Source organism: Stegostoma tigrinum, chromosome 1, assembly GCF_030684315.1.
Source record: "Stegostoma tigrinum isolate sSteTig4 chromosome 1, sSteTig4.hap1, whole genome shotgun sequence".
Classification (NCBI taxonomy): Eukaryota; Metazoa; Chordata; class Chondrichthyes; order Orectolobiformes; family Stegostomatidae; genus Stegostoma; species Stegostoma tigrinum.
This window is the reverse complement of record NC_081354.1, coordinates 106,674,169-106,796,064: the sequence shown is the minus strand read 5'-3', so window position 1 is coordinate 106,796,064 and position 121,896 is coordinate 106,674,169. Positions and strand designations below refer to the sequence as shown.

Genomic DNA, 121,896 nt, shown 5'->3' with positions numbered 1-121,896 from the left:
AATCGTCTTTGCAGAGATATGGTTACAAAGTGACCAAGGTGTAGAAATAAATGTTCCAGGATACATAGCATTTCAAAAAGACTGGCAGAATTTTAAAAAAAGGAAGAGTAGCCTTGATAGCAAAGGATGAGTTAAGGAGAGTAGAAATAAAGGACTTGGTCCAAGGCCGAGGTATTGGAACAACAAAACCATAGAAATATATAGTGTAGAAGGAGACTGTTTGGCCCATCTTGTCCGTGCCTAACCAAAATGACTCAGATACGCCTTTCAAGTACCATCTTCGTGCACATGGCCCATAGCCTGCAGCTTACAATACTTCAGGTGCAGATCCAAGTATTTTTAAAATGAGTTTAGAGTCACTGTCTCCACCACCAGCTCAGGCAGAGAATTCCAGATACCGACCACCTTCTGCTAAAAATGTTTTTCCTTAAGTCCCCTGCAATTCTTCTATCATTTAGTTTGAATCTATGACCCCTGGTTTTTGAACTTTCTACCAAGGGAAAGCAGTTCCTCCTGTTACTCTATCGCTACTTCTCACTATTTTGTATACCTCAATCATGTCACCCCTCAGCCTTTTCTGTTCCAAGGAAAACAACCACAACCTCTCCAATCTCTCCTCATAACTACAACTGCCTAATCCTGGCAACATTCTAGTAAATCTTCACTGCACTGTCTCCAGAGCATCCAGTAATGTGGTGACCCAAACTGCACACAATATTCCAGTTGTGGTCTCACCAGTATCTTACACAGTTTCATCATTATATCCCTACTTCTGTAATCTATACGTCTGCCAATGACTGACAGCATTCCATATGCCTTAGTTATAACCTTCTCTACTTATACTGCTATGTTTAGGGACCCGTACACTTGCACACCAAAATCTCTCATTTCTCCTCTCAGTATATTCCCATTTATTCTATCTTCCTTTTTACTGTTTGACCTCTCTAAATACGTTACCTCACACTTACCAGAGTTAAACTCCACCTGCCACTCTCCTAGCCACTCCACCAATCTATCTATATCATTTTGGAGCTTCCAGTTATCCTCCACACTATCCATTACAAGACCAGTTTTGTGTTGTCTACAAATGTCTCAATTGTTCCCCTGGTGTTCAAGTTTCCTGTTACTCGGCCAACTTTGGATCCAATTCAACACGTAACCCTGTATCCTATAGAATTTTACTATTTTTGACCAGTCTGCCATTTAGTACTTTGTCAAATGCCTTACTAAAATCTATGTAGAAAACATCCACTGCATTACCCTCATTTAACTTCCTTGTTACTTCCTCAAAGAATTCGATAAAATTCATAAGTCATGACCTTCCCTTCATAAAGCCATGCTGACTATCCCTGACTAAATCATACCTTTCTGAGTAACAGTTTATCTAATCTCTTGGGATTGATCATAAAATTTGTTCCACCACCAAAGTAAGACTAACTGGCCTAAAATTGTTTAACATTTCCGTTGTGCCCAATTTAAACAATGGAATCACATTTACATTTCTCCAGTCCTCCGGCACCTCACCTGAGTCTAGTGAAGATTGGAAAATAATCTTTGGAGCATATTCAATTTCTTCCCTGACCTCCTTCAACATCCTGGGGAGCAATCCATCTGGCCCTGGTGACATCCACTCACAGTATATTAATTTTTCACCCTCAATGCTCCTTATATTGTTTGAAACCAGTTGATATTGGGATAGTTACAATCTCCTACAGTTATTGGCTTTTTATTGCCATAGGCAGAAATTTGTCAACATGTATGTACTTCCATCTCCCGCTCACTATTTAGAGGTCTGTAGTATACTCCTAGTAGGGTGAGTACCCTTTTTTTACTCCTAAACTCAAACAATAAGCCTCATTTGTCAATCTGATTAGAATATCATTCCTTCACATAGCCTTAACCAGTCTGAGAGTAAACCAAAACACAAACAGATTCTAAACAAGAACTCATATCTAACATGCATTGTTTGACTTAAAATGTCACCTCTTCTTTACACTGGTAAAACCTTCAGTTCTCTCAGGGCAGTGACTTGAAAGAAATTCAGGGATTTACGTATACATATGAATCAACTAAAACCTTCTAACTGATTTAACAGCATTTTGGATTTGTTTAATACATCCTCGTCAGTGATCTTTACTTATAAGTTCTTTGCTCTGTATGCTTCTTTCTCACTTCACCTGATGAAGGGTCCACACTCCAGAAGCCTGTGTTTTCAAATCAACCTGTTGGACTATACCCTGGTTTCTGACCTTCTCACAACTGTAATAGATTTTTTTTAACCTTTCCCCTTCCTTTTCGTCACCCATTTTTTCCTGCATGAAAACTCTATATCTTGGGACATTGAATTGCCAGTTTTGCCTTTCCTTTGGCCAAGTTTCAGTTATAGCTAAAGCATTATGCTGTCATGTGTCTAAATGTGCCCTTAGTACATCTATCTAATGAAGATCCAGTGGATGTGGTATATCTAGACTTCTAAAAGGAATTTAACAAAGCAACACATAAAAGATGGATCAGAAATTTAGATCCCAGAGGATTTTGGGTACAGTATTGGCTTGGGCAGAACATTGGCTGACTGACAGAAAGCAGTGGGTCAAGATAAATGGGTCCTTCTCCGGATGGTGAACTGTAACTAACGCAGTGCTGCAGGGTTTAGGTTTTGCAGATCAACTGTTTATGATCTATATAAATAATCTGCAAGCAAAGACAGAGTGTAACATAGCAAAATTCACAAATGATGCTAAAATAGGTGGGAAATAATGCTGTGATGAGAACATGAAAGAGTTTATAGATGGATGTGATAGGCTAGGAGGACAGATCAGAATCTGGAAGATGGCGTTTAATGTAGATAAGTGTGAGGTTGTCCATTTTGGTTGGAAAAATAAAAGGTGAAATTATTATTTAAATGGGCTTAGTTGCCTAATTCTGCTCCTAATTCCTATGTTACAATGTATCTTGTTTGCAATACTCCTCACATTGAAGTATAAACTGCTCAACCCCATTAATTTCCTTTGCTGGAAGTTTTTTAATCCTTGTTTCTTTTGTCTTTCTGAGTTGCTGACTATCTCATTAACTAATGTTCTTCCTCCCATTTCCTGATATAGATCTGACACATCTAAGCCTACATTTTTGTTCCCATCCATCTGCCGTACTAGTTTAAAATGTCAACAGTTGAACTAGCAAAAGCCCCTGTGAGGATATTTGTCCTATCCTTGTCCAGGTGCAACCTGACATGCTTGTACAGCACTCCTCTTCCACAGAAAGTGGTCCCAACAACTCAAAAATCTAAACCCCCTGCTGGATTACCATTTCTTCAGCTATGCATTTATCTGATTTATTCTTTTATCACTGCTCTTGTTAGCACTGGGAGTAATCCTGAGATTACTATATTTGATGTCCTGCATTTTAATTTAGCGCCTAACTTCCTATATTCAGCTTTTAGATCCTCATCCCTATGTTTCCCTGTGTTGTTGATACCTATGTGAATCACGACCACTGGTTGTTCACCATCACTCTCCAGAATGTCCTGCAACCACTCTGTGACAGCCCTGACCCTGGGATGAGGGAGGCAACATACCATCCTAGATTCACATCTATGGCCACAGAAACATGTGTCTGTATCCATTATTATTTAGTGCCCCATCATTGTAGGCCTGCCTCTTGTTTTCCTCCCCTTCTGTGCAGGGACACCTGTGAAGAACTTGACTGATGCTGTTTTCCCCTCATCGGCCATCGCCACCTCCCTGTCAGCAGCCCCCCCGCCCCACCCACAGCATCCAAAGAGGGTCATGACCACAGGAGACTCGTGCACTTCCTTCCTGATCCATTTACTTTGTCTGATGGTCACCTTGTCTAATCCTTACCTGCAATGTGACCACCTGCCGAATGCACGGTTCACAATATTCTCAGCATTGCTGATATTCCACAGTGAGTCCAATGCACCTCCAGCTCTGAAAAGCAATGAGCTAGTAGCTGCAGCTGGAAACTCTTCTTGCACACATAGTCATCAGGGACAAAGGAAGTATCCCTCATCTCCCATATTGCGCAAGGGGAGCACACCATAGATCTGAGATCACCTGATATGGCTTCTCTCTAGATTTAGCTAGATACTCCGTTTAAGAGAATTTAATTAAACTAGGGACCTTTCTTTGCTTCAAACACTTCTAATAATCTGAAACTTTGTATCAATGCTGGCATTCTTCCTTCAGATGGATGAGATTTAATTTTACTGATTTACAAGCCCAATTTTATTACATCATCTGCTGTTATTTACCCTTTCTATTACTTCAACAAGGTACTCAAACTCCATTTACGTATCAAACAGAGAAATAGTGAAGTGAGGTAGCATACTTAAAACAGTCACCTATGACTTTTGTCTGTAATACAAAAACAGCTTCAATGATGCCAGGGTTGTACAAATCAAATGTCTAGTCAATCTTCTTCAAATAATTTACTATTTTATTACCCTAACCTAATTTATTATTCACAAAGGGCTCAGTATCTGTGATAAAGGTGATTGTTTCTTGAAGCTTGGCTATTCAAGTTAATAGTCTATTGAAATAAGAGTTGTTAGATTTTATACTGTGAGGATTTCTTATACTTTAAGAACTACCTAGCAGGACAGTTTGTTGCAGTGACGTTTTAAATAGCAATTCACTAATTTATTTAAATTAATTTTCGGTTAATGGTTCAGAAAATGAACCATGAAATAATAATCTATGATTTGTCCTGGTACAGTAAGTCAATTTAATAGCAATGCTTGTGAAGCATGATCACCATTTGGAGAGGTTATAAGTGCATATCAAATCACTTAGCCAGAGCCAAATATTAAACTATGCCATGGGATATTTTGAATCTAAAGACAGGTTCACAACAACTTCAGCTTCTGCATTGTAAAGTAAAAATAAGTTGTCACTCTAGTGATAATTCACTATCAGTTTTCTTTCACATAAAAATATTAATTTGTGCCTGCAGCATTCTGCAGAAAACATGGTTTGAAATTAAACAGCATTGTAATAAAGTACCACCATCATTTATATGATCTACCTACACATTCAATAATAGTTTTCTTGCTATATGCTACACCACATTACAATCAGCTGTATGTGCTATAAACCATGCATTATTATTAAAAAAATCCAAAGTTTAGACATTGCTGTCAAATTTTGTTATGGTTAATTTCTCAAGGATCATTGTTTTGTACTTATTGAGAATGGTGTAACACTCAAGTAAGCAACTGTTGTTTCTGTGATAGGATACAAGTACATCCTAGCTCTGCACATTGCAGCACATTCATAGTCTTACTGTTAATTTTGCTACACACTACTAGAACAACAACTCTTCCCAGCCAATGAGAAACTGGGGTGATATGCAAAATTGCTGTAGAGAATGATTACTAGTTGTGATTAGAAAACATTTTATTTTCTTTCTCTCACCCATCCTCAAATCTATTTTCCATGGCAGGCTGGGTGACTATTATAGTAACTGGATGACTCTTCATTCTCAAGAACAAATGTATAGATTTTAAAACAGAGAAATGGAATACTTGGTCCAGCTGGTTAATGCTGGTATTTATGTTTTGCAAGAGCCTCCCAAAACTTGAGCTCATCAAAATCTATCAACTTGTTTTTCTAATTCTTTTTGCATTATGTGCTCACCCAACTTCTCCTTAAGCCATTTATTCTTTTCACAGAGCTATACCATGTGTATCAAGTTCCATGTTCCAAATATTCTCTGGTCAGAGACACAGCTCTTTAATTTTTTATTGGATTTATAAATGTAATCATTATCTCCCCGCAAGTGCAAACATCTCGACTTCTGATAAAACTCCTTAACAATTATAAAGATGACTAAAAGGTCAGCGCTCAGACTTCTCTTTCCTAAAGAATGGATCCACTGTCTATTCAGTCAACCCTTATAATTGTAATCTTTCAGCATTGATATCACTGTTGCGACTTCTTTTGTATATTCTCCAGTGACTATATATCATTTTTGAAATGCGGTGAACAATTGTTCACGACAATCTTTGCCTCCCAGTTTGTTTCCCATTTTCTTTGCATGTTTGGTTTTTCTCTTAATTTTGTTTGGATTTTGTTTTTGGAGTGTAGTTGTTCCTCATTCTGTAATTCATACCACTTTTTGGGGTATCTTTTGATTATTTATTGTCCCTTTGACTTTGAGCCATGAATTGTTTTATCATTTAATTTTTCCTGTCTTCTACCAGATCATACACCTTCCTTTTTGTTCTTATTTCCACCCTCCTAGTTTTTGTTTCTTGAAATCATTTCTGACTTTTCCCAGTTCTGATGGAAGTTCATTAACATGTTGTGATCAGTTTTGTGGTCCTAATTCAGGACATTACATAGTCAGGCAGATTTTTTAAAAAAGTCGCCAGAGCTTTGATCTGAAAGTTCCTCTCCCATTTCTGTCCCTGTCTACTTTTCGCAGTGCAGCAAAGTGCATAGGATGGGCTCCAATAATGTACTGTTTTGAAGTTATTGGTGCCATTATAGAAGTAGGTATTTCAAATTTTCTTTAATTTCCAGTGAAGTGGCTGCATTTTGGGAATCTTTCTAAATCATACCTTTCAAGTGGAGCTGTTAACCATGGATTGGAATTGAAAACAATCTGAATGGTGAGTAAAATTTATGTTCCCCTTTTCCAGTTCATCATGAAATGTAATAGCCTGACTTATATTTATGGTTGATAAGCTGAATGAACAACATACTGTGATTGTGAAAAGTAAGTGGCTATAAATTCATAGAGTTACAAAACACAGAAAGAGGCAATTTGACCCAAAATGTTTGCGTTGTTCATCAAGCACCATCTTCCTTTTTACAGCAATTGGTCTGTAACCTTGTATGCTATGATACTTCATGTGTTTATCTGAATACTTCTTAAATGTTGTGAAGGTTTCTTCCTTGACCACGTTTTCAGGCAGTGAGGTCCAGAACGTTCCACCATCGGAAAGAAAACATTATTTCTTAAATCTCCTCATGCCTTCCCTACAACCTCAAATCTAATCATCTTGGTAAGGGGAAAAGTTTCTCCCTATCTACCCCATCCATGCCTCTCATGATTTTGCAGATTTCAATCACATCCTTTCTCAGCACTTTTTCTTCTCCAATAGAAACAACTCCAGCCTATCTAGTCTAAAACACTCCAATTCAAGCAATGTCCTGGTGAATCTTCTCTGCATTCTCTCTAGTGCAGTTCTACAGTACAGTGGCCAGAACTGCACACAGAATTCAGTTGTGACCTAACTAATGTAATATACAGTTCAATCACAACCTCCCTGCTCTTGTATTCAATGCTTCGAATAAAAGACATGTATCCTGTATGTCTTCCTAATCAAATTAATAATAATTGGATCATTATATTGGCGAGTGGCATAATTTTGAGTGAAAGAATATCACTTTAAAAGTAAAAATGTCTTCAGATCTAGAACAGACTATCCCCTAGATAAAGTCCTATTCTGCACTGTAATATTGTTTACTGAGTTTATACTGTTGAATTTGCATCATTTATTGGAAGTATAGCCCAGTGACAGATCATTGCTAACTGTTTAAACTTTTCTTATTACATTCATTCAGCTTTTAAATATCTAAACCATATATTTGTCTGTTGCAAAAAAACTAAGTCTGAACTTTTATTAATTATTTAAGAACTATCTCTGCCATCTGTCTGACTGTCTTCAAAGGCACTAATGTATTCAGCACTGTACACTCGGTTTATTAACTGCCCACAGAGTGTGAGATTGTTTACATTGACAGATTATGAGTTTCAACAGGATAATGGGTTACTTTAAGTACCTATCAAGAGATGTTGTTTATTTTGACAGATTTATGAGTTTTCCAAAGATTCCAAATGTTTTCATCGGGACTAATTATTCTATTTCTAGAACTGAATGAGTGAGTAAACAAGGGTCAGTGGGGTGAGGGACGCTGAAGTGTGGGAGGAATTAGGGTGTGAAGAGATTAAGAGTGAAGCTGGTAAACAATCAAGAGTGAGAGTGTTAAAATGATCTGCAGAACTAGGTTGATGTCTCAGTGAATGCAGTTGGAGTGTTAATCTGGCCAGATTGGCATCTGCCTGCCTCCATTTCTGCCTCTTTATTCCAGATTAGGCACCAATGAAACTGACAGGCAAAGCCAATGAAAATATATGCCTCCTGCATGAGAATGTGGCCCTTTAGCTCTGTATGTATTTACCTATGTTCACTGACCTGATCAGAAATTTCAAAATTTTTATTTGCAGTTCTATTTAGTTCAAATAGTTGACAGTTTGTTAACATATTGTTTACACTAATTTCATTTTCCTATGTTTCTTGTTTACAGGCAGATGTGTTAGTGCACTTTACAAACAGTAGTACAAACAAAAGGTCACCAAACACAAGGGAGAAATGGAGAAGAACTTGAGAGAAAATCAAAGGTAAAGGTCTCAGGAAACTTTGAAAGCAGAAAGAATAGTGACAAGCTGAATATCTTTAGAAATGAAGTTTAGAAAGCGAGGTGATCAGGATTTAAGTAGGGAAATTATGGAGTGGAGGGGAAGGATTTACTCCATTCATTCAGTACAATCATGAGCTTTCCTCTACTACCACCTCCCAATTTTTTAAAATATTGGACATCATGCTGGTTTATTTCCAAATTATCAATATATCCCCAGTATTCAACACTCCGATAGCTGTCAGTTTCTCGCGAATCTTATTTTCAATCCTTTCCTCAGGATGAGCATCACTGACCTTTGTGGACATCTATTTCGAGCGCTATCATTTTGTCCTCTATTTGTAGAGGTGCGTTCATTCCAAATGAATCATAATTGATTATGGACAGTAAGCTGCTTATCTTTTGTCTAGTTGTATAGAGACAAAATTAGCATCGTGTATATTAGTAATGTTGTCACACATGTTCTATTCTGCTCTATTATCCACGCTTTCAAATAAGAGTTACTGGATCAGGATTACAAATTCATTTTTTTAGGGGGCTGTGCTGTAAGGCGAGTGTGAAGAGAACAGACGATAGAATGACTTTCTCCAATCACCCTTTGCTTACTGCATGCAGTATTTTATCCAAAAGTGGACTAACCATATTTATTATATGAGTTATATATTTAATAGAAATTGCTTTGTGGATTTTAACTAAGATTTTAAAATATTTCGAGGAATAAGACATGTTATATATGATTGGTACAAATTAAACATCATCGCTTTCGGGTTAATCATAATTTCAACCATATCATTCAATAAAATAAAATCCTTAATCCTGTAATGATTTAAGCACTAAAAGTCACCCATTCAAAGCAAATTTATGTTTTTCCATGAATATAGTGCGAATTATCAAATTAAAATGCCGTTGCACATAGGCAGCAATTTACGAAGCTGACCTTGAGGTTTACAAACATTCCCCTTTCCAAGCAAACTGTTAATACCTGGGTACAATTACAAGATGACCAACGCCGGAGGGGGCGGGAGCATGTGTCACATATTGATTGGTCGGTCGCCACCCACGATTTCCCGACGGACAGTTGAATCTAAATTGTGAATGGGTGGCTGGTGTGTCAATTAGAAGGTTGCTTCCTGCTGTCAGGCACGGCGCCGGAATCCCCAGCCGGAGCTCGAGCTGCGGACGTTGAGGCGGTAGAGCTGGGCACGAGCCTGATCCCGGGGTTTCGTTGTCATGTGTCTGGAACCAGCGACATGGCGAGTCAGCTGCGGCGGCAGCACCAGGAGCAGAAACTGTTAATGGTCGGCGTGAGGGCTGACTGGGCGGTGAATGGGCTCGGGGAGTGCAGCCCGGCTCCGGCGCCTTGTTTACCTTAGTGTGGCCGCCTGGCAGACTCTCAGGGCCGGCTCCCGGAGAATCCACCTCCCTGCTCCCTGCTTTCTCGGAATCCCCATCCCGGGTTTATTATGTTCTTCATAAAGATGGCGGAGAAACCACAGGCTGCCAACTAATGACTGTCAGAAACATCGCTTCAATTTGTAATATGGTGAGTAAAGGACCGGGGGATTTTATGTAGCGTCTTGTAAACAGACGCGTGCACGTAGTTGCGAGTTAAGTTTGCAGTGCTGATGGCCATCTCAACCTGGCAGAACTCACCTTTCACAGATCCCATTTGAGTCCCAAAGCTGAATTGAAGTTTTGTTCCACTGTGCTTTCTTTTCGTAAAATGCGTTTGTGAGTTTAAAAATGTATATCTTGAATAGCACAAATCCAACACTACTACGGTGCCATCATCATGGACGTTAACTTAAAATAAAGTATTCAAGAGGAAGCTTTCTTTCAATGTATACAAGTAGAAATTCTTCACACATACAGAAAGTGCACCGCTTTGGAAGTACGGAATTCTAGTATGTTCATAATAGTGCTTTTCGCTGAGGAATTAACATTTGGAAATTTGTTGAATGACGTGTTTACTTGTTGGTTTGTGTATATCGCAAAAACAAGAAGGAAGAAATATTGGTCATTTTAAGCAACTATATTCAGGTTTTGTAGATGAAAGAACTGTAGAAATAAGTTTGTGAAATTCAAAGTAGATTGTATTAGCTTAAGTAGCTTTTCATTAAAGTAAAACTATATTATTATTAAAATTATTTTAGAAACCGTGCTGGACGCAGGTTAAGCCATCCCTGGATTATGTATAAGAACTGGCACAGGATTTTGAGTAGTGTTCTAAAGGCAAGTAGCCTGTGCCTAGACATCTAAAACAAGCCGGCATCCATGTTCAGTGGGTAATAGGGAAAGCAAATGGAATGCTGGTTTTTATTTCTTACTAAAACAATACAACACTAGCCAGACTACTGGAAGCAACAAGTGCTGTCTGACTGACCTCCAGCATTCATGGAGAGAGAGCAAGCTAATGTTTTGAGTCTAGATAACTCTTCATCAGAACTGAAGCATCTAGACTTGAAACGTTAGCTTGCTGTTCATGGATGCTGTCTGACTAACTGTGATCTCCAGCATTTGTTTTCAGTACAGATTTCAGCATCTGTAGTAAATTGCTCCAAGTCAGACTACAGCTTGATCACTGTGATTGGTTGTTGGCCCCTTTATTTAAGGAAGGATACTGGCATTGGAGGCAGTCCAGAGAAGATTCACTTAGCTGATCCTGGGTATGGAGGGACAGTCTTATGAGAGGTTGAGTAGATTGGGGTTTGCTCATTGGAGAAGTTGACAGAGTAGATGTGGAAAGCTTCTTTCTCTTTGTGTGTGTGTGTGTGTGTGTGTGTGTGTCTGGGACCAGAGAGCTGAATCTCAAAATCAGGGTCCACATATTTAAGACAGATGAGGAGGAATTTCTTTGGAGGATAGTGAATAAGAGAAATTCTTTACGACAGACAGCTATTGCAGCTAGATCGCTGAGTATTCTCAAAGGTGAGCTGTACAAATTTTTAATCAGTAAGAGAAATCAGGATTATTGGAAAATGCAGGTAGTTTCATTGTCAGAACAGTTTTGGTGGGCTAAATGGCCTTATAGTCTTAAACAATTAGATGCTGCATTGTGGGACTATAAGCTTTTTGTAGAAGTATGAATTAAAAATAGCTGTGACTGCATTATTGTTTTGTAATCAATTTGACTTGTATTAATAATGCATCCTCTTGGATGCAGCAAAGGCACTTATTCATTTTATATCATTGGGCTTCTTCCAACTTAGAAGGAAATGATGGGATGAATAGCCATTTTCATCTGTTGTTAACTTGAGTGGGACGGCTAAGTTCTCTCTGTTTCAAAGTACCAGCGTAGAAATATAGATTTTTTTTTCTATTAGCACAGACTAAAGAAACTGTGGAGTAGTGGTTACAGCCTCATCTACGTTATTTAGATATTAAATTTTATTGCGAAGAATTAAATTAGCAATGCTTTTGTTCTATACTTGTAGTGTTAACATCTGTTATGTCTGATTCTCTAGTTCTTTGGCAGACATGGGGCACAAAGCACAATATTGTATAGTCAAGCTATGTTTCTGATATGGATCCCTGCTTCAAAACACTTATAAATATCTTGAATGGATATGAGGTGTTGTTTTCTCTGTGACTTTAAAATATAAAAAATGACTCAGTACTTTTTTTTTGAGTAGTATTTAAAAACATTTTGCTTTCTAAAAAAGAACTTCATTCATAGATCTTTCAGGATACTTGGCATGTCTTAGCAAGGAAAACCTCTGCCCTCGCTCAACGATGAAAGAATTAACTTGTTTTAAAACAAAAGATTAATTGACATACATTTCATTGAATGTGAAATGTTTATAGTTTAGAGAATATTAACATTTTCAATCTGCTAGTATGAATGGTCATGAAGCAACTACATTCTTGGCTGGAATAAACATAAGTGGTAAATTTGAGATCACAAATTTAGATAATATTCAGTTATATGATGTAAGCTAGTTCTGTTAACCTTCTGAAACAACAGATCAGAACTTATAGTAAATTTGAAGATTGCTAAAAGAAATGTGATCAACATTTTGACTTTCTTGACAGTAATGGAGGCAAATCCTAGTTATTTCAGCAACAATAGGGTATTGCATTGTGGTGATATGTGATCTTTCTAGATGAATTAATGGAGATGAGCCTGAACTGCATTCTTTGTTTGTAACCTATAAACATCTATTGCGTACCCTATAGCTTTTCCCTTTAGTCAGAGTTATCTTTTAAGTGATGGATTTAGATACAGTAACTAAAAGCCCAAAGGAGACAAGTGGTTTATGAATCCCATGGAATGCCAGCTTTTGTATAATTATCTTCACCTTGGTTTTTTCGTAGAGAATTTGAAGATTTTTTTTGAAAATGGTTGTTTGTTATTTTAAGATAAACATACATTGGGATAAGTAAGCCTGTGCTTTATCTGCAGTATAGGATTATTTATTGCTTTTTATGTGCAATTTGAGATAGGTCATCTTTCAGCTATGGAATGGAGTTCAGAGGAATGTTGTATGTTTATTGTCTCAGGACTACAAGCAATAAAAGTTATTGTTATGAACAGCACAATGAATTGAGAGCAATAATGTAGACTTATTGGCAAGTCTCATTAATTTGCTAAATGTTGAAGTTTTGGTGCATTCAATATATTCTGTGATTTGTTGAAGGTAGAAAGGTAACTTTAAAATTTCAGTGTTGCTGCACCGGATATGGTATTTGGTTGTTGTTTTCTGCACCCCTGATGCCGATGAAATTTGTGATCCTCGCAACGCTGTAATATGTATGGTCAACTAAATATGTCACCTTTTCTGCTTGGACTGTTGATTAGAGGAAGGTGGCAGAATGGCCATGTCACTCAATGCTCACGTTCAACGGGTATGGGTTTGAAACCCATCATCACAACTGGTGGAAATTGAGCTCAATCGATATTTAAGAATTTAGAAAATAAAGCTGGACTGACGGTGACCATGAGCCATTGTCGCTTGTCACAAAAACCCATCTGCCACAGGAATGTCTTTCAGGAAGGAAGTCTTTCACCTTGATCTAGTTTGCTGTGGTTCTGGAATCACATGTACAGCAATGTGATTGACTCTGAACTCTTAATGATATATTGAACAACTGGGGATAGTGATAAATGGTATCTTTGTTGCTGATTTAAAAAAAAATTAGGCCTGTAGATACAAAGTGCATATGAACTTCAATTTAAAAATACATTTAATGGCTCAGTCAAGTTGTGGTTGACAACCTGCTGAGTTTTGGGGAGCTTTCTCGGCTTTTTGTCTGGTAATGTTCTTTTTAACACTACAGTTTAGTAATTAAATATTGAGAACCAAGAAAATTACAGTACAGGAACAGGCCCTTTGGCCCTCCAAGCCTGCGTCGATCAAGATGCTCTGTCTAAACCTGTCACCTATTTTCTAAGGGTCTGTATCCCTTTGCTCCCTGCCCATCCACGTACCTGGCCAGATACATCTCGAAAGACACTATCGTGTCTGTGTCTACCACCTCTGCTGGCAACGTGTTCCAGGCACCCACCACCCTCTGCATAAAGAACTTTGCACACATATCTCCCATAAGCGTTTTCCTCATCTCACTTTGAACTCATGACCCCTAGTAATTGAGTCCTCCCACTCTGGGATGGGGTTGTGGGAAGAAAGCTTCTTGCTATCCACGTTGTCTATACCCCTCATGATTTTGTAGACCTCAATGAAGTCCCCCCTCAATCTCCGTCTTTCTAATGAAAATAATCCTAATCTACTCAACCTTACTTCATAGCTAGCGCCCTCCATACCAGGCAACATCCTGTCATCTCTTCAAGTTTAACAATCTTGCGAACACTTGTACTCCTCAAACTCGCATTATCTGCTACAATCAGCTGCCACTGAGCAATATTTTCATTTGTCCCAACTTTCTCATTGCCCTTCCATCTGAAATGTCACTTCATATTTACTGTAATGGAAGCTGCTTTTTATATTGATATACTTGCAAATTTTTGCAATTTGTAACCTGTGCTATTTTGTCTATCGGGGTTCTGGTTATAATTTGTCGTGAGAATTGAAATTTAGAATGCATTGCAAGGCCTTTAATTGCTAGGACCAATCTGTTGGGTTTTCCGGAAAGCCTGAACAAAACAGTTTCTTACTGTGTTGACAATTACTACAGATCATGAATACAAGCCTTTGAGCAAGTCACAATCGAGCCACAAAATGGGCAGAGATCTCTCACAAAAGAGGCTTAAATACTTATTTCGGGTAAATATGTGGCTTTACTCAATTAAGAACAGGTATATTTCGGAAAGGTAGCTGAATGTTCTTCTTGGTTAAATTCTGGCACATTCCAGTCCTCCCACCAGCAGACCAAGGGTCTCCATTTCATTCAGTTATTGTTTTTTTTCAACAGCACCTGCTTTGTCAGATTTGAGATTGCAAAGAGTTTGAACACTTTCCAAAAGAGTTGCAAAAGGATTTGATTAATTTTGAACATCACAAGAAGAAAAGTGTGTGTGTAAGAGAGAGAGAGAGAGAGAGAAATATTTATTTATCAGGGCAAATCCATTTCTAGTTTATCCTTACCATTTTTAAGGATGTATGAATTAAACAGACTAGATAAATTGAAGCATTTATCACAGGTTCAATTAAGTGTTTGTTTAAATGCAACAAATTGATTTAAATACTGTACAGAGGTCAGACACTCTAGTGTGCTCATGGAAAAAGGTGCAAAAGTTACGCCAATTCAAGTTAGGTGATAAGGGATTGGAATGGCTCTTGAGTACAAATAATGCAGCTGGTTGGGTACATGATTTAGGATGCCGTTAGAGGGATATGGGTCAAATGATGGCAAATGGGACTAGATTGTTTGGGATATCTAGTTAGCGTGGACAAGTTGGATCGAAGGGTCTATTTCCTTGTTGTGTAACTTTGACTCTAAATGACAACATAGGCTTGGAGGTATGAATGGTGAGACTGTGTGTACCTTTTCTGCATAAAATCACTTCGTTGCTATGGGTTTTGAAACAGACGTCTCTTTCGGAATGAGAGGAAAGATGCACAATTCTCATTTGTGGCTCACTCTCTGTCTTTATCCAGGTCTTCTATAGCAGATTTTAATTCTTGCAGTCTTTTCTAGTTGTGTACATAGGTGATGGAAATGTGGGAATGTTAGTAGTGAGCCATTCCTGATTGAAAGTGTGCCCCACTTAGTCATAGAGAGGTACAGCACAGAAATAGACCCTTCAGTCCAACTTATCCATGCTCACAGGATATCCTAAATAAATATAGTCCTATTTGCCAACATTTGGCTGATATCCCTCCAAGCCCCTTCTATTCATGTACCCATCTAGATGTCTTTTTAAATGTTATAATTGTACCAACCTCCTCCACTTCCTCTTGCAACTCATTCCATACATGCACTATCCTCTGAAAATTTTGCTCAGTTAGGTCCCTTTAAAATCTTTCCCCTTTCACCTTAAACCTGTGCCTTCTAGTTTGGAATCACCCAGCCCAGGGAATAGACCTTGCCTATTTACTATATCCATGCCCTTCATGATTTTAGAAAATTCTGTATGGTCACCCGTCAGCCTCCAATGCTCCATTGAAATTAGCCTCAGCCTATTCAGCCTCTTGCTATAGCTCAAACCCTGCAACCCTGGCAATATCCTTGTAAATCTTGTCTGAACCCTTTGAAGTTTCACGCCATCATTCCTATAGCAAGGGGACCAGAATTGCACGCAGTATTCCAAAATTGGCCAAATCGATGTTCTGTTCAGTTGCAACACAACCTGTCAACTCAATGCCCTGGCCAATAAAGACAAGCATACCAAAAACCACCTTCATAATCCTATCTACCTAAGACTCCACTTTCAACGAGCTGAGCCTGCACTCTAGGGTCACTCCCCAGGATATTATGATTAAAGATATAATTCCTGCCCTGATTTTTGTCTTTCTAATATGCACCATTCTCATTTATCTAAACTAAACTCTGTCTGCTACTCCTTGGCCTGTCTGATTTGAGGGCCTGTCTGATTTGAGGGCCTGTTGTACTCTCAGGTAACCTTCTTTGCTGTCCACTACCTCTCCTCCAATTTCGGTTTAATCTGCAGACTTATCAACCATACCTCCTAAGATCGCATCCAAATCGTTTATATAATTGAGAAAAAGCAGTGGATCCAGTGCCACGCCTAGTGGCACACTGCTGGTCAGGGGCCTCCAGTCTGAAAAGAACCCCTCTACCACCCTCTGTCTTCTACCTTTTGAACCAGCTTTGTATCCGAATGGCTAGTTCTCCCTGTATTGTGATTTAACCTTGCTAACTAGTCTACCTTGCAGAACTTGTTGAGCACCGTACTGAAGGCCATTTGTTTTTTTTTTGCACATTTCTAAAGTGGCTATAATCAAAATGTGAAATCCAGCAGTATGCCTGTGACATGTAATCACGTAATAGGGGAATCTTCTTTCTGTTGTGAAACACAATGTTGACTGAATACACAGCAAGTGGTGTTAGGTTATAAATGGCCCTCTGGTCAAACCAGGAGGTTCTTTATTACAGTCACAACTTCCCTGTCCATCTCGATTTGCTGTTAACATGAAAGCAGAAAAGTGCAGATATTTTCTAAAGTTAAATTCAGGTGGAAATATTTCACATTACACTAGTTTCACTTTGTCCCTATGTTTATCCTTATTTGCTGAGACTGTCTTATTCAGGGATCTAAATATGGTCATAAGACATCAGGACAGAAGTAGACCATTCTGTCTATTGAATACGCTCTGCCATTCTCTGAGATCATGAATGATCTCAATCCCCAACTCCCCTTTCCTGCCTTTTTTCCCCTTAATCCTTGATTCCCTCGCTGATTTCAAAATCTGTTAACTTCTGCTTTGGATATACTTAATGACCCAGTTTCGATAGCCTTCTATGGTAAAGAATTACAGTGATTCACAAACCTCTTGGAAGAAATTTGTCATCAGTTTTAAATGTTGATTCTTATTCTGAGATTATATCCTCTCATTCTAGACTTTTCCCAGAAGGGGAAAAGAATCAATCATTCCATATTTACCCTTTCAAGTTTAAGAATCTTCTATGTTTCAAAAGTGTCGCCTCTTATTCTTCTAACTTACAATTAATATAGGCCCAATTCGCTCAACCTTTCCACATGAGACAGTTCCTCCATATCTGATATCAGCACCTTTTTTGGACTACTTCCAATGCCAGTATCTCTACTCTTAGTTGATGGGCCTAAAACTGTTCACAGCATTCCAGCTGTGATCTGACTAGTGCTTTGTACAGTTCTTACAGTTTTTTTTTAGCAAAACCTACCTAATTTTATGCTACATTTCCTTTGAAATGTAGGCCAGTATTCCATATACCTTCCCTCTTACAAGTTGAACCTGAATGCTAGCTTTTTGTGATTCGTGGATGAGAACTCCCAGTTCGTGCATCGAGTAGCTTTCTGTGGTCTTTCTCTATTCTTGTCTGCTGTTAACTTTATCTTGAATGTAGGATATAAAAGATCGAGTACTTGGGGCATGTAATTACAAACGGTATGTCTCTTATTTGCATTTTCAGACTTAACAATTGTTTAAATTGCTGTTGTAAATTTTGTCCCCATGAATTCCTGCAGTTTATTTTCCGTGGGCCCCCTTGTTTAAGCAATGATATAATTTCATTGGAGGCAGTTCTAAGAAGGTTCACAAGGATGATCTCTAGTATTGAGGGATTGTCTTATGAACAAAGGCTAAACAGATTAGGGCTGTATTCACTTGAATTCAGATGAATAAGAGGTGATCTCATAGAAATCTCACAGGATTCTTAAGGGGCTTGGCAGGGTAAATGGTGAGAGGATATTTCCCCTCACGGGAGAGTGTAGGACCAGAAGGTGCAAACTTAATAAAAGGATGCCAATTTAAGATTGAGATAAGGAGTTTCTTCTCAGTGGATTTAGTCTTGGATTCCTTATTAGAGAGCTCTAGGGACAGAGTCCTTGTGTATATTTAAGGCTGAGATGGATACCCCTACTGATCAAGAATCTGTGATTACTGGGAAAGAGCAGGAACGTGGACGTGGGGGATGTTGGATCACCTACAATCCTATTAATTGGTGGAGCAGGCTTTAGGGAACCAAATGGTCTACTCCTGTTTCTATTTTTATGATGGTAACGTACCTTTTGAGAGATGTGTTCTGTCCTATTTTTCTTCATATTAGATAAATGTCAGGTGCGGTATTTTGGTAGGGTAGATCAGGGCAGGATATATAGACCTTTTTAATGAAATGGTCCTGGGGAGTGTTGCCGAACAAAGACCTTTAGGGTGCAGGTTCATAGTTCCTTGAAAGTGGAGTTGCAGGTAGTTAGGACAGTGAAAAAGGCATTTGGTATGCTTGCCTCTGTTGGTCAGTGCATTGAGCATGGAAGTTGCGAGGTCATGTTACAGTTGTGCAGGATGTTGGTTAGGCTGCTTTTGGAACACTGTTTACAATTCTGGTCTCCCTGATCTGGGAAAGATGTTGTGAAACTTGAACGCGTTCAAGGTGGCTAAGCGTGGTATGGTAGCTTAGTGGTTAGCACTGCTTCAGTGTCAGAGACCCAGGTTCAATTCCAGCCTTGGACAACTGCCTGTGTGGAGTTTGCACATTCTCCCTGTGTCTGCTTGGTTTCTGCTGCGTTCTGTGGTTTCCTCCTGCAGTCCAAAGATGTGCAGGTTAGGTAGATTGGCCATGCTAAATTGCCCACCTTGTCCAGGGATGTGTAGGCTAGATGGATTAGCCATGGCAAATGCAGGCTTAGAGATAGCATTGGGGGCTGGATCTGGTTGGAATGCTCTTCAGAGCATTGGTGTGAACTCTGAGCCAAATTGCCTGCTTCCACATAAGGTTCTATTTTTTAAAAAAAAAATTTTAAAAGGATGTTGTCAGGGTTGGAGGATTTGAACTATTGAGAGTGGCTGAATAGTTTGGAGCTAAGGGTGACTTTGTTAAAGTTTATAAAATTGTGAGCATGGATAGGATTAGTAGTCAAGGCATTTTTTCCCTAGGGTAGGGGAGTCCCAACTTTGGAGGGCATTGAAGTGAGAGAGGGGGAAAATTTCGAAAGGGACCTAAAGCACAACTTTTCACAAGCTTGGAATGAGTCGTCAGAGGTGGTGGTGGAGGCTGATACAATTGCAACATGTAAAAGGCATCTGGGTGGGTATATGAATAGGAAGAGTTTGGAGCAGTTTGGGCCAAATTCTGGCAAATAGGACTAGATTAATTTAAAATCTGGTTGGCGTGGATGAGTTGGACTGAAGGGTCTGCTTCCATGCTGTACATCTCTGTGACACCACCCCATCTGCAAGAGCTGCACGGTGCTGAAATATATTTGGTCAACAGCTTTTGAATTCTCCCTGGGTTTTTTAAAATGAGACAAAATCATGAGTAGGGTGAGTTAGGACTCACACAGACTCGGGCAGGCTTTGAGTTTTGTTTTCAGTTGGAGAGAAGCTTTTTGCTGGCTGGAAGAGTGACATCTTAGACATCGAGCCTTCTTCTCAAAAATCAGAAGGGGCAGATTGCTTCTTCTGGACTGGAAAAAGATAGCATGTGACAATCATAACTGTTTTGTTGAATTGTATTTTTCTCAAAGGGCGTGTTTATGGGATACTGCTTATATTGGACTAGTGGTTCAATAATATATTATCTTGTTCACTGTTTCAATAGAGTTGTAAAGTTGTGCTAATTCTCTTTTTTTGTATTTTGACTGTGTTCTAAGAATAAAATATGATTTGACTAAAGGCTAGTGGCAGACCAATCAAATCATATCTTGAACACAAGATCTCACACTTGTGTTTAGTTAAAAACAAAAGTTAGGGTCTAGGGGATCATAATACTTTTTTGGGGTGGGTGATGGATGGTTGGTGGTCCACAGCCATTTCTTGTGGTAGAAATCTTTGTGATGCAATTCTTGAAATCTTGGGCACTAGCACAGTCACAGTACTTTTTCCAAATGTGTGTTCTTGATGTTTGGGTATAGAAACTGTATTCTGTTCCCTTCAACTCTCCATTAGAATTTTAAGGTCGATTGCAGTGTCTCTCTTTTAACATAACTGGGATGAGCTCAATCAATGCAAACAAGGTTTGGGCCTCAATGTTTCTGGTCAGCATGACTGAGTTACTTGCTTGCTTAAATAGTTAGATATTTTGTGGAGGATTGTGTTACACAAAACATAATTTAAATTTATTAAAATGCCAGTCTTGTCTGGCAATATAGCAGTAGTATGTAGGTGGAGCACTGAATTGTGTCCTTCATTGTGCGAATTATATCTCTTGTTATACATATCCACAGCATTAAAGAACATGCATTTTGCATGTTGAAATCAAAGTCATTTAATTCCTGTTTATTTTTCCCACCTAAAAGTCCCGTTGAAAGAATAACACTTTGTTTTCCTGGACAATGCAGTTGGCCTCACCTGTGCCACAGTCCACTATGGATGAAAAGTCAGGTTCACTCAAAGGAAAAGGTTTAGTTGCTTTTGATAAGCAGAATCCTTTGACAATCGTAAAAGCACAAAAGCAGAACCAAAGCATTCAGTTTGAATACAAGGATTCTGCGGGTTGTACTTGAATATACGCTTAACTGCTTGCACTATCTCTTTCACGTTTTGTCTCAGTCATATTTTTGAAGTATATCTGAGCCTACCTAGTTCTTATGGAGTAATATTGCTTATGTCTGGAGCCGTTGATATGTGGAGAGTAAGAGAAAATGGGGAGAGAGTTTATGAAGGTCACTCGAGCATTATCGGTATTAATATTCACAAGTATTGTGGCAGGTTGTATTCATATTGGAAGTTTTATATTTAAGCTTTGACTTTTTTCCTTCTGAAAAGCCACAGTAAGCCAAAAGTATGCAGTCTGTTAATATTACTTATTAAATTATTTTTAGTTAGGGCAGCAGGGTGGCTTAGTTGTTAGCATTGCTGCCTCACCGCATCAGGGACCTGGTACAAGTCCATCTTGGACTGACTCTACACATTCTCCCCATGACTGCATGGGTTTCCACCACATAATCCAGTTTTCTGCCACAGTCCAAAGATGTACATGTTAGGTGAATTGGCCATGCTAAATTGCCATCTAGGGATGTTCTGAAGAAGGCTCACCAGACCCAAAACATTAACTCTCTGTTTTTTCCTTCACAAATGCTGCCTGACCTGCTGAGCTTTTGCAGCAACTTTGTTTTTGCGTCTAGGGATATGTAGATTAGGTGGATTAGCCATGGAAAATGTAGGATTACAGGGATAGGGTTTTGGGGTGCGTGGGGTGCAGGTGGTAAGCTTGGACAGGATGCTGTTCGGAGAATTGGTGTGGACTTGTTGGGCCAAATAGTCTGTTTTACGCTGTAGGGATTCCTATGATCTATGGTTTACTAATGTTCCCCTTTTAAGCAAGTAAAATAGACTTTCATTTCTGTTTTAGCTGAAGATAATTTGAGAACAATAAACATAACCAGTGGGAAAATTCAGTAACTTTTTTTTTCTTGGCTGATTCTTTATGTATCTGGATATGCACTTCACCCATTAAGTACTTACACTTAGTCTGTTGGGAATCTTTGAGAGGCTGAGATGGAGTAAGCCTTCTTCCTGAAGTGTTACCTTTATTTATAGCTTCACAGATGCTGCTTGATCTGCAAAGTTATTGAATTTTCGTTTTTGTTCTTGTTTGATTTCCAGCGTCAACACTATTCTGTCCAATGTGTCCTACTGTTCTCTGCTTGCTTTATTTCCTTTCATCTTGCATGGACCAATGCTCTAATCCTCAATTACTGTTTGTAGCACTGAGTTCTACATTCTGCTATTTGTGGGTAAAGATTCTTCTGGTTGCCATAATAGTCATTAATGGATTTCTTACATTCATGATTCTTTGCTTCATTTTGCTCATTAAGTGGAAGCACTAATCCCTTTTAAGCTAGAAAAGATTTAAATTTGGAACAAAGTTGATATATTATATATGGAGCTTAATTTAGTAAAATTAATACAGACATAAGTTGCCATTTTTTGAGAACGAAATTAATGCCCCAAAATATATATGCAAGTGACACAAATCCACAGAGTGAAGCTTCAGTATGAGGTGAATTTTCTCCCATAGTATGAGCTGACGGGAAGGAAGTTGGCTGAAGAGAATTAGCGTATAACACGTTAATATGCTAGGGCATTTTAAGATCAAGAATGAAATGGTGTTGGGTCTGTAAAAGAGCATAAAGCTGGATAAGTCCCCAGGGCCAGATGGTATCTACCCTAGGGATTAGTGAGAGAAGCAAGAGAGGAGATTGCTGAGGCCTTGACCAAAATCTTTTGGGATCTTTCTAGTGACTAGCGAGTAGCTAATTTTGCTCCTCCGTTCAAGAAGGGAACTAGGAAATTATAGACTGGTGAGTCTAATATTGGTGGTTGGTATGCTATTGGAGAGAATTCTTAGGCATAGAATTTTTGTGCATTTGGAAAAGCATAGCTTAAGTATGGCTTTGTGTAGGGCAGGTCACGTCATAGTAACTTGATTGAATTTTTCGAGGAGGTGATTGAGGGTACTTTGGTGGATGCTGTCTATCTGCATTGTGTCAAGGCTTTCAACAGGGTTCCTCATGGTGGTTTGTGGATGATACAAAGATCAGTGGAGTTGTGGATAGTGTAGAAAGTTGTCAAGGGATACAGCAAGATATATATCCAGTTACAGATATGGGCAGAGACATGGCAGATGGAGTTTGATCTGTGTGAGGTGCTGCACTTTGGGAGATCAAATATTAAGGAAGAGTGTATAGTTAATGGCAGGACCCTGACAGCTTTGTATGGAAGAATCTTGGGGTTCAGGGCCATAACCTCCTGAAAGTGGCCATTGGAATTGAGTACCAGAGTCAGGATGTCAGATTGCAACTTTATAAGACTTTGGTTAGGTCCCACTTAGACTATTGCATTCAATTCTGGTCTCCACAATCCAGGAAAGATGTGCTGGCTTGATGTGATGCTGCCTGAATTAGCGGGTATGAGCTGTAAGGAGAAGCTAGAAAAGCCTGTTTTCTCTGGAGCGACGAAGGCTTGATAAAGTCATAGACTTCTATGAAATGCATAGATATGGTTGACAGTCAGAATCTTTCGGAGATCACGAGACTGCAGATGCTGGAGCCATTCAATACAATGTGGAGCTGGAGGAACACAGCAGGTCAGGCAGCATCAAGAGAAGCAGGAGAGTTGATGTTTCAGACCTGGCCTCCTGATGTAGGGCCTAGGTAAAAATCTTTTTTTTTTCCCCCAGAATTGAGATGTCTAATACCATGCATTTAGGGTGAGAGGGGGAAAGATAATGGAGATGCAGGGACAAGCTTTCCTACAGAGCATGGTAGGAGTCTGGAATATGCTGCCAGAGGTGGTGGAGGCAGATATGATAGGGATGTTTTAGGGACTTTTAGATAATCACATTTTATGCAAGGAATAGACAGATATGGACCAAGGGCAGGCAGAAGAATGAATTTAATTTGGCAGCACAACATCATGGGACAAAGAGCCCATTCTTGTGCTGTACTGTTCTATGTTGTATAACTCTGATAACACAACTTTTTTAAAAGGGCAAATGAAAAACACCCTATCGGCTGATCGTCTGGAAAACAAAAGATTGAATTTCGTGAATTCCCAAAGTCAACCAGTTCCTTGACAAAATCAGATTGCTGGAGACTGATGTAGGCCTTCTAAACAAGGCTTTGATTTGGATGGAAATCAAAGACTTGGAACAAATTTGGAAAATGATCACAGTTCAACTATTCAGAATTTACAAGGTAGACAAAATACTGAAATGTGGAAACTGTATGTTTCAGCCAGGAGAGGATTTGAGGAAAGCAAGGTTTGGCTTTATTGTAAGCTTTTGGAGATGTTTTTTCCTCTTTTTTTTTGTAAACAAAAACCAAGGCCAGAAATGGTTGATTAGTAACACAGCACAGGGTCCTGTAATCTGTTCTATCTAGGGTTTTTAATACTTAAAGGGCATTAAATCCCATATCTTGTATACCTAAAAGTTTTTGTTATGGATTTTTTAAAAGAAGTCACTTGACTTTCTGTATTCACCAGGAAGTTTATAGCCCATTTAACTGTTGACCTCCTTCCTTGGAAAAATCTAATTTAATCTAGAAAGTGTTTAAAAAGTTTGATTATCATCCAGTTTTTCATATAGTGCATAGGTATGTAGTCCCAACACTTGATGGCACAGCGATTTGACACTTTACATCACTAGATCAGTAGTCAAATTACTGACTCTGCTCTGCTTTTTGTGGACTTTTTCCAAGTTGTAACATCAATTCCAATATTGTAGCTGTTCTGGTAAAGCTTGACTAGGAGCATAGCTACTCGTGGAGCTCAAGTCTTCGGTTCAGGCATATCATAATGTCTGAAGCCAGTAGTATTTGAATGTGGGCCTGTCAGTTCAGGGGTAGGGACACTAAAACACTGCAAATAGAGCCCCCACATCTTCACTGTGACAACTCTGATACTGTCATGACAATATCCTTAAAGTATCCAGTGTCTTCAGTTGCTGCTTATTATTATGTGAGGTGAATCAAGTTGGCTGAATTGACTGGTGTATGGTGATCGGGACCTTGGAGGGAGATCAAGCTGAATGATATGCTTGAATGTTCTGGGCTTGTCTTTTGCGCAGGCATTCTTTTTTGTGTCATCATGAAATGGGTTTTTTTAAAATATGGCATCTTGCTCATGCTGGGTGTTTTAATTGCCCGCTACTTTATTATTTCATGTGTGTTACCAGATGGGTAGTAGAATTTGTAATGAATTCAAATTTATGAAGGATCAAAAATCGGTGGCAGACCAGGAAACATTTTGTTTTTCTAGACGTAATCATGCTGTTGAAGATCTCAGCAGCAACAAGACAATTGAGTATGGTTCATGTTGGCATTCTGTCATATTTTCTTCTGTCTAGAGAGTGGCACTGCTGCCTCACAGTGCTGGAACCCAGGTTCAATTCCACCATTTGATGACTGTCGGTGTGGAGTTTGATTTCCTCTCTCTTTCCCCCACCCCCCCCCCCCCCCCCCCCCCACCCCCACGTGTTTGTGTGTGTTTCCTCCCACAATCTAAAAATGTGCAGGCTAGGTGGCTTGGCCATGCTAAATTGCCTGTAGTGTTCAGGGATGTGTAGGTTAGGTGGGTTATAGGAGATGGGTCAGGGTAGGATGATCCAAGGGTTGGTGTGGACTTGTTGGACTGAGGGGCCTGTTTCCACACTGAAGGGATTCTATTGCAGTGCTGGAAGGATGTCCTTTTTTTTTTAAAAAACAAATTGCTATTTTTCATCATTAATATTGAAGGAAATGCAGTAAGGTTATTTAGACCATTTAGAATCTAAGCTGAGCGTAAATATTGAAGTTAGTTAAAGGTTTGAAATGTATTTTTAATATTCAGAGAATGTTTAGAATATATGGCTGCCAGTAGTTCATTTAGATCAGGACCGTTCAATAACTGCAAGTCTCCTTTTTTTATCTGTTTCTACTTGAGAAACCTAAATCTTGGCTGTTAATGATTGGAGATATCCGAATTATTTTTTTTCTTTGAAGTAGGCAATAACAAAGCAGCATTGAAAAATTAATGCAATGAATATTACCATTTCATACTGTATCCAGTATCAAAGTATGAAGGAAATCTTGTTAGTTTTACAAAGATATAAAAATTCTGAAAAATCTAAGAAATTCCAGGTCACTGATGTTGAAAAACAGCCTTTTTTCTTTGTAGCTAAATTGGGGAGATCTGTTTTGGAACAGGTTCTTTCTACACTTTTAAATAAGCCCACCTGGAAACATTTGCAGTCCTTATAGCAATGGTGCGCTCACATTTCTGTTGGTTAGGGAAGTTAAAGATACTGCCACAGTATTCATAAAGGAATAGTGGATAATATGTCATTAGTTTGGCAGGAGTTCTGATCAAAATCACAACTTTGTCATTGCCTCAGATTGTTTCTTGATAGGCAATCTTAATAGCTTGTGGAATTTTTTTTTAAGTCAACCCCTGCCAGATGTTCTTATGGGTTAAATGACGTTCTTTAAAACTGTTGCATTTCTAATTGAAATTACTCAGAGGAGATAGTGAAGGAAAATATGCATACATTTTTAAATTCTACTTTACATGTATGTTATTGTGTTAAAGAATGTAGAACGGTATAGCGTAAGAACAGGTCCTTTGGCCCACCATTATGCTGTTAAAATTTACCAGCTGGCTAACAGTTATAATCTAAGTCCAACATCATTATTATTTGCCCCACTAATTTTCATATCATTTGGCAGAATTACTGGTCAACCCCCAATTGTTTGTATATACTACAAACAGCATAGGGCCTAACAATGATCCCTGTGGAATGCATTGGACATTGGCTTCCAATTACACGAACACCCCTTGACCAGATGCTTCCTGCCGCTCAGCCAGTTCTAGATCCAATTAGCCAAGTTTTCTTGGATTCTATGGACTTTTACCTTTATCAGACTTCCATGTGGGACCTTATCCAAAGCCTTGCTGAAGTCCAATTAAAGCGTATCAGATTCATTGCCCTCATCTACACACCTGGTCACCACCTTTGAAAAATTCAATCGGATTGTCATAGACAGCCACAACTTAACAAAACCATGCTAACTATGTTTGATTAATCCTTGCCAGTCCAGATTAATTCTCTTCCTCAGAGTTGCTTCCAATAGTTTTCTCACCACCTGAGGTTAGACTGACTGGCCTGTAGTTTTCTGGCTTATCCCTTGTTTCCTTATTGAATAATAGTTGTGCATTGGCTGTCCTCCTGTCCTGTAATACTTCTCCTATGGCCAGGAGGAATTGAAAACTATTGCCAGTGCCTTTGCTGTTTCCTCCCATGTCTCACTAAACAGACTGGGATGTATTTCATCCACGAGGCACGAATGGGAAGGTTTGAATTTTTTTTTTGAAAAGCAAAGATTGAGGTGATTTACCGAAGCTTTCCAAGATGGAGAGGTTTTAGTAGGGTGTATGGAGCAGGTTGATGACTAGAGATGATTGATCCAAAAGCATTGGAAGAGACCTCATCCCACCATCACTACCCTGCCCGGACTATTCTACCTTTTCAAAGGTGGCAAAGCTGATTCAAATAATAATTGGTGGATAGTTAGTGGATACTTGTAGATTATCAGAAATAGCCAGGAATGGATTCATTCAGGTGTGAATTCAAAAATTATCTTATTAAATGACAGAGCAGGCCAAAGGGGCAATAGCTTATACTTCTTGTAATTATATATTTGTACTCTAAGATGAGGAATTTGCAGTGTTATGGGCAAAATATATGCAAAACTGTTTCTAAGTGCCATAATGCTCTGACCATCTTTTTAAATGTTTGTGCTTCTGTAGGGTATAGCAAATTATGGTCAAAAGTTATTCTTGCAAAGTAGAAAGACATGAAATGGGATTTGAATTATGCAAACTATTTTACTGCGCTGATCATGTTGATACTTTTCTTACCATTGCGTAGCAATGTTTTTAAATTGCATAGAGAGGTTAAACGGAAGGTGAAAAAGGAGCCCCGGGTGGAGCTGGATGGGAAAATATTGTTTGAGTTTTGTTGTAGTAGTTTGATGTCTATTGAATATTAGTTCTTTAACTTTTAGCTTGGATACTTGGTTATTATGAAGGATTTAGTGGAAAGGTGCTTGAAATGTTGAACTCTTGATATGTTCTTTTGGTAAAGGGAGAAAATGAAGTTTGAAGGTTGTGTCTGAAAATAAATATTGGTAGAACCCTTCCTTTCGAAGGGGAAGAAAATGGTAAGCCAGGTAACTCTTTGGACTGACCAACCTCCTCCAACATTGCCCATTGTGACGTTCTATCTGTAATCCAAATTCTTTGAAACAGTTATTTATAATTTCTAATATCTGGCAAGCAGGCTAGTTGATTTAAAATGTATAATTTTGCGATCTACACTCTGATATAGATTTTCAGATATGCTTGTGTAGGTAGCTGTCTTGGAACTGCACATGACTCAAGGAGGACATAGCCACAAAATAATTAGATTTTGGATGAAACTCAACACTGAAAAACGCAAAATGGTCGATCTTGAGAGAAAAGGAGAGGAAATGTGCGTTTTTGAATTTACACCTTCTAAAGAAGTGGAGGAGTAGAGAGAGTTAAGAGTTAAAATGTACATTTTTTTTTAAAAAGGGTGAGGTGATCAAGATAATATGATTAGGTTTTTAAAGGAGCACTGGAATAATTGCTTTTGTACTGAATGGCCCTATTTTTAAAAAAAATCAAATAAAATTAAAATTCATACTTTGCTTAGATGAGGGATAAATTTACAGTGACCTTTTTGTAGTATTCATTGTATGAGGATAAATATCCAAGCCTGGAGGATTATATGAGAGATTTATTGGGGTGATACCAGGGATGAAAAGATTTAATTGCAAAGAAAAATATTGCGCTTCCAGTAGAATTTGATTGAGCTCTTTATCTTCCAATCTCCACTTAAGACTAAAGGGGATTTGATGGGAAAGTAGTGAAGAACATTTTCTAGTTCAAGAATGAACAGACAGTAGGATTTTCTTTTGAAGGTTAAGAAATGGGTGCATTTGCCATTCACTCTTTTAGAAGCTATTGATCCACAAGAGACTTATATGCAAACTGGTTAAATGTTTGAAATTTAAAGATTTGTGTGGGGGGGCGAGGACAGGGCGAGAGCTGGGGACATGGACTATTAGTTGTAAAATTCTATTGGGTTTAAAATTAAAATAACTTACGGAAATTTATAGATCACTCAGCCTTGGAAAGAGGTTTCTGGAAAAGCTCAGCAGGTCTGGCAGCATCTGTGGAGGAGAAAAGAGAGTTAACATTTCGGATCCGGTGGCCCTTCCTCAGAACCGTTCTGAGCAAGGGTCACCGGACCTGAAACGTTAACTCACTTTTCTCCTCCACAGATGCTGTCAGACCTGCTGAGCTTTTCCAGCAACTTCATTTTGGTTCCTGGTTTACAGCATCCACAGTTCTTTTGGTTCTTGGAAAGAGAAAGGTAGTTTTAATGTTTTGGTTAGGACCTTTTTAAAAGAACGATGATAGAAAAAGTTACTTCTGAGTTGTTAATCTGTCTCTTTCAGATGCTGATGGCACTGCTGTGAATTTACAACTTTGGTTTGAGATTTCTTGCGTTCATCATTTTACTTTATTTCCTTTTTTTTCTTGTAAAATTTGAAATAAATGGCTCTTGGATGATATTAAATTATTCCAGTTGTGATTTGATCACTATTAGAATAATAACACAACCTAATTGTAAGTTGTCGAGAATTTCGAACCTAAAAAGAATAAACACTGATAAATCTCAACAGAAACTATTTCACTTCTTTTAAATCTATATGTAGCTGTGTTTTCATATGTTGTATTTTTTTTATTATCAAGAGAGGGAGGGGGAAGAGAATTGAGATTCTCATTTTTCTCCCTTTACAGGCCCCTCTCCACGGCGAACTGGGCCACGGTCTTCTCCACATCTACTATCAGGAGGTGAGATTGAAGCAGGGTGAGCCAAACTACGTTACTGTAGTCTTTTCCCTTTTGCAGACTGCTGTAGAATGTACCCTGTAATAGGAAGCGTGGGGCACCCTGGGCTCTGGCATTCTCCACGACTTTAGCTAACTGACTGACTATATCAGATAATAACCTGGTAGGGCCATTTCAAGCAGGGACAGACAGATAGGATTGGTTCTTCCAGTGATGCCTCATTGATCATTGTTTAGATAATTGTTGTAAATGCCGTGAGCTGTTTTCAGTGTATGTATATTAATATTTGTTTGTGTGGAAATATCTTTACTGACAAATATTGATGGAGCCCAAAACTAAATTGGTTCCAAGATAAGTTTTGAAGTTTGTGTAGTCTTGGTGAGCAATAAAGCACTTTTATTGGTTTGTCACTGGTGGAGTTTAATGGGTCAAATTTTGCTATAGCATGTAGTAAAAGGACATTTGTGTTAAATGTAACTGCTGTATTCTTCAGCTCATTTTTCTCCCTACAAAGTCACTGGCAGTAAGCCAATGAGACACAATAGTAAAAGAACCAGGTTGTCTTGAGTCTGAGTGCATAGGGCAACTGACATTGGATCTGATATCCTTGACTAATCAATTGAGAAATAAACATAGGAAGAAGTGTGCATTAGCGAAGGTGAATTTGATGTTAGACCAGCTATATAAAAAATAGTGGGAAGAAATGGATTGTGAGACAGAGAAAACAAAAGACGTCGGAAAGCAAGAAACGAATCTAAGCTTTTAAATTGGTCATTCTAGGAATGACTCTTGCTTTTGTAATAGTTGTCTTTCTCTGCAGACAAAGTTGACTAGCAGTAATGAGCATATGTTGACATTAAAAGGTTATTGAGGAAACTAATTAAATATTTGACAGATTTTGTGTAGTGGAAGTTTGTTTATAGTACAATTCGAGATGGCACTAATCTGCTTTTGGTGCAAGGCTTTCATGGCCCCCAAAATAAGTAAAACTTAATTTTTCTGGTTTAAAATGGGGAGGGGTGTATCGGAGTTTTCTTCATAACATAGTTGAAGTATAATGAAGTTTAACTTTATTAATCCCAGCTCCACATTATAACGAACCACCAATGTATCAACCACGAAAGTACTGTACAGGCAGATCAACATGTGTTACAGGTGAGATGGTGAAATGCTGGCATTAGCCTCACCGTTATTTTTCACAGAAAATTCTGGCCCATTATTTTGCTTGTTCTGAAAATAGTAAAACTGTACAGTTGCATAGCCTGACATTATAGTCTCTCAATAATCCTTTTGGATGCAAGTAGTCATTTTTACATGAAACTTAATAAACCTGTCCATAGTAAAAATTTATGCAAATTTAGCCAAAATATATACTGATTTCTGGCTCTATAAAGATTTCCCAAAGTATTTTTTGAAGTATTTAATGATTCAAAAAAACTGAGCCTTTTAAATCCAGGGTGGAAATGACCGCCAATGTTAGCATTTTAAATGTTATGATTACAATGTTAGTTTGTAAAAGAAAATTATTGAAGAAGTGGATTAAGTATTTTATGAACAAGTTAGGTATTTGTCAGCATCTGTTTCCCCATGTATTGGCTAAATGCTGATTCAAGTATTAAGTATCAAGGAATGGCCTCCAATAACAAGGTTGGAATGTGCTAAGTGTGGCTCTTAATGTGGGTATGCTGATTTCAACTGGAACAGTGGATGGCATACTGCTCTCTTTCAGTGATTTGGATTGAAAGAAGGAAAATTGCCAAAATTTCCACTTCTTTTAAGGCAGAATTGTATATTGAAGTCTGTCTTCCTTCAGCTGATTTGCTGCAATTTAACTTTTCAGAATACTGCCCTTTCATGAAGTGAGACTTTTGTCCATTTTCAGGAGGAAGCTCCTTCTGAAAGACGACAGCTCTGTGCATCAGCTACACTAACAAGCAGTGACCACCACTGTAAAAATGCATTCAGCAATGGACCCACACATTTAGGCATGTCCAGGATTTTGCTAGGACCCAGTTGATGGGCCACAAGGAGGATGGAGGTGTAGCATTGTTGGTTGGGCAGGGTAGAAATTGTGTGGAGGCCCCTCTGTAATTGAATACCTACATAAGGGCTTTGGTTAGATCACATTTGAAGGTTTGGACAGGATAGCAGTGCCCTAATTTACAGGTTCCCCCTTTTTATGCTTTCTTACTTTTAAAATTGAGTCTTTGATCTCCAGTAAGTTTACCATTTGAGAAAGGTGAATATAGATTGACGACAAGATTGTTCCTGATTTGATGCCTCTGATTGAATAGCTTGACGGGAGCAGTCTAGAGTCACATGAATACCAGCAGCTATTTTCTATTATTTAGAAAGTCATTTTCATTGTCTTGTATATTCAGGAACGCAAAAGAGAAAGTGGTGATTGGAATCAAATGATAATAAGCACCAAATGGGTTTCTGGCTAATATGCCTTTTGATTTTGTTCTGCACTATTTTGTGCACAAATGTTGTAGCATTTAGGATGATGGTTTCAGGACATTTTTTCATTGTTCTAGCACAAGGCTTTCTGCCAATTTTGTTAAGTGGATTTCTTTTAAGCAGAAAAACGAAGCACAATTACAGAAAATGTTTCCATTGACTTCACTACTTCAAGAAAATAGTTTTAAAAAAAACATCATGGCAGCTTAAAAGATTTAGTGCACAGCACAAATAAAGCTCTTGCATAATCCTTCCCTGATTTATCTCCTGCCAGTACCTATGACTCCTTCATTGGATAAGCTCAGCATTTTTTCAGTAAAATCATGCATCATAAGGGAGTCAGATTCTTTAAGTAATAATCTGCTTGGGTTTTAACTTGGCTGTGTGCAAATGAATGCATAGGGCATTCTGCCCTTCCATCAGTAATCCTGTTTATTGTTGGAAATATATTCAGTGATCAAATACAAGCCCTTTTCTGTAAAGCTCCATACTTCAGCAAAGTTTTTGTACCATTCATAATGAATTTTGTTTTGGATGAAGTAAATATCTTAAAGCTTGTGACTAGCATGCGCAAGTATTTATTACAAATACTTGTGTTTAGCATTTCTGCCAGTCTTGCACTTCATTCTTGTGAATAAGATTTTTTTAAGCAGTCTTTATACATAAATTTTGCCCTTGACGAGAGATTTATGGTTTAATAATGGTTACTTGAATCAACCAGAAAAAAAAGTGGTGTTAAAAGCTAAGATGAATATAGTATTTTTTAATTATATAGTCTATTTCATAACAGTCTGTTTCCTAATCATTACACTTTGGCATCATTTAGATTTTCCTGATGAAATGGGCATGATTTTTTTCTGCTTAATGTTTTCGGAAGTTGTCTGCATTGAGAGTTCAAGTACCTTCGTTTTCTTCCTTAGTGGTGAAATGTTTTGCCTTTTACAAATTTGTAATTTTCAACGTTAATTATTCACCATACTAAAAATCTTCCTCCCTAGTTATGTCCAAATAAAACACATTTTGAGGTACCACTATCATGTTAGTCACTTACCTGCTCCACTGCGTGTGTCAGGGAAGAAAACATCACCTAATAAAACACAGAAAATGTGATCAAACTTACCATAAAATTTGCTCAACAAATCTGTCTCTCTCTTTCCCTCCCTCACAAACATCACAATGCACTCAGCCTGGCCTTGAGCATCCTGAACTATGGGTGCACCAGATCCCATCACCTGCCTAGAGGAAGAAACCATTTTATTTTGTCCATCACCAATGCCACAGGAATCAACTAGTAACGAATAATTTCTTTGAAGTACTGTTGCTGAAGGTCAGAGGTAATGTTTTCATAAGTTTTAAGTTCTTACTGTTGCATGTTTTTCACAGTGCTCCCACTAAAACAGTCATGACATGTTCAATGTAAAATGTTGGTGGTCAAACTAAAGGGAATTGAAACTTCATCTTTAATTTCAAAGATGTATTCATGAAGATTCCATCTTGTGAAATTTTTCTGTCTTTAGGTCATTTAACATACATGCCATTCAAAGAGCACTTGTTAATTTTTTTTTTTCTCCGTTCATCAGGTTGTGTTGGCATTTTATTAGCAGACACTGAAATAATGGAATGTTGTTTAAAAGATCCACGCGATTCAGAAAGGTAGATTGATTGATTGACCAATGGTGTGTTTCTATATTAATTTTTCAGAATTTTAGTTTTGAATTCAATTAATTGCAAGGCACTTTGTGTTCCCCTTCTTCAAGTTGTTGTATTGAGTCAGAAATGACATCACTGAAATGGTAAAATTCCGAAAGCGGCCCTAAATATAAATTATAAAATATAATTTGGATTCATGTTAGCCTCTATGTTAGCAATATTTTGTAGAGCTTGGGAGCCTATTAAAACCAGTTAGCCTAACATCTGTGCTGGGGAACTCATTGAAGGCTATAATGAAGGATAGGGTAACTTATCACCTTGAAAATTTTGGTCAATGAGGGAGTCAGCATGGTTTCATGAAGGGTAGGTCACGCCTGACAAACATCATCTTTTTGAATAGGTGACTGAGGTGGTGGACAGAGGTAAGTCAATGGATGTTGTTTATCTGGACTTCGAAAAGGTTTTTGATGAAGTGCATACCAGACACTATTGGCCAAGTTGGAACCCTGAGAAATTGATAGCCAATTACTGATACAGGAAACTAATTGAATAGTAGAAACGGTTAAAATAATGGTTAAGTACTCAAATTGGCAGATCATAACAAGTGGTATACTGCAGGGATCTGTCTTGGGTTCTCAATTAGGTACTCTTAAAGACTTGGATAATGACATAATGAGTCAAATATCCTAATTTGCTGATGACCCAAAATTGGGCAGCATTGTAGACAGTGTTGCCAACAACATAAAATTACAAAGGGCATTTTTAGGTGAATGGGAGAGGCTATGGCGGATTGATTTTTCACTTACATAAGTGTGAGGTTATCTATTTTGAATGGAAAAAGGATAGATCAGGTTTTTTTTGAGAAGCACATAATTAATGCATTAGATAAACAATGGGATTTCAGGGTTCAGGTGCATAATTCTTTAAAATGCCACACTGGTGTAGAAAGTGGTCAAGATGGCTTATGAAATGTTAACCTTCATATTTAAAAGGCTGGAGTGTACCGACAGAGACATTGATTTGCAGTTGTGCAAAACGCTGGTTAGACCCCACTTAGAGTACTAAGAGTGGATCTGGGCACCATACATAGAACATAGAACAGTACAGCACAGAACAGGCCCTTCAGCCCACAATGTTGTGCCGACCATTGATCCTCATGTATGCACCCTCAAATTTCTGTGACCATATGCATGTCCAGCAGTCTCTTAAATGACCCCAATGACCTTGCTTCCACAACTGCTGGCAACGCATTCCATGCTCTCTCAACTCTGTGTAAAGAACCCGCCTCTGACATCCCCTCTATACTTTCCACCAACCAGCTTAAAACTATGACCCCTTGTGCTGGCCATTTCTGCCCTGCGAAATAGTCTCTGGCTATCAACTCTATCTATGCCTCTCATTATCGTGTATACCTCAATTAGGTCCCCTCTCCTCTTCTTTTTCTCCAATGAAAAGAGACCACGCTTAGTCAACACATGATGTTTTGGTCCTGGAGGCAGTTCAGTGCAGATTTAAAAGGATGATAGCCGGACTTCAGGGGTTAAGATATAAGGAGCGATTAGACCTTTATTCTCTAGAATTTAGAAGCGAAGAGTGATCTAACTGAGATTTTCCCAATATTTATGGGGAAAGGCAGGGTAGATTTAAAGAAAACTATTTCCACTGGCTGAAGAATCTACAAGCAGGGACCATTGTCTAAGAATTAGGACCCGGCCATTCAACAATGATGTTAGAAAGCACTTCCATGCACAGTAGTAGAGATTTAGGACTTTCTTCTTCAGTGGTCGATGCTAATTCAATTGTTAAATTTAAATCAGAGACCTTTGTTCATTAAGCAGGACTACAAAGGGATATGGTCCCAGATCAGGCATGTAGAACTAGGCCACAGATCAGCCTTGATCTTACTGAATGGCAAAGCAGGCTTAAGGATTTGAGTGGCCTAGTCCTGTTCCTATGTGCGTCAGCGCTTCAAACATTTAAAGAAGACATTTAATTAAGTACGTGTACAAAAGCATGTCAAAATGACATTAACAACACCAAAATTGTTATGGCAGTCTTAACAGTAGAACTGTCTTTCCTGTGCTATCATGTAGGTGTCTTGCTATGATGTGTAGTTCTAAACTTTGATGTGCAATACTGCTTAGGATTTACAAAATTAGAGACAGGTGGGTTAAAAAGTAGAAGTTCCCATAACAAATCAGTGAACAAGGCACCTTTTGAAGATGCATTTCTCTATTTCATGGTCAGGCAAAAAGAGTTAACTTGAAGTTTAATCATCACCTGATGAAGATATCTAATTGAATTAACCTGGAGGAAGAGATTATTTAATAACAAAATAATGTGGAGACATTACACAATTATGCTTTTATTAAGTAAGTTTCAAATGGAAAGGTCCTCCCAGATGTCAATTGAAGATCTTCATACTAGTTAATATCTGAAAGACTAAGCTGATTTTATGACGTCAAGAGTTCAACGTAGATAATGGGATGTCGTGGGCACGGGATTGTAAACAGATATTTCTACTTAATTTTGACTTTCTAGGTAAAAAAATTGAGATCTCATGGCTGTGATCAAACTTTTTTGATGTTATATTTCATATTTCTTTTTCAGTGGCTTTGAGTAAGTGTTTGCCACTAACCCTAACAAATCCTATGAATTGATGACTTAATTTAGATTAAGTAGACTTGTTACTGCGCTAAATGTTATGCAGTGTATGAAATTGGTATTTTGCGGTTGATTGACAGTTGACGATCATGTTTTACGTAAGATATTTTTCTTACATAATTAGTTATTGGATAGACAGAAGAGACTGTGAGCTCGCCTATTCTCCTCTGCCTCACATTTCTCAGGTTATTTTATAACAGTAGAATATTCACATTTCAAGTACCCGGCGTTGGTATCGAGCACTCCCAGACATACAATAAAACGCTGTCTACATTATCCCAAACTTAAGGGGAGATTGTCACTGAGTGGTATTGCCACTGGACTTAGAATCCAGATAACCAGACAAAAGCATGCGTTCAAGTCCCACCAGGGCAGCTGATAGAATAAAGATTGGAATTGCATGCATCACAAAATAATGTTATCATTAAAACTATTATCCATTATTATAAAAAACTTTATCTTATTCACTAATGTCCTTCCTTTCTTTGGAAGGAAATGTGCTGTCATTACCTGGACACAACTACCCTTGAAATGGCCAAACAAGCCACCCAGTGTAGGGGCAAATGTAATGTTCCCTTTCATGAGCCTGCTTCCTAAGGGAAAAAAAAATGGTGAATTATATTCCTGTCCTGTGTTACCTTTTAATTAGTTGCATGTCTGATTTTCACCATTATTCAATCCAGTGTCAGACACCTATTGCATCAGTTTTACTTTTGACCTGTTCATTTTCACCCTGGGGAAGATTAGGAAGTCACTGTAGATGTGTAAACTCGGTGCTCAGCTTAGCATATTATTCCATTTTGGTAGCAATATTTATCCAACAGCTATGGCTTGATGATTGCATTACAGCTAGGTTATGTTATGAACTCAGACTTGTGTACACAATCTGCATTGAGACTCCAGTGCAGTGCTGTGTCAGAAGAGATAATGGGAACTGCAGACGCTGGAGAATCCGAGATAGCAAAGTGTGGAACTGGATGAACACAGCAGGCCAAGCAGCATCTTAGGGGCACAAAAGCTGACTTTTCGGGCCGAGACCCTTCTAGGCCTGAACTGTCAGCTTTTGTGCCCCTAAGATGCTGCTTGGCCTGCTGTGTTCATCCAGTTCCACACTTTGCTATCTCGCTGTGTCAGAAGTGCTGCTTTTGATCACCTTCTAAAGCAAGGCCTGGAATGAAGTTTCAGATGTAATTTAATCCTTTAGAATAATTTGAAGAATAGGAGGGGAATTCTTCCTAGTGTTCTGGACGATGTTAATCCCTCCATCTCCATCACCATCACAAAAATGGATTATTTTGCCTGTGGGAGTTTGCTTTACACAAATATCAGTTGCTGAGTTTCATACATTGCTACAGTAACTACAGTTTAGAAATACCTTGTTCTCTGTATTGTGTTTTTGGTGGCTATTAGCAACATGCAGCACAATATAAGTGCAGGTTTTCTGTTCTTGCACCAGCTGTGCCTATTTTTATATTTTCACGAATCTTTGTGCTTTTGTTGCAGGGCACCAATGCCTCTGCTCTGGAAAAAGACATCGGTCCAGAGCAGTTCCCTATCAATGAACACTACTTTGGTTTGGTCAATGTAAGTTTATTCCACTTTCTGAAGTAGTAAATATGAAGTTGTTTAATTTGAACTCTAAGAGAAACAGCTGTTGCAATCATGAATAATCTTGCCCATCTATCACTGTTCTTCATTTTGTCCCTTCTCAGAGAGGAGAAAAGGTCTTAAGTTGTTGAAATTGATTATTTAAAGTTGTTTTTGTGAGACAACAGGAAATTATAGGGTGATTTTTAGAAGTGTTTAAAGTTATTGAGAAAGTAGAATAGAATAAAATTCTATTGATTTTTTAAAATAGTTATGGAGAGGGGCAAAAATGGTCCATAGGTTCAAGTCCTAAAATGGGGCAAGGTTAATTTTGATGGCATTAGACAGGAGCGTGCAGGGGTTAATTGAAGTAGTTTGCAGGCAAAGAAACCTCTGGCATGTGTGAGGCCTTTAAAATCATGATAGGTAGAGTTCAAGGTCTGTATGTTCCGATGAGGGTGAAGAGCAAGGTTGGCAGGAGGAGGGAACCCTGAATGACAAGATATATTGAGGCTTTGACCAGAAAAAGGGAGGAGGTATGGCTCGGGTACAGGCAGCTGGGATAAAGAGAATTCCTGGAGGTATATAGGGGGTACAGCAGTTTACTGCAGAAGGAAATCAGCAAGGTGAAAAGGGGCTACATGATAGCTTTCGCTGAGAAGAATCTGGTGAATCCAAAGAGATTCTTTAAGTATATTAAAGGAAAAAGAATCTCTACAGAGAACAGGACCTCTAAAGGACCAAAATGGACATGTATGTGTGGAAACGCAGGAGATGGACAAGGTCCTTGATGAATATTTCTCCTCTGTTTACTATGGAGAAAGATTTGAAGGCTTGAGAACTTGGGGTAGTTAGTGGCAATATCTTGGATAGTCCATATAACAAAAGAGGAGGTTTCTGGAGTATTTGAATGTATGAAGGTTGATAAATTTCCTGGTCCTGGCCAGATATATCCAGGAACCCTGCAAAATGCTAGAGAAAAAATTGTAGGAGCCCTGGCAGATTGTATTTGCATCATTGTTAGCCACAGGTTAGGACCCAGAAGACTGGAGGGTAGCGAATGTTGTGCCTTTATTCAAGAAGGGCTGCAAAGAAAAATCTGGGCACTAATAGACCAGTAAGCCTGATGTGTGTGGTACGTAGGGTACTTGAGAAGATTCTGAGGGATAAGATACACATGCATTTGGAAAGAACAGGGTTTGATAGGAGTAGCCAGCATGGCTTTGTGTGTGTGGAGATTATGCTGTACAAACCTGTTAGAGTTCTTTAAAGTGGCTGGGAAGGTGGTTGAAGGCAGGCAGTAGACAGTCTCTATGGCATTCACTAAGGTCTGTGACAAGGTTCCACATGGTAGGCTGCTTTGGAAGTTTAGATCATATGGAATCCAGGGAGAGCTGGTAAGTTGTTACACAATTGGCTTGATGGTAGAAAGCAGAGAGTAATAGTGGAAGGATGCTCGTTGGACTAGAGGCCTATGACTAGTGTGCTCTAGAGGTCAGTGCTGGGTCCGTTGCTGTTTGTTACCTGTATCAATGATTTGGATGAGAATGTACAGGGCATGATTAGTAAGTTTGTGGATGACACTAAAATAGGAGGTATCATGGACAATGAGGAAGCTTATTAGAAATTGTAGCAGGATCTTGATCAGATAAGGAAGTGGGCCAAGGAATGGCAAATGGATTTTAATATAGACAAATGTGAGATGTTGCATTTTGGAAAGTCCAATCAAGGTGGGAGTTTCATGGCGAATGGTAGGGACTTAAGGAGTGTAGTGGAACAGTGGAACATTAGAATGCGGGTGCACCGTTCTCTGGAAATGGAGGTAGACAGGACAGTGAAGAAGCTTTATAGTGCACTGGCTCTCATCAGTCAGGGTATTGAGAAAAGTTGGGAAGTCAAGTTGCAGTTGTACAGGACAATGGTGAGGCTGCACTTGGAGTATTGTGTTCAGTTTTGGCCAACTTGCAGTTAAAGTGGATGCAATTAAGAAGGATGTTAAACTGGAAAGAGTGCAGAAGAAATTTATAAGGATGTTGCCAGGATTCAAGGGACTGAGCTATAGGATGTTTTCCTTTAGAGTGGAGGAAACAGCACGGGTACCTTGTAGACATGTATGAGATCACGAAAGGCATGAATAGGGTGAATGCACCCAGTCTTTTTCCCAGGGTTGGGGAATCGAGGACTAGAGGGCATCAGCTTTTAAGGTAAGGGGGGGAAGAATACATGGGAAACCTGAGGGGCAATGTTTTCACACAGAGGGTGGTATATTTATGGAATGAGTTGCCAGTGGAAGTTGTTCAGGCAGGTTCATTAGCAACATTTTTTAAAAGGTATTTGAATGAATACATGGATAGGAAAAATTTAGAAGGATATGGGGTTAGTGTGGATGGATGTTTTGGTTGGCATGGATCAGCTTGGGCAAAGGGCCTGTCTCAATGCCATAGGATTCAGAAACAACATTCCTCAAATGAAGGGGTCTATGCAAGCAAATATAAATGGAACGTGAAATGAGATTTGGAAGCAAATGCAGGAGAAACTTCATTAAATAGAGCAGTGAGTTGGAGGAATGCAGAGTAAATGACAGAAGGCAAGGTAAGATCGGAATTTTAAGAGATGGATTGCTTAAGGAAAAGGGAATCCTTAGTATGGAATAAGGAACACTACTTATCTAGAGCAATAATGTGCTTTGATTATTTTGCATAGAAGTTGCAGCACAAACAAATTATGAAACAGTATGGTTGAAAAATGTAAATGAAACATTTTCTATTGGTTTTCTGAAATCTGGAGAAGATTTGGGGATAACAAGATGTAGAGCTGGATGAACGCAGCTGGCCGAGCAGGAAAGCTGACGTTTTGGGCCTGGACCCTTCTTCAGAAATGGGGGAGGGAAGGGGATTCTGAAATAAATAGGGAGACAGGTGGAGGCGGATAGAAGACGGTTTAAAAAGCAGATAGGTGAAGAGGAGATGGACAGGTCAAGGAGATGGGGATGGAACTAGTAAAGGTGAGTGTAGGTGGGGAGTTAGGGTGGGGTTTGGTCAGTCCAGGGAAGACTGACAGGTCAAGGAGACAGGGATGAGGCTGGTAGGTAGGATGGGGGGGTTGGGGTTGAGGTGGGATGTGTGGATAGGCGGGAGAAAGAACGGACAGGTTAGGGAGGTGGGGGATGGGCTGAGCTAGTTCTGGGATGCGGTTGGGGGCAGGGAGATTTTGAAGCTTGTTGAGTCCGCATTGGTACCATTGGGCTTCAGGATTCCCAAGTGGAATATGAGGTGCTGTTCTGACAACCTTTGGGTGGCATCGTTGTGGCACTGGAGGAAGCCCAGGATGGACATGTCGTCCAAGGAGTGGGAGGGGGAGTTGAAGTGGTTTGTGACTGGGAGGTGCAGTCATTTGTCGTGAACCGAGCATAGGCGTTCCACAAAGCAGTCTCCAAGCCTCTGCTTGATTTCCCCGATTGTAGAGGAGGCCACATCGGGACAGTGGGTACAGTATACCACATTAGCAGATGTGCAGGTGAGCATCTGTTTGATGTGGTAGGTTTTCTTGGAGCCTGTGGTGGGAGGTGTAGGGGCAGGAGTACCACTTCCTGCGGTTGCAGGGAAAAGTGCTGGGTGTGGTGGGGCTGGTGGAGAGTGTGGAGCAAACAAGGGAGTCACGGGAGAGAGTGGTCTCTCCAGAAGGCAGATAAGGGTGGTGAGGGAAAAATGTCTTTGGTAGTGAGGTTAGATTGCAGGCCGCGGAAGTGCCAGAGGATGATGCGTTGGATCCGGAGGTTGGTGGGGTGGTACATGTGGATGAGGGGTATTCTGTTTTGGTTGTTATTGTGGGGAAGGGTGTGACAGATGAGTTGGAGGAATCACAAGAGATGCGGTCGAGGGCGTTTTCTCCCACTGTGGAGGGGAAGTTGCGGTACTCAAAATGAGTACATATGGGATTTGGGGATTTTCTTTCTGCTTTGAGCGTAATCAGGAAATTGTAATCAAACATATTTGGAAATGCACGGGTTGATTCCAGTCAACTGTCAAATAAAATGTGATTTATAGTCATAATTTTAAGATAGAACATTACAGCACAGTACAGGCCCTTCGGCCCTCGATGTTGTGCCGACCTGTCATACCGATCTGAAGCCCATCTAACCTACACTATTCCATGTACGTCCGTATGCTTATCCAATGACACCTTAAATGTACCTAAAGGTCTTCAATGTGCTGATATGATCAGATTGTTTTATTGTAACATTTCATTACAATGCGCTGTGGAATCTGGAAATCTGAAAGAAAGAAAAAGAGAAATAAAAATAACTGGAGGAATTCGGATCTGGCAGCACCTGTGGAGAGAAAGCAGAGTTCATGTTTTGGGCCACTGTGACACTTCTTCAGAATTGGTGGTAGCCAGGAAAGGTGGTGCATATCTGGAAGTAAGAAAGATGGTAGAAGAAAGAAGTGTGTGGTAGGTGGAAATGGAACCCAGAAGAGAGGGGTGGCAGAAGAGAAACAGTGGTGCAGATGAAGGGATGAATAATAGTAAGCCAGGGAGAAAGAAAATTGTTAATATTGGGGACCATTAATAGGTGAAAGTTGGTTGTATGTAATGAAACCTGTCCCTTTTGTGACAGGTGTGGGAGTGGGAACGGGCGATGGTTTTAAGGCCCTCCAATTATTGAACTCTGGGCCCAATTTACATTTCTCTGATTAGTGTGAATTCATGCCCATTTTCACTTTAAGTTGTTCTGAGCTGTAACTTCTTTTCCACTTTTTAAAAAATATTTCTCCATGTGTACCTGTTTATGTTTCCCAAAAAATTCTTGGTTAAAGTGATAAATAAACCATCCCTGTTCTTTTTTAACCCTAAAGAATTTGTTATTGGTCATTTTTAACAATTAGACTTCGCAAATCGAGAGTTTTGGGGAGCGCATCACAACCTAGTTTGAAAGAGAACAGCAAGAAAAATTTTAAAAAAGCTTTAAAATAATCTCTTGCAGATTGAGTAGAAACAGAAATAGGTCAATTCATCACCTCCTCTAGTTTATGACACTACTTGAGAAAAGCTGTTAAGTCTCCATGATCACATTCTCAAAGCTGTTAATATGGTAACATTCTGGATCATGTCATTTATTTTCCTAATGCTGGTAGTCAATACCAAACTAAGTACTAGTCTGGGAGAGTCTGTTTATTTTCTACTGAAGATGTTCCTCGAATGTTGTTTTGGCATCATCAGTGCACAGTACGCTGAGGATTTCCAATGAGTCTAAAGACTCTTATGTTACCACGGTCTTTTTAATCTTGGATGTTTCTGCACGAAACACACATCTAGCACAAAGGTGCAGCAGGTAATCAGGAAGTCTAATGAATGGAACATTTGCCCTTTACTTTGAGGGGGTTGGAGTATGATTTGGGAAGTTTTGCAATTTTGGTCTCTTTAGTAAAGGAAAGACATTTCATTGGAAGCAGTTCAGGTAAGGTAAAGGTTAAACAGGTTGGGACTTACTGGAATCTAGAAAAATGAGAAGTGATCTCATTGAAACACAGGATTCTTAAGGGGCTTGACAGTGTAAATGTTTCTTCTCTGGGAGTGCCTAGGAACGCGGGCATAGTCTCTGAATTAAGGAATACCTCTAAGACCAAGATGAGGATTTTTTCTCAAAAGATGAGTGTCTTTGGAACTCTTTGCCACAGAGCTGTGGATCAGAAACCTTGAGTATATTTAAAACTAAGATTCTTGGTTAGGAGGGGAATCTAGAATTATGGTGGGGGTGAGAGTGTGGGTTGGTAATAGTAAAGTGTACCTGAGGAGTGACGGATCAGCTGTTGAGTTATGGAGCAGGCTTGAGGAGCTGAACAGTCCACTTGGTTGCTGTGGGCTTAACTCAGCTGGGTATCTATGAAACAGTGTAAACCTTCAGAATTGTGTTCAACTGTAATCCGTAACCACCTGGCTCAACATATCCTGCACTTGTTGCTCAGGTTGAGGACGAGGTTGTTGTCTTGCTCGCTGAGCTGGCTAGTTATCATACTGACACTTCGTCACCATGCTGGGCATCACCAGTGTGGCCTCTGATGAAGTGACATTATTCTACTCTGCTTGGTATTCATATAATCCAGTCTGTTAAGTTGGGTTGTTTCATTTCCGGTTCTGTTCTGCATGGGTTTGTATAACTCCATATGTTTGTTGATTGCACCACGGGTTGCGTTACAGAGTACATCTCAGTGCACTCGGACAATGAAGGCCATCGATTTAACTGGACAACATGACCATCCTAGCTCAACTCATCCACAGGATCCACGGGAATGCCTTCAGCAGTTTCTTCATGTCATGTGGAATAACTAATTATTTGACGACTACACAGAACAGTGGCTCAGTGGTTAGCACTGCTGCCCCACAGCACCAGGGTTCAATTCCACCCTGTGTGACTGTGTCTGAGGAGTTTGCACATTCCCCCTGTGTCTACGTGGGTTTCCTCTGGGTACTCTGGTTTCTTCCCACAGTCCAAAGATATGCAGGCTAGGTGGATTGGCCATGTGAAATTGCCCATACAGTTCAGGGGTATGTAGGTTATAGGGAGATGGGTCTGGGTGGGATGGTTCAAGGGACGGTGTGGACTTTTTGGGGCCAAAGGGCCTGTTTCCACAATGTAGGGAATCTAATCTTTGTTCATGTGTAAAAATTCTCCCAATATAAATAAATTCTTATTAGCTTCCATCTCACATTGTATTTATTTCTATTTGCAATACAATTATTAAACCACCTCAGAGTCACTGACCAAACCCCTCATACCACCAGCTTCAATTCAATGTCATAGAATCCCTATAGTGTGGGAATAGGCCATCCAGCCCAACAAGTCCACACCTCCCCTCCAAAGAGCATCCCACCCAGGCCCATTCCCCTACCCCCTGCATTTCATAAGTCTAACCTAAACATCCCTGCACACTGGGCAATTTAACATGGCCAGTTCACCTACCCTGCACATCTTTGGACTGTGGGAGGAAACCCATGCTTAAATTTCCAAATATCATCGCAAGGAAATGTGGTAGAGCACTTGCCAGTGGAAAGAATGTCTACTAATGTGTAGAGGCCTGCACCCGCTGGAGGGTTGCAACCTATAATTTAGGTCAATTCTGTTTTCTCAATGATATAAAATAAAAAGCACCAAGAGAAAAGCTGGTGCAGATGTGATGGGCCGTAGAGATTAAAGGGAACCAGACGTTATGGGGCTAAAGCAGAAACCGGATACTGAGTTGGATGACAAGCTATAGCCACAATTGAATGGTGATAGTAATGCCATTGAGTGTCAATTGAAGTTGATTGTTTTCTTGTTGGTCAGTTTTAGACAAAATTAGATCTGGGAGGTAAATGAGGAAACTTGAGGAATAGTGTAGGGGGTGGGATGGGCAGGTAGGTTTTTAGGACATTGAAATTGCTTTTGGGAAAGGAAAAAACTGTTCAGAAGAAAGAAGCTTCATTTTGAACAGAAAAGGAGCTAATTGCCTGGCTGAGTCTTCAAGGTGCAGTGTGTGTAGATTAAACTTAAAATGGGGTGGAGGTGGTTTGACTAATGACCCAGTTTTGGAAATACTGGCACGGGCAAAAGAGGATAGGCACTGGGGGAAAGGAAGTGAGAGAAGGCTTGAGTGTTGACAGTAAACAAAGAAATGATCACCATCCAATGGGCAAAAAAGAGATGTGGGTTGGGTTAAATTTGTGTCTGTAAATGCATGGATTGCAGTGCAGTGATCAAAATTGGGAAACCATAAGCATAAATTGCAGCAGGATAGGACATAGTAGCACTGACAGAAATGTGGTTCGAGCCAGAACAGGACTGAATATTGAACATCTCAGATTATAAGGCTTTTAGTAGAAACAGGATGGATGTAAAGGGAGGGGGTGTGACAGTCTTGGTCAAAGATTGTATTGTTGCCCTTAAATGAGGTCCAGTTCCTGAATTAGAATCTCTGTGGTTAAAAGTGAGAAACAAGAAGGGAGTGGTCATCTTGTTGCATATTTATTATAGACCTCTAAATAGTGAGGAGGAAACATAGAGAGTATTTGTTGGCAGATTAAGGAAATCTGCAGGACAGTTAGGGCTGTGATGGTTGGTGACCTCAATTACCCAAGGGTAGAGTGTGGGGCACAAAAGGCAAGAAATTCCTGCAATGCGTGCAGGAGAATGTTCTGCAAATGTATATTTCTAGCCATTCTAGAGACAGAACTGGACCTGGTCTTTGAAAATGAGGCAGGCCAAGTGGAGAATGTCAGAGTGGAGGAGCATTTGGAAAAGACCGATCATCACACAGTAAGGTTCAATATTAAATTGTAAAAGGATAAAAATCAGTCAATGATTACAGGCCTACACTGGAAGTGGGCAGATTTTAAAGGTCTGAAACTTGAACTGCAGTGTGTTGATTGTTTATCCACCAAAATGCATTACCAATGAATGAAAAAAGGGCGAATTTCAAAAGTGATGAATAGGGTATCATGAGAGGGAATTTTTGGGTAACCAAAGCTAAGTAGCCCTGAATGACTAAGGATAATGATAAGAAAATAAGGAAAAAAAAGGAAGCATATGATGCTTGCCAGAATAATAGTAGCAATAGAAATCAGGAAGAGTATCTGAAATGCAGGAGAGAGGTGAAGGCTGGAAAAAGGTAGGCTAAGAGAAAGCATGAGAAAGGATAGTATGCTCTGCTAAAACAAATGTAATGTTCTTCAAACATATTAACTGTGAATGATTAGTGAAGGATAGAACAGGCCCCCTAAGGAATAAGCAGGGTAAGCTGCTTTCTGAAGCAAAGGATATAGCACAGATACTAAATGAATATTTTGCTTCTGTCTTTACCAAACTTAAACATGATGACAATGGCCCAATTGAAAATACGGGTGTTGAGCAACTGATGAATATCATGAAGATAAGGGTGAGGTGCTAAAAAGGCTGGTAGCGCACCAAGTGGAGAAATTGCCAGGCCTGGATGGGATGTTTCCTAGATTGCTGAGAGAGGCAAGGGAGCAAATTGACAGAAATTTCCCAAGACTCCCTGAATGCAGGATTAGCCTCGGAACTGGAGACCTGCAAATGTGACAAAGACAATAGGAATTGCAGATGCTGGAGAATCCGAGATAACCAGGTGTGGAGCTGGCTGAACACAGCAGGCCACGCAGCACCTTAGGAGCAGGAAAGCTATATCTTGGCCTGCAAATGTGACACTCCCCTTTAGAAAGAGCCAAAGGAAAACCCAGGAAACTGTAAATCTGTGAGCTTGACATCAATAGTGGGAAAACTGGAGGCTATAATATAGGATAAAGTATGTATCCATATTTTACAACATAGAGTTCCTTAAATACGAGGGTGGCTCAGTGGTTAGCACTGCAGCCTCAGCACCAGGGACTTAAGTTCAATTCCAGCCTTGGGTGACTGTCTCTGTTTGGAGTCTGTGTGGTCTCCTTGTGTCTGTGTGGGTTTCTGCTGGATGCTGTGGTTTCCTCCCGCAGCCCAGATGTGCAGGTTAGGTGGATTGGCTGTGCTAAATTGTCTGTAGTGACCAGGCTTGTGCAGGCTGGGTGGATTATCCTTGGTAAATGCAAGGTTATAGGGCGACAGCTAGGGTAGGGGGCTGGGTCTGGGTGGGATGTTCTACCGATGGTCAGTGCAGACTCGATGGGCCAAATAGCCTCTTTCTGTATTTAAAGAAAAGTAAGTTAAAAGCAGATAGTCAACAGCTCGTGCCTGACAAATTTAATTGAGTTCTTTGAGATGACAGGCAATGAATGAGGGAGTGCTGTGCATGGTTGTACATTTGGACTATCAAAGTATTTGATACGGTGCCATGTGACAGTTTGGCTAAAATACTGGAAATGTTTAGGACTGAGATCCCTGGCAGCAGAGGATACAAGTTGGCTAAAAGGTAGGAAATAGAGGGTAGGTATCATTGGGTATTTCTCAGATTGGAGACTAATTGAAAGTGATGTTCCCCGGGGTTGGAGTTTGGATCCTACTTTTTCTGATAAATGTAAACTACTTGGACTGGTGTTGAGAGCAAAAATCTCAATCTGCAGATGGTGATAAGGTAGGGAGAATAGTGATTTGTAAGGGTTCAGAGGGACATTGACCAGTTGGCCAAATGGGCAGACACCTGGCAGATGAATTTCAATGCAAAGAAATGTGAGGTAATGCATTTTGGTAGAAGAAATATGGAGAGACAATACAGGCTCAAGGATATAACTTTGAGGGAGTACAAGAGCAGAGGGACCTCGGTTCACACATAGCATTTGCCTGAATGATTTTCTGAGAATTATGACAGTTGTGAGAAGGCCTGTAGGATCCTTGGGTTTATAGATAGAGGTATAGAATAATAAAGCAAGGAAGTGATACAATACCTCTACAAAGCAGTAGTCAGACCACATTTGGAATATTGTGTTCCGTTCTATGAACCTTATTTAAGGAAGGGTGTTAAAGCCCTGGAGAGAGCAAAGGTGATTTACTAGAATGATACAAAGAATGAGAGATTTTAGATACAAGGAGAGATGTAAGAAATTGGGTTTATTTTCTTTGGAACAGAGTAGATTTAGAGGTTAAGAAGAATATTTTCCACTAGTTGGTATGTCAGTAACTGGGTATCACAACTTCAACAATGTCAGCAAGTGAGTCAGTGAGATGAGGACAAACTTCTTTACTCAGAGTTGTTAGGATTTGGAATGCACTGTCTGGGGATTTGGTTGAAGTGGATTCTGTAGGAGGCTTCACAAGAGAGCCGAATGCAGATTTCAAAGTTGTATGAATTTAGAGGACTACGGAGATAGCGCTGGAGAATGGGTCTAGCTAGTTAGTTCTTCTGGGAGCCAATAGAGACACGATGGATTGACTGGCATCCTACTGTAAACGTGCAAAATTCCATACTGTAAAATTGTGACGTGATGCACTTTTTGGTAGGAAGAATAGAAGAATAGACTTTTCTAACTGGGGAAAGGCCTCAGATATCTGAAGCACACAGTATTGAAAAGAATGCTGAACTAGGGCTCCTAAGTTTAACATACAGTTTCACTGGGCAGTTAGGAAGGAAAAATGCAGTGTTGGCATTCATTTCAAGAGGTCTAGAATGCAAGAGCTAAAATGTACTGCTGAGGCTGTATAAAGCTCTGATCAAATTGCATTTTGGGCCCTGTATCTAAGGAAGGATGTGCTGACCTTGGAGGGGGCCTAGAAGAGGTTTCCAAGAGGATCCCAGTGTTGAAGAGCTTGTCATATGAGGAACAATCTGAAGGCTGTGGGTTTGGACACAATAGTTTAGAAGGATGGGAGGGAGGGATCTCATTACAGAGTACTGACAGACCTGAATGGAACGGACATGGAGCAAATGTTTCCGCTAGCAGGAGAGACTGAGACTTCAGGACACAGCCTCAGAGTGAAAGGATGACCCTTTAGAACTGAGATGAGGAGTTTCTTCAGCCAGAGGGTGATGAATTGGTGATACTCCTAGTGAAACCCAAACAAACAGACAAAACGGGCTCAGAAACCATAACCACTCTCCCCTACATCAAAGGCATTTCCGAAATGACTGCCAGACTACTTGGACCCCTTGGCATCAGGGTAGCCCACAAACCCACCAACACACTAAAACAGCAGCTAATGAACTTAAAAGACCCTATACAGACAACAAATAAAACGAACGACCTCTATAAAATACCTTGCAAGAACTGTGACAAACACTACATTGGACAAACTGGCAGAAAGCTAGCCACCTGGATACATGAACATCAACTAGCCACAAAACGACATGACCCACTATCACTCGTATCCTTGCATACAGATAAGGAAGGACACCACTTTGATTGGGACAACACATCCATCCTAGGACAAGCCAAACAGAGACATGCACGAGAATTCCTAGAAGCATGGTATTCCAACCGGAACTCCATCAACAAACACATTGGCTCCAAATCAATCTACCATCCCCTGAGAAAAAGAATAGGAAATGACATCACCAACCCAAGGAAACCTAACCAGATAAATAGAAAGCGGGACATAACACCAGCGCTTCGTCGGAGGCTCACTGATGATGTGACCTAGAATGGTGACGAAACGTCTGAAAACTAACCTTCCAGCTCAGTGAGCAAACTCCCATCCAGAACCTCAACCTGAGCTACAAATCTTCTCACAACTTGCTGGTGATGCTCCTTGCCACATAGGATTGTGGAGGCCAAATTATTCAGTGTATTTAAGACATTCATTCTTAATCAGTAAGGGGATCAAGTGTTACAAGGAGAAAGCAGGAAATTTGGTTTGAGAAACATTAGCCGTGATCAAATGATGGGGCAGACTCAATGTGCCAAGTGGCCGAATTCTACACCTTGTGGTTTATTCTAAAAATTGGTCGTCATTGTTTCGCAAGTGTTACTTGCCACTTATCAGCCCAAACCTGGATATTGTCCAGATCTTAGATAAGATGAAGGGCCTAGGCCCAAAACGTCAGCTTTTGTGCTCCTGAGATGCTGCTTGGCCTGCTGTGTTCATCCAGCCTCTCACTTTGTTATATTGTCCAGATCTTGCTTCATTTGGACATAGATTTCTTCGCTATCTGAGGAATCTTGAATTGTGCTTAATACTCTACAATCAGTGAACATCTTTATTTCTCTCTTTTATGATGGAAGGATGGTCATTGATGAAGGGGCTGAAGATGGTTGGATCTAAGACTACCTTGAAGGACTCCTGCAAGACTGCCCTAAAGCTGGAATGACTGGTCTACAACAACCAGAACTACCCTCCCTTGTCCTTTGTCAGGAATGACCCCAACCAGTGTAGGGTCATCTGTCTGATCCACATTGACTTCAGTTTTGCTTTGGACTTTGATCAAATGTGATCTTGATGTCAAAGGCAGCCATCCTCACCTTTGTCTAGAGAGTTCAACTCTATTGTTAATGTTAATCAAGGCTGTAATGAGGTCCAGTATATTTGTCAAGCCAGTTGTAGTAATTGAACACATTGCAAAAGAATAGAGGCCTTAAGTTCAAGGGGAGAGTTTGTGAAGACGTGCACCATTGTGAGCTCAGATTTACTGGCTGCAGAGAAACATGCATTGTTTTACAGTGTGCGATTCATTCTCAGGGCTGTTTTGAGACATTTGAAACATTTCTGAAAGATTTTGGGGCTGATTTCAAATTCTACTCTCTGGCTGTTATTGAGACAACAGATTAAGAAATTATGGCATTGTGAAGGGCCTGTCCCTGTGTAGTACCATTTTATGTTAAGTATAGGCCAACTGGTGAACATGGAATCACAGATTTGGAGATGAGGGCATTTGCTTTCTTTTAACAGCAGTGCATGACACACAAAATGCAATGTTATTTTAATGATTACGTCAGTGTATGGGTTTCTGTTTTCATTTGATAAAATCAAGTGGTCATTCTTGGAGCTCCAGTGCTTAGGTCTTGGATGATTTTAGCTGCTGTAATGAATTAGGAAATTAATAGCCTCAACCTTGATCTTGAGTTATTTTATTGTGTCACTGCTTTACTTATCAACATACATTGTGTGCATACATAATGTTGGAAGGAGTATCAAGCATTAACTTTCAAGAAAGCAAAACTTTAAGCAGTCCCCATTTAAAGCATTACCAAAAGGCCTTGAATTAGAGTTTGTTGATTCGCCATTGTGAAATGGAATGGTTCACCCATGGGAGTATGTTGAAGCAATTTTATGAACTCAGGACTGAAGTGAAAATTTTCAGCGAGGAAGAGAACCTGTGACTGAGCAAAGGTGACTGTATTCACGGTCAACATCGTATTGTATCTGTTTGAGCTCAGTGTCAAATTGCAAGGGCCTAACCAGGTTCTTTCTTTAAATGTGGAATAATTTGAAGCCAAATTAACACTTAGACAACTGTGGCCAAAGGGGAATGCAGGGTATTTTCCTACTCTTCAGAGATGAGAGCTTAGGAATATGCCAGAAGTGTGCAAACGTACTTCAGAAATTTTGCATGCAACTCCAAGACCTAAAAATGGAAGAACTGGAATTAAATGTTTTTGTCCCAGCTGCAAGTCTCATACTGTAACCTATCTCTGCCAGAGTTCCATAGACTTGATGTCGGTGCCGCTGACTTTCCAGACTTGAGACTTGAGAATTGCATCACAAAGGCAGGAAAAAGGAGGAGGAAGTTTGATGGGAGAGGAAAACAGGAGATCTTTAAATAGCAAAGGGACAAAGGTACAAGACAAAAGGAAATGGCTGTGGAATAAATGAAGAAACAAAAGCTGGGGCCAGAGGAGATTCAAAAACACACCAGAATCACAACCAAATATTGTCTGAAGAGGTGACCAGACCTCAGATTTCCAGAATATGCAGTTATTGGCTCTTGTACACCATTACTCTATCTTGTTGAAGATTAAAATCTTGCTAAAATAAAATGATCAGAAATGTTGCAAGTTTGGTAAATATAATTTGCAAGTTTGGTCAGATTGTTCAGTGATTCTAGAATAGATGGTATTCAGAGTTGATTATTTTTGGTTAAGAAGAATTCTTTACCAACTAATTATGTACAATATAATTTTCGTCAGCCATGACTTCAAAGAAATCAGTTGTATTGAAAACTTGTGGCTTCCAACTGTAGTACATTATGAAGTATACTTGTGATGTAATAATTTGTGCGATCCTTGATCACCTTTTTAAGCAAATATTTCCAACTTTAAAGTTGACTGAAAAATATACTTTATTTGAGGAATACTATTCCCTTTTTAATGGTTGTAACAAATTATCTAAATGGTCCCTGTCCTTTTACTGTGCTAGTTTGGGAACACCTGCTACTGTAACTCTGTGCTGCAAGCTCTCTACTTCTGCCGACCATTTCGAGAGAATGTACTTGCATACAAGGCACAACAGAAGAAGAAGGAAAATCTGTTGACATGTTTGGCAGACCTGTTCCATAGCATTGCTACCCAGAAGAAAAAAGTTGGTGTGATTCCTCCCAAGAAATTCATTTCTAGGCTACGTAAAGAAAATGGTGAGTAATGCAATGAGAACTTTTATTTGCTTTCTGAACGTTTTATTGCTGCAAATTTTGTTTTTCTTTCTGTCTCCGATTAATCTGAGACACAATTTTTGAGACATATTGTGTGATTTATAATGTGAGTATTCACGTACGCATTTTAGCCTATCCAAGAAAATCCTCTAGTTTTGTTTAGTCAAAACATTTAGATGTCTTCCTGTCCAACACACAAACAGTTGTTGCATATCAAAAGGAATAAACTGTACTATATTGTAGATAATTAATTGATATTCATCACTCTTGAGCAAAGCAATTAGAAAATGTGGCAAATTTCAAGAAAAGTCAGTTTGTTTTTTGTCATCTTCATTCAGTTTATGTCCAGTTATAACTCTACAGAGTTGTACAAATTAACTCTTGCACAGGATTACCATTAGAGCTAGCTAACTAAGGCATGATAATTACTGCTGCATGTAATAATTGCAATAACTTGACAAAAGAAACAAAAGCATAAATGATTTTGTATTTGATACTGCCTGGGATGGAGCGGCTTCTCTATGAAGGGATAGTAAGAACTGCTGACACTGGAGGAGCACAGCGGGTCAGGCAGCATCAGAGGAGCAGGAAAGTTAACGTTTTGGGTTGGGACCCTTCTGCAGACCCTAGGGGAGGATGAAATGACCATAGGGGTGGAAGAATGGGGAATTCCTTGCTTGAGGAAAAGGGTAAACATTTTGGAGGCACCCTTCTAGAAGGTGGCGTTGGAACAGATGCGATGGAGATGGAGAAACTGGGAGAATAGAATGGAGTCATTAAAGGAAGTGAGGTATGAGGATGTATAGTCCAGTTAACTGTGTGTGGGAATTGGTGAACTTGTCATGTATATTGGTGGCCAGCCTATCTCCAGAAATAGAAACAAATATCAGAGGAAGGAAAGGGAGGAGTCAGATAACCAACCAGTTGAAGTTGATAGCAGGGCCAAAACTGGAAGTGCAATTGATAAATTTCCTCAATTCTGGATGAGCTGGAAGCAACACCAATGTGCTCACTGTACGAGGGAAAGAATTGTGGGTGAAGGCCAAAGTAGGACTGGAATAAGGAATGTTTCAAGTACCCCACAGAGGCATAACTGAGGCCCGTTTCTGCCACAAACGTGACCGTGAGCTTTGTTTTTGCTTGCCAGTCAACATAATCATATTTTCTGGCTAACTTCTCTGCCTTGGGTCTGCTGTTGTCTCCAGTGAAGCTCAGTGCAAGCTGTAAGAACAGTACCTCATTTTCTACTTGGGAACCCTGCAGCCTTCAGTATTGAATGAGTTCAATCATTTTAGGGTCTAAGCACTGTCTCCAATATCCGTGCCCCATATCCACACTCGAATAAAAACCTGAACGGTTTGGAGGAAGAGTCACTGAATCTGAAACATTAACTCTGACTTTTTTTTTCTTCACAGATGCTACCAGACCTGAGCTTTTCTAGCAACTTCTGTTTTTCTTCCCACACTCCAGACATTGTCATCGTGTGGGCTGCTAACGCAAACAGCCTGTTGTCAGCCACTAATGCTCCCAATTAGCAGCTAATGATTTACATAGGTTGTCCTTTATCCATTTCTTTGTCTAAGCAAATGCTGTTCTCTCTCGCTGGAGTCCATCACCAACTATTGTTTACCGTCTCTGCACACGCGCGCGCACAAGCTTCAGCTACAATCAGTACTGAAGAAGGGTCACTGGATACAAACTATTATTAAGCCTTTGTCTCCACGCAGGCTGCCGGACCTGCAGAGTTTTTCCAGCAATTTTTTTTCCCCCCTTTTATACAAGTGCTTGATAAGCACTTGAAAAGTTATAATTCTCCAGGCTATGTGCCAAGTGGTGGAAAGTGGGGCTAGTGTAGCCTTTTGGTGCAAACTCAACATTGGCGGTTTACCTTCCTTTTTTTTTCTTGCATTTTCCACATTGCAGAAAACAGGTAGTGGTAGTCTGCCCATAGTAAGCGGCTCCCTGGACTGAATACTGATTCCTCAGTCCCTTACATTCTGTATCAGTGCATTGTTGAAGTGAATGAATGATCACCTTTATTGAAATATAAGCTTCTCACTTCTGAAACAGAGCTAATGAACACGTTGCCTTGACTCGATCAATGTGTTGGCCACGTAATAACTCCTCCAAACACACTTCTCTATCATAATCATGTTGCATTTTCAAATTTAAAAAATCAAGTGCTAATAATACAGAAATTAACTTCGCATTGCTTATGGTATAAAATCCAGCATACAAAAGACAATATTGATTTGCAAAAAGACTGAAGCAAATATATTGGGCTATCTTTGTGAAAAATATACAAATGGATTTTTTCTAATCGCTTTAACCTGGGTAGATCTGTTAATGCTGCAATACTCTATGTAGGCCTGAATCTTAAGGCTTAATTTTTTACTTGTCGTTCCTATTCCATAACATCATATTTATTTTTCACTCAAAGATACTTATTAGGAGAAGATTTCTGTTTGTCGTATAGAAAATTCAAATTTACTTTACACTACTAGTATATGAAGTCAGGTCTTTTATGTGGAATGGGGCAGGAAGGTCATGTGATGAGTTTCTTACTGCATTACTGTAATAGTACCTTCACTTGCTCTGTAAACTAAAGCCCTTTAAAAGTTGGTCATGTTTATTTTCCTTTTAATCATAGACTTGTTTGATAACTACATGCAACAAGATGCACATGAGTTTCTGAACTACCTATTGAACACCATCGCTGACATCTTGCAGGAGGAGAAGAAGCAAGAGAAGCAGAATGGGAAGTTGAAGAATGGAAATGCAAATGAAGTAGAGGAGAACAGTAAGCCTGAACCAACCTGGGTGCATGAGATCTTTCAAGGAACACTCACTAATGAGACACGATGCCTGAACTGCGAAACGGTATGTAAATATATTTTAAAGATCATTTTGCGGCTGTCATGTTGCCTGTTTCTCAATACTGCTTCATTGCTTCATTCCATGATGGAGAAGAAGGGAGGAGAAAGGTGTTTTCTTTTCTGTTTTTATCTCTGCCTCCACTCTGGTCTGTGTTTTCTTACGTGCTAATTTTAGTCATTTGGTTGTACAAAATTGCTGTAAACCTGGAAACAGAAAATACAGAGTAGGCCACTGAGCCGACTTCCACATTTCGACGCGATCATGACTGATCCTCTACCTTTGTGCCATCTTCTCCTATCTCTCACGACATGTTTTTTCTCTAGAAATCTATTGTTTTCTTCAAACATGTATGCAGTGAATTGAGCTGCATTCTCCCCCCCCCCCCCCCCCCCCCCCGATATGATTGAAGATATTTCTCCTTGCCTCAGTTTGAAATGGCCTACTGTGTACCCTGAGACCCTGACCCCTTGTTCTGGTTCCTCTGGTTAAAAAATCATCTGTGCATTGAATCTTTCTATCCTTTGTCAGAATTTTGTTTCAATGAAATCCCTTTTCTCTTTCTTCCGAACTTGAGTGAATACGGCCCAGTTGCTGTGACCTCTGTTCCTATAACAAACCTGCCTTCGCAGGACTTGGTCTGATGAATCTTCTTGCCATAGAGGGAATGTAATATACGTTTCTGTTGGATAAGGAAACCAAAACTATGCACACTACGCCAGGAATGGCCTCAACAAAGCCCTGTACAGATGCTGTAAAACACTTGCATTCCTATGTCTTGCAATAATAACCAACATACAGTTTGCCTTCCTAATTGTGCGCTTTACCTGCATGCTTGCTTTGTGTATAGGGACATGAAGACCCTTTGTGCATTTAACCCTCCTCCAAAGCAAAAGTCACTGCAAGGATACTGGTCATCTTTCTGTTGCAGTGCAACCCATCCAGCTTGTACAAATCCCACCTTTCCCACAGCTGGTCCCAATGTCTTAGGAATCAGAAACCTTCCCTCCTACATCATTTCTGCAGTCATCTATTCACAAGAACTAGAGCAGGAATAGGCATTTGAGCCCCTTCAGCCTGCTCTATCATTTAATAAGGTCATGGCTGATTTTCAGTTTCAACTCCCCTTTTCTGTCTGCTCCCTATAACACTTTTAACCAATGACTAACTAAAATCATATCTCCTCCTTAAATTTATTCAGTGTCCTAGCATCCAACACACTGGAGGAATGAATTCCATGCATTTATGGTTGTTTGAGAGAAGTAATTCCTCCTCCATCTTTGTTTCAAATCTACCAATCCTTAGCCTAAAACTATGACTTCTTGTTCTAAATTTCCCCACAAGGAGAAACATCAGCTGTATGTCCATTTCAAAATCACCTTTAGCACCCTGCATATCCTAAGTAAATCTCCTCCTCTTCTTCTAAACTATAGGCCAAACTGATCAATCTCTCCTTGAAACAAGCCTTTTATGCCTGGATTTAATTTGGTGAATCTTCTGAATAGTCTTCAACAGAGTTACATCCTTCCTCAAGTAATGGGAACACAGCTGTATGTAGTAAAACCAGATGCAGTTACTACTCATACTAATTTTCTGTGACTTATGCATGAGGATGTCCAGATCCTTCTGTAGTGAAGCATTCAAGCCGTTTTCCATTTAAATAATAAGCTGTCTTTTTATTCTTCTGACCAAAATAAATAACCGCTCGCTCATTGACATTAAACTCCACCTGCCGTATCCATTTGTAGATTTCTTATTTCTTCATTGCAACTCACTTTCCCATCTATTTTAGTGTCATCTGCAATGTGTCTGTAATACATTCTATCCCTTCATCCAAGTTATAAAGTTATACACTTTAGGCCCTTCAACCAAACTGTCTGTGCCAACCTGGTTTCCTAAACCGATCTAGTCCCATTTGCCTGCATTTGACCCATATCCTTTTAAACCTTTCCTATCCGTATACCTGTTCAAATGTCTTCTAAATATCTTTCACATGTTATAATTGTACCCTCTATCACTTCCTTTGACAGCACTTTCCATACAAGACCATCCTCTGTGGGAAAAACTAGCCTCTCAGGACCCTTTTAAATTATCCCTCTCAAACCTTAAGTTTTGGGGAAAGACCTTGGCTATTCACCTTATCTTGTCCTTCATGATTTTATAGACCTCAATAAGATCAATCCACAGCCTTCCCACTCCAGGGGGAAGAACTCCAGCCTATACAGCCTCTCTTCATAATTCAAACCCTACAATCTAGTTAACATGCATGTAAATCACTTGCATGCTTTCCAATTTAAAAACATCCTTCCAATAGCAGGGCAACCATATTGCCTACAGTTCTCAGAATGTGGCCTTGCCAGTGTCTTGTTCAGCGTCGTTTAATGGAGTGTAAATTGTGTTTGACTAATTTTCCAATGTTCTTCAACGATGTAACATGCCACTAACGTAAATTGTAAATAGTTGGCGCATGAGGCCTGAGCCTTGATACAGCTTGCCAACCAGAAAAGACCCATTTATGTCGACTTCCTGTCGACAGGACTGACTAACCAACAGAAACCTATGTGCCAGCTAATATATCACCTCTAATTTCATGTGATCCTGCCTCATTTATTAGATGCCTCCTGGAAGACCAGGTATCATTGACAAAGCCTCAACTATCCATTCTGCTTACATCTTCAAAGAACTGTGGCAAATTGATCAAATGTAATTTACCTTTCATAAAACCATGCAGATTCTGATGGATTGCGTTTTAACTTTGTAAATGTCCCATTATGACTTTCTTAATGCATTCCAACAATTTGCCAACTGGTATATCCTATTATTTCTACTGTTTCTACTGTCACAAGCATATGGCAGTGCAAGTAATCCTGCGATTACTAACTTGTTAGGTCCTACTTTTCAAATAGTGCCCTAACTCCCTAAACTGTGCTTTTAGGACCTCATCACGTTTTTTTAAAAAAATCATCTTTTGTTAACTAATACCACTGTACTACAATCACTCTTCCTCTTCAGAGTATCCTGCAGTTGCACCCAGCCATTCTTAACCCTGGCATGATGGAGGTAACGTAATATTGACATCCTACAAACGCTAACTAAGCACACTGTCTGAGGCCAAGTTGCCATTCTTCGAGTGGCTCCCAGAATCTTGCACTATATCCTAGCTTTGATCTAATCGGATATGTAAAGTTTTGCATGATTTCCTTGTTTTTGTATTGAGCACCCATATTGCCAAAGTCAAGTACAGTTTACTATAATTTTACTTTGTAACTGCAAAATTTCACAGGTTAGCAGCAAAGATGAAGATTTTCTTGATCTTTCAGTTGACGTGGAACAGAACACATCAATTACACATTGCCTCAGGTTAGTAGTGATCAGATTGGTATCTGAAGAATTATATACGTAAACTTTTGTTTTACACCAATAGTTTGTACTCAAAGCCTGCTACTGCAGGCTCAATTTAAGTGGGGGTACATTTTTCGCTTATCTTGTTTTGGATTTACAAGCATTTCCTTGTGGAAGCAAGATAGACTAATACGCAACCTGAATTCCTCTTTCTGAAGGGGATGCTCTTGTTTGACTCTGGCTCCAGTTACCTTTTCCTTTTGCTTAATTTCTGTTGATATTGGTAAACTTTCACTTTCCTATGAAATAACATATAACTTCAAGTATGGAGCAAGTTGAGATGGCAAGTTTCTGGACAAATAATTCCTATTATTAAAGTATTCATTGGCAGTTGTCTTGTGTACTACTGATCTCTTCAAATGACGAACACTTGCCATTCTGACAACGCACATATTTGAGGCTGTAGGCTATTAAACAGGGGTGCCGAACAGGAATTGTGAACAATAAATAAAACAGATTAACTAACTAATTTTCAAAACTTTACTTGCCTCATGATTTAAAAAAAACTTTGAACTGTAGTATTCTCTTTCTCTGTATAGAGATGCAGTAAAATTAGATTAGTGAATATGGAAAAGAATTTCATAGATATGCTGAATTATTAATTAAAACAAATTTTGAATGTATCTTTAACTCTCTCTTCCATTTAGTTGCCCCTTAATTGGTAATGATTAGTCCAGTTAAAGACCCAATTGAAGGGGTGCAGAAATGTTGATAATTTTCTTTCCCTCCTGTCCAGAATTTAATTATGACAGGCAGTAATCTGGCAAGCGTTCAGGTATACCACCACCCTGCTTAATTACATGCCCTCCCCTTGTTATTTATGGAACAGAAGGAGACTGTTCAGCCCATCAGGTCCATGTTGGCTGCCACACCCCACCATCCCCCACCCCACCCCCAAACTTTTGAAGTTATTGTTTCTGTTTCCAGCACCCTCGTGGCTATGTATTATTATATTTCTAGATTTTTTTGTTTTTATTTCTGTTGTTCAGTATCTGCAGTATTTCATTTTGCAAAATATTCCTGTAAGAAGTAGAACTGTACAAATACTGTTTCTCCTCTTTCTTTTCCTTTCCCTACATCCTGCTGAAAATATATTCTGGCTACAATGAGATGAGGCTGGGACCTAATAGTAGAATGGAAAGCTACTTATTTTTTTCTATTCTTTCAATTCTAATTGAAAAATACTTGACCTCTATTTGGTGCCTTTACTCAGCCCCATTAGATTTTTGTGAAAGATCAGGATCATGCCAACGTTTTGTTTCATGTATGTGAATCCTGTTTCCAGACTCTTAGTGTCACCTGCACAATGTGCAGTATTCTCACGGAAATGGAGGAGCGTCATTCTTTTGTGTCCATGCTAGCTGGCTGCAAGAACAGTTCAGCTAGACCTGCTCCAAACTCTGACTCTGATTCTCTCTACTCCCACTCTTTTTCTTTCCCTATTGTTTTTGTGCATTCTGCCTTCAGGTGTTAATCCAATTTTCTTTTGAAAACCACAACTGAATTTTTATCCATTTAACTCTCAAGCTGGGCATTCCGGACCTTAACACTCATTATTATCTTTTTCACCCCTCATCTCTTCTGTGGTTCTTTTGCCACTTGCTTTATATTTGTCTTCTAGTTCTCAATCTTCCACCAATCTCGGCAGTTTTGTTTCTACTCTGTCCAGGCCACACATTGTCAAATTTCCACTCGGTATTCTCTCCTCAAAGGAAAGCATTTCCAGCTTCTCTGATTTATCCATGTAATTCAAGTTCCTTGTCAAACCATCTCATACTCTTATTGCACTCTCTCTAAAGCCTTCACATCCTTCCTGAAGCATGATGCTGGACTGCTGTGCCATAGAAGTTCTTCATAACTTCTTGCATTTGTATTTTTAATCCACTCATTGCACAGGGCTGTTGCTGGCCGGGCCAGCATTTATTGTCAATCCTGGTTGCCCTTGAGAAGTTAGTTGTGAGCTGCCTTCTTGAATCACTGCAGTCCATGTGTGAAGGTATATTGTGTGTGTGTGTGTGTGTGTGTGTGTGTATGGTAACTTGCCAATGTTTTTAAAAATAATCTACTTGCAGATCTTCTGTTACAAATCCCAAGTGTAGTTTTCAGGTTTTTCAATTTCTCTATAGTAGTTGAATCTACCGGTTATAGATTTTTTTTTTTGAAAATTCGCTTAAATTATCATGATTTCTTCTCTGTTTTGTAATCATTACTGCACTGTACATAATATTTTTATAACTTTGATTTGTAGAGATTTCAGCAACACAGAAACACTGTGCAGTGAACACAAATATTATTGTGAAACATGTTGCAGTAAGCAGGAAGCTCAGAAAAGGTGAGCATATAAGCAAGTGTAATTTAGCGTTGCAACTCCAAATTTTGAGATTCCATATCTCTTTAATATGGATATCTTTTGCTCGGAATCAATTTTTGAATTTAAGACAAAAGTGCCAAACTAACTAAATTGCTTGGTTGTACTTAACCAATGCCAGGTATTGATTGATTAAACAATTGGAAGTATAAATATATTAAACTAATAGGATGTAGGAATCAAATGATTTAATATTTGTTGGTAATCCAAAATCTATGTTTTTAGGTAGTGTTGTCACAGACTCTGCATAAAATTGATCATCTGGAAGTATGCTTGCTGTTGGTGAATATTACTTTCACATTGCAGTTTTTACAATTTTTTTTTGATCCAAGGCATTACTTTGAGATTCACCTGGATGAGTAACGTGAATTAACAAAAATTTTTTTCCCCCCTGTTATTTGCTATATTACTCTGTATGCATTTGCACCAAGTTGCTGCAAAGGCCTCATTGATCATCCACTGAAACTGGATTCAATTTCTTAATGGAAGAACATTTTTTAATTTGATTTCTGCAACTTAACCATCCTTTTTTTTTTGGATAGCTGTGAAATTAGTTATTCATACTTTCGGCCACTAAATTAAATTGTTATCCTGATTGGATGGCTTTTAAAAGACCATTTGGTAACCGCCAGTATGTTTGCATTTTATTGTGTAACCCTCCTACATACTGATTTTTGTCTTTCTTCAACAGAATGTGTGTCAAGAAGCTACCCATGATCCTTGCATTACATTTGAAGCGGTTCAAATACATGGAACAATTACATCGATACACAAAACTCTCTTATAGAGTAGTGTTTCCGCTGGAGTTGAGACTGTTTAATACATCAGGCGATGCTATTAATTTGGACCGCATGTATGATCTGGTGGCAGTTGTTGTTCACTGTGGCAGGTTTGTTTCAAGAAAAATTTTTCACTAACACTGCCTGAAACAGGTCTTAGAACAGCCTTTATTATATTCCTGTAAAGGAAGGGAATAGACTTCAAACTTCACATTTTTCACTTTGGAGTAGTATAAAATGCATGAAATGTGTCAATATGCATAATTGTCACTTTTCTTCTGCATTATGTTCTACTGAAGTTTATCTGAGTCTGAATTGGGAAGCCACTCCGGAGACACAACACCTGTGTTATGCTTGCCTTCTGTGCTGGTTGTCTCAATGAGGCAGATCCTAATTTTAATCTATTCGCTTAGACAAAGACATGGTTAGTAACTGAGCTGGGAGCAGTGAATATGAAATCAAGTGATGTGCTGTTGTCTTCATTATCTTGATTGTTTCTCTACTGCCAGGCCAGGTTGTAGTACTTGAGGATCAGAGATGAACATTATGGTGAGGAGAATGGGTATGCCCAGAGGTGTGCAGTATCACCATGTTGCAAATGGAATATAGAAAGAGGAGTTGGTCGTTCAGCCCATCAAACCACCCTGCCGTTCACAGTCATGGCTGATCATCATCCCAAGGCAATTTTTCAAAACACTCGCCATATCCTATATTGTCATAAGCCTCCAGAATCCTATGAATTCTGTTTGAATATGGACCTTCCACAGCTCTGTGGGGCACAGAATTCTAAAGATTCAGCACCCTATAAATGAAAAAAATCTTTTCTCATCTCAGTCTTGAATGGCCTTCGCCTTATTCTGAAACTATGTCCCTGTTTTAAAAAAGCCAATCCTTTCTATATCCACCTCGTTATGTCCTGCCACAACTTTTGTAAGTTTCACCTCCCATTCTTCAAAACTAGAGTTAATACAGCCCCAGTATTCTAGATCCTTTCTCAAAAAAACAATCCCAATATCTCCAAGATTAATCTGGTGAATCTCTGTTGCACTCCCTTTATAGCAAGTATACCCTTCCCTAGAGAAAGAGACCAAACTACACAATATACTCTAGGTGAGATCTCAAGGGTTCTAAACAAACATCTTTCCGTCAGTACTCATCCTAATTGATTGCTGTGCCTTAACGCCAGCTTTTAGTAACTGTTGGGCAAAGACACTCATTCTCTTGGACACTTTATCCTCTCCAATCTCTTCCATTTAGAAAATGTTCTGCCTTTTATTATTTTTTCTGCCAACCTGTATAACTTCACACTTATTTACATTTATATATGCCATCTACCATGTTCTAATCCATTAACTTCGCTTGTTCAAATGCTGTTGAAGCTTTCTTGCAACGTCCAAGCTTGCAATCCCACCTAGTTTGGTGTTATCAAATTTGGGAATGCTAGAATTGGTCCCTAAACGTAAATTATGTGAATAGATTGCGAACATTGGTAAAGCCAGCATTGGAGCTTGTTGTATTCCGTAGTAACAGCTTGCCATCCTGAGAATGCTGTGTTTATTTCTCCTCACTCTGCTTTCTGTTTATTGACCAATTCTCAACCCACATCAGTAAATTCCCTCCTAATCATGTGCACTAATTTTATTTACTGTGGTGATGTTTTTTAACCAACTGTGTGGGACCTTCTCTAAGGAAAGATCTACTGGCATGGAAGATTCACGTGGCTAATACTGGGTATGAAGGGATGTTCTTGAGAGGTTAAGTAATTTGGGCCTATTCTCATTGGAATATATAACAACTGGAGGTAAACTTCTTGAAACATATGAGATTCTTAAGGGACTTGTCAGGGTAGCTGTAGAGACATTGTTTCATTTGTGGGAGAGCCTGAGACCAGAAGGCATTATCTTGGAATGTTTGCACATTTAAGGCACAATTGAGGAATTTCTTCTGAGGGCAGACCGCTTGATTAGAGCCATGTCCACAAACGTTCACTATCTCCATCACTGAGACTATAGTAGCAGAAAATATCACCTACACATGCAATGCTGAAAGCCACCAAGGCTTTCGAACAGTGGCTTTCAAACTTACGACATCTAGAAGGACATGGGAATCAAATATTTAGGATATACCACCATCTGCACGTTTCCCTCCAAGACACACTCCCATTGTGGTTGGGAGGATTTGGAACTGGGAGGAGCATTGCAGCAGTCGGCATCACTATGAAGTAGATTGGGAGCAGTGGGTAGCAAAGCAGCTTTGCTGTGAAGTGGAGAAGGAGGATCTTGATATAAAGCAGTGAGAGAAAAGAGCAGTGAATTCTGTCTAAAGCAGAACAAAAAGAACTGTGGATGCTGTAAATCGGGAACAAAAACAAAGTTGCTGGAAAAGATCAGCAGGTCTGGCAGCATCTGAGGAGGAGAAAACAGCTAACGTTTTGGGTCCGGTGACCCTTCCTCAACAGCTCTGAGGAAGGGTCACCGGACCCAAAACTTTAACTCTGCTTCTGTATAAAGCAGCGTATGAGGACAGAGGTGAACACCATATAAAGCAGCATGAGACAAGCGGTGAAACCAGTACCTGACAGCTCTGGATAAGAGCACTGGACTTGGTATAAAGCAGCACAAGAGGAGAGTGGCGAACTCGGTGTACAACTGAGAGCTGAACAGGGTGGGACAGTGCTGGTAATGTATGTTTTTAAATAGTTCTAAATTGGAAAGCATCTGAATCTGTCGAGTGAATATTTCTACACTTTCCATGAATTAAATTGCAGCAGTTCATCAGGCTAAATAAAATATGGGAGTGTATTTTGGACTAGTAGGAATGGTTTGAATGGAAAAAGATTCCTAGTGTACTTACTGTCCTTTTTAAAGGAGTAACTAATGAACTTAATCTAAAGAGAAGTCAGGGCAACAGAACTCTCACCCAGATAACAAAGTGTGGAGCTGGATGAACACAGCAGGCCAAGCAGCATCTCAGGAGCACACAAGCCGACGTTTCGGGCCTAGACCCTTCATCAGAGAGGATCTCTGATGAAGGGTCTAGGCCTGAAACATCAGCTTTTGTGCTCCTGAGATGCTGCTTGGCCTGCTGTGTTCATCCAGCTCCACAGTTTGTTATCTTGTATTCTCCAGCATCTGCAGTTCCCATTATCACAGAACTCTCACCCATGATATGCACCTTCAGGGCTATGTCGAAAGTCATGGACTCTTCCAGAGACCTAATGGCTAGCTTCAGATACCAAGTAATTGAATTTTGGAGTTGAAGTGCTGGGTGGATTCACCTGTAGGGCATCAGTGATGCTGAGATTGTGGTCACCATCTTCAGTGAGCCGGTCACACCACAGATAAAAATGTAATGGGCAGAAAGTGACTGACTATGCAGGCAGAGCAGAGCAGGCAATACAGAAGACCTGTGGGGCTGATTTCCTCCCCTCAACCCCACCCCCAATCTAACAGATATACTGTTTTGGTACAGTTGGGGGAAGAGTACTTGAACAGTGGCAGAAGCCAGGTCCATGAGGCTGTGCTGCACAAGATGGAAGGAAGAAGAGTGGCACTACTATGGTAATGAGCAATTCAATAGAAAAGGAAACAAACAGGTATTTCTGCAATTGCAAAGAAGCTCCTGGATTATACGTTGCATTCTTGATGTCCGTGTCAAGGATGCCTTGGAAAGGTTCTAAATTACAATTGTTTGTTGCCATTTAAAATTAAACAGGAAAAGTCGCTCAAACGTGTGTTATCAAAGAAATTAGTATTAGATCTAATGACTAACTATATAAAATTGCCAGAAAAATCAGCAAGCCTGAGGAGTGGGAGCAGTTTATAATTCAGTAAAAGCAAACAAAAAGATTGATCGAGGGAGACAATTGAATATCGGTTAGCTTGACAAAAACATGAAGACTGACTGTAAAAGTTTCCATTTGTGCATGAAGAGAAAAATATTAATGAAGACAAATGTAGGGTCCTTTTACAGTCAGAAGATGGAAAATTATAATGGGGAACAGAAATGGCAGAAAAAAAACACATTTTGACTCAAAAGAGGACACATAATTTTCCAGAAATGTTAAGGAACTAAAGATCTTGTGAGGGAGGAATCAAAGGAAATCTATAAGTAAACACAAAGGGCAAGGAATTAAGGCCAACAAAATTCCGGGTCCTGATAACCTGCATTGCAGATCACTGTCTGAAAAGGTGCTGAATATATTGGATACTTTGGTCATCTTACAGAATTCTACAGACCCTGGAGCAAATATAACCCTACTGTTTAAAACAGACGAAAAACAATTACTGATCACTTGCCACTCATTAGTAGTGGGGGAAATGCTAGAGTTTATTATAAAAGACATGATAATGGAACAAGAACTGAAAGAATTACGGATTCTGTAGAGCAGAAACAAAAACAGATATTGCTGAGAAAACTCAGCAGTTCTGGCAGCATCTGTGGAGAGGAATCAGTTGACATTTTCAGGTTGAGTGACCCTTCCTCAGCGATTCCTCATAACAATGCTTGAAAGCATAAATGGGATTAAAAGTCATTAGGTTATGAAAGTGCAATCGTGTTTAACTAATCTACTGGAGTTTTTTTTCTGGAATTTAATTAGTAGAATACGTAAACAAGAATCAGTGGTTATGGTCTATTTGGAAGTCTATTGATAAAGTGCATGCTCAGAGTTGAGAAAGTGAGTGAGACTAATTTTAACTCTCCAGTGAGCTGGCGCACGCATGATGAGCCAAATAGTTTTATCCGTTCATCTATAGAATCATAGAAATAGTTTGCAAAGAAGTAACCAAGCCTGCATGTCATACTACTGGTATGATGGCAATGATGTTGCACCAGGAGAACAACCCAGCAGTTCTGCCTTCATTTCCCACAACAGAAGATACCCCTGGCATCTATAGATAGAAGTCCATATTGTTGGTGTAGTCACAGAGCAATCCATTTGCAAGTGGTAAATGCCTATTTGTTATTCTCTGATGGGCAGAGATGAATAAAGACACTGCCTAACTATCTTCACTCTCCACATCAAGTCACAATTCTGTCTGCTAGGGATTTTAAAGGAGCAGGAACTGCAGATGCTGGACAATCTGAGATACCAAGGTGTAGAGCTGGATGAACACAGCAGGCCAAGCAGTATCAGAGGAGCAGGAAGGCTGATGTTTCGGGCCTAGACCCTTCTTCAGAATTCAAATTTTAAACCCATGTTTCTATTTGCTGTGAACTAATCATAGAACGTCTACAGCCTGAAAGCAGGCCATCGAGTCCATGCAAACCCTCCAAAAAGCACCCCTAATCCTGGAGCCCTGCATTTTCCCATGGCTGATCCATCTAGCCTGCACATCCCTGGACTCTAAGGCAATTTAGCATAGCCATTCCACTTAGCTTGCACATCTTTGGACTGTGGGAGGAAAGTACAGCACCCAGAGGTAAGTCATGCAAACCCGGGGAGAAAGTGCAAACTCCACGCAGACAGTCGTTCAAAGCCGGAATTGAATCCCTGGCGCTATGAGGCTGCAGTGATAACCACTGAGCTACCATGCCACCCTAATATTTGGCTTCAGTAGATTTTTAAATCATGGTTAAAGTTGAGAATGATAACAGGCCCTCAATGTTGAATATCTCCTATCAGTGGTAACTGAAAAATTACACCATCTGTTCATTCTGCTAACAGTGCTCCTTGTATATTCATGTATGCCTATTATTTTTAAAAAATGGCCTGGCCTTGGTCACTCCACATGTGCCTCCGAAGGAATGTTGTATGTTTACAATAATTTGCTACACTATATCCCCCGATCAAATGATCTGTTGTCTTTCTTCAGACAATTGCATGTAAACAATCTCTGCAAGGGTAAAGGATTTACTTTTTAAGCCATTTAATCTTTATTTTTCTGTTCTGCTAAAGCAGTAGAGACTAAAGCCAGAAAAAAAAAATGCATGTGCAAAGTAAATAAATTGATTGCAATGAGTGTCCCTTGGAAAACCAGATGGAAATTGAATGAAAAAAGAAAATGACTGAAAAATTGTCAAATATAATCATTCCTATTCTTAATGTTGTAATAGGAATGCTGAGAACAAAAATGCAATCTGAGAAAAATAGTTTTTCTGTTGATTACTAGAGGATCTGTCTGTGTTATGCTAAGCTGATATGTTGATTGTACAGTAACTTGAGTGAACTGATTGACTGAATTGTCAATTCACTTTTATGGTCACTTGAACGAGCTCAACCCGAGCTGAATGTGTTTTTCTTGCAAAATCCTTTCAGAACCAGATGAATACTGAAATCCTATTGAATAACTGATCAGTTTATCCATTCTTATTTAAATAAGAGAAAAAAATTCTAATTAGAATGCAGTTGTATAAATGTTGATCAATTATTCAATCTATATTAGCTAATATTTATTTGAGAATGCTTACAAGATGCGTTCATTTTCTTTTCTCTCTCATCACAGTGGCCCTAACCGTGGACACTATATAACTATTGTAAAAAGCCATGGCTTCTGGCTTTTGTTTGACGATGATATTGTTGAGGTTAGTCTTGAATTTATTATAAAGCATAAATATTTTAACAAGTCAGCAGAGATGGGATTGACTTTCATCTATCACAGGACCAATGCACAGTGTGGAAAATCACACTGGATTTTGCATCCATAATAGACCCAGCCTGATTATTTTCTGGCCTTTTAAGTTTTTTACTAATGGGAAAGCCTGTAAGGATATTAAGAGTGTGAGATTCCTACTTGATTTAGCCAGACACCACACCACCTTTCCCACCCACCTCCCCTCCCACTGCCCCCAAACCACCACCACCATGCTTTGTTAGTCAATTACAAGAAGACAGTTAAATGTCACAGAACTGGGACAGTTTTCACTCCCAGAATGACTCATGATGGGGTATGCCAATTTGGTGGAAGGCTGAACTTTCAGATATATTATTGTGTTCTTTCATGATAGACATTACCTGTAAGCCTTTTTTTTGGTCTTTTCACAAATTCAGATCATTTTCTAGGGGAATACACTAAATTTGCAAACTGTCAATTAACTGTAAGAATAGCATGTGTTTATGGAATGCTTTCTAAGTAAGCAAAAGAGGGCTGAAAAGAACACCAGTTTTTTCACCCTGCAATTATCAGCGCAATACTAATTAAGCGAAAAACCAACATTTCAAGGATAGTGCTGATTTGGTCAGTAATGGACTACCCTACTGGGAGCTCACGTGGCTGGCTGCATATTGCAAGAGAACATGGCTGAGAACATCTAATTCTGTGCACTGAAGTTAATTAACTGTACTACTTCTTACTTCATTTGAGCCTTGGTTTACATGTCAGTCAAATACTGTTGTATTTCAAATGTTTTCTGAAAGTTCAGGTAAACAGTAATCATCACGTTGTCCTCTTCCAACAACTTTTGCATTACGTAAATATGGGCAAGTTGTCTTTTTGTGCATCCAAGCTGTATTAACTTACACCACACAACTCAGGAACACATTTTGTCATTTTAAAAAATACCCATTTGTTTATGATCAATATGTTGCTAATGAAAATGGATGGAAACATTTAAACCTAAGAAAACATAAGCAACTTTGTCACCCAGCAATTGAATCCCTGGCGTAAATGGGGAAAATAGGTGTACTATTCTTAACAGACCTAGCTGAAATTTATTAGTTGAGGGATTGTAAATTGACTCTTACTACTTCCTCCCTGGCTCTGCTCCCATTGTCATGATCTATTGAATACCAGTCTGTGTTTTGTTATGCAAAATTACAGATTTGATAAAGATACCCAAAGACTCACTGAAATTGCACCCCAGCAAAATATAAATGTCTGGAGGCCAGAAACATTTTTTAAAAAAAAGTAGAAAAAGATGTTTTCTTTGTAGAAATCTTAAGTTTATGATTTGCTATTGTAAATAACCGCATTTGCAAACACCTGTAATAATTGAACCAAACTTCTGTTCTGTACTATAACATTATATTTGGCCCATTACATTTCTGCTGTTCCTTTCCTTCACACTGCACCTCATCTCATCCACCTTGTGCTTCTCAATTAGTCGGAGTATAGTCCCTTGTTATTTCTTATGTACTTTTTTTCAACCAAGTACCCTTGATCTTTTTTCTTTTTGATTTCCTTCCTGTTCTTAGTAATAAATTTGATTTTATTGTGGTTACCTTTTTACCAGGTGTTTTGCTATTAAGTCATTTCTGTACTCCATCACTTAGCCTGTCCTTCTGCTAAAGTGGCAGAATCTGACTTTTGGTCTCACCAAAGTTTTTTTAAAACCTGGGTGTTGAGTCATTTGCTTAAAACATAAATTGGATATAAACAGCTGAAAATTTCAGTTGGACGGGACCCTGCCCCAAGTTCTCTTTTTGCTGTCCTTCTCCCCTCCGCCCTCGACTCCCTCTGCTGTGCTCATTCTAAATTTTATTGTAATGGACAAGGGTTATGGAGAAAATTGATTTTGAACGTTATTACCAGGTATGTGATCTAGTGCCAGGGGACCATAGAGGACATGGCTCGCCTCCTCCACCTTCCAGCCAGACACTACTGGTATTACTGGAGATGCCCAGATGTGTTGACATACTTGGGAAATTGCTGAGGAAGTTTCAACTTATGACAGGCCATTCCTAGCACCTTTCGCAAATGTCTTTGACTCTGAGTTATAGTTGGAAGCCTTGGTCCCTAATTACGGAAATGATTCCCAATCACCAGCATTGTTCACTACCACCAACTCACCCTGACTAGTTGCTGACCTGACTATGCTTGGTACATCTGCCACCCTTCCAGCCTATACTATGGAAGGATTCTTTGCGTGGGAACTGATGAAACATTTTTGCTGTGATGAAAGTACAGGCTGCAAAAGTTTGGGGAGTTGCGTTTTGAAATAAATTCTAGTATATAATGAATTATGTTTTATCTAGCTGCAGATTTTATGGGTGCCTAAATCTGAGTGCAGCTGTATGTTAGGTTGGCATGTTTTGATTATATCACAAATAATTTACACTTTTAAAGTAATAAGGCTGCAATATGTAGTGAAGCAGTGATTGGCCAATGCTCATCTTTAGAGTAAATAACTGTAAATGTAAACATGCAGAAATTTTTGTGAGTAGTGTGTTTTATTATTTGAACATACTTGAATTTTGTCTGGTTATATTTGAAATTCGTAAATTTATTGAAGAATTCGGTTTCTTTTACAGAAAATTGATGCTCAAGCAATTGAAGAATTCTATGGCCTGACTTCGGACATTTCAAAAAATTCAGAGTCTGGATATATTTTATTTTATCAGTCAAGAGAATAAATTGTAAACTATTGGCCTGAATAATCAGGTAGATAAATAGTTAACTAGTCCAAACATGCTCAGGACATTGCCAACTGATAGTTAGGACATACGGTGTTTTCAGGGCCCTTTTTTTTTCTACAGGGCATCAGAACAGGATTCATGGTTGTATTTCAGGCATTTGTCAGCTACTAGCAAATGTGATTTTACAAAAGAGTTCTGTAAGTCTGTAGTTTTGGCAAGGGAATATCCAGTCAAAATACTAACAAAGATAATGCAAGTATGCATGCAAGTCTTCCCTAATACATGAAAGTAAGTTATGGTAGTGTTCCAGATGAGGTGCATTTTCCTTTACTGATCCAGTATGCTCATTTATTTCTCTAATATCAGACCTTCGTGAAGAGGTCATTTTATCTTCACTCTTCCCCGTCTGCTTCTAATACTATTGGAGTTGAAGTTTGTCTGTCTAAAATGACTACTAATTCACTGGATTTTAGGGCGTAATTAATTGATTGTATTGTGGCTGATAATGTGTCTATATCAATGTAAATGAAAATAATATGGCATTACAGACTCATAATTTTTAAATATTAATTTCCCTTTTAAAAAACAGATTTGTATGTAATTGATGTATATCACAGAAAATATAACTTGGTTAACTTGGTTCATTTTAGTTTTATCAGCACCAAATGATGGTTTCTGATTTTTGTATATGTATTAAGGCCCTGTCTACTGAAAGATCAAAAGTGGGGGAACAAATCACAGGCATGCGCTACTTTATTTTGATGCACAATGAAATTTAGTTTCAAGCTGAATTTGGACCTCATGAGCAGTCACCTTTTTAAATGCTGCAGTGTTGTATTTGGCAGCATTTAATTGTTTAGGTTTATAATCTATGATGGGAAGACACCTATAGCTGGATAGTACTAAAGGATCATATTGATCGTTGTTAATGATCAAGTATAGTGTATGGTTGTTTTTGGAATGTATTCTGGTATTTTGTTTTAATCATATCATTTATGGGAATACAATAAATGTATTAGATGGAATAGAATGGTATTTCTGCCAGAGATTTGAGTATCTATCTTAAAGTAAGTAAACTTGTTGGATAGCTTAAATTTTAAAAGAAACAAAGTGCTCAGTCTCAAAACTGAAATCTCATTTCTGTATACTGTAGAGTTGAAAACATTGTGTTTGATATACTATGTCGGTTCAAGTGTCTATTAATCTCATACTTTTTAGATTATGGTTCAGATCAGATTAGATTTGATTTATACAGTTCTAATCAAATTAAAGTGCTTCTTAATTTAAAATCTGACAACTAACATTTTTATTTGCAAATTTGAGGCTGCTTTGTCTCTAGATTTTTACCCTCTACAAAATATTTATTATTCTCTTATTGACTTTGTTTCTGAATTCACATTCCTAGATAGTTTACATCAGATTAGGGTATAAAGATAATGGCTCACAAGAAACCTTGAGCGTTAAAATAGCAAACTGTATTTGGTCACCTTCCTGTTTTCCCTCTCACCAAAAATTTACCTTGGCAATTGATTTGTTATAATTGTTTGCTTTACACCTTTTATGATGAGCTCCTAAAGTAAGGACCATTTTAAAAATTGATGGAAATTAGTAGAATAGGAAACTTCCAACAGATCTTTTTAACAAAGTGTGAAGCTGGATGAACACAGCAGGCCCAGCAGCATCTCAGGAGCACAAAAGCTGACGTTTTGGGCCTAGACCCTTCATCAGAGCCTGATGAAGGCTCGAAGGCATCTAGGCCCGAAACGTCAGCTTTTGTGCTCCTGAGATGCTACTGGGCCTGCTGTGTTCATCCAGCTTTATACTTTGTTATCTCGGATTCTCCAGCTTCTGCAGTTCCCATTACCAACAGATCTTTTTCCTTTGTTTACCTTTCCAAACAAAAGCCACTGCTGTACAAAAGAAGAAAGGCTGTCAGACAGTTCATTAACCATATTTTTATAGCTGCCTGTGCAGTCAATGTTTTGTAAACATCATTTTACATTGTTCACCTTGGTACTTTTTTTACATTTTCTAGTTATTATCTTTTGAGTTATTTCTCCATTAAGTTTAAAGGGCGTCTTATTATTTGGCTAGAATGTTTCTGCAATCAAATTATCCCGGATGTCAATTAGTGTGCTTTTCTAACTTTAAGATCTATATTACTATGAGTTTATTATGACCAACGCCTGTAGCAGTTGCTTACATTGCCTAGTAATAATACACGATTTTTGTAAAGCCAGCCTTGAGCTTGGCAAAAGGTTTCTTTTGGCCTTTTGAATTTGCTAAGGGAGGGAAAATCCATGGAAGGTAAAATTACTTCTCTTGATCTCCGTACAGAAGAACCACAGTTGTCCACACTTGTTATATCCAAGTCTTGTAAATGTAAGAAAATATGGTCAATATTCTTTATTCTCTTATTATCTAATTCTCTAGAATAATTGTTTTTAATTCATGGAACCTATTTAAATGATACCTACAAACCTTCTTGTATAAAAGAGGCTTTTCTAAATGCATTGCAGGATTTTTCAGCGTTAATGTGAGGTGTTACAGTTTCAATGATAATACTGGCGAAGACTTCTGGACTGTTTTGCTGCACGAATTAACTAAAGCTTGTTGGATTTATCAACAGGTCTTGGACTGAGTTAGATAGGAAAGACTTTTGAGAAGCAAAATGCATTTGTGCTATTTACTTGTAAGTCATGTGCTAATCAGATTTTGTTTGGAACTTCTACACCTTCCCACCTTAGCCTCAGCCATAAGAGTTTTGACCTTTAGTTGCAGAGATTCTATTTGACTTTAGTGAAGATGTTTTAAAGTTTAACCGTCTCTCTTTCTTTCAACAATAAATGCTTAGACAAAGGTAATCTAACAACTGAAATCAATTGGTCTTGATATGATTTGAGCCTGATGACTGTCGGACTTGAGGGTGCTAATGTAGAATTTGGCTGTCATTAGTCTCCCATTGTCTTACCAAACTTAGATTAAGTATTAAACCATCCAGTGAAAGCATGTGGTGGTCCTCAGACGAACATTGTCCCGTTAGATGGTTGGGTGGTTGAGATTGTCAAATATCTGTGCCTTTCATTTCAGATGCCCTTACTGTGTTTCTCCTGTTTCATAGGCTCAAGTAAGTCACTTCCTTGAAATTTGCATCCTAGTTCAAGAAGGGTTTGAGTGTAGAAGTGTCTTTCCAGGCAGAATCCTCTCCAGATTTATGAATAACTCCCATTCTGAAACTAAAGTTCAAGATGGCATAATTTCACAGAAATCTTTAGGTAGCTGCTCTTCCCAGATTTGAGAAGCATTTATTTTGAGTTTGGGTGCAGGAGGAATGCAAGAAACACTGTCATAGACAGGATCCTGCACTTGGATCTTAATGTCTTGCACCACAGAAATTACTTGAGTCTCAATGTCAAGGGATTCACTGCTATTTCCCCCTTTTTTGTTTTTTCAGCTCTTGCCCACTTTCAATCTTCCTTTGCAAAGGTGGTCTTCTCTAGCTTAGAGTATCTCCACACTTTTTTTTGGTTTTAATCATTCACTGGTGATTACTGCGAAAGATTATGTGAGCAGCTGTTCAGCAATTTATTTTTACTGGAAAGACCAAGCTATCTACCATTGCCAGCACAATATGGTGTTTTCTGTTTTTATTTGATTTCCACATCCTCAGTTCTTTGTTTTATTTTAATGTTTAACTCTCAGCGTTCATAAGTTTTTGTAGTTTGTACATCTGATCACCTATTCTGTGATGGCGCAATTCCTTTTGAGTATTCCAAGTAAACTCCTTTTCACAATGATTGCAAATGCTTTGAAATTCCAACATATTGATCAACAAGAAATTAGTAAGTGGCTTGAAATAGTCTTCAGACACAAATATTAAACTGACAATAGGTATGCATTGTGCCATAATCTGATTTCCTCTACTACCTAAGAAAGTTTGTTTTCACTGAAGTCAAGCAAAGATTAGAATCTGGAGCACCAGACTATATAAAAAGGACAGGATCAGGCTACATACAATAAAAAATAACTTAAACAGTACAAATCAGTGTGAGCCCATAGTAAGCAAGATTGTCAGTGACAGTTAGCAAGACATGCTTTATTTTCTGATTTTTTTTTAAACTTGTTGAAAATACTTTTGTCATAATGATACACGTTGCAGTTGTGTGGAACAATGCTGCTGTTGGGAAAAGGCAATCTAGTTGACTGTTCAGCCCCTTCAGGCTATTTCAGCAATTAGTTGGATCATGGCTTTTCCATATTTCAACTGTTTGCCTTAGCTCCCTTGAAACCTGTACTCAACAGAAATGTTATTTCTCTCTGCTGTCTTGCTTGAAAATTTCAATTGATCCTGTAATCATAGCTTTTTATTTGGTGGTGAGGTTGGGGAGCAGGAAAGATTTGAAGAATTCCTGATTTTCACATCCTTATGTGAACAAGTGCTCCCTGATTTCACTTTTAATTGGCCTAGTTCTAATTTTGAGAATATCATCTTTTGCAATTATTGTAAAAGCTGTAATTTCATCTGTACCTTAGTTAAATCCCATTATTTTGCATTCTTGATTGTGAATCCTCAATCTTTTTAAACTCTAGATAATGAAAAAAATGTTTATGCAACCTGCCTTCATAACTGAACTGGTTAAGTTCTGGTAAATCTGTAACTACATCTGTTGTTCTGGCCGAGTTCCACTAACTAGCTCACAGCAAATGTTAAATCCACAGATTTGCATCTATGCAGTTTCATGGTTATATAGCACAATTTCTAGATCTAGAGTTTAATAAAATTGTGATTAATTCAACTGAATATCTTAAAGAAACTATCAATTTCTAGGGAGTTATCGTGAGTCCAATTATTCTCTCCAGTACTATATTAATAAAACAATCTCTAGGTTAAATCCAGTAAGGTTTTCCTTTTAACTTATTCTGTAACTGAAACTGAGTTTGTATGTTGACCTCTCCTTCCAATATGTACCCAATGTAGAGTATTTTAATAAATTGGCCATTTCCACATGTTATTTATATATTAATAAAAACACCTTCCAGTTTTCTTTTAGATTCCATTCAAGCTGCTTTTTTATATTAGCGTTTTCTCTCCATTTGCTAATTTTTAATGTTCCCTGGTATTCTGGTTCTCAAATGAAAGGTGTACAGTATCTATAAATGAGCCTTTTCTAATCTATTAGAATTTGTTCTTGGAATTCTGACAACATAAATGTTGAGCACCACCTTTCAATGTTTAGCTGACCTCCTAGTTCACTAAATTTGTTTCCTTTTCATATCAAGAATTGTGTTGTTAACTCATCAGTGAGAAGGTTAGTGTCATTTGACGTCCGCAGTCCTCACTAGTCTCACACCTATTATGCTGCAATCTTTAGTTCTCAGGCCTCCCTACGGAGCATTGGATAAACAATCAAGTTTTTGTACAAAGGAATAGACTGTTTCTAATGTAGTACCAGATACAAAATATATCTGAGCCTTCGCTTTGAAGATGCAACTCTAGAGAGACCAGTTTTCCTCGAAAGCAGTGACTTTTTTGTATTTATCAGTTTCCAGTTTTAAAGCCCACAATGGAAGGAATTATACACAGGTATCAAGATCACAATGACTATCTTTGACCCATGAATTGTCAGTAATCCTATTGGTTGCTACATAGTAGCTCTGCCTCAAGATCTCTTGAGAATTGATGTGGTTACGATGTCCTTGCAAATGGACAAGATTTAGAACTCGGATGTCTAAGTAATCAAGTAATGATTCCAAAACACTAGAAAACCAGGTGTTCTCTCACTTTCATGGTTAACGTTTTTCCTTCAACCAATAACATAAAAGCAAGTATCATTGCATCTTTTTGTTCATGTGGAATGATGTGGATCTCTGCAGAAGCTGTTTTTAATTACATAAATTAATGCCATCGTGCCAATGGTGTGCTATAATTTTTCAAGTATTTCAATCAGATTCATTATTGACAATAATAATTGTCATTTGTAAGATTCCCTGAATAATCACTTGTCCAACAGCTAGTGTTCTTCAATTTATTTATTCATGTATTTTGTAAGTTTATCTGATCTATGTAAACCGTTTCAATTGTGTTCTAGAAAGACAAACACGATCTTTCTCTATTCTTCGCAGTTAGTCAATTTTGCTTTAGTCTACCATGCCTTGAGAATCCAAAAAAACCAGTAATGACGCTATGATCTTGATTTTCTGTGATGTCCTGTTGCAATTTCAAGTTTTGTGTACAAATTCAGCAGCCATAACATTTTTAGTCTTATCCAAGTTTTCATCTCAATTAATAACTGCTCAAATTATATCAATGACAACATAAGATCTTCCATTTATGCAGTCAAAATGGTAATCCCTTTCATTATAAAAGAACATTGTGTTAGTAAAAGGGTAGACATTTGTTGGACAGGCACTTGTTTCCCAAGGCAGTGCAGCTTGAAGCACACTCGTGGTCAGGTTATTATCAGCAAATTGGATCATAAATTGTATCTCTACATAAACTCTTCACTCAGAAAAACACTTACTTGTGCAACAGTAACATTACCCACTAAAACGATTGGCTTCACAATACCTGTAAGTTAACCAGTTGGTGTGACTTTCACACTTTTGCTCATTGTATTGATTACACCATACAAACTGATATAGGCACTAATCAGATATCAGTATTTACAGTTTTCAGTTCATGTTTCCATTTTATTTTCCAGTTTTCTGTAAATTTATATGTGGGAGATGCATGAATTTTAAGCCCTATGGATATGGCTTTCTTTTGTGTTGCTTTTTTAAAGAAAGCTCCACATACAAAGGCCTCCTGATATGTTCCTTTTTGTTCACATTCTGTCTTGATACTCTATCTACAGGAATTAAAGTTTGGATCAGGCTGAAACTTGTCGGTTGGCATGTGGTGTCTAAAATGGCCACACTTAGTAAAAGTTTCTTAGGCAGAATATCTGATGGTTTTTGAACCACTTGAATGGTTGAGCATTAATTTGTATTTTTCAATTAAACAATTGCAAGGAGTTTACCTATGATGGACAATCTTCTGTTGGTCCATGTGTGCTGTATAAATGTTTAACTGTTGTTTGGTGAAGCACATTTAGCCCTGGAGTTGAATCTGAAACAATGTTACAAGATCCCTGCCAGCAAATCATTTTGCGCTATTAACGGTGTGTATAACAATGCTTATAAATGATGATGGCCCTTGTCAAAATTCATGCTCGGGTTCAGCTGAAATGGTCAAGTGATGTGAATAAACAATGGGGTAGAATGGGGAAAGATGAAACTTTGTTCCCAGTTGGCAATCATGTGTCAGTCAGTGTATGATTTCATTTCACTAATGTGCATAACAGAATGATCGTAGGGCAATACTATTCATATTCAAGTTCAAAATATTTGTGTAGTTTGTACATTCAGAATTAAATTAATGTGATATTCAAGTAACTCAACTGAGGTGCTGTATTAGATGTTGTTGAAAGATTTGCAGAGTTTCTTTACTGAATGTTTTGGATGAAACTGAATTATTTGGGCCTATGGGGCATCCTTTTTGAAACATTTATTTGTTACTTGATTTGGGAGTTTATCTGTAGGGATGTGGAAGAAAGCTTTGGACTTTAAATATTAATTTTGATATTGGTGTGCATACATACACTTGAGAATATTTGTTCTGAACAGAGACCATATTTCCCCTATTTGCATCTAAGATGTGACAGCCTACATATCTACCAAACATTTGGCAGTGTAGCAGGGAGGAAGAAGCAAAGGGCTAAGGTTACCACCTGCAAAACCAGTTCTGATTAAGACTGAAATCTGGACCTATACCTTCCTTCTGTCCCACGTTTCACTGGAGTTAACTTGTGCTTGTGTTTAAATTTTTTTTGTTCAATTCAAAATCTTGCCAGTTTTGCATTTGTTTCTGTTATACATTCCAGCTACTGATTGATTCATTGAGGTCTGATAATTAATCATAACTTTTGCACTCAACTTATTAGGTCTTCACCTGTGAGGATACAGAAAAACAATGGTTTTCAGCTGTTTATACATTCACTCCTTTCCCTTTAGTGAAAAGGCTTTTTTGTCTATTAAATCTTTTGGTTTGAATTACGAGCAACAAAGAAGTAATTTGACATTCATTCTTCTGTCTTTACTTGTAGCTTTCCTGCTTCCTTCACCTTTTTGATTCATGGTTTAAGCACATTATTGTGTTTTGATGTTTGTGCAACAATATTGATAGTTTGGTCTCCAAACAAAAACCGCTGTTAAGTCCTTTTCCTTTTGAAGTATGGGCAGCTTTGCTATTTATTTTGAAAACCAAAAGTACTGTGGATGCTGTAAATCGAGAACAAAAACAAAGTTGTTGGAAAGCTCAGCAGGCCTGGCAGCATCTGTGAAGAAGAAAAACAGAGTTTACATTTTGGGCCCGGTGATCCAAAGTGCTGAGGAAGGGTCACTGGACCCAAAATATTAACTTTTCTTTTTCCTCACCAATGTTTCCAAACCTGCTGAGCTTTTCCAGCAACTTTGTTTTTCTTGCTATTTATTTTATTTCTTTTGCTGTTATAAATTGGAACCTTATGAGTTATCTCAATGGCTGTCATTGTGGGGGTAGAAATAAAACTGGGTTAGTGCAATTTGAATGCAACAAGACAAGGCACATTTGGACGGAACAAATTGCTCAAATTCAATGCTATCAATGTTTTGCACCTACTAGCAATAATCTAATTTCTATATATGGTGCCATGACTTTGTATAATTGCCTTCCAATCAACACATACGGCAGTTTTTTTTAAAAAAAACTCTACTCCTTTTTGCGTGCTGAAGAAGGATGCTGACTTTATTTTAGAAAATAGTCAAATTCGCCCTTTACTGGCAAGCTGTCTTTTTAATCATACACATTTTAATCAATCTATAATGCTGCTGTCATTGCAATAATAAATTAAATGTTACAATCTGAGGTTAATTCAATATAATATTTTTATTAGTACATCCCTGTACTTGTCATTCAGTGCACACTTTACATACCTTTTTTATATATCCTAGTTTGCACACCTTGAATAAATAAATGCTGCAAAAGTAAATGTTTTGATGGTACTATTTGTCTTTCATTGAATGCATCTTTTTACATTACCAGAATCTTTTGAATTGAAGGTATTAGCACAGGATTTCTTTGTGCTAGATGTAATATCACAGAAAACATTTTTGTTCAGCAGTAATTACCTTGTATCACAGTTTTGGTATAGTGAGGTTTGGTACATTTCTTGTGTTTTTTACAATACCAATATGCAGAAATCAACTCTTAGCATTGTAATGTAAATTGATATGTGTGGAAGTGCAAAGCCTTTTCAGTATTGGAAAAATTAAATGTACATCAAAATCTGCTTCAAGATTTTTCAGCTACTGTAAAAGTTAAAATCATAGTTGGAGATTTTAAAGGTGCCAGAACTATACTTCAGTAGCTATGTACTGAAAAGGATTTTTTCACATAGCCCTAAATACTTATGATGGCAGTGGAAGGCAAGCTATCCAACATGGGTTTGATATTGTCATTTGTATGAGTGAACTTAGATAACCTGCTCAGATATCAGGAAAGCTTTGGTGCATGGAAAGATTAGTTAACAAATGCACTTCACTACTTGCATTCACATTCCAAATGTCATATAGTACCAGAAGATAAATAATGCATTCAGGATAATATTAGAAATAAGGACAAAATATTGTAATTCTGGTCAACAAAATTGATAGTGTTTCATCATTGCCTGGCGTTTTTTTTTGTGACTAAGCAGGACTGACAGATCACTGAATTAATCTGTGTTAAAGCATGTAAAACTGCCAAGATGTTAACATTTGGCATGCAATCCTAAACTATGGAATGGGAAAGCTGGGGAGTAATTTAAATAGTAGCATAACTGTGTATGGAAATCCACAGTGCACTTCAATTAAGATGTAATGTACCCATTAATGAGGACTGGTAAGAATGGACACATACTGAATATGTTTATAATATGTATTTTGTTCAATAAAATCTAACATTAAACCTGTGTGATTTAATTAGATACTACCATGAAATGTTGCAACAATTATTCTAAAGTTTCAGTAAATTGCACTAAGTTGTGTAAAAGTGTATGGATTATATCAGTCTCTGAATAAGATTATAAGAAATAGGGACAGAAGTAGGCTGTTCAATCCATTGAGCCTGCTCTGCATTCAGTAGGATCATTCTCTCAACCTCTTTTCTACCTTTTCACCATAACTCTTGATTTCACTACTGATGAAGGACTTTGCCCCACAGCCATCTGTGGCAAGGAGTTCCAAAGACGCTTAACCCTTTGAGAGGAGAAATTCCTCCTCATCTCAATTTTAAATTGGCATCCCTTTATTCTCCATCTATACCCTCCAGGTCCTAGACTCCCAAGAGGGGAAATATCATCTCAGCATTTACCCTGTCAAGCCCACTAATGTGGGAGGCACTAACAGGGTTGGCAGTCCATTCCATTCATTTCTGAGAAAGTGGTGTGCTATAGTGTGTGAAGATCTCAGTGATAATAGCTAGGCAGCTTTAGGATTTTGACCTGGTGATAATGGAGGAGTGACAGTCTATGTCAAAGGTTGGCTTGTCCTGGAAAGGATGGTGTGCCCATGCACATGTTGCACTTATCTTTATAGTGGTGCATACTCAGATTCTCCTTCTAATATAAAATCTAAATATTAGCTGCTCTCCTTGCACCATGGTTTGAAGACCAAAAAGATGTTGTCATTAATTAATTCCAAACACTCCATTCATTCTAAAACTGTTACTGTTTCCGTCTTTGTATGCCTTATGCTTTTATGTTTTAACATTTCTCACTTGCTGTTCCTGAAAATGGTACAAGTTGAGTGCAAGTGTTATTTAAAAACCTACCCATTAATAGTGAGATTAAAATGGAACCCTGTGCAGCTTCAGGGACTGGGACCGTGTGGCAGGTAGGCAGGAGCAAGTAGCAAACAGGCAGCTGTGCTTCTACACAATATATGAGCGAGGTCAGTAACCATTTTGGAAAGAGTAGATCTGCACGAGAAGGGTGGTGCTCAATGGAGGTAAAACCTAAAGACAGGGAGCTCTTTCAACTTGTTTCTGTGTATTAGACCTGAAGTTTGACATTGCAGGAAAACAAATTGATGTTTGGTGGGCATTTCTTCAGGGTCTTTTGATTTGCCAGTTGGTTTAAATCAAGAGACATTAGAGCTGAAGAGCACAGTTAAGCAATACACCATTAAAATATTTAACATCGAAATTAAGTAAATTGGGGGAGGCATTGGAATAGAGGTATTCTTGCTGGACTGTTAATCCAGAGACCTGGGTAACATTCTGGGGACCTGGGTTCAAATCCTGCTACGGTAGCTGGTGGAATTTGAATTCGATGCAATATCTGGAATTCGGAATCTAATGATGACCATGAATCTATTGTCAATTGTCAGGAAAAAAAACCCATCTGGTTCACAGATTCCTTTTAGCCAAGGAAACTGCAGTCCTTACCTGGTCTGGCCTATGTGTGATTAGGCAATGGGATTGACTCTGGGCAGTTAGGCATGGACAATAAATGTGACCTAGCCAGTGATGTCCTCAACCCGTTAATGAATAATGGTTGGGCAGGTGATATGTTGTGGTAAGGCTGCAGTATGTGGGAGTTACCACAGATCTTGTGCTTGAGTCAGACAAAAGTTGGCAGAAATCAGAACAAACTTAAGTTAACACATTGCATTCATTGATCCTGTGTATTCAAATAATGTCACAGAGAGGCAGCCTGTAAATAAGAAATTGGAGGTTACCAACAAATGGTCCTTTGAGCATACCAGAGGTAATAATGCAGGAGTAGAAAGAAAAACCATTGCCAATTATTCTTTGGCATTGATTATGAATGGAGCCAGAACCATTCTATCAACAGCAAAGAGGTGATCGGAGGAGAAACTTGGACAATCAGCTGTGTCAGATGCTGCAGACGGAATAATCTATAGACATCACAGCAAAAGTAGACCATTCAGCCCATCGAGTCTGTTCTGCCATGCAATGAGCTCATTCGCTGACCTGATAATCCCCAACTCCACTTTCCTGTCTTTTCCCCATAACCTTGATGACTTAATGTCTATGTCAGCTCTGAATATACTTAACAACCCAGCTTCAATAGCCCTCTGCAGTAAAGAATTTTACCCTTAGAGAGAAAACATTTCTTCCAATGTTTGTCTTAAATATGGACAACTGCTTATTCCGAGATACCCTCTGCTTTCCCAGAAGGAGAAACAACTTTTCCACAACTACCCTGTCAAGTCCCCTAAGAATCTTATATGGCTCAATAATGCTGCCTTTCACTTTTTCCATATCCTAAAGACTACAAGCCCAATCTACTCAACCTCATCTCATAAGACAGTTGCTTCATACTTGGTATCAGTCGAGTGGACCTTCTCTGGACAACCTGCAATGTCAACATATCTTTTCTTAGTAAAGGGCCCCTAAACTGTTCACTGCATTCTAGCTTTGGTCTGACTAGTGTGTTTCGTTTTAACAAGATCTTACTACATTGATATTCTGTTCCCTTTGAAAGAGATGCCAACATTTGCCTTGCATATTATTGCTGAATTAGGATGCTAGCTTTTTGTGATTCATGGACAAAGGCTCCCAAATCCCTTGGTTCACTAGTTTTGCATAGTCTTGCGCTACTTCAGTAATATTGATCTCCTCTATTTCCAGTTTTGACCTACATGGGTTTGTATATGGATGTATTATGGGTGGAGAATATATAATTAACAAACCAATAGAATTGGACCCCATATACAAATCATACAGTTCAAAACTGGAAATGATGCTTATGGCCATAACAGACCAGACAGTATAAATTCCAAGCAGAGTAGAACAACATTGCTTCATTGGAGGCCGCACTGATGATGTCAGCTGGCATGGTGACAAAATGTCTGAATGAAAACAAGCCAGCTTGACAAGCAAGTCAACAACCTCAAATGGAGATTGTGGCGCTACTGAGTCTCAAGATGACAAATACCTTAGTGAAGATCCAATGGGAATCATTCATCTATAGGCCTGTTTGTGGATGTGTGGAAGTAAGTTATCTCCATGATGGCATAATTAGAAACTGGGTATTTAAAAATAAATGCCCTCACCATAAATGTTTGTTTTGAATCAATTTTGTATTTGAAGAAAATATGATATGCAACTGAAATTACCTTTCTTAAATAAAGTTAAATGTTAGTTAATGAATACAAATGAACCATTTTACAAAGAGGAATATTTCAGAGATAATGAGAAAATGCTATCTTTTTATTCTAAGGATTTTATATTTGAAGGAGCAGAACTTTACCAGATGAGCCATATCAACATGGTTAGTATTGGAGGTTTGTAGTACTAAATGAGAGGGGTAAAATTTTTTCCTATTTTGGTATCTAATATTCCAAATCTCTATACCTATGTCAAATGCAGCACGGATCAGATCCCTGTAATATTGCTACATCTTGCTAATGTATGTACTATATTGTAATCACCATCACATCCTCAAGGACTTCTAAGGATAGACTACCCCTGCTAGTCTTGCCAGCAGGGTACTCATCCCACAAAGAATTTTAAAATTACAACATTATAAAGTGTTTACCACAGCCTCTAAGTTTGGTTGGAAGTTCCAAAGTTTGTAAACTGTTACAATCCCCATACGGAATGATGGTCATGGCCAGAAAAGCCTCAAATGCATGTATATCCACTTAGGGAGGTTTACCCTTTTATACTCCTTTGAGGGGGAATGTTTCACTTTCCTGTAAATGAAGCAATGCTGGAAATTGGACATAAAGACTCGCTGCTGCACCAGTGACCTTTCTCTACGCCGCCTTCAAATTTCCTAATCAGCCACCCCATCTAGCGCTGGCTGCTGTTGACCTAAAGGCTGTGGCTATTGACTGACTGGCCAGAACGTCCCGTGTTACTTTTTTCTCATTCTGCTCCTGAAGTTAAAAGAAGACTGCATTTATGAGACACACAAAATCTTAAAGGACTGTGGATGCTGGAAATCCAAAACAAAAACAGGAATTGTAGGAGGTGCTGGTTAATTAAAGGTTTGGTGTACTCATCTGGGCTGTATCTTGCTCAGACTATGATCTCTCCTTCCTGACCAGGCACAAGCACACAGTGACAAGAGAACCCGCACTTGTATGGGTTTCGTCCACACAGTTGAATTGCAGTGAATGTCTCACTCCTCCCATTATCCACACTTAAAACTGCACTAATTGTATATGAACTCCAATCAGCCTCTGAAAATGACCAATTACACTGTTAAACAGAGTAATCCTCAATCCACAATCTTTGACCGTCTGCTAGCAGTGTGTACCTTTTCTCTGTAACCCCTCCATTACCCTCAACTCTACCATTGAGGAAGCGGGCATAGCATCTCTCCCACCAAAAGAGCCACTGCTGTCCCCACTGAAATTTCTGCACTGTTCCTTAAACCTCTTCCACATCTTGTGGTTGGTTGGGTCACTGAGCTGGTTTGTTGTTCCGCAGATGTTTCATTACCTTCCTGGGTAACATCATCAGTGCAGCCTCCAATGAAGTGCTGTTGTGTTTTCCCGCCTGTTTATTTAAACTCACTCCGTTGAGCTGGATTACTCCACTTCCGGTTTTCCTTCACATTGGAGTGTATATGGGGTAGAGCTCTGTGTTTGACGGCTTTCTTTGTGGAGCACTAGGCTTCTAGGATGGAAAGAAGTAATTTTTTTTTGCCACTGTTAGCCCATGTTTCTGGAAACAATATATCTAAAAGAAAACAATTTCATCAAAATCTGCTACATGTCGTGTGGCTGTTGAAATAATTAGGCTTTTTAAGCAAATTTGCAGATCTGAATTTGAATTTGCTCCATATAACTTTCTAAAACACCTGTTGACATTAGGAAATGGAATGAATTAATGTTTTTTAGAATGTTATGGGTTATTTTAATTTGAATGTTTGTTGATTCTTTTAGAGTGTTTTTTTTGTCTATGCTGCTACCGTGGAAATTATCAGTCAAATTGTAAGCAGAGTTTTCAGAACGCATTGGATGTGAATTGACCTGAAACCTCTTCAGTGAGATAAAAGTTTGTAATACTGTTTTTAGCTTTTACAGCGGTGAAGCATCAAACAGGCAGGAACAAAAGGGACAAAAATACCAGCTGGAGCTATGTAAAAGTATTAATGTAATTTTAAAGTTGAGTTTGAATAGAGTGGTGGAGCCCACCACTTTTTTCATAATGAATTGCTGTGCATTCTGATTTTCACTAGTGCTTTTCATACTGCATTTAACCTTTCTATAGTAGATTATCATGCTATCTTCTTCATATTTGCATCCATGTTTAATGATAAATAACTGAAATTTTATTTTGCTTAAAAAATGCACGCACAAAACACCACATTCACACCCTGCAACCACAGGAAGTGCTACACTTGCCCCCACACCAACCTCCCTCACCCCCATCCCAGGCCCCAAGATGACTTTCCATATTAAGCAGATGTTCACCTGCACATCTGCCAATGTGGTACACTGTATCCATTGTACCCGGTGTGGCTTCTTCTACATTGGGGAAACCAAGCGGAGGCTTGACGACCGCTTTGCAGAACACCTCCGCTCGGTTCGCAATAAACAAGTGCACCTCCTAGTCGCAAACCATTTTAACTCCCCGAACCATTCCTCAGACGACATGTCCATCATGGGCCTCCTGCAGTGCCACAATGATGCCATCCGAAGGTTGCAGGAACAGCAACTCATATTCCGCTTGGGAGCCCTGCAGCCCAATGGTATCAATGTGGACTTCACAAGCTTCAAAATCTCCCCTGGCCCCACTGCATCCCAAAACCAGTCCAGTTCGTCCCGTCCCCCCACTGCATCCCAAAACCAGCCTAGCCTGTCTCCGCCTCCCTAACCCGTTCTTCCTCTCACCCATCCCTTCCTCCCACCTCAAGCCGCACCTCCATTTCCTACCTACTAACCTCATCCCGCCTCCTTGACTTGTCCGTCTTCCCTGGACTGACCTAACCCCTCCCCACCTATACTCTTCCCCCCCCCCCCACCAATCTTCTTTTCTCTCCACCTTCAGTCTGCTTCCCCCCTCTCCCTATTTATTGCAGAACCCTCTCCCCATCCCCCTCTCTGAAGGGTCTAGGCCCGAAACGTCAGCTTTTGTGCTCCTGAGATGCTGCTGGGCCTGCTGTGTTCATCCAGCCTCACATTTTATTATCTTGGATTCTCCAGCATCTGCAGTTCCCATTATCACATTCTGTAAGTGTATGCTTTGACTCAATTGATAGCCTGCTTGCATTTGAATCAGTAGTTTGTGATTCAAGCCTCATTCCAGAAACTGGTAAACTAACACCGAGAGTGCTCTCATCTTCCAAATGGCACTTCAAGATGAGCCTCTGTCTGCACCCTTGGGTCCCATAGAACTATTCTGGGCTGTCTCTGGTCCTGCCTAACATTTATCCCTCAATCAACATCACACAGAATTGTTTTTATCCTCTAAATACCTTGCTGGTTTTGGAAGCTCTTGCACAAATTGCTTTTGTATTCCCTTCATTACAGTAGTTTCAGCACTTCTAAGATATTTTATTGCCTCTACAGCACTTTGGGATATCCTGTGATAATGGAAGGTACTGTACAATTGCTCTTGTGTTAGTTAAGAGATTCTGATATACAGCAGGGATTTTGGAGAGTGCTGTTGTAGCCACCTTAGCAAGTATACAGCTGAGAATCTATGTGCAGATGTAATGGGTAGATGTTCTCCCTATGTCCCTCCTGAAGTCAATGCATTTGCTGATAACGGGTGTAAAACTGGGCCATGAACACTCTCTCACCGTTTCAATGCTCTGAACTGAATTTCCTTTTCTAGCAAAACAGCTGGTATTCTTCCTTTATCGCATGTGAATCCAGATGACTGATGGTGCTTATAATGGTCTCAATAGTGGCAATTGGAGAGAAGGAATACCAGAAGTGTCCTTTGATTATTCACCTGGTGGAGACCTCAGTCCTCATTTAGTGTATTGCTATTGTCTTTTAGACCCTGTGGATCATTTACCATCTTTGCAACCTTTATCAACAGCTACAGAAACATTGCTCTTTCCTTGAAAGCATTTCCTTTGAAACTGGTCTGGTCAAGACAATAAAAGATGGAAGTCCTACACTTTGTGAGCTAAGTTCTTGAAAACTCGGCTGATCTTCCACTTAATAATGGATTAAGTTAAGTGAATGCAACTCCGCTTCATTGCAGAAATAATGAACATGTCTTGTGTATTGCTTAGGTAGGGGAATAGTATAACCTGTTTCTGAATGATAAATAGGTGGGTGGAAGACAGAAATTCTCAAACTATATGGTTTTCAACACTAACACTAGAAACAAAGAGGAATAGTTTTATATTATGTGCTTTGTAGTCCTTATGTTTGCTTTTCTGTGCTTAGGTTTCAAGCTGTGTATCACTTTTTTTTATTAGTTTTGATTTATATGTAATTTATAATAATGTGTTTTTGTTAAGTTTCTAATTTCTGCAATAGAGATATATAATAGGTAGACCACCTCTGCTCCCATAGCTTTATTTACTGAAGTAAACTTGTAAACAGCGTTGTACTTACTTTCCAGATATTGGTTCCATCCTTCTCAACATTGAATAAATCAAATATTTAATACAGTGTTCTCGCATGAACCAGAGAATGACTGCTGTAAAGACAGTAATTGGAATTAGTTTAGTGTGTGATCCTTTCTTCATACAAGGGAAGATAACACAATGGTCTGTAATGTAGGCTAGGGATTCTCTGCACTGGAGCACAAATTTCTGAGGGAAAGCCCATGTCCACTTGGCTGTCTTTCCTTCCTTTAGTTTTCGAGCAATGGCCCTTTCGTATAAGACAGGGCTTCCATCCATTTCCAGTGAGATGTCCAGCTTCACTGAACTGCTAGCCAGTTAGAGGTACCATACTCTGTGCCACACCAGGGTCAGTGACCCTGCTGGTACTGCAGAAGGCCCAGAAGGGATAGGAACCTGATGCCCCAAAACCCACGTAAGTTTATGACCAAGGCCCTGAAACAAGTGGGTCAGAGGGCCATTTTGGACATCACAGTGCAGGCTGTTGAATATGGGGAGTCAAAAACTTGGGGTGGGAACCTCCCAGTAGGCACAGGGGGCCTGGCAGCCTTCCCCCTTTGCACTGATCCAGCAGTCAGCAGTCTCAAAAACTGAAAGACCTGCAGATGCTGTAAATCAGGAGCAAAAACAAAGTTTCTGGAACAGTTCAAGTCTGGCAGCATCTGTGAAGGAAAAAAAGAGTTGACGTTTTCGGTTTGGTGACCCTTCCTCAGTGTTAAATCTGCTGGGCTACACATTGGACCCAGGCCACCCCTGCCTATTATACAAGAGCAGTTTTCATTGTCCACTGAAAGGCCACGGTAAGTCGATGGTAGCAGTTCATGTGACGCTTCCCCTGCTGCCAGTACCACGAGGAAAGGGCGAGTATCTTGGCTAACGTGTCCTAATTTCCAACTCTTTTAGTCTGTGAGTAGCCCATAAAATTCTGCCCTGGCTTCTTGCAGCGAAGTCATTTTTAGTGCCCACTAGCTGAAGCAGTTCGCTGTTTCTGCCAATATACAGATGAAAATAAAGCTTAGCCTTCCTTCATTATCCTAGAAGGTTTGTGCTACTCAGTATGTTCCAGAAATAGGACAAAAGCAGCAGTTAAAGAACAAACCATTTTTAATTTCCATTTTTTATGATGTCTAAACCATGTGAAATGTCCAAGATGCTTGATTCAAACACTGAAGCATTTGACACTGACTTGCTTAAGGAAGTGTTTACCAAAACCTCAGTAAAACAGGTATGGGCCGATGAGCATGGGGGTGAGAGTGTTCAAGAGCAGAGGAAATGTCAGAGTTTGGAGCCTAGGAATCCGAAGGCATGGCCTCCAGTTATGGAATGATCGAAATCATGATGTTCAAGGCATCAAAGAACAAAGAAAATTACAGCACAGGAACGGGCTCTTTGGCCCTCCAGGCCTGTGCTGATCGAGATCCTCTGTCTAACCTATCATCTATTTTCTAAGGGTCTGTGTCCATTTGCTTCCTGCCGATCCATGTACCTGTCCAGATATATCTTAAAAGACGCTAACATGCCTGCGTCTACCACCTCTGCTGGCAACACGTTCCAGGCACCCACCACCCTCTGCGTAAAGAACTTTTCACGCGTATCCCCCTCAAACTTTCCTCCTCACTTTGAACTCATGACCCCTAGTAATTGAGTCCCCGACTCTGGGGGGACAAAGCTTCTTGCTATCCACCCTGTCTATAGCTCTCATGATTTTGTAGACCTCAATCAGGTTCCCCCTCAATCTCCGTCTTTCTAATGAAAATAATCCTAATCTACTCAACCTCTCTTCGTAGCTAGCGCCCTCCATGCCAGGCAGCATTCTGGTGAACCTCCTCTGCACCCTCTCCAAAGCATTCACTTCCTTTTGGTAATGTGGCGACCAGAACTGTACACTGTACTCTAAATGTGGCCGAACCAAAGTCTTATACAACTGTAACATGACCTGCCAACTCTTGTACTCAATACCCCATCTGATGAAGGAAAGTATGCCATATGCCTTCTTGACACCCTATTGACCTGTGTTGCCACCTTCAGGGAACAATGGACCTGAACACCCAGATCTCTCTGTTCATCAATTTTCCCTAGGACTTTTTCATTTACTGTATAGTTCACCCTTGAATTAGATCTTCCAAAATGCATCACCTCACATTTACCTGGATTGAACTCCATCTGCCGTTTATCTGCCCAACTCTCCAGTCTATCTAAATTCCGCTGTAATCTCTGACAGTCCCATTCACTATCAGCGACTCCACCAATCTTAGTGTCATCAGCAAACTTGCTGATCAGACCACCTACACCTTCCTCCAAATCATTTACATATATCACAAACAACAGTAGTCCCAGCACAGATCCCTGTGGAACACCACTGGTTACAGGTCTCCAATTTGAGAAACCCCCTTCTACTACTACCCTCTGTCTCCTGTTGCATAGCCAGTTCTCTATACATCCAGGTAGCACACCCTGGACTCCATGTGACTTCACTTTCTCCATCAGCCTGCCATGGGGAACCTTATCAAATGCCTTACTGAAGCCCATGTGTATGACATCTACAGCCTTTCCCTCATCAATCAACTTTGTCACGTCCTCAAAGAATTCTATTAAGTTGATAAGTCATGGCCTTTCCTGCACAAAACCATGTTGCCTATCACTGATAAGCCCATTTTCTTCTAAATGGGAATAGATCCTATCCCTTAGTATCTTCTCCAGTAGCTTCCCTACCACTGACGTCAGGCTCACCGGTCGATAATTGCCTGGATTACCTTGCTACTTCTTAAACAAGGGGACAACATCAGCAAGTCCCCAGTCCTCCGGGACCTCATCCCTGCCTAAGGATGCTGCAAATATATCTGTTAAGGCCCCGGCTATTTCCTCTCTTGCTTCCCTCAAAAACCTGGGATAGATCCCATCCGGACCTGGGGACATGTCCACCTTAATGTCTTTTAGGATACCCAACACTTCCTCCTTCCTTATGCCTACTTGACCTAGAGTAAGCAAATATCTATCCCTAACCTCAACATCCATCATGTCCCTCTCCTTAGTGAATACCGATGCAAAGTACTCGTTAAGAACGTCACCCATTTTCTCTGACTCAATGCATAACTTTCTTTCTTTGTCCTTCAGTGGGCCAATCCTTTCCCTAGTTACCCTCTTGCTGTTTATATATGAATAAAAGGCTTTGGGATTTTCCTTAACCATGTTTGCCAGCAATATCTCATGTCCTCTCTTAGCCCTCTTAATGCCTCATTTCAGATTCGCTCTACATTCCCCATAGTCTTCCAAAGCTTCGTCTGTCTTCAGTCACCTAGACCTCCATGTATGCTTCCTTTTTTCTCTTGGCTAGTCTCACAATTTCACCTGTCAGCCATGGTTCCCTAATCTTGCCTTTTCTATTCCTCATTTTCACAGGAACATGTCTCTCCTGCACACTAATCAACCTCTCTCTAAAAGCCTCCCACGTATCAAATGTGGATTTACCTTCAAACAGTTTCTCCCAATCTACATTCCTCAGATCCTATTGAATCTTGGTATATAAAATGTGAGGCTGGATGAACACAGCAGGCCAAGCAGCATCTCAGGAGCACAAAAGCTGACGTTTCGGGCCTAGACCCTTCATCAGATGAAGGGTCTAGGCCCGAAACGTCAGTTTTTGTGCTCCTGAGATGCTGCTTGGCCTGCTGTGTTCACCCAGCCTCACATTTTATAATCTTGGAATTCTCCAGCATCTGCAGTTCCCATTATCTCTGAATCTTGGTATAGTTGGCCTTCCCCCAGTTTAGAACTCCTCCTTTAGGACCACTCCCATGCTTGTCCATGAGTATTGTAAAACTTATGGAATTGTGGTCACTATTTCCAAAGTAGTCCCCTACTGTAATATCAACCACCTGGCTGGGTTCATTCCCCAACACCAGGTCCAGTATGGCCCTTTCCCAAGTTGGACTACATACATACTGCTCTAGAAAACCCTCCTGGACACACCTAACAAATTCTGCTCCATCTTAACCCCTAACACTAAGTGAATCCCAATCAATGTTGGGAAAATTAAAATCTCCCATCACCACCACCCTGTTTCTCCTACACCTTTCCATTATCTGTTTACATATTTGTACCTCTATCTCACGCTGGCTGTTGGGAGGCCTGTAGTGCAGCCCCAGCATTGTTACTGCGTCCTTCCTATTTCTGAGTTCTACCCATATTGCCTCACTGCTTGAGTCCTCCATGGGGCCCTCCTTCAGTGCGGCTGTGATATCGTCTTTGACTGTTACTGCAACTCCTCCACCCCTTTTACCTCCCTCTCTATCCCACCTGAAGCATCGGTATCCTGGGACAACTAGTTGCCAGTCATGCCCTTCCCTCAACCAAGTCTCAGTAATAGCAATAACGTCATACTTCCAGGTACCGATCCAAGCCCTAAGCTCATCTGCCTTGTCTACTACACTTCTCGCATTAAAACAAATGCACCTCAGGCCACCTGTCCCTTTGTGTTCATCATCTGCTCCCCAACTACTATTCCCTTTAGTCACACTGACCCCATTATCTCGTTTCTACCTCTTTTCTGTCCAATATTTGGTTCCCATCCCCCTGCCACATTAGTTTAAACCCTCCCCCACAGCATTAGCAAAAGCACCCCCAAGGACATTGGTTCCACTCCGGTTCAGGTGTAGACCGTCCAATTTGTAATAGTCCCACCTCCCTCAGAACTGGTTCCAATGTCCCAAAAATCTGAACCCCTCCCTCCTACACCATCTCTCAAGCCACCATTCATCCTGGCTATTCTTTCATTTCTGCACTGACGAGCACGTGGCACTAGTAGCAATCCTGAGATTACTACCTTTTTGAGGTCCTACTTTTTAACTTGGCTCCTAACTCCCTAAATTCTGCTTGTAGGACCTCATCCTGTTTTCTGCCTATATCAATGGTACCCAGACGCACCACCGCAACTGGCTGTTCACCCTGCCCCTTCAGAATGTTCTGCAGCCAATTTGGTTTCATCCCTGACCCGTGCACCTGGGAGGCAACATACCATTCGGGAGCCCCGTTTTCGACCGCAGAACCCCCTATCTACTCCCCTTACACTTGAATCCCCAATGACTATCGCCCTTCCACTCTTTCTCCTGCCCTTTTGTACAGCAGAGCCAGCCACAGTGCCATGAACCTGGCTACTGCTGCCTTCCTCTGGTGAGCCATCTCCCCCAACAGTATCCAAAACGGAATACCTGTTTTGGAGGGAGATGACCGCAGGGGACACCTGCACTGCCTTCCTGCTCTTCCTCTGCCTTTTGGTCACCCATTCCCTTTCTCCCTCAGCAATCCTAATCTGCGGTGTGACCAATTCGCTAAATGTGCGATCCACGACCCCATCAGCATCGTGTATGCTCCAAAGTGAGTCCATCCGCAGCTCCAGAGCCGTCATGCGGACTAACGAGCTGCAGCTGGACACACTTCCTGCATGTGAAGGAGTCAGGGACATCAGCCCTGTCCCTGAGCTCCCACATTGAGCAAGAGGAGCACAACACGGGTGTGAGATCTCCTAACATTATTAAACTTAACTTAGATAAATGGAAAAGGAACGAGAAAAGTTATTGGCAATCACACGATATATATAAAGAAACATGAAATAGAAAAGGCCGTACCTTATCTACACACCACCGAGTCTTTTTTTGGTTAGAGGAGGAGGGTGGGTGGGAGACACTACACGTGTAGCGTCTCGGGTTCAGCCGCTGCCCAAATAAATGAAGACTGCTCCCGCTCGAGGTAAGCTTTTTAAAATGGGAAAACATACCTTCCCAACAGCCTCCTGGTGCTCTGTCTCTCTCGCGCTCTCTCTCTCTCTCTCTCTCTTTTCCCCCGCCTCTCTCTCCTCCCAAACATGCATCCGAATTGGAGTAAATCATAACATCAAGAAAGAGGTGACGCCTTGAAACCAAGGATGAGAATTTAAAAATTGAGTGATACACTGGCTCCCAGTCAGGTAAGTCGATGAGCCCAGGATGTGAGAGCAAGTGTTTGGTACAAGTTGAGGTCTGGCCAGCAGAATGCTGGCTAAACTCAAGCGTATGCAGCAAGCGGGTTGAAAGACAAGATTTTTTAAAAAATTTATTTGGACTTAATTAGCGATCTTCATATTTATCTCACAACTATAATTAATGCAAATAACATTGATTGAAAATATTTGTCTTTTGAACCAGCTAGGTAAGTACAATATGGAGCCGGAGGAACACAGCAGGTCAGGCAGCATCAGAGGAGCAGGAGAGTTGACATTTCTGGCCTAGACTCTTCATCCTGATGGGCCTAGGCCTGAAATGTCAAATCTCGTACTCCTCTAATGCTACCTGAGCCGCTGTGTTCCTCCAACTCCATGCTGTATCGACTCTCACTCCAGCATCTGCAGTTCTTGCTATCTCCAACTGGGTAAGTATTTGGGTTCCAAGAAAATAAGTGAGTAATGGGTATCTCAATCTCAAGATAATTGTAACGACATTGGTGAAACCAATTATAAAGGGATTTTCTTTCTAGACCCCTCCAGTTACAACTGGCATAATGCATATTACCACGCACAGTGTTATAAATCGGAAATGGCCTGCTGGTCTTCCTTGACACATATCTGTTGTAGTCAGGTTTCCTGGCAAACTGCAGATGAAGCTGTCAATGTATTGAAGGAAGTAATGATGGATGAGTGGTTTAGATGGGAACTTGCAGGTGGTGATATTCCCAAGTATCTGCTAGCCTTGTCCTTCGAGATGGATCATGAGTTTGGAAAGTGGTGTCTAAAGACCCCAAGTGAATTTCTAAAGTGCATCTTGTAGGTAGCACATAGTGAACAATATATACATAATTAACAGCAGTGGGGAAGGATGTGGATGCTTGTAGATGTGATGCCAATCAAGTGAACTGCTTTGTTTTAGATGGTGGCAAGCTTTTTGAGCGTTGTTGGAGCTGCAGTCATCCAGGCATGTGGGGAGTATTCCATTATGCTCCTGACATAAGCTTTGCAGATATTAGCCAGGCTCTTGGGAGTCAGGAGATGCAGGATTCCTAGCTTCTGACCAGAAACAAGCAGGCCAATGGTAACCCCCAGGATATTGATAGTGGGGGAACCAGTGATGGTAATGCCATTAAATATCAATGAATGATGATTTGATTCTCTCTTGTTGCAGATGGTCATTACCTGGCATTTGTGTGGCATGAATGCCACTTTCTGCTTGTCAGCTTAAATCTGCATATTGTCCAGGTCTTTCTGCATTTGAACATGGACCGATTCAATATCTGAGGAACTGTGAATAGTGCTGAACATTGTGCAATCATCAGCAAACATCCCCACTTCTGACCTTATGATGGAGGGAAGGTCATTGATGAAACAGCTGATGATGATTAGGTCTAGGATGCCACCCTGAGGAACTTCTGCTGAGATGTCCTGGAGCTGAGATGACTTCTCTGTAGTAGGTTGAGTGTAGTGACTATACGAAGATTTAGGACAAAACTTGGATTATTTTTTCTAGAAGCAGATACAATAGCAATGTTTAAGAGGCATTTGGACACACCAAAACAAGCAGAGAATAGAGGGATATGGACCATGTGCAAGCAGATGGGATTAGTTTAGAACGGCATCATGGTCAGCCTATCCCTGCATTGTACTGCTATATGTTTTGTCTCCAACAGTCTCTATCTACCTTTGTGCCAGCTATGACTCCAGCTAGTGGAGAGCTTTACGTTGACTCCAGTTTTGCTCCTTGATGCTGCACTCAGTTGAATGCAGCTTTGATGTCAAGGGCTGCCATTCTTAACTCACCTCTGGAATTCAGCTCTTTTTTTGTTCACGTTTGAACCAAGGCTGTAATGAGATCAGGAGCTGAGTGACCCTGGCAGAACCCAAAGTGGGCATCACTGAGCATGTTATTGCTGAGCAAGTGCTGCTTTATAGCACTGTTACTGACACCTTCCATCACTTGACTGATGATTGAGAGGACACTGATGGGGCAGTAATTAGCCGGGTTGGAGCTGACCTGATTTTTTAAAGTCAGGATGCACCTGGGCAATTTTCCACATTGCCAGGTAGATTCCAGTGTTGAAATTGTCCTGAAGCAGCAAGGTTTGGAGTACCAGTCTTCAGTATTGCCAGAATGTTGTCAGGTCCGTGGCCATTGCAGTATCCAGTGCCTCCAACCATTTCTTAATATCATGTGGAGTGAATCGAATTGGGTGGAGACTGGTACCTGTGATGCTGGGGGCACTGGAGGAAGTTAAGATGGATCTTCCATTCGGCACTTCTGGCTGAAGGTTGCTGCGAATGCTTCAGCCTTATCTTTTACACTGACGTGATGGACTCTTCCATCATTGAGGGTGGGGATATTTGTGGAGCTATCTCCTCCTCCTCATAATTTGAGCTCGGACAACAACAGTCATCATAGAAACCCTACAGTGTGGAAACAGGCCAATCAGCCCAACAAGTTGGCACTGTTTCTCTGAAGAGTATCCCACCCAAACCAATCCCCTACCCTTTCCCTGTAACCCAGTGTTACCCATGGCTAGTCCATCTAACTTACACACCCTTGGAAAATATGGACAATTTTAGCATGGCCAATCCTGCTAAACTGCACATCTTTGGACTGTGAGCGGAAACTGGACTGTCAAGATCAATGCCAAGCAGCTCATACACATGTGTTGGTACCTTCACTGTTACCATTGACTCAATAAGGCAGTACAGTTCTTCACAATTCAGTGATGGTATATTGAGCAACTCTTGGTGCTGAAAATTGAAATCCCCCACTCTGAAAACATTCTAATTATTTACTTTCCTTAGTACCTCTGAGTGGTGTTTACTTTGAAGGAAATCTGACTGTTCAGCACTGGGTACATTAGTGAGTCGGTGTTAATGAAAAGCATATCTTCAGGTTTTATTTGACCTAAAGCTATGAGCCTCATGAGGTCTTAGCTTTACGCATTTATATGCTACTCCACCCCATCAACTGGGTATGCCAATGAGATGGGATGAGATGTACTCAGGGATTGTAATATGAGTTTAAAGTAGATTAGATTAGATACTCTCTTTGATACAGTTGCATGGTCACCGTTGAGCATTTAAGTATATTCTTGTACTGAACAAAATCTGACTGTACAGCAATGTAATGTGACATCTAACAATCAGAAACCATCTAAAGTAAGCTTTTTTTGCCTTTGACCAGTGGCCACAGCCATCTGCAGGCGCATGGAAAGTAAACTCAAGAAATGTTTAATAAACTGAGCACAAAGCAAAATACTGGAGATGTTAGAAATCTGAAATAAGTACACAAAGGTAAATAATAGACACAGAGGTAGTGAGATTAAACAGACAAAGGGAGTGAGGTTTGGATGTGTGCAGGAAATTAAATCCCCTAAAGTGATATTGAGTTGAGATGCCAGCATCATCTCAATATATTCTGGGTTTCAACCCAGTAGATTTACAGGCCAGTGGGAAGCTGGCTTGAGGTTTTGGGTATTAGTAAGATACAAATGCGCAATTGGTTGAAGGTAGTCTCTCCATTCAATGAACACACCCACCCCACACCCCTATCTGCAGCACTTTAAATTTTAGGATTTCAGATTTCCTGGCTTATGACCAGGCACCAATTCCAAAACACCTACCTTCACTCCTTAATTCTTCAATGAAAAGGTTTTTAAACTGTCCCAAATTATTCAATCTGTTCTAGAAAAGTTACATGCCTCAAAATGAGCATTTTAAGTATTTGAATGTCACAAACTGACTGATTCCAGAAAATGTTAGTCACTTGTAGGATCATTCTTTTCTTTATATGTTTTATCCACTATTTATTAGATTCCCTACAGTGTGGAAACAGGCCCTTCAGCCCAGCAAGTCCACACCACCCCTTGAAGCATCCCACCCAGACCCAAACCCGTATAACCCACACACCCACGAACGCTATGGGCAATTTAGCATGGCCAATCCACCCAGCCTGCATATCTTTGGACTGTGGGAGGAAACCGGAGCACCCGGAGGAAACCCACCCAGACACGGGGAGAATGTGCAAACTCCACACAGACAGTCACCCGAGGCGGGAATTGAACCCGGGTCCCTGGTGCTGTGAGGCTGCAGTCCTAACCACTGAGCCACCATGTGGCCAGTTTATCTTATTCAGTTTATGGCTGTTGACAAAGATAATGAGGCAGCACATCGAGATGTGGAACCATTTGTTAACGTGTGATTTCATAATAACTGCTAATGCCTGCAGCAAGTTAACTAGAAAATCAGTTTGAAAAGACAAATTGATCTGCAGAGATAGGGTTATAAAAATTCTCATTTGACCATATCACATTACTGGGAATCAAATCTTATCATCGCTCTCAATCTATACAGCCTAGTTTGTCTTACAAGAAATCATTATATAAAACTCCCTACGGAACTTAATTCCAGTGTAATTTAAGTACATAGACTTGTAATAACTTCCAAAGAGATTATTTATATTTAAAGAACATTACGTTTCAAACTAAGTGATCTAGAACATAGAACTATATGACTTAATCACTAAAACTGTTTTACTTCAATGTGGCTTTACAGTTTATATTAGTTTGAAGCCATAAAAGCACTAATAAGGCAGTAGACCCACGTTCATGTTGACCATAGATCATTCTCACAGCAGAAAGTGCCTTACATTGACCATGATTAAATAGAATATTATGATACATTATTGGCTTAATCTTCAGGAAGGACATACTAGCCCTGGAGCGTGTCCAGCGGAGATTCACACGGATGATCCCTGGAATGGTAGGTGTAACGTATGATGAACGGCTAAGGATCCTAGGATTGTACTCATTAGAGTTTAGAAGGTTGGGGGAGAGCTAATAGAAACTTACAAGATAATGTATGGCTTAGAAGGGGTGGATGATGGGAAGTTGTTTCCATTAGGCGGGGAGACTAGGACCCGTGGGCACAGCCTTAAAATTAGAGGGGGTAAATTTAAAACAAAAATGAGATGACATTTCTTCAGCCAGGGAGTGCTGGGCTTGTGGAATTCATTGCCATGGAGTGCAGTGGAGGCCGGGACGTTGGATGCCTTCAAGGCAGAGATCGACAAATTCTTGATCTCACAAGGAATCAAGGGCTATGGGGAGAGTGCAGGGAAGCGGAGTTGGAATGCCCATCAGCCATGATTTAAATGGCGGAGTGGACTTGATGGGCCGAATGGCCTTACTTCCACTCCTATGTCTTATGGCCTTATTACACACAAATAAACTGAAACTAATTGTTGAAAAATAAACTCAATTAACCATTTTTGAAGAAGGGTCTCAACCTGAAACGTCAAACATTCCTGCTCCTCTGATACTGCTTGACCTGCTGTGTTCATCCAGCTTCACACCGTGTTATCTCAATTATCCATTTGTTTGATAGCAACAAACCATTTGAAACTGATATACTTGCTAAATTCAGTGAGTGCCTGTTTACTTCCTGCAATCTTAAAAGATCCAATCAAACATGTTTCTTGAGCTTTAGAAGGAATAAAGTATGTTCCCTGGTCATTTTTTTTTCCAAAGTGCCTGACTCTCCCTCTCTCTCTCTTGCATTCAAAGTTCACACTGTCATCAATAAATTGTAATGTGTGAGGCTTTCTTTATTTGTTCATGGGATGTGATTGTCTCTGGCTAGGCCAGCACTTCTTGCCCATCCCTAATTTTCCAGAGATCAGTTAAGAATCACAATCAATAAATATATATGTGTTCCAACACATGACTAGTGATAATTGCCTGCTTTGCTGTAGAGCCATGCTCAATTTTAACAGTGACAAGTTTGGAGAGATCTTCTTGTTTCTGATTCTGTTGGATGAAAGCTTGCTAAAATAGGCTGAATTGGAAGAAAACTTACCGAGAGCAAGTTGCCCAGATGATTTCCACAGTTTTGAAAAGAAAGCTATGTTGTTGATTTCAACATGAAACCTATTTACTCTTTCAATCACTCTTTTAAAAAGAGCATCACAAGATTGTATTTCCTGAGAATGTTGTGTTTTGGGGGTGTTTAGAGGGATAAGAATTTATACTTCTATATTACTGATTATGTATGTTAATCATTTATTATATTTTGCCACAACCGTAAAATGAGGGAACTTTTGATAATCAAACCTCAATACTTTACAAGTCATACCATTAGTATAAATTATTATATTCAACAATTATAGTGGCCAATTCTTCCAATTTAAATGTGCTATCCAGAATAAGAGGGACTTTCACAGTTTTCAGTTTATTCAAGAAGACTCTGTTTAATACAAAACCAAAATGTATTCTTAAAAATGAGGGGAAAATTAGTTGATATCTAAAGTATAATCCAGAATTTCAACTATATCCCCTTCTAATCCTGAGCAAATGCACTCTCACCCATACAGACCGATGACAACTTGGCAGAGCTGATATTTTACAAAACAGGGGAAAATGCTCTGATTAACCACCGGTCTGTAAAAACCAAGTATAGACATTGATGAGAGATAATGGGAACTGCAGACGCTGGAGAATCCAAGATAACAAAGTGTGTAGCTGGATGAACACAGCAGCATCTCAGGAGCACAAAAGCTGACGTTTTGGGCCTAGACCCTTCATCAGAGACGGGGATGGGGAGAGGGTTCTGAAACAAATAGGGAGAGAGGGGGAGGTGGACTGAAGATGGATAAAGGAGAAGATAGGTGGAGAGGAGAGTATAGGTGGGGTGGTGGGGAGGGGATAGGTCAGCCCGGGGAGGACGGACAGGTCAAGGAGGTGGGATGAGGTTAGTAGGTAGGAGATGGAGGTGCAGCTTGAGGTGGGAGGAGGGGATAGGTGAGAGGAAGAACAGGTTATGGAGGTGGGGACGAGCTGGGCTGGTTTTGGGATGCAGTGGGGGGAGGGGGAGATTTTGAAGCTTGTGAAGTCCACATTGATACCATTGGGCTGCAGGGTTCCCAAGCGGAATATGAGTTGCTGTTCCTGCAACCTTTGGGTGGCATCATTATGGCACTGCAGGACGCCCAGGATAGACATATCATCTAAGGAATGGGAGGGAGAGTTGAAATGGTTTGCGACTGGGAGGTGCAGTTGTTTATCGCGAACCAAGCGGAGGTGTTCTGCAAAGTGGTCCCCAAGCCTCCGCTTCGTTTCCCCAATGTAGAGGAAGCCACACCAGGTACAGTGGATACAGTGTACCACATTGGCAGATGTGCAGGTGAAAATCTGCTTAATATGAAAAGTCATCTTGGGGCCTGGGAGGGGGGTGAGGGAGGAGATGTGGGGGCAAGTGTAGCACTTCCTGCGGTTGCAGGGGAAGGTGCCGGGTGTGGTGGGGTTGGAAGGGAGTGTCGAGCGGACAAGGGAGTCCTGGAGAGAGTGGTCTCTCCGGAAAGCAGACAAGGGTGGGGATGGAAAAATGTCTTGGGTGGTGGGGTCGGATTGTAGATGGCGGAAGTGTCGGAGGATGATGCGTTGTATCCGGATGTTGGTGGGGTTGTATGTGAGGACGAGGGGGATTCTCTTAGGGAGTTATTGTGGGGCCAGGGTGTGAGTGATGTGTCGCGGAAAATGCGGGAGACACGGCCAAGGGCGTTCTCGACCACTGCAGGGGGCAAGTTGCGGTCCTTAATGACTGTATCGGCACCGCCTCTTGCTCCCAAGTGGAGCTTGAGCAGTTCATCCACTTCACCAACACCTTTCACCCCAACCTCAAGTTCACCTGGGCCATCTCCAACACATCCTTCACCTATCCCCTCCTCCCACCTCAAGCTGCAACCCCGTTTCCCACCTACCAGACTCATCCCGCCTCCTTGACCTGTCCGTCCTCCCTGGACTGACCTATCCCCTCCCCACCTCCCCACTTATACTCTCCTCTCCACCTATCTTCTTTTCTCTCCATCTTCGGTCCGCCTCCCCCTCCCTCCCTGTTTATTTCAGAACCCTCACCCTATCCCCTTTTTCTGATGAAGGGTCTCGGCCCGAAATATCAGCTTTTGTGCTATACGCATTGACTCCTCCCAGTCTACTGAACTTCTTGTGGACAGCAGTGAGTTGCTGACTCTTGTTGAAGATCCTTTAGGCAAAGCTTCAGTTTGATTGAAAATCAGTCGAACAGGGTTTACAATGTATCAAAATACTGAGACTTTGCTTTTATCAGGTTATTTCAACCAGGAGGAGGAGTGAAAGAGAGGTCTTGTAGCCTTATCGCTGCTGTTTTTGTTTTAATTCCAACTGACCCAGAAGTTTGAAGCAGATACTAAATCCAGCAAGTGTTGCGAGATAACCATCAGCTTAGCCACTTCAAGGTCTCTTCCAATGACAAGCTAACTCAGGAACTGCAGGATGGGAAATTTGGAGCAGCATACCTCATTGCATTCTGTGAGCTGCATTTAGTATGGAGCTGACAGATTTGAGAGTAGTCTTTTTAGAAGAAAGTAATTTATGCTGGGGAGCAAAAAATAGAATGATGCATGCAATGTTGTCTTTGTGGCAAGTTTTTATTCCAGTAGTGGAACATAATGGTAGAAAAGAATATTTTCTGGTCTCCATATTGGATTATGCATGCAATGTTACAAGTGCTGACCAAATTCCTTACTGAAGTACCAGCATTCTGCTTTATTTCTTATTTACTAGGCAGAGCACATCACGTTTGTCCCCCTCCACCCACACCTCCAACGAATACCGGTCACACTTGGACATTGAACAGTTTCTCCTTCGCCTCCGCGCTTATTTCTTTAATCGTGAGCCTAACCCTCCCTCCACTGACCCCTTCTCCTGCTTCCAACACACCCCCTCCTCCTGGACACCACCCCAAGGCCTCCTACCCTCCCTCGACCTCTTCATCTCCAACCGCCATCGTGACATCAACCACCTCAACCTCTCCACCCCTCTCACTCACTCCAACCTCTCCCCCACAGAATATCCAGCCCAGCGCTCCCTCTGCTCCAATCCCAACCTCACCGTAAAACCCACAGACAAGGGAGGCCCAGTTGTATTATGGCACACTGACCTCTACATCACTGAGTCCAGGTGCCAACTCTCCGACACCTCCACCTACCGCCCTCTTGATCATGACCCCATCCCCGACCACCAAACCATCCACAACCTCATCAGTTCGGGTGACCTGCCCACCTACAGCCTTCAACCTTATTGTTCCCCAACCCCACACTGCCCGCTTCGATCTCCTTCCCCAAAATCCACAAACCTGCCTGCCCTGGTCGACACATCGACTCTGCCTGCCCCTGCCCCACCGAACTTATTTCCACCTATCTGGACTCCATTTTCTCCCCTTTGGTCCAGGAACTCCCGACCTACGTCTGTGACACCACCCACGCCCTCCACCTCCTCCAGGACTTCCAATTTCCTGGCCCCCAACACCTCATTTTCACCATGGACGTCCAGTCCCTATACACCTGTATTCCTCATGCAGATGGCCTAAAAGCCCTCTGCTTCTTCCTGTCCCGCAGGCCTGACGAGTCCCCCTCCACCAACACCCTCATCCGCTTAGCTAAACTCGTCCTCACACTCAACAACTTCTCTTTCAATTCCTCCCACTTCCTACAGACAAAGAGGGTGGCCCAAGCTATGCCTGCCTCTTTTTGGGTTATGTGGAGCAATCCCTCTTCCGTGGCTACACTGGCCCTAAACCCCACCTCTTCCTCTGTCACGTTGAATGTATCGGCACCACTTCGTGTACCCATGAGGAGCTCGAACAATTCATCCTCTTCACCAACACCATCCTCCCCAACCTCAAGCTCACCTGGACGATATCCAACACATCCCTCACCTTCCTGGACCTCTCTGTCTCCATCTCCGGCAACCACCTAGAAACCAATATCCATTTCAAGCTCACTGACTCCCACAGCTACCGAGAATACACCTCCTCCCACCCACCTTCCTGCAGAAATGCCATCTCCTATTCCCAATTCCTTCGCCTCCACCGCATCTTCTCCCAGGATGAGTCATTCCCACTCGCGTATATCTCAGATGTCCTTGTTTTTCAAAGACCGCAACGTCCCCCCCACCCCGCAGTGTTTGAGAAAGGCCTCAGCCGTATCTCCCGCATTTCCTGCAACTCATCCCTCACACCCTCTCCCCGCAATAAAAACCAAAACAGAATCCCCCGCATCCTCACATACCACCCCACCAACCTCCAGATCCAACACATCATTCTCCGACACTGCCGCCATCTGCAATACGACCCCATCACCAAAGACATTTTACCCTCCCCACCCTTGTCTGCCTTCCGGAGAGACCACTCTCTCCGTGACTCTCTTGTTCGCTCCACACTCCCCTCCAACCCCACCACACCTGGCACTTTTCCCTGCAACCGCAGGAGGTGCTACACCTACCCCCACACCTCCTCCCTCACCCCCATCCCAGGCCTCATGAAGACTTTCCACATCAAGCAGATGTTCACCTGCACATCTGCCAATGTGGTATACTGGATTTGCTGTTTCCGTTGTGGCTACCTCTCCACTGGGGAAACCAAACGGAGACTTGGGGACTGCTTTGCAGAACACCTACACTCAGTTCGCACTAATCAAGTGCACCTCCCAGTCGCAAACCATTTCAACTCCCCCTCCCATTCCTCAGATGACATGTCCATCATGGGCCTCCTGCAGTGCCACAATGATGCCACCCAAAGGTTGCAGGAACAGTAACTCATATTCCGCTTGGGAACCCTGCAGCCCAATGGTATCAATGTGGACTTCGCAAGCTTCAAAATCTCCCCCTCCCCCACCACATCTCAAAACCAGCCCAGCTCGCCCCCGCCTCCCTAACCTGTCCTTCCTCTCACCTATCCCCTCCTCCCACCTCAAGCCCCACCCCCATCTCCTACCTACTAACCTCATCCCGCTTCCTTGACCTGTCCGTCCTCCCTAACTCCCCACCTACACTCACCTTTACTGGCTCCATCCCCACCTCTTTGACTTGTGTGTCTCGTCTCCACCTATCTTCTCCGCTATCCATCTTCTATCCGCCTTCCCCTCTCTCCATATTCATTTCAGAATCCCCTTCCCCTCCACCATTTCTGAAGAAGGGTCTAGGCCTGAAACGTCAGCCTTCCTGCTCCTCTGATGCTGCTTGGTCTCCTGTGTTCATCCAGCTCTACACCTTGGTATCCTAGATTCTCCACAATCTGTAGTTCCTACTATCTCCATTACAGAAGTGTTATTGACTAACGACAGGTTTTCCCGCAATTAAGGGCTGTTAACCATTTTACTACAGAAAGTGTCCTATCAAATCAATATTTTCTTTTTTTCTGTTCCCATAATCCATATGCTTAACAAATTTTGTTGAGAAACATTTAGTTTGGTTTGACAATAAAACAATAATTGTGCATTTTCAGAAATCGGCCAGATCTGCTGTTTGAACCTTGGTATAGACAACGTGTTTGGTCACCTTAGTAACTGGTAAAAGTTATTTTATTCCGTTTGAGGTCCATGGAGAAGTGGAACCAGAACAACAATGCATCCCTCGAGACTCAGTCATAACAAAATAATTCTTAAAGTTATTAAAAATTTCTTCATGTGTTTCATCATTAACTTTTGCAGATACTGAAGCATTAAGAAATTGGATGAAAAATCTCAGTGTAACAATTAAGTGGATTATGTGGCATAGTGTCATAGTTTCTACTTGTAGGTGAGAAGGCCTAGCTCAAATCCCACTTGCTTCAGAAATGCATCATAACAGGCCTGAACAGACTGATTGGAACTATCTAAAAATGAATAAAAGTAAAGAAAGCAGACAGGCAATTCCTGCTGAAAATTTTCAATAAAACTTCAGTTGGGCAAATGTTTGGAGCTCCAAGGTAAGAGTTAGCCTCAGAGACTGATAAGACACGTAATTGACTTCTGTCTTTCTCTTTTCTTCGGGTACGGGTGTCCCTGGTAGAGCCAGTACTTGTTGAACAATCCTCATTGCCCTTGGGGAGTGGCATCTTAGGCCATTCACAATGCAGTTGAATGTCAACCACATCGCTGTGGATCTGAAGTCATGTCACATGAGGTCAACAATTTTCAGTGAACCAGATGGATTTTTACAACAATCGATACTAGTTTCATGGTCATTATTACTATTGAATTCAATAGGGTATCCAATAATTCGTTGATTTTAAAAAAACAATGCAATGGTGAGAATAGAGCAGAAAGTTGGTGCCAGGTACAACACTCATTTGATGAGCTGGTACAGGCATGGTGGACTGAATGGTCTGTTTCTGCACAGTAACAAATCCAGGACAGTTTGGTGGGATTTGACTCTTTGTTCCCAAATCCTTAGCCGGTGACTTTAGATTACGCATCCTGAAACGTTCATACACTACTGATTCTTTCAGCATTTATTGATGAGAATTACAGTTCTGTTGCAAGTTGCAATGTTGAAGCACTGAAAGGGGATGAAGAGGAGACTGTTGGTACAGTTCCCATCTTGCACCTCCTGAAAGTTAAATCAGGAGCTGCAGGGTGGGAAATTGGGAGCAGCTTACCCCATTGAAATCTGATAGCTGCATTTATTATGGGCAGTTAAAAAAAAAAGCAGTGGTGCATACAATGTTGTCTTTGTGGCAAGTTTTTATTCCTGTAGTAGAACATAATGGTCGAAAACAATACTTTCTGATTTCCATATTGGATTATGCATGTAACGTTACAAGTGCTGACCAAATTCCTTCCTGAAGTATCAGCATTACGCTTTATTTCTTATTTACTAGGCAGAGCACATCATTTGATAGTATTACAGAAGTGATATTGACCAAGTAGAGATCAAACTAATCCTAAGTGGATTCTCTGGTGGCTTTTGAGATATTAGTTCTAGCTGGTCCTTCCACAGAATTTCAATTAAAACTGACAGAGACAATCCTTTACATTTTTCTGTTATAGTGGAAAGCCATTTTTAAAGCTGTTTGGTCTGATGTACATTGACGTAAGTATTCTTCAAAAGTGCTTACCATTTAATATCAATTTATTATCAAACTGTTTTGTGGTGATAAAAGCCTCCTCCGTGACATGAATTTTGATTAGTTTAGAATTGCAGCCTGAACTAGACCTAAAAATCTCCTGAGAGGAAAGATTAAGTTTATACTTTTAAAGTACTAAAATCCTTTGAAGTGGATTAATAACATACCATTGGAATTCCTCATCAAAACCTCAGTTGGCAAGTTTTAGATAATGGTATTTATTGAACATGACCTGTTTTGGAGAGAAAGGAAAAGAGACAAAATCAAAAAGTGTAAAACATTTAGGAAAATTAACAGCTTCTGAGGAAGGATAACTGGGCCCAAAATGTTAACTCTGCTTTTTCACCCCAGATGTTTCCAGACCTGCTGAGATTCCCCAGTAATTTCTGCTCTTGTTTCAGATTTCCAGCTCTCAGTGAGGTTCCAGCACCACTGCTGCAGCTTGCAAACCACTGCCAGAGCCCACGGCGAATTTCTCCTCAGTGCAATTCCTATTAAAGAAAGCATTTCTTTTACATTAAAAATTAAATTTACTCCTGGGAGCTAACCTGACGGGTGTCTTTAACCAAGTATTCGACAAAATCTTCAATATTTGCAACTGACACGCTGCCAGCTGATTCCACTTAGAACTGCTTAAAAATCAAAATCTACATTTAAACATGCTGAAATCAGATTACAAGGCTTTTGTTTTATGTGTCCACTTGCATTAAATGACTCAGTCAAAATTCTGAGCTACGTCTTGCCATGGTTGCTTAAAATAAGTCTTTAAATTAATATTCGCCACACTTCCCAGTGGAAAATTCAAAATTAAAGTGTTTGGACTGAATCCAACATTTTGTTCAAAAGTAAAATCACCCAACATTGCTCAAAAGGGTGAAATATATGGAAATATTTGGCTATATAAGAAACAAAATATCTCATATGCACAGCATACTGTCATCTTTATGATACTAAAAGCTAATTCAACTTCAGCAATTTTAATAATTCTCAAGAAAAATGTCACTAATTCCTCTGAAGTATGCCATGTAAAACAAAAACTCGTTGCAAAACTGGAGTAATAAAAGGAGCAAAACCAAATTATGGGACAGTGAAGAGTTTGTGCATGGTCTTTTACAGCATGAAGGAGGAGGCACATTGGTGTCAGCAGAAAGTGAATTGCAGTAATTCCAGAGTACAGGCAAATGTACTGGACGGTGCTGAATGTACTGGGGCAAACTAGTGTTGATGAAATGGAGGGTATGTCTGGAAATGGTTAGAGGAATATATTATACTATTCCTTGACAAAAGTGGCCTAGGAATTACAAGCAAGATTTACACTTCCAATACCAAATTTTGGGAAAAGATGAAAGGAAACAACGTGCTTGTGATTTATCGTGTTCCTTGGAAATTTTTGTAAGGAGAGTATGGAATTTAAGAACAATATATGCTCACTGAATGTAAGTTGATCACTTTGAGCTCAAGCCAAAGAGGCCTGAAATTATTCTGTTTATAATGTCCAATTTTTCCACATGACGTGAAGGCTGTCTGAATCCCTCTGCAGCAATAGGCCCACCTTCTTTCATTCAGTGACCTGAGGCTTATCTCAGCTTTGATCATGGCCCCATCTCTGTGGGAGTTGGAAATTTAACACCCAGGGCTGAGCTCCAGTAATGTAAGGAGAAGGTGTTATTACAACGTCTAGGCTTTTACAGCATAAATGTAATGCAGTACAAATATAAACTGTCTGGAATTTGTTCCTGAATCCCCCCTGAACAGCACCTCTTCAAAACTGCTACGATGGTATCCAAAGAATGTATTGCCCATATTGTAACACATTCATAATTCTCAATCAGTAACTCTTTTCCATTTAGAAAATTGTTTGAGAATTTATTTCATTCATGTAGTGCTCAGAGCATGTGCCATTTGTGGATTTGCTATTACTGGTATATGTTTGAAAACTCTTACCTTAAATCTGGAGAGCCTTTCTATATCTGTCTAAGCTTTAGGTCACATTCATGAACTTTTTTGATCAAATGCTAAGGTGCAGTGTGTTAAATGGAAAATTTAATTTTAGTTCCACTGTACAATGGATGAAATCCAAATACGGCAAAAAAATTTGGTCATAGTATGTGGAAAGTATAAATCCTACAGATATTTGCATTTCAGGTTAAAGCATACAGTTATGATATAGTAATTATTGCCACTGCTGATTAATGACACAGTGATATTCCAGGCATTTGTTCTAGTCTGTTCAATCCCATGTGCCAACACATAAATCCAGACATGTTCCACTCTTCAGAGTAAATTGGACATGATGACTGTAGGAACAGTTTGACCTAATTGTTTTAGAACATCTTTTAAAAACTTAAACAATCTTTTAAAACATTACTGTTTTTATTACAGTCAGATTTCATAAACTTTGAATTATCTCATTCTGGAAAACATTGACAACGACAGAGAGGTTAAAAACTGTAACTAGTAAAGCAGGCACAACATGACCTAGTTTTTGATACCAATATCCTGCATCCTAAAAAGACCTGAAAACAACACATTTGTAAATTGGGTTGACCCATTTTACAAGTGTCATTGTCCTGGAAGCTATCTAAACCAAACTTTGGGTCATATATTGAGTGGAATCTTGTAGGGGTCCAAGTGATGAAGGATATAGCAGGAGGTGTGCCAGAATTGGGCCACATGCATAATGATGCTCATCTTGATGTCAGGAACAATTCTCACCACCTTTTTATGCTTTTCTTAAGTGGGATGGCAAGATTCTTATTGAGCAGCTCTGAGATGCCAACTGGTGGGGCTTAATACTTGTTAAGCAGCTTTCTGATGCTACAGATGCCCTCAGTAATGTTATAGTATTCAGCCTCCCATATTACTAAACAAGCTCAATGTCAGGAAAACTTGAAGGAAACCACAGTGAGCAGCTGGTAGATTTAGCATGCCAAGTGTTCAGTTGACCTCTGTGTTGGAAACCAGGCACCAACATTTCAGGGCACAACTACAGGTGTGGATATGGCCATCTGGCGTGTGCCAGCCTGTCAGAACCAGCACAGCTTATTTCTAATCCACTTATAACATGCTTCTGCAGCTTGATGCTGCACGAGCAACTCTCATTGCAATGTTCTGAAAGGACACTGTGTGCTTAGGAAGACTCATCAAGTTCATTGACTGGGCCAACTTGGGATTGGCAAGTGGTGGAAGATGTTGCAGATGATAGTGAGCATGGTAGAGCATGAGCCTTGGTGGAAGGTGGGAACAGTAGAAGGGACAGTGGTATGGGAGATGGTGACACTTATGCTGGTGGAGTGGAGAAGGACTTTGACCTCCTTCCTACAGTGCTGGGCGTTCCTCCAGACACCTGAGACTGCTCTAACTCATGTCGCCACCTCGGATCAGATTGGCATGGTCTGGCATCATGGCCTCCATGGCTGGTTCTGGAGAGGGTGAAGTCCTGTTTATACACTCCCATCCAGCAGAACCTCCAGGACCCTGCCTGCAAAGCAGGGCAACAATTCTCTCCTGTCTGTCATGTCTGGGACAAAAATCGGCAACCGTGCAGGTCAGCTCCAGATTGGAAGTGCTTGTGTGGGTGCCCAACCAGATTTTAAAGGTGGTGCAGCTGAGAGGGAAGTAGGTGGATTCTCAGATATCTGTTGACTGGTGAGTTGTTCAAGGAAAGGTGTGTTACAAGATGGGGTGTCAATGGAGCGGCAAAATGGGTTTGATAAGATAGAGTGAGAAAACTCACTAGGCCTCAGAATGAGAAATCCTCAAAAAGCTCAATGTAAGATTTGAGGTGCATGTGCCTCTTTTAGGCTCTCAAGCTGAAATCGTCCTGCACTAAGTGAGGACTCCTCCTTTTAGGATTGCTCAATAGGCTTTGTGGACTAAGTGCATGAGCTACGCACCAGGAGTTTGGGAAGGAAGTTTCTTTTTGTCGTCTTGCTATCTCCATATTCCTGCTGGAAAATAGACAGTAAAGAAACCAGTATCAGTGCCTTCCCAAAATCCACAAACCTGCCTGCCCTGGTCGAGCCATTCTCTCTGCCTGCTCCTGCCCCACCGAACTTATCTCCACCTATATCGACTCCATTTTCTCCCCCTTGGTCCAGGAACTCCCTACCTACGTCCATGACACCACCCCCGCCCTCCACCTCCTCCAGAACTTCCAATTCCCGGTCCCCAACACCTCATCTTTACCATGGATGTCCAGTCCCTATACACCTGCATTCCCCACGTAGATGGCCTAAAGGTCCTCCACTTCTTGTCCTGCATACCCAACCAGTGCCCCTCCACTGACACCCTCATCCACTGAGATGAACCCGTCCTCACCCTCAACAACTTCTCCTTCAATTCCTTCCACTTCCTACAGACAAAGGGGGTGGCCATGGGCACCCGCATGGGCCCCAGCTATACCTGCCTCTTTGTAGGTTACGTGGAACAGTCCCTCTTCCACACCTACACAGGCCCCAAACCCCACCTCTTCCTCCGTTACATTGATGACTGTATTGGCACCGCCTTGTGCTCCCACAAGGAGCTTGAACAGTTCATCCTCTTCACCAACACCTTCCACCCCAACCTTAAGTTCACCTTGGCCATCTCTAATACCTCTCTCTCTGTCTCCATCTCTGGCAACGACCCGGAAACCGATATCCATTTCAAGCCCACCGACTCCCACGGCTACCTAGAACACACCTCCTCCCACCCACCTTCCCGCAAAAATGCCATCCCCTATTCCCAATTCCTTCGCCTCCGCCACATCTGCTCCCAGGATGAGGCATTCCACTCCCGTACATCTCAGATGTCCTTGTTTTTCAAGGACTGCAACATCCCCCATTCAGTGGTCGAGAGCATCCTCGACCGTGTCGCCCCCATTTCCCACAACTCATCTCTCACACCCCCTCCCCACGGTAACAATCAAAACAGAAACCCCCTCGTCCTCATGTACCACCCCACCAACATCCGGATCCAACAAATCATCCTCCGACACTTCCACCATCTGCAATCCGACCCCACCACCAAAGACATTTTACCATCCCCACCCTTATCTGCCTTCCGAAGGGATCACTCACTCCGTGACTCCCTTGTCCGCTCCACACTCTCCTCCAGCCCCACCACACCCGGCACTTTTCCCAGCAACCGCAGGAGGTGCTACACCGGCCCCTACATCTTCCCTGCTCACCACCATCCCAGGCCCCAAGATAACTTTCCACATCAAGCAGATGTTCACCTGCTGTTCCTGTTGTGGCCTCCTCTACATCGGGGAAACCAAGCAGAGGCTTGGGGACCGCTTTGCAGAACACCTACACTTGGTTTGCACTAAACAACTACACCTCCCAGTCGCAAACCACTTCAACTCCCCCTCCCATTCCTCAGATGACATGACCATCCTGGGTCTCCTGCAGTGCCACAACGATGCCACCCGAAGGTTGCAGGAACAGCAACTCATATTCCGCTTGGGAACCCTGCAGCCCAATGGTATCAATGTGGGCTTCACAAACTTCAAAATCTACCCTCCCCCTACTGCATCTCAAAACCGGCCCAGCTCGTCCCCGCCTCCCTAACCTGTTCTTCCTCTCACCTATCCCCTCCTCCTACCTCAAGCCCCACCCCCATTTCCTACCTACTAACCTCATCCTGCCCCCTTGACCTGTCCATCTTCCCTGGACTGACCTGTCTCCTCCCTAACTCCCCATCTACACTCACCTTTACTGGCTCCATCCCCGCATCTGTGACCTGTCTGGCTCCTCTCCACCTATCCTCTCCTTTATCCATCTTCTATCCACCTCCCCCTCTCTCCCTAATTATTTCAGAATCCCCTTCCCCTCCCCTTTTTCTGAAGAAGGGTCTATGCCCGAAACATCAGCTTTCCTGCTTCTCTGATGCTGCTTGAGTTGCTGTGTTCATCCAGCTCTACACCTTATTATCTTAGTGCCACTTTGTTTGAATAAAGACTTTGAAGTATCATTGAGCATTATCTGCATTGGTTCATATAAAATGCTTGTTTTATGTTTTAAATCAGCATTAATACATTCATTTTAATTGGTGAATAATATTCCAAAGATAATAATAATTGCAACTTTACATAGAAATGGGAAGCCATACGTAGGTAAGAAAATTCCATGGAATTTCAATAGCTGAAATAACAAAATGAAGTCAAAGCGTGTGTCATTTCTAATAAACAGACCCTGATCTATTGCGGATTCAGCAGCAAGTATGCATTGACCTATACATCTTCTGAAAGCCTGAGTTTTTTTAGCGTTTGAGAACTGTATTGTTTCATTTGCTGACCAGGATTATTTGGAGGAGCAATGTCTTCGTTTCACTTGAATCAACAAATGAATCTCTGAGCCAAATTTTCTTTTCCTGATTTTTCTGACAAAGTTTTTCATTTTAGAATTTGAGAGTAAGTCTGAAAGGTAGCTTTTTAAAAAGTCATTAGCTATCAGAGTGAGACTAATTCTGGTAAGATTGCATTATTGCTCAATGCTCTGAGAAGGGGCCCATGTAGTGCTGACTAGTATTTCAGATCACTTGGGTGTGCCAGTTGTTTCCCCTGAGTAATGTGTGTGAACTGGTTGGGTTTTCAGAAGAATACTAAGGGTTCCATGATCTGGCTCATAGCAGATTCAGTAACACAAGTTTGCATGCTAGGATTTTAAATCATAAACTCTACATAGCCACCATACTGCCATACCTGCAAATCTGCTTATTGGCTAGCAACGCTGCCAGCTGAAAACCTATGATTTATTTTTGTATGTTGAAGTCAGGTGAGGTGATATCCAGTAATTTGAAGAGAATCAGTAATTTGTTTGGAAACACCACTGCTGACATGGACAGACAGTTCGGCATGGCACTTGGAGGGTTGAATTTGCCATTATGCTGCAAATTGATTTCCTTCAGAAATCACATTAAATTAGTGTCGAGTTCACCAATTACATCTTTTGAAAGCAACATTTAGGAAATAAATTGAGCATTTAATGGCTTAATAAGCAGTACAACATGTTCCTGTTTCCTTACAACATGTTCCTGTTTCCTAACAACCTGACCTGATATTTGCCAATAAGTTTACGTCATAATGATCTTTCAGTCCTTAGTAAATAAACTTCAAAAAACTGGCACCACTAAGCATCCTGACATGAGCAATGTATGACATAAATCATCAACATTGATTTAAAGCCACCTATGTGTTTAATTCCTGTTGTATACTTCTTAACTATTTCCACATTTCATCTGACCCTTGCTGTCTAACTCTCTTTGTTTACAGCTGTCATATTAGGCTGCTGCAGCCTATGTAAAATACTAAAACCTTTTTTGGTTATGTACTGACAAATCATGAAGATAGAGCCTGAAATTCTTGAGTCTGGAATAGCACATTAGTACTGTAAGCTGGGCTGTTGGGCCTGAATTTGGGGCAGCATTAATACAGATCCACTTTGTTTTTCATTCACTCTTGAGATATGGGTATTAATTGGAAAAAGAGATCCAGAATTGTGATCCAGTGACAGTAAAGGAACAGCGAGGTCAGAAGATGAGGAACTTGCACGTGGTGGTGTTCCCATGTATCTGCTGCCCCTTCTACAGTGCATCTTGTAAGTAACACACACTGCTGCTACTGAACATCAGTGGTAGAGGAGTGGATATTTGTGCATGTGATACCAGTCAACAGGCTGCTTTGTCCTAAATGCTGTGAAGCTTCTTGGGTGTTGTTGGAGCTGCACCCATTCGGCCTTTGGGGAGAGGGAGATGAGTTACTTGCCGCACTATTCCGAACCTCTGACCTGCTCTTGTAGCCACAGTCTTTATGTGATGAGTCCAGTTAAGTTTCAGGTCAATGATAACCCCAAGGATGTTGTTATGAATTAGGGAACGTAGGAGCAGAAATAGACAGTTCAGCTCATCTAGCCTGCCACACCATTCACTTAGAGTAGGGCTGATATCTTCTAAATGCCACTGTGTTGTACCATCGCCATAGCCCCTTTTGCTAATCTCAGAGCAATCTATAAATTGCTGCCTCCAACATGCTCAATGAGTGAGTCCCATAGCTCTCTAAGATAGAGAATTCCAAAGATTCACCTTCCTCTGAGTGAAGAAATTTCTTCTCACGTCAGACTTGAATGGCTGTCCCTTTCCCTGAGATTATGCCCCTGATTCTAAGGTCATCAGCTAAGGCAAACATCCTATCTACATCCGCCCAATCATACTGTAATTTTTAAAATTCCAAAGATATCACCTCATTTTTCAAAGCTCCAAGGAATGCAGACAGTTTCCTCACCCTCTCCTGAAGACAGTTCTGTCATACCCAGGGATTTATTTGGTGAACCTCCACTGCTTTCCCTGTATGACAAGTACTTCCTTCCCTACCCAAGGAGACCAAAACTGTTCACAATGCCTCACAAAGGCTCTGTACAATGGCAGCAAGGCACTTTCACTCTGTGTATTCAAATCCCATAAAATATATCTTCCAAATTCCCTGTTGCACCTCCATGCTGATTTTTAATGGGACTCGGATTCCTTCCAAATGAATCCAATTCTGGGATCTGGAATAATCCGGGGCCGATAGGGAAGTGGAAATGCTGTGCTGCTGTACATCTGACCGCAGGGAAATACATCAGGAACTTCAGACCCATACTTGTAACTTTGTATAACACCATCGATCTCATCGCTGCTTTAATCAAACAGGAAGATTTTGGAACTTTCCCATTTATATAGCTCTGGGAATGCTAGCCTGATGTGGCAACGCTGGACTATGAGTCATAGGCAAATTGCTGTAATGCTGTTAGTCCAAGACCTTGGTCATTATAAGTCTGGGTGCATTTTCATCTTGGAAAACAGGCTGCAATTAGAAATTGTAGAGACTGATAAGTAGAGCAGGAGGCAGGATTAAAATTTCTCATGGGCACTGCTAGGGACCTAAAGTCTTGGTTTCCAGTATGAAAGTGGACTGCTGAAGAGGGCACGATGGATCGTGAGACTATTGTTTTCAACTGGATACCTAACGGAGTACTGAGCGACAACATTGGAGTCTGAGTTCAAGTGTTACTGGTGTCCCAAGTGTCTACGACAGAGGTCTGAAAGCTGGCAGTTAAACTGGAGGCAGGCAACTTGTGGCTGCAATTGAGCAGGAAGCACACATAGCCTTTCTATTTGATATTCAGGGAGTATTCTTAAGAAGAGTGCCTGAAACCTGTAATGAAAAATGCCCGAGGGAGTAGGTAGGCCCATTATAAGCTCCACGTTATTTGTCTGTACACCAATCTCCAGAGTCCTAGAGATACAGGTTTACTCAAAAAAGTCAGTCGGAGCTGATCCCTAGCAGCAGGACATTGGAACTGCTTTAGGGCTGACCTGAAACTTAGACTGAAGAGGTCAAGCATCCCCATTAACTTATGGTGACATATCTAAGTGGAGAAAGTTCATCAGGAAGAAAATGATCACATTGAAAAACCTAGGTCCAGATTTTGTCCAGGATGGAACAATTGTACCTTGTGATGAAAATGATGGAAGTGTCCAGAATTTGCAAATCCCATCCCAAGCATGACACTTTGCATTTTCACAAAGAGCAGGAAATGCAGTCAGTTCTGGATTCCCTACTTGCACAATTTGTGGACGTAGCTGACCATGTAATCAAATGTGATTTTGGAGAAATAGGTGTCTGCAACAGTACTGTGTAGATTGGATCTGCTAAGAGCAGGAACAAACCTTGTGCATTTGTTTGGAAAGCGAGCTGCCATTGGGGGTGGAGAGGTCTGTAACTGTAAAAGGTGAATTGACAGAATAGTAAAAGGACAAGGGGCAGGTGAGAGCTCAGGAAGGCTTGGATTACTTCCTCTAGGATGCTCTGGCATTTGTGGTGCCCAACAGAGATGGTACTCTTACATTGTGACTTCCCCTTTGGTCTCAAAAAGTCAAATGCTCACACTGTTCTCCACAACTGCGTCCCCAACCCCCCCAATCACCCAGTCACCTTGATGGTTACTTTTCTGGGTTCTCCTGCATCTCAGCTGTAATCACTGGTGAGTTCTGGTATTTCTGGAGCTATTCAGATGCTGTCCAAACTCCAGGCTGTGGTTCTTGTTCCTGAGGGGTAGAGGCCTCACATTTACCTTGTTAAGGCTGTCTGCTATACACGGTCATCTTTTGTAAAGCAGTGAGCTCACGAGTGAATTTTCTATGTTAAATGCAGCCTGTTAGCTTTGAAATTAGAACTGCAAGTAGGGCATGAAGAAATGGCACTAACATTGTGAGAGAGGTAACTTGGAAGAAGTAGAAGAATGTTCAGATGACAAATGTATTTCTGATTTTTTTGATTGATAAGGGAAATGAAGTAAGACTAGTAGAGAAACTAATGTAAATGGTTAAATCGAGTCAACTGATGACAAACCTTACTGAATGCTTCAGCACAGCTCAGTAGTAAAGTATTCATCTCATTACCTCGAAGACTGACTAATGACCACTTACCCTTGTGCTGGAGGAACAAAGAAACAAAGAAACCTACGGCACAGGAACAGGCCCTTCGGCCCTCCAAGCCAGCGCCGATCAAGGTCCTCTGTCTAACCTATCATCTATTTTCTAACGGTCTGTGCCCATTTGCTCCCTGCCCATCCATGTACCTGTCCAAATATATCTTAAAAGATGCTAACGTGTCTGCATCTACCACCTCCGCTGGCAACGCGTTCCAGGTGCCCACCACCCTCTGTGTAAAGAACTTTCCACGCATACCTCCCTTAAACTTTCCTCCTCTCACTTTGAACTCATGACCCCTAGTAATTGAGTCCCCCACTCTGGGGAAAAAGCTTTTTGCTATCCACCCTGTCTACACTCCTCATGATTTTGTAGACTTCAATCAGGTCCCCCCTCAATCTCCGTCTTTCTAATGAAAATAATCCTAATCTATTCAACCTCTCTTCATAGCTAGCACCCTCCATACCAGGCAACATCCTGGTGAATCTCCTCTGCACCCTCTCCAAAGCATCCACATCCTTTTGGTAATGTGGTGATCAGAACTGTACGCAGTACTCCAAATGTGGCAAAACCAAAGTCCTCTACAACTGCAACATGACCTGCCAAATCTTGTACTCAATACCCCGCCCAAAGAAGGAAAGAATGCCATATGCCTTCTTGACCACCCTATTGACCTGCGTTGTCATCTTCAGGGAACCATGGACCTGAACACCCAGATCTCTCTGTTCATCAATTTTCCCTAGGGCTTTTCCATTTACTGTATAGTTCGCCCTTGAATTTGATCTTCCAAAATGCATCACCTCGCATTTGCCCGGATTGAACTCCATCTGCCATTTATCTGCCCAACTCTCCAGTCTATCTATATTCTGCTGTAATCTCTGACAGTCCCCTTCACTATCAGCTACTCCACCAATCTTAGTGTCATCAGCAAACTTGCTGATCAGACCACCTACACCTTCCTCCAGATCATTTACATATATCACAAACAACAGTAGTCCCAGCACAGATCCCTGTGGAACACCACTGGTTACAGGTCTCCAATTTGAGAAACTCCCTTCTACTACTACCCTCTGTCTCCTGTTGCCCAGCCAGTTTTTTTAACCATCTAGCTAGCACACCCTGGATCCCATGTGACTTCACTTTCTCCATCAGCCTGCCATGGGGAACCTTATCAAATGCCTTACTGAAGTCCATGTATATGACATCTACAGCCTTTCCCTCATCAATCAACTTTGTCACGTCCTCAAAGAATTCTATTAAGTTGGTAAGACATGGCCTTCCCTGTACAAAACCATGTTGCCTATCACTGATAAGCCCATTTTCTTCTAAATGGGAATAGATCCTATCCGTCAGTATCTTCATCAGTAGCTTCCCTACCACTGACGTCAGGCTCACCAGTCGATAAATACCTGGTTCATCCTTGCTGCCCTTTTTAAACAAGGGGACAACATCAGCAAGTCTCCAGTCCTCTGGGACCTCACCCGTGCCGAAGGACACTGCAAAGATATCTGTTAGGGCCCCGGCTATTTCCTCTCTCGCTTCCCTCATCAACCTGGGATAGATCCCATCTGGACCTGGGGACTTGTCCACCTTAATGTCTTTTAGGATACCTAACACTTCCTCCTTCCTTATGTCAACTTTACTTAGAGTAAGCAAACATCTATCCCTAACCTCAACATCCGTCATGTCCCTCTCCTTGGTGAATACCGATGCAAAGTACTCGTTAAGAATGTCACCCATTTTCTCTGGACATGCACAGATATTGGAAGCTGTGGTATGGCTATGTTTAAGGCATCAGATCATTATATGATATGGAGGCCTTTTGCTTTGCAGGGTCCTGAGGATACTGGAATGGAATCCAGAACTGTGACTGGATCTGTGACTGCCTTTTGTTGAGGGGCAGAAACGATTGTTTATTAGCATTTGAAAGTTCTCTGAGGGCAGTGTCTGCAGCAACCTGCAGTAAAAGGTTGAACAAATATCTATTTGGCACTTTGTTGCTAGAATGCTTTATACCATTCAAGGTATCATGCTGCAGTGGTCATTCCTGGATTCTTGAGTTCTCACTTTATGCTGGGAACGGCTCAGAAGCAAGGACTGAATTTAGAGTGGATATAGCAGGAGCTCTCCTTTCTGACTTTTCTCTGGGATTTATACTGATATCGTGAAGATACGCTAGGAACTTGATGGAATGTCAATGGAAATTCCACCTCTAGCTTTCTAAACAATCAGACTTGAATGGATTCTTTCATAGATTATTAAACTTTGCTTTTGTGTAAAAGGAGAAAACATGTAATTCTTAATCCTGTCATTAATCCTATTTAAGTACTAAGCTATAAATGCTTTTTAGATACACTACTGCAATTTTTAAAAAGCTTACTCAAAGATACAGGTAAAATGTGTGCAGGATGTGGTGTACTGTACTGGAATAAGTTCAGTTTATAAACAACAGGATGTTCAGATTTATAGCATTCCTCTGGCATATGGTTTAACATAAAAGGTGAAATAAAAACTCAACCTCACACTTGTGGTATAATCCTTTGATCACGAGAGCATTAAGTAAACATATTATATCCTCAAAAAATTTGAAATACTTTCCTACATCTGTTTCCATAAATTACTTATTGGAAGCGGTGGGGCAAGGTTCCGCTCCATTGCTTTGCAAGTAATCTATTGGAGCCGATGATTTGCTTACTTGAGAACAGGTTTGAATTCCATATTAAGAACAGACAATGCTGGGAGTATTCAGCAGATCTGGCAGCATCTGTAGAGAGCAAACTAAAGTTAATGTTTCAGGTCTCTGGACACCCAGTTTTCAGGCAAGGAACAAGCTGCCAGTAGTAAGAGATAACAAGGTGTAGAGCTGGATGAACACAGCAGGCCAAGCAGCATCAGAGGGGCTGACG

General features: G+C 40.4%; 1 protein-coding gene across 9 annotated transcripts; it reads left to right on the top strand.

Annotated features, from left to right (window-relative positions):
* The first annotated feature begins 9,562 nt into the window (after positions 1–9,562).
* usp46 (ubiquitin specific peptidase 46) lies at positions 9,563–73,672 on the top strand. 9 transcript variants are annotated; one of them, XM_048542410.2, is made up of 12 exons: positions 9,564–9,987; positions 29,873–29,926; positions 33,570–33,717; positions 33,964–34,036; positions 38,201–38,281; positions 53,058–53,271; positions 55,940–56,169; positions 59,447–59,523; positions 61,814–61,897; positions 62,625–62,822; positions 69,159–69,237; positions 71,903–73,672. In XM_048542410.2, exons 4-12 carry the CDS (start codon positions 34,004–34,006, stop codon positions 72,002–72,004), a joined length of 1,098 nt encoding a protein of 365 aa, XP_048398367.1. In that variant the 5' UTR covers positions 9,564–9,987; positions 29,873–29,926; positions 33,570–33,717; positions 33,964–34,003; the 3' UTR covers positions 72,005–73,672. The 9 variants fall into 9 exon arrangements, with proteins under 9 accessions (XP_048398412.1, XP_048398367.1, XP_048398387.1 ...); XM_048542430.2 differs by lacking the exon at positions 29,873–29,926; XM_048542438.2 differs by lacking the exon at positions 33,570–33,717.
* Positions 73,673–121,896: the final 48,224 nt, after the last annotated feature.

Coding starts and splice junctions, on each gene's coding strand:
- usp46 (XM_048542391.2), top strand. CDS start 9,952: ATGACTGTCAGAAACATCGCTTCAATTTGTAATATG. Junction 53,272..55,939: donor TAGGCTACGTAAAGAAAATG/GTGAGTAATGCA, acceptor TTTTAATCATAG/ACTTGTTTGATAACTACATG. Junction 69,238..71,902: donor TTGACGATGATATTGTTGAG/GTTAGTCTTGAA, acceptor TTTCTTTTACAG/AAAATTGATGCTCAAGCAAT.